Source organism: Dicentrarchus labrax, unplaced genomic scaffold, assembly GCF_905237075.1.
Source record: "Dicentrarchus labrax unplaced genomic scaffold, dlabrax2021, whole genome shotgun sequence".
NCBI classification, from domain to species: Eukaryota; Metazoa; Chordata; class Actinopteri; family Moronidae; genus Dicentrarchus; species Dicentrarchus labrax.
This window is the reverse complement of record NW_026136711.1, coordinates 9,775,704-9,919,882: the sequence shown is the minus strand read 5'-3', so window position 1 is coordinate 9,919,882 and position 144,179 is coordinate 9,775,704. Positions and strand designations below refer to the sequence as shown.

The 144,179-nt window shown below is 39.1% G+C and overlaps 1 protein-coding gene across 2 annotated transcripts; it reads left to right on the top strand.

Moving 5' to 3' along the window:
- Nucleotides 1-31,626: 31,626 nt before the first annotated feature.
- Nucleotides 31,627-141,981, top strand: LOC127372374 (contactin-4). 2 transcript variants are annotated; one of them, XM_051416022.1, is made up of 24 exons: nucleotides 31,627-31,727; nucleotides 89,098-89,162; nucleotides 96,854-97,000; nucleotides 100,640-100,763; nucleotides 101,100-101,275; nucleotides 103,131-103,226; nucleotides 106,224-106,427; nucleotides 107,015-107,117; nucleotides 107,286-107,470; nucleotides 110,904-111,046; nucleotides 111,203-111,332; nucleotides 111,647-111,797; nucleotides 116,719-116,846; nucleotides 117,428-117,600; nucleotides 120,269-120,386; nucleotides 123,216-123,374; nucleotides 125,286-125,435; nucleotides 126,073-126,143; nucleotides 126,553-126,787; nucleotides 126,881-126,996; nucleotides 134,179-134,359; nucleotides 136,999-137,111; nucleotides 137,999-138,167; nucleotides 139,507-141,981. In XM_051416022.1, exons 3-24 carry the CDS (start codon nucleotides 96,940-96,942, stop codon nucleotides 139,611-139,613), a joined length of 3,093 nt encoding a protein of 1,030 aa, XP_051271982.1. In that variant the 5' UTR covers nucleotides 31,627-31,727; nucleotides 89,098-89,162; nucleotides 96,854-96,939; the 3' UTR covers nucleotides 139,614-141,981. The 2 variants fall into 2 exon arrangements, with proteins under 2 accessions (XP_051271982.1, XP_051271983.1); XM_051416023.1 differs by lacking the exon at nucleotides 89,098-89,162.
- The last annotated feature ends 2,198 nt before the right edge of the window (nucleotides 141,982-144,179 follow it).

Genomic DNA, 144,179 nt, shown 5'->3' with positions numbered 1-144,179 from the left:
TATTAACAATGGATCCAGTTTCTTTCAAGTGAATTACCACCCATCTCTGCACCTTGAGGAAGGTATTAATTCTATTTTAGCCTATTGTTTTGGTATTCCAGCTCATTATTGATGCGTAACAGTTAAGTAACCAACAAAGATATCATTGAGTTTTTTGTTGTTCAGCCTGTTATCTCAATCTTAGTTATTGAATCAAACCAAAGAAAATGGTGTTGTGTATTAATGTGGAAAAAATTATTCAAACAATGACATTTTTTGTCAGTCTACCGTCTAACTCTTCTCACCTGAGGACAGGTGACCCACACTGAGATGAGGACAGCAGCTGTCTTTTGGGATGGGACAAAGCTGCTAAGAATATCTCACAATGGAGATGATGCAGAGCTGGCCATAGTGTAGATAGGAGATGCATACATCATAAAGTCATGCTGAGTTTCTGAACAGGATGCCCAACCTAAGACGGCAAAATATTCCTGTATGTGCTGAAGTATTCCGTTTTCAAATAGTCTGAAACTTTCAATTTTCAGAAACAAAACAAGTACATTTAGCTGTTGAGGATAAAGCCCCGCTCTATCAATTGTGTCATGTGCCAATCATTTTGTGTTTTTTAATCTACGACCGGCTCTATTTAGCTGCATGGTGAGATTATACTGGGTGGGTGGCAGAAGCTTGGGTGTGCAGGCTGGTAAAATTGAAGGTAGACGGAGCTGTGGTGGCAGAGCTGTGCCCTGCTGTCACAGATTCAAAATACAGAATAATGACTGCAACATAAGCAGCAGGCCAAAGCGGCTACACACAAATTCAAAGTTTATGCAGTCAAACTGGAGTCTGAAGCTCCAACAAATCTGGCAGGACATTTTTATTTTACTGTAAGTAAGAACTCAGCAGAGCTTGAAAAGTGTCTTGACACACGTGATACACTTACTATCTGCTGCCATGTTTTATTTACTTTAACTATTGGAGAAACTGCAACCAGTATATGCAAATACATCTGTGTACAATAATGGCACTACTGCAAATATTGTGTGGCATTTTATTTAAGGAATGAAATGGATAACTCACTGCAATAGTGCATTTGACAAGAGAAAAAACTCCAGAGGAAACGGAGCTGGGACTTTTACTTACAGTAAAATCAAAATATCCGGAAAACTTAGACAGAGCAGGATTTCTCCTGATGATGGCTTTATTCAAAAACCATTTGAATGTATAAACTTGGAATCTCTGTTAGTGTCTACCTGATGTGTAAGAAAGTACAGAATTCACCCTAAGATCCTGAATGATCCTGTCGCCTTGACAGGATAACTAATCATTATAATAATTGACAAAGTTACCACTGCTGTATAAAACACGTGTTTAAAAATGTGTATTGCCCCCTCCTCATATCGTTCCTGCTGCTGTGTGATGGCTACAGGCTATCTCATAATCTCAAAGAACATAATTCTACACACAGTGAACATCATTACTGACCTATTCACTGACAAGATTTGACACATTACAGAAATTATAGAACAAAGTGAAAGAGGCTAAACTCACCGTGTGTGTGTGTGTGTGTGTGTCCCCTTTTCATTCCGAAAAATGTTCAATAGAGTAAAAAGAAGAAATCATTGCAGAGCTTCCAAGCTGATTTTGCCTTTGTTTGAAGGTAAAAACCTTTCAACTTTTTTCCCGTCACGGTCAGCCCTGCATGGTGACGCCCTGCATCACCACAATGCCTTTGCGAAACAATTCCCTTGCGTTTCATAGAAAATAAACAGAGGCAAGCTTTGCGTCCTGTCACATTCAGTGACTGCTCACGTCACTCTCTTAATAGTTTTGACAAGTGCTATTTCTGGGTTAGAAAGTTGTTTCACAAAAAACTGATCACTGCAAGAATCACTGGTCTGTGGATTATAAATGTGGACAATCTTTATGGAAAGAGATATTGCTGTTTAATCTTGTGATTTTCTTTAGGTGGAAACATAAATGTTACAAACATTCATCTTCGAAATCTGGGCTAATAAAAGTTACAGTATAAGCATGACTAGAGAACCTCCAAATCAAACTCCTCTCCCAAAAGCAGATCACCCAAAATGCATGCCGGAGCCTATAGGGCCCACAGTGAGTCTGACATTTGCGCTGCAGTGGACAGCCGTAGTAACATTTAAATCGAAGGCATAACACACCAGCGGTGGCACAGAAGATTATTTTCAGGAATGATGACCTCGTTGACATTGATCTTCTCTGCATGGGAGGAGATGAAAGAAGCTAACAGGTGAAGCTTATCTCATGTTGGAGCAGATTATCTGATTTCATTGTCTAACTGACCGGAATCCTGCTGCTACTGTTTTGCTTCTGCAGAGCTCACATATCTTAACTTGATCTCGGTCTATAAATCAATTTGAGGCTTTGTGTTTATTTTTGTGTGTTGGGAATGTAAAAGGTTAATCCATAAAAGCCTAAACTTCACTGATGACAGAGGAGATATGGTTTCACAGCCTCATCAGAGCAATAATAGAAGATTTATGTGCTCTCTTGGTCCAACAATGTTGGGGATATTTAATATATTAAAAAACTCATGCCACAAAACAAAATATTACAATGTCTGCTTTGTTGTGAAAATCAAATGAAACACTTTCCTCCAAGAAAGATGAAGTTCCATCTCATTGGTAAGGTAATGATGTATGCCATGGGTCAGGCAGGGAGAGGCGATAATGATGATAGTCATTTAACATATTTACTGGCGTACACTGGATTACCATCTGCAATTTTATGGTTGATTTAGAATCACTTTATCCTCTCCTTTATAGCGGAGATTTCACAATCAAATGTGCATCAGCCATCCTTTTATCATCTTGTGTCTGCTGAGCCAGCAAAGGCCATTGTCATGGAAAAAAAGAGCATTTCATTACGTCTTCATACAAATGCTTTTCATCCAAGTCTGTTTTCAAAGGGAGGCCTCCGTGTACTGCTGCTGGCTTCTTGACCAGTGTTCATCATTACTGAGCCTTTGAATGGACACTGCACTGTCTTTACAAGGCTGAGAGTCAGTTAATGGTTTGAGGGATGATGGCCTGAAAATCCCCTCCTTCATTATTTCTCACATTAGTGAATGTGCGAAAGGATGTGTGCGTGAGCTCATGATGTGAATGTAATGTGCAGACTGTAACAGTCACTGTGATTGGACCATTTACACTGTATTAAGCCCAGTTCAGACCAAACATTTGCCACAAGGCCTTTTGAAACTTGCAGCTACCTTCAGTGCTGGTCAGAAACTGGTCAGCAACATTCTGAGAACCTGCCAGATTACACCAATGCAACTAGATGAGACAGTGTATTATCTCCATAGCAACAGCTCTTTGTACTGCTGTTTTAACCTCAGGCTTGTTTTGTTGCTGGATATAATTTGTAGCGTCCTAAAATATAAAATGAGGATACTGATAGTGAGTTACTTACTGCAGTTGTGATTTATTGATGAAACAATGAAAACGAAAAAGAGGTTGAGAATTTGGAGCCGTCCATGGGTACATTTTAAGGTTTTTGTCAAATAAATGGTGATTCTTTTTTTTCTTTCCTCCTTCCAAAACTTGACCAGCTGACAGTTTGGAACTGACTTAACCTGCTGACTTTGCAACTAGCTGATGAAACGGGTGATGTGCCTTACTTTCTAAAACCAGCCACTGGAGATTTGATAAGCGGAGTTGCAGGCAATGCCATCAGCCTGCTGAAACAAGTATCTGGTACAGTATGAACATGGTCAGAGGAAAGTGTGTTAACACCTGTAGCCTTACACTTGAAAAAACATTACTCTGAAGCTCAATTCTGAGGCTGTTGTGAAAATTTCAAATTAAATATAGCACCTTATTATCGACCCCCACCTGTAACAACACATGTTAATAAAAAAGAGTAAACATAAATTAATCCTCCAAAAAACATTAAACTCCAAAATGAATTGTTGAAGCAATTTACTTGTTTTGAGTGACTTCATATTATTACAGAAATGTAAGCATTAGAATGCTGTATAGTTGAGGATTTTTCTATTTTTGTTTAATAATAATCGTAAGCCTTAATGTGCCCCCATAGTATAAACGTTGCAAATACTTGTCACAAAAAACCCCACAAAAAATTCATTGGCTACCATTTTGAATACCAATTAATTATAAATTGTTTTTATCGTTTATCTGTATTGGCCGGTAATGTAATAATTTGCTTTAGTGAAAGAAAACTGAAAAGTAAATTTGAAACAAAAGTTTAACTTAAGTGGTAACATTTGTATAAAAACAATGATAAATTCAGCAGATAAATTCTGTTGACACATTTAAAATTAGTTTGGAGAAATGCTGCATATGAGTGTAACTGAATGGAATTGGTACAAATTAACTTAATTAACCCAGCTTACTTTTAACTTGTATTTTGTTTGCTGTTTGGTTTCTTGCCAGCCCATTTAGGCTGGACACTAAAGAATGGTGCAGGACTAGGGTTGAATTGAGTATCCAATACAGATAAAGTACTTGAGTATTAAAAAAGTGCAATGTGCCAATATCCTTACTTAAATAAAAATAAATACCGGTATAGCTACTTTTATAAAGTAAACTTGTTCTGTTAATCATTCAATTAAATTCTGTTAATATATTCTTATAAATATACCAATCATATCAATTTCAGGCTTACATTAAAAAAACTCCAGGTGATGGTACATGTGATCTGGGGCGACAGAGCCTTCTCTTTAGCTGCCCCCTCCCTCTGGAACTCTCTCCCCAAACAAATCCGTGACTGCACCGACCTTCCAGCGTTCAAATTATTAACAAAAACTCACCTTTACAAAATTGCTTTTAATGTTTAGCTTAATCCAACGTGTTTTTATTGTTTTTACTATTTGATGTTGTTTTTGCTGCTTTTATGTTGTTTTTTTGTAAAGTGTCTTTGAGTATCCAGAAAAGAGCTTACAAATAAAATGGTAAATGGACCTGTACTTGTATAGCGCCTTTCTAGTGTTTCGACCACTCAAAGCGCTTTTACACTACGTGCCACATTCACACAGTGATGGCAAAGTCCATCGAACAGAAACTAACATTCATACACATTCAGGGCTTTGGGAGCAATTTGGGGTTCAGTATCTTGCTCAAGGATACTTTGACATGTGGCACCAGGAGCCGGGGATCGAACACACAACCTTCCGATTAAGGAACGACCCGCTCTGCCTCTGAGCCACAGCCGTAATATTATTATTATTATTATTATTATTATTATTATTATTATTATTATTAGTAGTAGTAGTAGTAGTAGTAGTAGTAGTAGTAGTAGTAGTAGTAGTATTAGTATTAGTATTATTAATAATAATGCAGTTTATCTTCTGTGTTGGATGCAAGGCTTGAATTGGAAGCGCAGCTCTGCACCATGGAAGCTAAATCGTTAGTGGCTGCTGTAGTTATCCAGTAGGCAGTAGCAGATGTAGCTCTTGTTATGATTTGGCGCTATTGAATTTCCAAACGGGGCTTCTTTGATGGCTTGGAGTGCAAATCACTCTCTTTGCGGCCGAGTTGGGTTGTGAGCTTTCTGCCACCATTACCACACAGTTGTAGTTGAATTATTTGCTTGTTTCAGCCTGACCTACATTTCATTTTTAATCAATGATGGTGGTGACATTGTGTGACTGTCTGTCTTGCAGCGGTCCACGCACATGCTTTTTGTCCCCACAGCCAATTATTAATTTTCACAAAACATCATTTTTTGAAAATTGATTATATAATCAAATTTAGAATATTCGTTGACAGCCCTATGACAGAGTCAGAGATATATATATATATATAAATGGTGTACTCAGTTTTTTTGTTCATTTTTTCATTTATTTGATCCTGAAAGAGTCCTTCAGAGGATAACTAAACCCTCAAATTCTGCTAGAACCCTCTCCCCCTCTGGAGCAGTCCTCTGTGAGGGAGGAACGACTGTAGGAGGCGATGCCCTTATAGATACATAGTGTGGGGGGGTCAGGGGACACAGGGGAGACTGACTGACCACCGCTCAGTATAGCACGCAGCGAGCTGGTAATCAGAGCTTCCCAGACTCTGTGTATATGTGCTGGGAAAACAGCTGGTTGTGCTTTGACAGTCGGATGTTTATGGTCCTTTGAGAGCGTCACTGTGTGGGTACTTGTAGTGAAGCTCCCACTGTGTGTGTGTCTGTGGGGGGAGTGTTAGTTCCTAGCTGAAGCTGTGCTGTTTACAACATTTAATATACTTACTGTTCGTCAGGCCTAAATATCGTGTTAAGCTCTGAATACAACACAGTTATCTGTGGGCCCAAGCGTTCTGTTTACTGCTGTAGAAAAGGAGTAAATCATCGCGCATCGTCTTTTTGCCCGTAACCAGCACCTACGCGTTAGAGGCTTACGAACGCAAAACTGGAGCCATGGTCAGCCTGTGTCCTGCTTTTTAGACTTGGTGTGGCAGCTGCTACCACACTTCAACATACAGACCTCAGTCTTGCCTCTCAACTTTAAATTCAAGGCACATACAAGTTAATTTTGAGCAGGAAAAGCAACTTTTACACACAATATGTGCTCTGTAAAAAAACACCTGTATTCACCTGTACCTGTAATATGTTAACAAGAATCTGATCTTTTTTGACATTTTTATATATTTAGAGCTTCACTATAGGAATTAATGGAATTATTCCTACTGGAGAAAGGGTCAGAGGAAGTCAAAGTATAACCCATCAAGCACACAGTTGGTTTCAGTCTTTTAATGGGAGCTGTTAGTATAAAAAACAGCCTTCCCCTTTAAAAATGCAAAATATCATGACACTAAACTTTCACCTGACATACATCACAGATGTAATGCCACATGAACTAGCCTCATATATGCCCGAGGTGTAAACCTGTAGAAAACAGTAAGTGAACCGAATAATTTTGTCACACTTGATAGCTTTGCTTCACTTGGCTCTAATTGGACATAAGATGTACATCATGAAATAAGATAAGATAAACTTTATTGATCCCACACTAGGGAAATTCACTTGTTACAGCAGCTCAAAATAGAAGACGGTAGGATTCTTAAGAACAAAGAAATACACATTAAATAACAAAATACAAGATATCAAGAATAAAATGGAATTAGGCTTGCATGCACAAACTATATACAGTATTACTATACAGATGTGATTTAAAGTTAAAATATAATATTTTATATTTTACTATATTAAAATCAATATGATTGTTGTCACATCAGTTATGTGACAACAATCATTGATTTTCATTATTGTCCTACAGCTTCCGTCTACAGTGACATACTGTAGGGTATCGCACAAAGAAGCAACTGGCCTGCTCGCTGTGATGTTGTGGCAAACTGCCAAATTCTCACCTTTCCCACCTGTCAAGTTATAAGCAGTGCGCACTCTGGTTGTCTTTGATATTAACAAAAATTAAATTTGAGCAAACAGATGGGTAGCGGGAACTGTGTTTATCCAGATGGCATTTGAATTGATAAAAGAGCAAACGCCTCAAGCAATGACTAATATCATGTTTGTCATGCGATAAAGATTTTTTACTTGAAGAAATCTGTTTCCTTTATTGTCGGGTTTACACAGTGGCCTAATGCAATTATTTAAAACAAAAGATCATAATGAAGATGCCACATCGTATTAAAGGCTTACTAACATCTACAAAGGTGATGCCAACCTAGTCACAGCAACCCGACTGCAACACAATATCACACTCTGCAATGCGGTGTGTGCCTGCTGGGCAAGCACATGGCATTCCCTGGGAATTTAAACACCTTACCTGTAAATATTTTTTAACATTGCCAGTTAGTGAAAATTGAGTATAGGGAGTTTGGACGTTACTCTGGAATGTAGATGCAGACAAGAGTCAGTCTTCTTTATGCAGGATTGTAGCTTTATCCTTTTGTAGGATTCATTCAAAGAACCTCTACATGTAACTGTAAGAGACACTATGGCAAATGTCGCTGATAAATTCAGCCAAATAAATTCAAGCTCTATCCCATCAATAGCAGAATACAGCAATACAGTTTTAAGATGCAATGCTTAACATGTAATACTTGCGTTGGTGACAAATACATCCATTTTGAGCCTGCTTCACAATAAGTCACCTCACGTTTCACCAGTTGAACACTTTGAATTAGAAGCAGCAGTAGGAAATGTTTGCATTAACAGTAACGTAATACAGCTCTGACATGATCTAAAGAGTGTACAGTAAACAGTGAGGCTACTACATAAATCCAATCAAAACAGTATCCCTGCATCCTGTGGTGCTTTGTTGAAGGCAACTGAATACAGTATGTGAACGGTGGACTACGCCACTAACAATAAAAACTATATCAAGAAGTAATTACATAATGCAAATGCATTATTGCTGAAAAAATGTCGACCATAAATAGTATCAATAAGAGGGTTTAATATCATGAGAAATGTAAGTATTATAACTTTAACATACCATATGAGGTCATATAATACAAATAGTATGCCACCAAAGAAGCTGATGTCTTTAATCTCAGTGGTAGGAAGTCCAAGACTAATGAATACAGCAGAGTTTCTTTGTGGTGATCTCCCTGATAGGAATTTTAGCTATAATATTAAACCCCCCGAATGACGCTGTCCCAACCTCGCCAGGCAAACGAGAGAAATTAGGGGAAATGAGGAACACATAATTTAAAGTCTAATTCGGAGGCAAAACAGCAGGAATCGGCATTAGAAAATCCTCAGTGAGACTTGCAGGAGGTCTGCACATTAACTGCTAAATATCCCCAAATATAAAGATAATGATCTTGACGAGGTGCTGTAATGCCGAGGTCTGTGCCATGTTGGTGTACATTCCTGGGAGATCTGGAGCAGTACTTCCTACATAATTTCCACTGGCATCTGCTTTGGATTCAGTCACCTGTTCAGAAAGTCAATTGAGCACTTTCTGCAGAAGCTTCTATGCATGGAATGCAAATTTCACAAGGATAAATAGGGTAAATCTTATCATATACTATTGCTCTTTAATAGGATAATTACAGTCACTCACATGCCCCTCTGGGCCTAATTTTTAATTGCTTTTATGTGCCTGTTTATCATTTATTGATGCCCCGCCCTTATGTACTGTACCCTAGCTGATGTAATACATTAAATCCCCTTTTGGGATTATTAAAGTATCCTGTTCTGTCCTGTCCCATTATGTCCTGTGCTGTGCTGTCCTACAAACACTTTGTAGTCCTCCTTGGTGATTTACTTTAACAGGATGGGTCTAAAAGAAGGAAATGAAAAGGTTTTTGTAATTTGTTAGTACATTTTGGGTGCTGGTAGTGGTAGAAAATAAAACCTTGTTTTCTTTCTGCAGTACTGTTGTTTATTCATTTTTTATAGACTTTTTATTGTGCAATCTTGGGGTCATATGTGTACATTCTGGATTTGCACTTCCATTTCGTGTCTCGACACCTACATGACTGTATGCAGCACATATTCTGTTCATCCCCAAGAATGTCAGTACATCCATATCACAGTCTTGACTGAAAAATACAACTCTAGACACACTTTTATCAACTATACAACTTTGTTTTAGTTCTTTCCCTAATCCTGCAAAAACAGAAACTACATGACACAAGCTGATGATGCTAAAATTAGTAGAGCATTTTGTGAGTTTAATTGTGTGCCCAGAGGCGGTCAGTCATACTCCTCCCGTTGAAGCAGATATATTTATTTATTCATGATTATGTTGAAATGGAATGCATTTTCTGTTAATCTTTCTGATCATATGCAGAAATATCCTGTTTTGAGGTTTTTGTTTTGTTTGTTGTTATTATGATAATTACGGTCATCTGGTGTCTGATAGTGTCATATGATTGGGAGGCGTGGTGTGCCCTTTAATTTAGGACAGGTGAACAGCTGTTCACTGGAGTGGAAGGACATACAATTTTCAACTGCACTAATATGAGAGACAGAATAAAAGAAGATCTGAAAATGTAAAGCTGCATTAATCAATATTTTTGTATGAACAATGAGTATTGATATAGTCACAGGCAGGAAGCAGAAAATGCTAAAAATATTCTCTAAACAGGTTTCTATAGACAAGGCTACAACTGATAATGTGTACAGATGGTGCTGCTAAGTGTGCTTTTTCCTTTGACAACATTGTGATTTTTAAAGCTGCACCAACTACTATTTTGGTATAAAAGCTCATAGTAACAAACCAACAGAAAGTTACACTCCCTCTGTGGTTCCCCTCGGTGTTTAAGTGTATTTAAGCTTATTGTTTTGATTATAAAGCTGCAACTATACTTTTCTCATCAAACTTGTTTACAACAGCAGCAGCTGTTTTCAACAAAAAATCTGTGATGAATCCATTTTAGGCTACATGGCTGGCACTAAAAGGCAGACTACCAAAGTTAGCAAGTTAACTAATGGAACATAGTGGAGCATCTACCAAGATAAAGACCCAAAAAGGTTCTCTAAAAGTTCTAAATAGAGCTAAAGGTTTGCTAGCAAGTTAGCCATATCAACTTTACAAGGCCATAATGTCTCATGTGTGTGCGCTTTTTAGCTTGTTGGGGAATTTTACCAAAACAAATTTATGCAGCTTTAAAATTCCCTAAATGTAAAGAAAAACTTTGCATAATAATAAGTTAAACAATATGGCACACTTGATAGCCTTTTATTAATTATATACAATACTGCCTGGTTTGTTCATTAAACATAATAATAGGCTAATCTTTATTTAATTTGCTTGAAAAAATAAGAGGTATAATTTCAAAATAGCTCTGGGCTTCAGAAGCTGCCTTTGAATTCAATATTAGTCCCATTAATGAAGCTCTTTGAATGCAAGCCTCGATTTCTGATATTTCATGCAGACAAGGGCTGTAAACAAAACACAGTCAAGTCTTGTGGATGCATTGCATTATGGTCTATAAAGGGTACTCTCTGTGGAGAAGTTTCTATTTTTGTTAAATTGGGCAACACTGTCGTGACCCATCTGCTGGTTTTCTCTGTAATTCTACCTGCAGTGAACAATTTGTACTGTATATTTAACATTGTTGTAGCCCAGATTTCATAGAGGAGAGCTTTAATACAGAAAATTGTCTTGTTTGGAAATTACAGCTGATAAAACCTCTCAGCATTCTCCAACACAATGCTTTTGTGCTTATTGTATTGCCACTATAGTTGTTGTTGTTTGCTGGTTTTTCATGTTGAAACATAATTTCTCAAACAACTCACTCAAACTCCAGTCTTGACTAAAACTGTGGCACGCTCATATCAGTGTCATGCTAATTTGTTTAAATTATAATTTGAAGGAAAATCATCATATTGCAATTTTATGCCTGGCATATTTGGAGATAATGATATTGTTACAAATAAAAACTACTCATTTAAATGATAATTTTGTGTCACTATATTTTTTCTGTGCATGCAGAGAGCTGGGACAGCAATGTGGGTCATTTGAAATGAGGCATTTAAATGACTAAGGATACTAATGCTGGGACCATGCAACGGCTCTATTCAATTTTGTCTAATTTAAGTCGGAAGTCTTTCATCAGCTTTCGATTTGATGAATGAGAGAGCAGCCTGGGCTGTGTGCTCTACTGTATGCCGATGCCCCAATAGTGTGACAAATGGCTGTAGGTCTGGTGACTGCAAAGCACAGTAAACAGAGCTGGAGCTGCCATTGCTTCACACAGCCGAGCTTTCCACAGGGCTTCCTCACACATCATTCATCTCCTTCATGGCTTGATGAAACTGTAGAGAACGCACAATAAGGATGGCGTAATAGTTCACACTGTACGCTGGAGGACACAGTTGTTGTTTTTTTGCCTTATCTCTGAAATATGGCCCTCTTGCACAGCAGTTTTCTGCTTAAGATCAATATGTAGGGGTTGATGTTATGTAATGTTGTTGGTTTTAAGCAAATTTAAAGTTCTGAGGAGACTTGCATTAAGATTTCTACCCAACATTGGACCAGAGGAAACAATACTGTTTGTGGCATTTTGATGATTTTTACAGTGTGTCATTCTTGTCTTTCTCTGAAGTAATACCTTAAACAGATGTTTTATTACCATTGTATTGTTTTGTTTTTATACTCAAGGTAGATGAAAAAACATTGTTTCTTTTTAATGTTCAGCTCAGCAGAGTAAAAAGCAGACATTGCCTTCTTCAGAGCTCAAAGGTCATTCAGCTTCAGGGCTGAGTCTTCTTAACCTTTCACCACACTTTGTCAAATCTTGTGGATGCATTGCATTATGGTCTAATAAGGGTACTGTCTGTGGAGAAATTTCTATTTTTGTTAAATTGGGCAACACTGCTGTGACCCATCTGCTGGTGTTCTCTGTAATTTTACCTGCAGTGAACAATTTGTGCTGTATATTTAATATTGTTGTAGCCTAGATTTCATAAAGGAGAGCCTTAATACAGAAAATTGTCTTGTTTGGAAATTACAGCTGATAAAACCTCTCAGCATTCTCCATCACAAAGCTTTTGTGCTTATTGTATTGCCAGTATAGTTGCTATTTTTCTTCTTCTTCTTAACCTTTCACCAACAATTAAGAATAAGATTCTCAGAACATAAATCAAGCATCAGGCGTGTCTTTTGTTGTTAGTCACTTTAGAGAAGGCAAACATTCTGCCCCTTGACTGCATTGTGTCGAACCACACACAGATTAAGAGACTACTATTTCAGATTTTTTAACATGGAATTTCATCTCCAGTTAATTTAAATGATAAATGATAATTTTCTGTAACCTAAAAATTTTATATAATATATTTTGGGTGACTGACACTCATGGTAAAGGTTAAAAAGACTCAACCATGAAACTGAAGGGATGTTGCACACAGAAGAGGGCAGAGCTGAAACGTGTTTGTTTTACTCCTCTGTGCAGAGCTTAGAAAACTAAGAATCAAATTAAAGGAGGAATTTGACCGATTTGGGTGTACAAGCATGTTTTGTATTTTCTATCATTGCCATACATGTGGTTGGTGCTGCCATTAGTGTTGTCCTACTTGAGACAAATGCAGTTATTTAGGTGAAAATGGTCAGTGTTGAGGTTGTTGAGGTCAATAAGAAACAATTACAAAACTGCAGTATGGGTCAGAAAATAACAGAAACATATTTGTCCTCCAATAGTGTTTTCTGTTGTACTTGTTTTTTTTTCATGTTTGTTCTAGAAAGCAGTCTGACAAACTTTGACAAACACATTACATAAATAAATTTGACCGCAGCCATTATTTCTAAGCAACACGTTTCCGAAAATACCTCAACCATTGTACGTCTTGCCCATAAGAAGACAAACAGAAGTTTGACTGAAACAAACCATGTAATACAAAAACAACCACCGAAAAGTGTTGTTCTCTCCACTGCAGCAGCTCTCCAAATAAAACGCTTGCCAGGAGGCTTAAGTCAACTCAGCTGGTAGCACAGATGCTGTCCATTCCCTTCAACACCGTCGCCAACGCAGGGAGCACCAAACCCTCTGTGAAGCCAATTTCAAATTGGAGAGCTGTGATTCCAGTTCAGGCTCCTGCTCAACGGGTGAGAAGCACCAAATGTGGCTACACCCATGTGATGAAAACTAAGGTTTCATCCTTTTCCTTTTGCAAGTGTTATTTCAGTCTGTCTGTACCTTTAGAGTGGACTCGGCTACATTGTGTATGACATTGTGTATGATACAAAACACAATTCATCAAATCTAATGACATGTGGAGTATCTGCGAGAATAACACATAATTACAAGCATAATTGCATCATTGCCTCAAGATGAGACATAAAACAAAATAATACTTTTATAAAACGCCCATTAAACGGGTGTATTCACCAGATAATCACTGCCTGCAGGTTGAATGAAATGAGGTTAATTAGGAGGCCACTGGAGAATAGAAATATAATAAAATAACAGAACTTGAGAAAAGTCATGACGTGTTGTGCAAACTGGGGATAATAGAAAGTTGACTAACTTTGGAGAAGCACTGAATTCGGTTGTGTATGTTGTTGGACTCGATTTAATCCAAAGCTCAAAAAGGCAATGCACGGTTAAACAGCGGGGGCAGTTAACTTTGTGGATGGTCTGTCTCCTGCTGCCTATGAGTGACCTTTTCAACGAGTCCTCATACCTGAAGGACAAAATCAGTCTTTAGTTGTTTGTTAAAGTCATCGATATGGGCATTTTTGCTGATCTAGTGCTCCGTAAGTAGAACAGAAATACCCCAAATCCCTTTAAGGTTAGGGGGAAATCTTGGTCATAGCATTATGGTTAGGGTCTGGAAAGATTTAAACAATTAAAACTATTTTGTTAGGGGCGCCCGGATGGCACGCCTGATGGAGCTGGCACCCCATGTGCCGGAGCCGGGTCCTTGCTGCAGCGGCCATGGGTTTGGTTCTGACCTGTGGCCCTCTGCTGGATATCATCCCCCCTCTCTCTCCCCTCTTTTCTGTCACACTATGGCTGTCACTATTGACTAAAGGCAATATTTACCTAATTGTAAAAAGACTCCAGTGTTGCTGTTTGTAAAGGATAGGACATAAACCATGATCTCCAGTCACAAGCTGTCAATGTCCATGTGTATAACACTTTACATATTAATGTTTATAATAAATATCTGACAATCATTTTTGGCTGGCAAATGAGGATAAACCATATGATCCATATGATAAGGATATTTAAACCTTCAACAAGCTCAGCTGCTGCTGAATTGGACAAATGAAACCCATATTCCGCTTACTATGTTGTTTTATTCATCATGTTATTAATGTTTCAGATACTGTAGATGTCCAGTCTGTCCTCGGATTAAGCAGCTGTTTATATTATTACCTCCACAGATTGATGGTGGGTTAGTTGCTGCTCTTTGCGTACAAGAGATTCTGTTTTAATAAAGGAAGTAAACACTGGATTTACAGAGGAAAAGTCAGCAGGCAACGTAAAAACTGGTGTCAATTCTGCATAAACCCAACTGTTGCTGTACAGATAACATGTAGCCTCACTCTCGCTATTATCATTAACCTTTTTATCAACTGCAGTGTTTTCCTAAGTTTAATGTTGTATAATACTGTAGATTTCGTGCAGATTGCAAAAAGGATCATTTAAATAAAGATATTGTCCTTGAGCAGGGTTTTCCTGAATATTCTGAATGTGACACCCGTGTCTGGCAATACTGTAGGACTGAAGCTAATTTCTGACTGCTGCCCATGTTGTATCAAGTTGAACTCTATTTTAAGGTTTCATGTTGCTTTACCTCTGCAAGTCAATCCACTGACAGCACAAGAATTAAAGTCATTTTTAAGATATTTAAATAAATAGGAGACATAAAGTAGGACATACTTTACATTCATTGTTAATAGCTTTGCAAGTTATCACCAAGACTATAAAAGATGCCATTCCTGAGGACAAAAAGTCTAAATAAACAATGCTTAGGAGAGAACATGTCTGTTTTTCCACAACAAGAGTGCTCAGCTTCCAAGCAGTGTCATTTTTCATTTTCTTATCTTCTGCACCTTGAAGGCTGCCACAGAGGAGAAGTCTGCCGCGCTGCGCTCCAGGAAGGCTTCAGTGGTCTCCAGAGAAAAAGTCTTCGTTTAGTATTGTACAGTCCAGTAACCATGTCTTTGAGCTATGTCTGAGGCCATTGCCTCCTCTCTGAAACTTCCAATTGCGAGTTTTCTGTTGTTGGGAAACGTTATAGCATTTTCTCCGAAATCTCTGCGGATATCAATGCTTTTTCACGACACTGTCTGGGCTTTGAATTGCTCGCCCACAAATGTCATAGACTTGAAATTCTTGAGGATCTGTTGACAGTTGATTTGAGGAAATAGAAAAAAATGAATAGGAGAAAGATTCGTCAGGGCTGTTCACTGTTTTTATGCGACTGACACTGGGGAAATGGGAAACGCCTTATTTGCTGTGGGGTGGGATTTTGCCTTTGCTGACAATTTTCACAGTTTTGAGTTCTGCACATCTAAGTAAGCCTGGACCACTTGATAAAAGCAGAAAAAAACTATTGCCACTGTCATCTGCAAAATGGGATTTGTGATATATAGGCAGCTATTTCTTATCCACTGTCTCTTAACTTACAGAATGTCTAACAACACAGCCTGTTTCATTGCTGTATGAACTCCATATACCCACATGGTTTTATCCTGTGAAAGCTGTTAGTTTTTCCAGATCATCTCTGACAGTTTCTATCAGGAGTGGATGTATAATGCAGCTTTTATATTTTAGCTGTGTCTTGTGAAAAGCCCCAGTGGCTTCCTGCATTTTAACGTGCAATCTCTGTCCCTCTTTCAGATGGCAGAGGGTAAAGGATGCTAGAAAGAATCGACACTGTCCATGCTTTGTGCACTCTTTTCAGCATGTGGAGGGAAATAATTCTTAATTTGTTTTTTGTGAGAAAGGACAGGACTACAACACACTGTCAGATCCTCTGAAGAACCAATTTATTTAAAGGAGAATGGGCAGCTCACTCAGCCTCCCTTTGGAATAGTCAAATGGAAGACACTGAAAAACAACCTTTTTTGTGTGTTAGGTGTGAGGACTTGTTGTGAGAACTATCCACTTTGATTTATTCCAAAATGAATCTTTGTTCCTCCTGGTTGAAACTTTACTTCCATAAGATTTTTTCCCGGAAAGATGCAATATGCTCACAACAACAAATGTTAAAGCGTCAATGCTCAGTCACTGCAGTGATGTATCATAGATTAGTGAAAAGGAGAAAAAAGTGATTAGATTAACCGAGAACTGTGTGGCCCCGGGCACACGTGTCAGACCTTGCTTTTAGTATACGCACGAAACCTGAACATGACTGACCTTGACTCCATTCAGCAAAATGTTACTCATTGCTCATGACGTCAGTCAGAAATGCTCCTTGATGGAGTCCCTGGTGGCTAGAGGGGTCTCTGCTGGCAGTATGGCCCACTACTGCTGTGTCCCTCACAGAGAACCATTTATTCCCTGCAGAGTCTCAAATATCCTAAATGTATTAGTTATAAATTATTTTCAGTTATTGATGACCAGTGTGCTCTTTGCGTCCTTCTCATTTGGTATTAGCCCATTGTACTAATCAATATTTTCATATTAACAATGGATTGAATTACAATAATGTGAAAGGAGTCGCTTGTAGTGACAAACCCACATGAGAATTACCACCAAATGTGCAGTTCTCGTTAGCTTTAAGAAAGCATGTTTGGGTTTATGACTTGTACTTTGTAATTGCAGTGCATTGTGGTTGCCGTTTTCTTCAGTGAAGGTTGTCTTGAAAGCTAGGGGTGGGGCCTGCCAGAAGCTCTCATAAACTAACCTTTTATCCCATTGTAGGCCACATTTTTATGATTATCAGAGAAACTTGCTGTGCTAACGTTAGCAGCAGCCCGGCTCAAAGCCCCTCTGGGACATCCTTTGTCTGTTGAACAGCATTGGAGGAATACTGAAGTTTAAGGTGAAATTGCTTTATTCAGTGTTTTACTGTTTTAATCAGCGGGTCAGTTTGTTTTGGAGACCACAAAACCTCTTTGAATAATTTTTCTCATGGTTAAAAACTCCTGAACAATGAATGCTGAAGCTGACTGCAATGATGGTGAAGACAATGGACTCCCATGATCTGTCCCTACTTTGCGACTTCATCTAACTTCCATTTTGGGGGATTTTATTTTGCCCCAAATAACTATTGTTATGTTGGTACTAATATCTTCCAACTCAACAGTTTTTTTCTTTTGCTTTTTATTTACACTTGACTTTTCACTCCACCTTTAATAGGTAACAGGGCAGGAATGCTTTTGGTGATGGTCTCCAATTTTATGGCAATGATACTAATGACTTGAAATTAATAGGGTAATGCTTAATAAAGTTCCAATGATACATTTATAGTATAGTAATAAAAGGGCCATATATGGTCCCATTGGTTTGATTTTTAAATACATCTAAGGAATAATAAATTATTATTATTAAACACATAAAAAATATATATATTCAGTAGGCCTATATCTATTTTGTTCATTTATGTGAAAAAACTAAATGAAATTGTATTTTTGCTTAAGTTTAGTTTAGATATGTAGAATTGTTAAAAAGATTGCTTGACACCATACCATACAGACAGAGAATTGTATAAAAAGTCAATAGAAAATCAATATTCACAAACTAATCTGCCCAAAATCCATGCAAATAGCTAGTTTTACACACACTTCCTACTGTTATTGTGTTTACCTGGGACATGGTTTTGGAATTGCTCAAAAACAGTTTATAGCTTTTGGAGTGTGTACAGGGACTGGCTGTCAAAACACAACACTTGGTATCACATCATGTAGACTGAACCTTTACACATGGCATGAAAACTCATTAGAATAGGCACTAGAAGAAGTGTATATGGAAATTCTGTGTTAAAGGTTTTGAATATGTTGCATCATGAGCGTGTTGAAAATGAAAGCGCAAGCCATTATTGACACACAAGACCTGGTAGGGATTTATATATGGTTAATAATTTTAATAATGATGATGGCAGCCATAAAGTTGAAAAATTATGATGATAATATTAGCAGTGGATGTCAAGCAGGACCACGGCAGCAGGCCCTACCACCATCCATGAGAACCTGTGAGACAAGAAAGCACAAAAACTGGGGGAAGAAGTAAACTTAGTAACATACATAAATGGGACACAAATGTGTACAGAGAGAGGAAGATGGAGGAGCTCAGTGCATTGTGAGAATTTGGATTTTTTTTTATCCATGCATGAGCACTTTGAGATTATACTATACCACACATATGGTATAAGATACCCTTAATTTCTTCATGTTTATTTTAAAGTAGAAAGCAATATCATCCACCTTACCATCCTGTGTTTTTGCAAACTGCAATGCAGTGTATTGACTTTCCTCTTTGCAATCATGATGACAAATATTGTCATTTAAAGCCACTGAAGTTAGTCATGAAGCTATGAAATAAAAGAGTGAACTACGCACTAAGTGGCGAGCATTTCAATAAACACTTTTAAAGCATCATTAGCATCCTCATTACACAACACATAACATAGACAAGCCACAATTCATCTAGGTCAATTAGCGCGACTGATCTCGCAATGTCAGCATCAGCGATGCATTTACATATAGTGCAGCAAGTGATGACTTAAAGTCCACTTAATATTTCACTCATTTATACAAATATGTTCTCACATAATATATTAGCCTGTGGCTATTTAAAGCAGTCCTTATCATGGCCAAACAATGCTGCAATTCCCTTCTGTTTTGTTGCAGTCCATCCATCAGAGAGCCCAACAGTCTTCATTTATTGGGCTGCAAGAAGCCAAGCCCAAGGTGAGTTCTCAGTTTGAGACAGTCTGACCCTCATCAATGATTTGTGGCTGCTACACTGGCTACCATTTTCCCTTCTCACCCCCTGCTTTGTTTAGAGGCCTTGGGTTGGCGTGCGATGGCTGGAGGATCTTACGAGATGGTGACAGCCGGAGCGATGGGCCACCCGGCCATGACGGGAATTAATGAGACATGCAATGGGTAATGAGATTACAAAATTGTAGCAGGAAAAGCCAGAGAGAGGGATTACCAGGTACACACCGTCACAGCCTCACTTCCACAGAAGAGGGCAGAGAGGAGGGACGCACCTGTACGTACAACCCGACCAACATTCACAGCAACGCCAGCATGGACAGAGACATGGCAGCTGTGCAATCTCATTTGTGGTGTCTGGGACTCCCACTACTCCCAGTGGCGTCAGGTTCATGGCAAGAAAAGACATCTGCCAAGCTGTCTCTTCGTCTCCAGCGGGGTTTTACTGAAAAGTACAGTCTGTAGAAAAAAACAAAACAATTGCTCAAGATAATCAATTACCGATACCAATTTTGAAGAGTTAAATGTATGACCCTTTAGTGACACATGCATCTAAACTGATATGAATAAATGCATCCACTAAATAACTACAATGTTAATTGAATGCCAATCGTGTATATATATATATATATATATCATTGTACATGGAGACACTGTATGATGAATGACTGTGTGCAGAGACAATGGCCATGACCTTTACATATTGCATCATCAACGCATTAATAATGCATTCAGTAGCACTTTGCTCAGTGCCATTACTATGTTTCATATTGTGAGTCGAGAAACAACAACAGTTCATTCTCCTGCTTTTGCTTTCCAGCTTTGTCTGTCAACCAGACCTTAAGGACCTGTTTAAAAATTAATGAGCAGTGCTTACACTGTAAATAACTGCTGGTAATGCACCGTGGGTTATTTGAAATGTAAAACCTACTGTCATGCTTTGATTATCTATGTATCTGCCCTGAGCACGGATTCAAGCACGGAAGCAGTGTTCCATGCAGTCTGGTTGCTGGCTGACTTATTAAGGCTTGCTGTCACTCGCGTGCTTGTTGAACAGTTCCCTTGAGTTGAGAAGCAGAGGGGTTACTGCAACAGCATTTTGAGGGCACTTCATGTATATACATAATGTGATGTAACTCTGAAGAGGTAATTATTTTTCAGACTCCAAGGATTTACTCAAGCAACAGTATACTGCTAAAAATATGTCATGGGGAGATTGTTTCATGGGAATCTCAAACATCCATTCTTTAATTTCACAGAAAACATTACAACTACTGGCTGCATTCACTCATTCTTCGTGTGCTGCTAATGCTGGAAGAGCCTTATCCAGACACATTTTAAGCAAAGAACTGCATGCAGAGGAGAGACAAATAGCTCCAGGACTCTGCCATCAATCAGTGTGTCAGTCCTCATTAGTTTTGTTCTGGATGTACCCTTAAACAAGCCCAACCTCGTGTCTTTGTAATTGTGTGTCTAGCTACTGATACCAGGCTGCTGCCCAGTGAATAATTAATTTCGGTAAATTGTGCTGCTATAATTTAGATTCCTACTGTACTAGTCTCTTGGTCACCCCTATTCTATATCGGACTGGAAGTCTATTTTCTGCCCCATATCAATTTTTCATATGCAGCCATTTGTCCTTAGGGGACGAATGTCATCCCAACCCTGGATACTGAGTTTTCACCTGTCCCCACGGCATTCCACTGACATTTCCTGGACACTGAACGACATGAGGGAAAAGACTCGGTTGTACTTATTCTTACTTAAAAACTTGTCCTACTTCTATTTGACATAGTCCTGTTTCTTTGAACAATTGGGCTGCTTTGAGTTCTCAAAAATATTTTACCCAGGTTGGGGTTTTCAGAGCACACCCACCCTGCATAACAATCATCTCAGAGCTTTTTTCCCCATTTCATCCAGTTGCTACATTTCACCAGCGGCCACAATTGACCCTATACAGAGCAACATGAATGAGTTTCAATGGCACCTGATTATCAACCTGCTTGATGAGTCTGGGCTCTGCCTCCCACCCATACGCAGTTTAGAAAAAAATGAGCAAGGCTTGCTCCAGATGGTCATGCCCTTTAGAAGTCTTTCTCTTCCCTGTAATGGAGCGAGTTGGCTCTTACTCCCCAGACTGAGTACTGGGATCAGTCCAGGCGGCTGCTGTTAATGAGGTGTTCCCTCCTCTGTCATGCTGGGGTTTCTGGCTCAGCATATACCTAGTTTCTGTTTTATCTGCCCATGTTTCTGCATGGGATCAGACAGGGGGAACTGGGAAGGAGGTTGGTCCCATGAAACCAGCAACTTCAATCTGCCGCTTGCATGCTGTAGCAACGGCTGACATGTTAACCTCAATCTATACACAGCACTATTAAAAAGTTTTTATGGTTCGTCTTAAGAAGCAGAAGAGAAGAGCAGCCATGTGTGTATTATACACTACAAAATAATCATGCTGGAACAATTTCCATCCAACTGTCAAGCGATTTTGAAGTGAACTGGTGTTTCAATCTCCTATCCAGGTGAAACGGAGTGCTATTTGCTTTACGTATTTCCTGTAAAAACATGTAACTAGGGAGGGACTTGTCCTAGTAGCCTATAGTGCTGTGTTACGTCCTCCTCAGTCATGATATTATTGGTTGAAATTGTTTAGTTCATGCTTACATAAGCACGCGTCACATATTGTTTTACAGGAAGAAAAAAATATTGGATATTGAAATTTTGTTTTTCTAAATGTTTTGGTGTACATCGTAAAATCATTAAATAGGGGTACAATATGACTGGGGATGTAATCTTAAAGGGTTAAAAAGTCATTTTTCATTTCACCTGGACTTCAATTGCATTAAGACTTTTTTTGAAAAAGGCAAAAACAACCTTTGGTGAGCATAAAAACGTTACTGAGAAAGCGAGGACGTTTTTGAATTTTCCATCAAACCTTTCTAAAGCGATATTCAAAACCCGCTTTAAAATATGTTCATTGAACCACACCTACTGTGACTTCCTATTACTTTGGCTTAATTCAAACTAGTAGTTGGAATTAAAGTTTTAAAAATGCGGTATTGGCACACAGAATTGCCGTCCAGTGTGTTTCATACCACTCAAGATGACCAGTTGCCAAGTCAGATTATGTCAAATTATACAAATAAGTGCTTTAAAATATGTTCCTTTTTTCTTTTCCAAAAACAATCTTAAAGTAGTTTGATTCTTTGGGCATTTGGGGGCCGCAGAACAATGTTCTGTTCACTATGTTCACCAAGCTAACTTTGTCTGTGTTGTTTGGTGTTGGGCAGGAAGCTTACAGTGGGGTTATCAGAAAATATAAAATATAAAGCTTGAATGTTCACAGTACTGTAAATATAAAAAGTTAAACACTCACATTAACACCATCAGTATTACAAGCTGTAGCCTTGCCTATACATAGAACCTGCAAGGGGAAAGAGATTTTAAGCTTCTTGGCCTCAAACTGTTTCTCCATCAGCTACATGCTGTGGCTGCCTTAATAGGTTGGGTTGGATATACAGCATGGGACCCCTATGCCTCTCACTGGGTTTAAGACTTTGAAGAGGCCTGTATCACTTGAGAGAACTGCTAGGCCTGACAATGCTGTGCTGTGAGGTCTGCAGAGTTGCCTGTCATCACCTTCATGATTACTGACCATTCTGGGGTACTGGGTTAGGTGTCCCCCTAGGCTGGTGATGTATACTGAAGACCAAGTGGGCACCTTCATCATTGTGTGTGTACGGTTTCCATGTCTATCTAATTTTATTTTCATATTGCTGTCATGGTAGGGGCTCCTAACATTACTGTTACGTCCCCATTTGTGGTGTCCAGGGGAAAAGGGGGAGCAACAATTAATAATGACCCGGGTGTTTAAAGAAAGCCAGGAAACAGAAATATAGGTGCTTGTTAAACAATATATTCTAACGCAAACACAAAACAACTTCCTAAAAAGTAAGGAAGTGAAAACACACTTCACTGAACAAAACGGGTACACTAAATAAATAACGCTATCCCCCCCACTGAGGGAGTAAAGGTAACTCAAGAGCGTCACACAGCCCTGCTTCACACGCCGACAGCGGCACGACTCTGTTCGGCTATCTGGCCCACTGGCCCCGTCTGCTTCTATCCCTGCAGCTTTACAGCAATCCACCTGATCGCTAAGGTGCTGCAGGTGTGCCTGACCAGTCGGAGGGGAGGGCGGTACCTGGAACAGGAAACAAGACAGCAGAGGCAAAAACATACACACAATCACTGAATGGTCAAGAAAGTACATGCATATTTCAGTGTGCTGCTCTGTAGTGAAGAATGGTTAAGTCTATACACTAATTACTGGTCTACACATAGTTTCACCGACAGTAAAGTCATGACTGTTTGGATGTTCAGTCAGTAATCGCCTCTTTTGAGAGATAAAGATAGCCTGTGCTTGAGCTGTTATTCTGTTGTAAAACCTGAGTGTGTAATTGGTTATGACAATGGCTTTGGGAAAATAATGTTAATGTCATCACATTTGACTGCCTTCCACAGGATAAGTACCACCGGACAATTTTATAAACATCTGAAATGTATGGAAATATCTCTCTTCTTTGAGGTTGGGAACTGCGTGCAGATAATTTAGCTGATATTGAACATGAGGTGGCTATTAAATCAGTACTAGATTTGTTTGAAAGCTACATTTTAGCCATGCGGCTCTAGGGATGGAAACTGGTCGGCCAGTTTGTCCAGTACTTTGGTAGAAATGGAAATAGCTCACCAAGTATTTGATTAATTACCATAGGATTTTGTGCAGACATTCACGGTCTATCAAAGATGAAGCCTACTTGGCATCAGGTTGACCGTGGTGTGATGTGGGTTTAATTCCTCAACAGCTATTGGATGAATTTGGAACAGACATTCCCTTATGATGAATTGTAACATCTTTGTTGATCCCTCAACTTTCGGAATATTGCCTTCATCAGATAAAAATCTGTCCAATACTTTGGTTTATGACCAAATACTTGTTAAGTGAATAGCATTCCCTGGAGCCTCAGATGTAATTAGTGTTTAGTGCTAATTAGCAAGTGTTAGCACGCTAGGACAGTAAATTAAAATGTGAACATAGTAAATCTCAAACCTGCTTAAGTCCTGGTTGCACCGCAAAGGGAAAATAGTTTTAATAGTCTGAGCTCTCTTCAGCAAATTAAAACAGTTGCTTTCACTGTGTTTTCCTTGTTTATTAAATTGGTTTCATTTTCCTTAGATTTAGTTTAGTGTCTCAAAATGCACATTTCTCTCTGTGCATGTTCTAACTTGTGCTGCTGCAGCCAACGTTAATCCGATGGTATTCGAGTCAGACTGGGCTGCAGTGTTGAAAGTGAAGTGAAAATGTATTAAGGTCTGACCTGGTAAGCTTGTCATAGTGACTTTTACGTAAAGGTGACCAGGATGCTTTTTCAGACATGAGAGCAACATGTTAAGATCAGCATGTCAGCATTACCGTATGCATTCAGCCAAAACAGTGTTGTAGACTCTTACACCATGCCTAAGGAGGCTTTCCAGTCATCCATCTCACATGTGTTTGACAGAACAGATATGCTCCTATCCTGTTATCTACACAGCACATGTAACGGCTCACTTTTCACTCGCACTGTACGTATGGAAATGCCATTGAAAGTCTAGTTTCACTCTGAAGTGCTGTTCACACTCTGCCTCTTGTGTAGACATGGTGTTAGACATGTCTGCACATTATAGTGTTGTTTCAACTACATTTTGAGGATGATGGCAAGTCCTTTCGCCTACTTCTCTGGATTTTTCTCTAGAGCTTATTGGAAAGATTTTGACTGTGCTCAATGAGGGTTCAAGTGTGACCTTCGGTATCATCATGAAAAGCTACTTCGGCCAATATGGCATAAGATTTATCATTATTAAGACCATTACAAAGAAGAAATTACATATAAATAAATCTATTATTGGCTTAAAGTCCACTTAACAGTCCTCAGGAGTGATTGCTAAGGACACCCTTGAATGCTAACCAAAAGGACAATTGATACTGCTGAATTTAGAATCCATCAAAAAAAAATTTTTTTTAAATCTGCATAACTATAATTGCACACATAGTGATCACACGCTGTCAATTCAAGGGTACACAAAACTCTTCAAGTTGTTATATGTCTTTTCCATATAGGCAGATTGTTTCCCGGGCTGATCGCAGACGCTCAGTCACCCATTGTGTTTAATGTAGACGCAGGGGAGATCAGTCTGAGGATCCCTTACTGTGCTTTAGAAGGAACTCGTAGAGGAAATCTCTCTCTTCTGCCCAGAGATGCCTCACTGATACTCTGCAGGTGGCATGTCAGAAAGGGACATGTCACAAGGATAGCTTTTCATAAAAAAATGATGCATCATCCATCACCTTTGAATCTGGAACAGAACAATACTGCACACCCATACAAAGCCAGGGACTGCATATTGTGTACCACTGCCTCCAGTGGTTCACCTAAAAGGAGATGTGAATATAAATGTACACTGTACATCTAAAGTGTATACTTTATGTGGAACTGATGTGGAATATGGGGATGGAAACAATTGTATTTCAACTTTATATTCACATTAATTAACAATGTGTCAGTATATTTCCAGTAAATTGAGAGGGTATAAAGAATCAGTCCTCACAACTACAGCATGTACTACAATAAAGCCTCTTGTGTGTTTTCTATCCTATACAATATGAATAACCGTTTAATCAAAACAAGCAATTTTTCCATCTGGCCAAACTAAAGGTGAATTATTTATGTTTGTGCTATTTCTATTAACTCTCACATCTTTCGTTATATATGCTTAGAACAGATTTTAGCTTAGATGTTCTGAACATTTTGCATTCACTAAATCACAAACCTTGCAGTTTTGTCTGACCAGACTTAATACTTGGGATGTTTTATGAATGATTTTAGCATTCCTTAGCTTACCTAGAAACCAGAGGTTACCACGCCAGCAGAAAACGGGAGAGAGTTTCGAATGTTAGTCACCATGTCTCCTCTGTGGTCAGATAAAAGTGGGTCAAAACCTATGTTTGCTCCCTTCCTTCACACATGAAGACTCCTCTCCCTGAAGAGACAATTAGAGACAGAAACCTGTGTTGCCTCAGCAAGCAAATAAAATTTCAGAGATGTAATAAGACAGAAGTGTGACTTAAGGCAATAGCAGGAGCCACCACAGACACATTATCAAGTGGTTCTCTGATTAGAGCTGCAACAGCTATAATAATATGACAAATGGTGGTGGGGTTTTATACAATCACAGTCATTATGTTCCTTTGTACTTGCACAGCTGTTTATAGAAAACACATTCATGTGATCATCTTTAAATGCAGCTTTTATATTTGGGGAGGTGGAGTAAAGGCTGATAACAGCTAGATGGTAAAGTATGAAAAGTCTCTACGGTTTCTATCTGACAGAAAAGGAAAGGCTCTCCTCTGGTCCCCTGTGAAGCAATTTGTTGAGGCAGCACATAAATTACACAGCCAGGCTTGGGTGTCACTTATTACAGACAGGTCAGACCCTGATTGAAAGGTCTAGATATAAAAAGCATCTCTGATTTGTCTCTTTCCTGTGAAATGTTACTCACAAGGAGTGGGAGGAAATGCTATGAATCATTGTCAACAGTGAGTCACACGCAAAAATCATTCATAGGGTTTTCAAAATCTGGAATAGTCACAGAAAGATATCTACTGTGTTTGACAAGAAGAGGGTGTCTGGTCTTACTGCACAGCAAGCACTGTAAATGTAATTTAAAGATCCAGTGTGTAGGATTTAATGGCATCTAGCGGTGTCTCCATCGCTTCACCCTCCCCTTCCATGTGTGAAGGAGAACCTGCGGTTGCCGCGGAACGTGTGGAAAATGGAAACACCTCTATCTAGAGCCAGTGTTTGGTGGTCTGATCTGGGCTACTGTAGAATAATGGCAGCCGTCATGGAAGGCAACCTGTGGCATCTGTAGATAAAAACGGCTCATTGTAAGGTAACAAAAACACAGTATTTCTTAATTTCAGGTGATTATATACTGATGAACATATATACCTGTTAGGGGTTAGACAATCTGACACTAGATACATGGGCTACGATACGATTCAGGCACGATGCACATACAATGCAATCTGATACAGTTCTTAATATTTGTTTAATGTAGACATTTGTTTTTAATTCTAAATTAAAATGAAACTTTGCTTACCTTTAAATACCTGGAATTCCCAAGTATTTGTTTTCCTTATGGCATAGGGAAAAAAATGGAAGACAAATGTATTTGAAAATGTCATTTCAGAATTACATGTCATTGTGTTTATTGCTTTCTCAACAGACACAGACAAAGAAGCCTTTTGCTGTGATTACCTTAGACTTCTATCTATATCATCATCATCTATATCAGCATCTATAACATGTTTGACTCATATTGGTATATCTTTACCCTTATACCTATGAATATTATATTCCATTTCTACCAATAGATCCTCCTAATTGTTACACACTGGACCTTTACCAGGCAGCCTGGATATTTACTTATTGCTAAACACAAGAAAATAAAAAGAAACCTCTAAGGTTCTAATAGTTTTTTTTAAATCCCTGTCAGTCACAGTTTCAGTTAGTATCCTTGTAGCTATTCTACATACTGTGCCCATACATATGAAAATAACAAGTGCAGTTGTTGCTGTCAATCACAAAATACGACAACAATACAACAATTCTCAGTGAGAGACAACACGCATGACACAAAGCAGCTTACACTGTGTCGCAGATTAAAAAAACATAAATAATCATTATAAAAGGTGCTGTGAAGTATACACAGCGAGGGTGACAGGTTAGTCTGCACTTCAAAGATTCTTTTTTCAGCACACAATAATCGAATAAATTACATGTTGCATTGTGGTATGCTTCTTTGTTATGGAACAGTGAGAAAAACAAAATGGTGTGAGCTCGTATTGTGGCTCACATACTGAAGTGCTCAAGTCCTTCATATTTTCAGTTTAACCCTTGTTGATGAATCTGATTGTGACAATGACAATAGGACATCAAAAGGCATCCTCTCATTTTCCTTTCACAGTCATTCGATGAGGTTTGGTTGAAATCCACTGAACTGTCCCCTATATTGTAACAATAGCCGACTCAACGACAAGCTCGGATTATAATAGGCGCTGTTGCTGAAACAAAAGCTGACGTAGAGTGTTTCTGTCCCGCACACAACAGCTGGAACAGCATATACACATAAATACAGACAAAATCATTCTCAGTGTTTTGGTGGCATTACAGCAGTTCCAGAGCAGGTGACACTGAAGCATCTGGAGTTTTGAGTGTGTTTTACTGTATATTCCCTTTCTTGGCCGGGAGAGGGAAGTTTCTGGAGTCTCCGCTGGTTGCCTGGCAACTTCACGGTGATGACAGGACAGGAAGACCCCCATGCTCACAAACCCCATCGCAAACCTCTGTGTCTGATTTATATAGTATAAAATAGTATACAAGTATAAAGAAATCACATTTTTAAGAGACAAGGCTGCTAAACCTATAAAAAACAACCCCAAAAAAATATCTTTATCAATATCGCATCTGCAGTCATTCTCATATTAGGTTTTGTCTTTAAACGTTTTTGACTTCTCAGAATGTCAACCCGAAAGAGGTTCTTTCTGAGACCATGTAATGTATGAGCCCGTTCTCATTCCCAGGGCATCAAACCTCGTCATTTTGTCACGCTCCCCAGCGTCTTGTACAGACGCACCATGTACCCTGGTGCTGTAGGGTAAAGAGCCATATAAAGAGGCGTGGATGAACAGGTCATTTACAAGATTTCCACCCAGGAGACCAGGGTTAATGTCCTGTGTGAAACCAAAGGTCAGTGTTGACATGCGTCACAGGACTTGTCACAGTAATGGCAACATGACTTGCATCACGTAAGGTACTTATTTGAACCTAAATTATGTTCTTTTTCCTAAACCAAGTTGTTTTATTACAGAAACTAAACCAAGTCATGGCCATTATGTCCTGCTATTTTTTTCTCGGTGAACCTAGCACAATAAAACATCTCACCATAAATCTCTCCACTATGATTTGAACCAAATAAAACCTGCTGCTTCTCTCAAAACCTCTTTATAAGTTAAGAAAGAAAACTGACCTGGTAACTATGCAGGCAATGAAAGTTGAGAAGTCACTTTCTCACCCACGTGATTGAAATCATCTAATATTACTGAGCTCTGCAACACTTGCCCAGGTTGTTCAATATCAGGAAGTTCATATTGTAACACTTGGTGTCCCACCGGATTAGTCAGTAATTACATGAAATGAATACTTTAATTATGTAGACGCTTCTGATAACTGCATATTTGCCCTTGGTGTAGTTTGTATTCCTGGATCCTGAGCACATTCTCCACAGATCATGAAACTGAAATCTACCCTCGCCACTTCCTTTCTATTTTGGGGGTTTGGAATTTCACAAGGGAGTTGATTATATTGATAATGATGTGCATATTGCTGGCGTGCCTTCCTCTGGGATTTGTCCTTACATGAATGGCCCCTGGAGTTATCATCTGTAACGATAATGACTTCTCTCTTTTTCTGCTGCTTTACCTGCCAAGGTCCTCAGAATGAGGCCAGAAACCAAATTACTGCTCTCTATGGTCTGGACGAAGAGAAAGCCCCTGCAAAAATGTGTCACATCTCAGGTTTCTATCATTATTTTCTTGTTTGACCCAGTGGTACTACAGTAATAGAATTTGACTAATGCACCGTGGAGTGTAGATTTTGGGAGGGCCTCTACACTTCCATTTAGAAGTCCCACAGTCCCATTGGAAAGAGATTCTGGGTGTACTATCCTGAACACGAAACCTACCAAATCAAGAAATGCTTGGTCTCTACAAGCTGAGACAACCAAACACATTTAAATAATTGTTTCAGTATTGATGTAACACTATTCTCTTGTAATCTCTTACAGAAGGAGTTTAATTTTAGCAGTTGTTTACCATTCAGAAATCATATTTTTAATGACAACTCAGGGTTTCAAGGGCATCTTCTCTTTCAGTTCTTTAATTATTCTTTAATTATGTTGAGAGCTTTTACTTTATTTACTTTTATCCGTGTCTATGTGATGTTTTTTTTTTTTTTTTAATTGCTTTTGTCAGAAATGGTTTTCTTGCCCAGAACTCAATTAAAAAATAGGTGAAGCTCAAAGTCATTACCTTGGTTGAATAGAGGAGAAGTAGAACTAAATTAATCAAATTTAAGCTGAGGGCAGGAATCTCTGAAAGCAGTGACGCCAGTGGGCGAGGTGTAGCATCCTCATTTTGGTTTGGGTCCAGAGTGCAAGGACTTTCCGACAAAATAATATGTAACATTTATTGCAATAAAATTAAGGGTTGGAAATATTTGTGGACTGATAATGGATATTTTTGTGACTAAGATGTAATGACCTCTTGTTTTTCTTTTCTTTATCAAAAAGTTTTATGCTCTTTTAGTCCTCTACGTGTGTGTCCTTCTTCTAACTTCATTGTAATACACCTAGACATGCCTTGTGTATGAAATGTTTTTTTATTTAGCCCTTTATAGATTTTAAATTATCAGTGTTAGGACTTAGTGGCATCTACTGCTGTCTAATTGCAATGCCCTTGCCTCACCCTCGCACTCCAAGCATGTAGAACACGAAAAAAAAAAGCCCCTAGCTAGAGCCAGTGTTTGGTTTGTCCTTTCCTGGCCACTGTAGAAACATGGCGGTCTACCATAGCAGAGGACCCGCTCCCTCTGCAGATAAAAACAGCTCATTCTGAAGTAACTGAAACATGATTCTTATTTTCAGGGGAATATACACTAATGAAAATATACCTATGAATATTATATTCTGTTTCTGCATACAGATCCTACATGTTCCACACTGGAGCATTAAAACTCAATGATATGTCTACATGGTGTTCACAACTTGTTACCACTGCACCCAAGTGGCCAAAAAATCAGTTATTGCACTTTTAAGCAAGTATAGTTTACTTTACTGGGATCATGCATGTTTCTGGTGAAAACATTACACACTTTAAATACTGCTTGTTTGGCATCTAAATAATAACTATGAGCAAAAATGTTGGATTCTAAAAGGACTCTACTGATAGGAGAGTCAATGATAGTATATGTAGGGTTAAAATGCAAAAATAAGTATATAAAAATAAAGACAGAACGCAGGCCATCAAATGCTACACATGCATGAATAATGATACTTAAACTAGATGCCATGGAGATGAGGCGGAAACAGTTGCAAATAGTTTGATATAAGGGGGGGTGGTCTGAATCTCGCTGTCCTTTATTGGCGTGGAGAAAAAAAACAGACAGACGCACTTTGGAGTTCACTGCTGGGACGTGTAGCAGTCCTTTCATCCACAGTGCAGGCTGTGTGGCTCGCTGCTCCGCCCGACATCCTCTCTCCTCTGCACTACTGTCCTGTCTCCTCTCCTGAACAGGTAAGGCATCCGTCAAAGTTATTGTGCAATGCAATGGTGGGCGATGTTTGTACAGTTCAGTGTGTATCCTGCCTGCCTGCACGTTGCAGCGCACAGATAATCCACTGCCTCTCCTTTGCCATGCGTCTGCACAGGTACCGTGTAACTGTTATAGGATGAGATAATCCCTCTTTGATGCTTTATACTCTCATAGATCACATTTTTTTTTACGCATTTTGAAGAAAGTTAAGAATCAGCAGCCAACAGTGTATTCCGTGCAGGAGTGAAACATCGTGATCCTTTGCGCATTCTGCCAGGCTGCAGCGCACAGTTAGAATGAGAGCGATTTCCCCCGCGTTGTGGTTAGTGAGAGGTTACCGTTAATGTAAGAATTATTGAGTTTGCAAGATGCACATGTGGTGTGCACATGTTTGTGGAGGACAGTGGTGAAGGTAGGAGTGAGGTGCGCCTTTTCTCTCCCACATTCCATCACTATTGAGATGATCAGACACCTGCAGCGAGAGATCAGAGATTGTGAACGAAGGCTTTCTCAAAGTGCTTTTTCATGGACTACTCTGGTATTTTTCTCATGTAATAATATGAGAAATACAATTAGAAATGTATACGTGTATTTATGTCTCAATGCATTCGGAATCAAAGTAGCCTAACTAAATCAAAAATAACCTAAATGGGATAAGGGATGAAGACCTTGATAATAAATTCTGTAAAAGCCTTAGAGGGTGACAGAATCGTGCCCACCTACAGTATTTCATTTTGTGACTGTGTGTGTGTGTGTGTGTGTGTGTGTGTGTGTGTGTGTGTGTCCTAGATGTGCTTGCAGTTCTCTGATATCTGGTTTATCTCATATTTGAAGTGCTGCAGCCCTCAACTCCTCCATCAGACATCTTGATCCATTCATGTTAGTTTGGTTGTTTTTCGTGCTGAGATATAGGGATCATTAAAGTGAAAAAACTACCCCACACACACACTCACACCCACTCACCCCTCTCCCACCCAGGAAGGTACTACAGCATAATAAATATGCCATTAGCCATTTTCATTCAAATGCAGTCCCCCCCAAATTGTATTCAATGATCATACTCCTCTGTCACTTAGTCCAGTGAAATGATGATTAATATGCCACTTTGTGGCTTAATTTCTAAGCACTGACTTAATAAACCTGCCACGTTCATGTAGCCCCGTTGATTACTCTCAGGAGGGTCATCTAGAGAATACATATGGGCCCCTTCACATCCTCATCACCACATAATGACAGAGGCAGGCAGACTTTGGCCACCAGGTTCCCTTCATTCAAAAAGCCATAAACAATTCACAGCAGTAGTTTTAGTCTTGTTCCACCTGGAATGCGGTGTAGTCTGCATAAAATACAGTTGATACACCAACATAAAGTTCAATCTGTCTGTTACTGTCTGTCCTGCAAAATGAGCACATACACAATGTTTCCCAATTTGTGGTCTATGAACTTCCAGGTGTGCTTCGGGGTGTTTCTGTGGAGCAGAGGTGAACACAATGATAAATTAGATTTTTAATAATGCCCAATCAGAGTGATTATATTATATGATTTATTTGTAGTACACTGTATTTATTTAGGAGGATGAAATAAAGGCATACTGTACACGCCAATGCATTCCCTCCCATTTCACAATATTAACCTTGTTGTTTTGGGTTATCACCTCATGTTGCCAGGCCTCTCTGGGTTTTTGCTCAGCAGCGGCAGTCTGAGCAGGTAGGTAGTGCGGGCTGAAGGCTAATCTTCACAGGGGTGATAGAGATAACAGTGATGTATGGAGCGGATGGGGTGGTTTAACACCCAGAGCTGACTGTTGTCTAGCGGGGTCAGGTTTGTGATACCGGAGTACTGCTTCAGCCAGCTCCTCTCATGCCTGGGATTTGGCAGTCTTAATAGCTGCAGGTGGATACAAGCAGAGGCTTCCTCTGTATTCACAGCCTGCAGAAGCCTTGATGAATGCTGTGTTGCTGCTCAGGCATCTGTCAGTCGCTTCTGCTCTCCAAGTAAAATACTTCTTTGGCCAGCAGCCAGACAGGCAGCCGGTGGTTACTGTGACATGGTTATGCTGCATTTTACTGCTACGTTTCACAGTAAAACTGACGGCTGTTTTTTTTTTTCCGAAAGGAGAAGTTACACCTGAAAAGGATCTCAGTTGCACAAGCACACCTCTACTGTACCTTGGTGTGAAGTAATTACATGACCACCTTGGAAATACATAGTTTATGATCTTACATGTGTATAAAAAGTAGGGCGGCACGATTTGATAAAAACATCATATTGCGATTAGTTTGACAGATACTGCAATTGTGCTATGATTCACAATTAGTATAATTTATGCACTACAAATGTAATTTTCACTAAAAAAACATATTCAAATCATGAATTTTGTGGGGTTCTGTACCAAACAAACATGTTTTCTTAAATCTGAAGAACAAGATTTGTAGGCCAGGCCATCTCATCAGAACTACAGTATTTCATTATAATGTTGTTTTGTCACACATTTTACCTTTATCAAAGAATTGCAGTTTCGGCAATTTGCATATTGCTTGAATAAAAAGCTAGGCCTTGTAGGGATGAACTAACATAGAATTCTCACCCGTCTCTGCATTTAGCATTTAGCACCGTTAAGCAAAAAAAGGAAGCTACAAACGGGAGGCAAAGTTAGCAACTAGCTTGTCAACATGTTGCGCATAAACATTTTGCATCTATATGACCATTTATCAAAAGTTCTCAAAATCATGAATTTGGAACATATTATATTGTAAATAATATTACATGTCTAAATCATCGTGACACAATTTCACTGAAAGTCAGTAAATTATAATATTAACCTATTGTCTTTCCTACTACACATGTGACACCTGTCAGTTTATATTATGTGTTATGGCTCTTATAATCTCCCGACACTTCACAATGTAGATGTGGTCTTGCACATTTAGTGTGTGTGAACATTGATAACAAATTCTGTAATATTGGCAGTATTGTTTTGTGAGTGAGCTAATTTGTAATATTTTGAAAAATGGAATACTATAGGTTTAGTACTTAGTAGTCTCCTTGGTCTTTTCGTTTGTAGCAACATCAGATTATTTCTGTGACATACTGTAGCTGGGAGGAAGAACTGGACAGAGATATCGATCAAATGTGACCAGATCACACCTAAGAGGCCCCACAGGCTCTAGATTAAAAGTAATTTTTCTTTATTAGAAATAACCTTTTGGTCAAGGTGGCTCTGGTTGCTTAATGAAAGAATGCACACCAGAGACGGCATATATTATTTGATGTTGTCATTTCATTTGATTGTTGTCAGCTTAAGATGAATCCAGAGAAGAAGTGTGATTATTACGGTGTGATGATTGATTGGCTGCTGTCTATGCACAGCCCAATGTGTTAGAAGGTGTCATTTTAAAGAAATCTACCGGTGTAATAACTAGGATAAAAATGCCAGCAGCAAAACACTGGATGGACCGAAAACGAAAAATTGATAGATCAGACAATTGTAATCTTTTTAGCTGTCTTTTGTTGCTCCCATTTGATCAGGTGCTTAATATGGTGCGCAACATTGATGTATAAATCTTACTATTTGAGGCCAACTATGGAGCTCCCTTAAGAGTAGCATTTTATAAAATGACGCATAAAGACAATGTATATGTATTACAATATATACTGTTGGAGTATTCTGAATTGAGTGCGTTCTCTTCTGAAACATTTAAGTTTTTTCACATTTTAACCCTATCCATGGAACTAATAACTGATAACTAGCATTGTAAATTCTGGTTATACTCTTGCCTTCACTGTGAAGAAGGGTTTCTTGTAGGGCTGCCACTAATGACTATTTTTTATTTTATTTTTATTTAACCCGGAAAAGTCCCATTGAGTTCCAATAACTCTTCTCCCAAGGAGTCCTGGCCAAGACTTTTCATTATCAATCTGCAAATTATTCAAACCCTGGCTGCTGCGGTAAGGACTCAGCCTTTATACATGGGGCACCATAGATATAGAAACATAAATAACTCATTGGCCACTGCTGTATGCCGCCACTATACGTCTTTGCGGTCGCCATATTGCGGAGGTCAAGATCCGCTAGTCAATAATAATAAGAGAAGCAGAGTTCACTACAAAATCTACTGGAACTCCAATTTTCATGAAATTTGGTTTGTTACGAGAAACTGAACGTGATACTGGTTACTTGTAGGAATTAATTCATTTACTGGGGGTGGATCTGTGTGCAGCATTTGGATGAAGAAACTGACAAAATATTTAAAACAACCCTAGCAGTGGTTGACCAGACCAGCACTTTGGCCAAAATACAGAATTAAATTAATGAATACATGTACACATCAATTTGAGAATGCGGCATCTACGTGTCTTTATCCGTGGTGCACGCTCTGCCAGGTCAGCTACCAGGCTCCCCGAGTGGAGAGATTTTCTGACCCATAATGATCCAAAACTTGTTTTCAAGGTTTGTACAGCCTGACGAGAATTTGATTCTGCATAATAGTGACCGAGATAGATGCAATGTTTACTGCTCTCCAGCCACAGTAGTCAGGAGCAATTCAGAGGGAGGCTGGAGGTGCAGTGTGAGGACATGTGGCAGGGCTGCAGGAGGCCAGGTAAGCAGGACAGAGTGGTGACCTTCACTCTCTGATAGAGACTGACAGAAGCTTGATGGAGGCTGTGCAGCCAGAACCATGTTGAATTATTACTGACATGGAGCTGCAAGAAACCTTAAAGCTCAGGGAGGAACATTTTACACTGTGGTATTGGAATTAACGATAGAATCCGACCAGTAGCCGTCTCAAACAAACCATTAGCTCAGCTGCTTGATGCCAACGTGCTACTTGTCTGCTCTTGAGTCCAGCAGTGTACTGCTAAGTTGACCTGTGCAGTGCAACATGTAAACAGTTCACACCTTGGTTTGATTTGTTATTTGCGTTTCTCAGCAAAATTGTTACCTTTGGGTGATCTGCCTTTGTCTAATGCTCTCTGGCAGAGGAAGCTCGGCTTATGAATAAATCAGAACCCTCACTTTCACTGCTTTGAAGGATAGCGAATGGAATTACCATGTACTGTACCATACTGAACTGGGAGCTACTTTCATCTTTTTTTGCCCTCCCCTGTGCTAAAAATAGTCTAACTGCAGCAAAGTGCTGTCTATATGTTGCATCTGTAATCTAACACACATTTCATAAATAATTCCTGTTTGTGTTTTTTTTTTTTTTTTTCCACGGCAATAGTTTTTACAATCAATTATTCATATAAACCTGGCTGTGAACCCATCGGTTATTGTATCCATATTTTGCACATATAAACTATAATTGTTTATCTCTTATATAAGATGGCCACCTTCGCTCACTGGTCACCCGTTATTTAATCTTCTTAGCATGCAGCATATTTATCTGTGGAAAGCAGAAGATTATTTTTATGTCAGATATTTCCCAAGAAATATATCATCTGTCAAGAGGGTGATATTTTTTTTGATGAATGCTTGTCAGGGAGCAGACAGTCACCCTAACAGCCGTTGTGTTTGTTTTTGCACCTCTGTACGAGCACCAATATTCCAGATTTAAGTCCATAGCTGCAGTCCAGCACAGGATTACTAAACCAATATTAAAAGTAAACAACTGCACGCTCAGAAAATAATTTCAGGGAAAGAAAGTACAGATACCTGGTGTGAGCACAAACCACTAATACACCACAGTCAAGTTTGGAAATTTGCAAACAGGCTTTTCAATCAGACTCTGAGGTGTGAGGGAAAGATGACTGAGGATAATACCTCAGAAAGCAGACTGGAGCCGAGCTTAGTTTCCTCTAACAAATCCTCTGTTGCATCACTTACACATTAGCAGTGGTGCACGTTTTCCAAAACAGACTCCGCTTCGAGTTAAGCAACACCTGCATGACACTGATAGAAAGCCTGTTCTATGAACCTGTCACGCAGACACTTTGCAAACTCTTACACAGATGATATTCAGAACAGGTGGAATATCAGTACATCATTAGAATGGAAATCCAAAAAATTTGTTTTGGGGGGAATAATTTATATCCTCCCAAAGCACGTTTTATACATTGAGTGATGTGTGGATTTTTGGCAGCCGTTGGTTAGTCAGTCAGATAAAACCTTGACTTGCATGAAATGTTTATTACAACTGAGGACATACTGGACCTAGTGGAGAATGCTGTGCAGTCTTTATAGCAGCTTTGTGCCTTGGAGCAATGTATGGATTTTACTATCTGGAATAGGAAGCTTCTGTCTGTGATGGGAGTGTATATTTTATCCCTTGCCTTCATATAATTTTCCTGCCAATATACGCAGGTAATAGTTACCCATGCAGAATGTGATTCTAAGTACATTTACCGGAGCCATTGGACTTCACAGCAGCAGCTATGAGCCATTGTTGGAAATATTTTTTTTAATCTGTCATAGAAACTGAGTTATATGGTTGTCACATGAAGAGAATGAGTGCTGGAGTCGCAGTGATATAGGCTATCTAGTCCCACTTTTGTTGACAAAGACGTCATTTTGCAGATATTCTTATTCTTTATGGATCACAATATTGCAATTCAAAGCTGAAATTAAGAGCGATCAGTCAGAGTCAGGAGTGACCTGCGATGGAAAGGTCTTACTATAAATGACAGTTTGTGTTTGTCTATAGGAAGCACTTATGTTGCTCTACTGCTCCTCTGCACACTTACGCCACATCACACAAACATGAATGTTTCACACAGTTGTCTCGCTGACCACGTATTCTTATGTCATAACATGCATATCACTGTTTGCAGATTTACCATGGAAACTCAGAGTCATCTGATATGACGGGTCCTTGATTTCTAACTTCAGGAGTTAAAAATCCATTGACCTTTGATTTTAAGGCTGACAGATTTTGTCAGCTGTAGCTAGCTTTCTAATTATTCTAATGTTAGTTCCATGAGAGTTAGAAAAGTTAGAAAACCCTATCTCCATCTAATGTCTGTTTAAAAATGAAAGTCCTATATAAAGTGTCTAAAATATGCACATCATGGTTTGATATATGAGTGGTTCTCAAAAATTGCGTACCACCTTTGAAATATGTTTTCAGCCAAGTAACAGACCAGTGCAAAACATTTTTGGTTGAGAAAAAAGGGAAAAAAAGCCTATATAAAGAGTTACAATACAGAGTTGCACCATGAAATCAAAGCAAACCTGATTTATTAAGAAAAACAATGGATGCTTAGTTTCAAATGTTTGCAATCCATCACTAAATTCCAAACCAATTTTTTTCATCATGCAGTAACACTAAGACAGCATTGTAGTTGCATTTGAACACTTCGTGAGAGCCATTGGCTTGTTTCAGGCAAGTAACGATTGCATTTAAAATAGAAATATTGGATATTAAAATGTGGTTTGTGGAACTTACATTTAATTTTTTTTGTTGAATTTATTGTATACTTATTTTTAGGAATTATACATGACTGATTTTTGAAAAAATGTCAAGTACCCCTTGCAGCAATCAAAAGTATCCTTAGGGGTACGTAACACCATTTGAAAAAAACTGTCATATACCAAGCCTATTTGGATGGACCTTTTCGTAGCTCTAGAGTTTGGAGAATATTTTAGATCCAAGATGAAATTGAAAGAACGACGGGACTCAGAGAAAAAGTTGCAATTACAAAGCTTCAGCACCACGGACAGCGCCGTGGATTTGTCAATAAACAGGACAGTTAGGCTGCTGATATTTCAGAGCCATGGTCGGGGCCATAGATTGTAACGTGCACAAACCTCAGTCAGATAAAGGATCAATGAGTCAGGCAGACGAACATATTCAACTAAACAACCCCTCTGCCCCTGCACTCTCTTTGTTAGGGGATGGCAGGGGGTCTGCATTTTGGTCATTTTGTTAGCAAGGGGGGATGGCATCTCCCCTCACACCCCGTCATATCACCTACGGTTAATATGATGAGGAAAAATAGAATTATTTTTTTTTTTTTCTAACATTATACTGTTAGCCTTCTTACCTTACGTACTTGGACAAACAAGTATTCTTTGAATTGTTGTTTGACTATGTTTGACTTTTAATGATATAAGAAAAAAGGTTTGAGGATGAGGACTAACCAATGTGTTATTTAACCTGTTACCCCATAAAATAGTCATGTATGAAATACTCCTACACCTTGGAAGTATAGCACTTGGTTTCCATTGCTGGTAGCATGCTAGTTAGCAAGACATGATAGCATCTGCAGTTTACATTAAAACGGACAACACTGTTTAATTCATTCCTTACAACTTACTGCTCTCATATTTTTGCCCTCCTGCCATTGTACTGTATATACCAAATGTATATACTACTACAGCACATACTGTGACTCTAGCAGTGGTGTAGCACCCTGTTCAGCTTTCCTTTGCCTCTTCTTATTCATAGCAGCTAGAATAAGTTAGTGGAAATTACTTTCCCTCTGGCACCTCCATCCATCAAATCCTGTCTTAAGTCCTATCTGATGTTGACGAACAATGTGAGTGTGATGTTTCATGAATCCATGTGCTTGATGTTGGATGAATGCAGAATAGCTATTTTTAATAAACATGTATTTTGTGTTCAGCCTCTGGTTCGATGGATAAGGTTGGTTCTGATCGAGTTTGACACTCTCTAAATGATTGCTATACCTTTTGACAATTTCTTTGTGCCAGACTCATAATGGAAAACAATTTATCTAATAAGTAACCGTACACTGAGGTAGGTGTATGCATGTGTGGGATGCTTGGGTGGGTGCTGTGTGCATGCATGTGTGTGCTATTTTTTACATCTGGGTTAATTCATATAACCTTTTTGTAATGCAATCTAATTCTGTGATGTGGTAAAACCACCTTAGCACTGAATGTAATGTCAGAACCCCACTCAGTGCAGCTCTGCCAGAAGAATGTAATTGAGAGAGAGCCCATGGGAGTTTGATGGGGAGATTGAGAATCTCATAATGATATCTATATCTATTGTACAGCAAGCTGTTTCCACAAATGGCCAAGTAATATTACTTTAAAGTTTGGGAACGCAGTGCTTAGCTTGCAGAGTAGGCTGAATCTCATGTGCAAGTCGGATTCTGTGCCAATTCTGTGCACATGCAGTATATAGCCAGCTGCTTCTCTATCAAACCTCTTTGAGCATGTATGCAACACGGCACGCAACATTGGAAAAATGAATGCAGAGAGCATAATGAGAGCTTCCTTGCTATTAAGCAGAATTTCCAACACCTCTCTCTTGTAATCTACAGAGAAGCATAAATGGTGAACCTTGGCAGCCTGCAGCATGATTAATGCACTGCACACTAAATGGATTTGCAATGAACCAATCGTGTGATGAGCTGCTTACACTCGCAATAAACTGGTACCACGGCGGTAGTGCGGCTCCTACTGCTCTTTTATGTCAGAATTTGCATGGCAAATAGCCACGGTAGGCTCATTCATGTGGATATGTGTGACCAGAGTGAGTCATCCATCACAAACACAGGCCATGGCTTTCTCACGGCCGGTTTTAGATGGTGTGGTGTATTCTTTTCTCTCTGGAGCAGGTCAAAGGCGTGTTTGTTGGGCGTCTGTCCCCGCAGCCTGGCTGTGTTGATTTTGTCTCCCCTGGCACTGTCAGTCATCTGGCCCAGTGACCTGCTCCTTTCCCCCCAGTTATCCAGACAATAGTCCCAGCCCCGGCCCATCTCTCAGCACGGCTCCTCAAGACATCATATTTCCAAGACATCTCATATCCTTTTGCGCAGTGTAAAATAGCTCCTGACATCTGTGATTATTCTAAACCTTTAAACTGTCTTTTCCTTTTACACTTACTGTTGTTGTGATAGATTAGGGTTTATCTTCACGGCCACATTGCACCTCCTTTTTCTTTTGTGCCGGATTGTTTATGCTTGTGTCTGTCCAGAAAAAGCCTCTCCTAGCAGGAATTCATCAGTGCGCTTTGTCCTAATATCGGGGGCAGCGTAAAAACAGGCAGCAAGGTCTAATGGATTAAGACCGCGGCCATCCTTCAACCCCACCACTGATTGTGCATTGTGATTTCATTACCCACAGGAATGTTCTTACACTTATGTCTCAGAGCAAAATTGTGTTAAACTGAAATAGCCATTTCCTCTAAATAGAAAACATGTCCTGAAGATACGAGGGTATTATTGTGTATCTACTGTGCTGACAGACCGTTATCAACAAATATAGATCGTTACCTGGGTAACAACAATAACTGAACCTGGGTTGTAGCAATTTGTGACTGAATTTAAGCCCAAAGTGAATGAGCACCCAAAATGGAAAAGTCATAACATTTCTCATAGAAATGCTCTTGCTGGAGTCCACCTGTGTGGCTATGATTGGATTAGATTGGGGCTTCCTGTCAGGTGCTTTTGTTGGGATGGAGGGGGGAAGGGGTGGACGGGGTCGGCAGGGCTGTGACTGTGATGAGTGAAGCCACTGCCCTGCGCGGTGGTCGAGGATGGATGGCCTCGGAGTACAAGGTCCAGGAGAAATGTGCCCACCGTGCCGTCGGGGGATAGGGAGGAGATGATTCATTTTCAGCATCACTTCACCCAGGATGATCTCATTACTTTGTGCGAGTGGACAGTCCCATCGACGAGAACTCGGCGGGTCCGCAGAGCCTCCACCCTGAGAGGTGTGTCATATGAGGCATTACACGCTACTCCGCTGTTTGTGTATTGATTAAGAATGTAAAGGAAAGACAGGAAGAGCACAGGTTTATTCACTTTCAGATGATTTTATCGTGTGTTAAGGATTGTGCGACTAAAATTGTAAATTTGTTTTTATTTTATCTATTTTTTAAAGCCTATTTTTTTTTTGTTGACATTATTAATAACTGAAATTCATAAATAATGAGGGAGTGCTATTTACAATCTGCTTTGCTTTACTTATACACATGAAAACATTGAGTCGCTGACACCTGTGCATGTTCAGGAATCTCAACTATGATGTCACTGTTCATATTCATTGGCCTTATTATTTACCACTTCTTCTGTTTACATTCTTATTTAACATATACCATACGTGCATACATTATCTTGATAACAGATTCAACAGTGTGAGAGAGTGATGATCATCTGTTTGACCTCTTCTTTAAATTTGTGTGATTTATAATTACCTCAGATGTGTGATAACATATGTTACAGTGCAAATAGAGGATTAAATGATCGGAAAATCTGGAAGCGTCTGTCAGTTGCCAAAGTTTTGAACACATAGAAGGAAGGATATCACACCCCTGTGTGCACTAATTAAAACGAGGTACGACTTCATGTCTGAGTCGCACAGTAGAGTGCCTCATGTTTTTACAGTGTGCAGTGGGGCGAGAGCACAAAATAACACCGTACCTTGTTAAATGAAAACAGAAAGATTGAACACGGATGGTATTTTCTTTTTAATGATCCATACCTTCACTGCAGCCTATAGGAAAATCACAGTTAGGAGAAAGAGGTTGCTTGTCTTCGCACGTTTAATTAGGATGTTGGTTGGATGTCAGTGCAGTGTTTGAATTATGGAGGACCAATGATGGAAGAAGCACTCAGGTACTTTAATTACAAGAAAACACTTCTGTATACTTTTACATTTTGAAGAAGCACAGAAGTATTGTAATAATATATTTAAGTAACAAATGTATGCAAAATCACTCAGTTTTTAACATTATGTTATTTTTTATGACTTAATGTGTGAGCAGCCTTTAAATGTTGAGGCTGGTTGAGGAGGGACAAATGCTTAATGGCTATTTATTTACCATTTTTATACTATTTATACTATCAGGGATAAAAAGTACAGTTTCTCATTCTGAAATGTAGAAAAGTGAAGTATAAGTGTCATAAATTGTACTTAAATACAGTAAAATAAGATGCGTACCGCATTATGTTTATATTATTTCATAATTTATAAGTTACAACAATACAGTTGGGGTGAGTACTCACCACACTAAACTGCAAACGACTCGTAAGTTACAAAAGTGGTTTGTTAGGATTGTATTTTGTGCCCTGACAGGGACCATGGATTCCTTCTCTACATTTTCAGCCATTCTTATATTTCTCCTCAAAAAGTTTATGAAGAACCCTTTGAGATGAAAAGGGAATTGTGATATCAAGACGCAAAGACATCAGTTTCACTTCACTGTGAAATATACAATATTCTGCACAGTTTATACCCTACCTCAGAAAAAAAAAATCTATAATTCGATTTAGAAAATGTAATTACATTTTATAGATTTTCAGTCATAATCTGTCTTCAATCTCATTTTGTTGAAAAAAATGTAAATCAAATCAAATTGTGACTAAAATAATTCCCTGCTGCAATACATTACATTGGTGGGTTACATGGTCTGTTATGTATTATGGCTGTAGCCAGGGTGCTTTGGTACTTGTGTTGTTTTCAAGGTTGTTGGGTGCTTTGGTATGTATATTGTTTTCAATGCATTTCACAAACTAATGCCTCATTTCTTCTCTTGACTTTGTTGAATTTGTGCAAATTTATGTTCTTGACCTGAGGTGCACATAACATTATCTTGCAAATAAAGATGGTTTGCTGGGCACAAGTTACCAGAGTTTAGCTTGTAAAAATTATAATTTTATTTCTTTGCGACACACATTTTAGCATTAGATGCCAAACAATTATTACAAGTAGAGAGGAGGATTAAGAGTAAATGGGGATAAAAAGTGACCTTGCAGTTTAGAGTAGCCAGATGGTGAAGTGAAATAAACACACAGGGTCAGAAAATGTTTAAACCTTGACCACACGGTGTAGGTACACAGGAATAATCTATGGAAAGACAGTGTTTTATAATCATGATGAAAACATGGACTGCAGTTATGTACGTCAGCACTTTCAAAACTTTATTCTTAAAAGAGAGATGTTTAAGGTGAGTCTGGCATTGACAGACAACAATGCAGGAGTTCTTAATAATAAATGAGCACTGGCATCTGATAACTAATGTTTACTGTATGTCATTCAGTGATTGCTGTGCATTTTCATAAATTGATTGGGAAAGTTATTTACTATAATTTGTTTGCATTGCACTCAGTGTAGTTCACATAGAGTAATACAAGCAGAGCCAGAAACTCTCAGTCAGCTGTTGTTTGCAGGTTGGATCAGTTCAGTCGCTGAAGGATGTTGACTTTGTCAAGGTTGACCTTAATGCATGTATAGCTTGATAGGGATGACATGCTCTCTGCTGACATCGCCTTTGATGTCTTTAAAGTGGCATGAACTAGAAGGCAAGACTCAGCATCCACTGGTTCTGTCCTCTCTTAAAGGAACACTTCACCATTTTCCATCTTGGCCATATAATTATTTCAGTCAAGTTAGGATGGCTGTCAGGCTGTGATTAACTTCAGGTTTATCAGTACATCTTTTTCATGGCGGACAGCTTGAAATATCACAGCAGGAAAAGCACAGGTGTGCAGTACATAATGACATTAATGATGGCATGAGCCACTGGAACATTTAATGGAACTGAGCCATCGTTAATGTTATTAGTTACACCCAGGGTTGGATCAGATTACTGAATTGAAAATGTAGGCAGTTACTGAATACAAAATACATGGCCATTTTTGTAACTACTAAGTAAGGTAATCCATTGGAGTCTCAAAATAATCTAATCTCAATATTTTTAGATTACTTCAAATGTATATATTTATTTTACAACATGTGTGATGCTGTTTCTTTTGTGTAAGCTTTTTTGATGCGTTTTTTTAAGGCCACATGAAGGACTTTTGCTCTTATAATGCAAGAAGAGCACTTAAACGGATAAAAACTCCATTATCCATAAAACATCATAAAAAACCTGCAAACCTGGCAACTTGCCATGTTTTGAAGACGTAATTGAAAATATAATCAAGTAATCCTTACATATAATCTATTTACACATTTTTCAAATGTAATCTGGGCTGATTATAGTTATTTTTTATTGTTATTTCATAAGGGAACCCCAATCTACCCAACCTTAGTTACACCTGTGTGTTTCCTATATAACAAGTCAGAGCATAAAGTGTGAAAAATGCCTGGGCATGGCAAGTTTGTTAGTATAGCACCTCTAACAAGGCAATTCATAGTGCTTAACATAAGACATAAAAAGGCATTAAGACGAGATATAAAAGAAACACAAGCCTATAAAAAAAGACCTTAAGAAAAATAGAAGATAAAAAAATAAGCTTTAAATCAAATATATTCAACAGGTGAATAAAAATGTTGCAGGCCTGTAAAGCTTTTGCCCTCCTGGATTTCCAGCCATGTCTCAGTCAAGTGAGACCAACTGTGACCATAAAGAGTTGGAGACTGCTAACAAATGCAAACATTTAATCTGCATTCATGGTACACAACATCTGGCAGGTGGAATGCTGTTCATCTATACATTATTGTCAGAAATACTTTAATAATCCCAGGGGGAAATTACTTATTGTGTCTATTATCTGGAAATGTCTTGCATGTCAATAGCTTTCATGCTACATGCTAACTAGCTAACGTTGTTAGTTAGGCAAGCAGAAAGATCACTGGGGTCATGTTTCTCTCACCTATAATGTTAGTGCAGTAGGCAGATAGTGTTCAGTCTGTAATTCTTAGTAGTTTTGGCAGTAATTTGCCACCATTTCATTGGACGCAATCTAATTTTTTACAGCACTAACATGAAAATGAAGACTAACTGCAGATTTAATTTTGAGATTGTATAACGAAATGTACTAGTGACACTATGTGTTAGGTTTAATTCTTTATATATACTAAATACCACGTCACACCTGGTGCTAATCAGTGGTCGGCAGAAGAACCTTTTTCTACAATGGAAAAGTTTTGACAAAGAAATAACATGAAAACATGTGAAAGGAATAGTTTAACATTTGTGGAAATATGCTTGTTGCCCTTGCCTTTTTCTCCCTGAGGGTTATATGAAGAGATCAATACCTTTTAGATAAATAACGGGGAAAACAGATTCCAGCCGACGGTAGACGACAAACTGGATGTTAGTGGATGAAAGCAGAACGGTAAAATTAGTCGAGGCTGGCGGGAAATACTGGCCACGGTTGTAGTAGATGGCATTGCTGTCCAAAGTTAAAATACTTTGCCATCTTCTGCGAGAACATTTAAAACCTGATGTTACGTAGGTCTCCCACACAAGGAAAAAATATGTAAATAATATATAATAAAAATCACAAGACACTGGTAATTAATAAATCTAATAAAATAAGATACACAAATTCCATTTTTTGTAAACAATACAATAGCACCATATCAACATATGGTCATGTCTGTTTTGTTTTGCATTCCTGGAATACATTTCTTTCCAATTAAAGATCTTTGACCCCGCTTGAAAGGTAAAAGGAGAAGAGCCATTAAGTAGTTGATAATCATAAGCATTGACATTGGTCCATGTTATCGACCTACAGAGACACTGAAAACTGCTTATTACACTGACAGTGGTGACAGGAGAGGGGCTTTTTTTCTTTAGTAGACAGGACAGCTGAAGATAGACAGGAAAGACTGCAGAGAGACAAGATGACACGCAGCAAAGGGCCACTTACGGCCGCTGCAGTAAGGACTCTACCAGCTATGAGTTTAAGTTATTTTGTTTTTGCAATTTTAGATTTACAGACTGAGGACAGCTGGTTTCAGGTGACTGCATTTTCTACTTTATTCTGGTGCAATCCTTTTTATCCGAGTGTCAGAATTGACAGAGATTGTATTATTTAAAGTTACCTGTCATAGAAGGTTGTTTTGTTTGTCTGTTATGTGCTTGTGCTGCACATAAATATCTAAGGTTTGTCCAGTTGGGGAATACAATCATTCGACACTGGACAGAGTCATCATATCAGAATACCCTGATGCAGAGCTTTTTGCATTGCCTGTAGATCTGTTTACATATCTCTGTCAAACCAGCTTGACCACACAAATACACACTCACCTGAAACTAATTTAGAGGTGATGAGAAAGTGAAATTTTAATACACAAAGCGAGCGATGTGATTGCGGATGTCCAAAGGCTAGTTCATATTTGAATATGCACATATTGGACTGCATGAGCCAGATGGGATGAGGCGGGATAACATCAAATGAGAAAGTGGTGAACTGGCTTAGCTTTCCCACAACGCAGCTGTATGTCTGTGATCTGCTGTCAGTTCAGCACACTGAGATTAAAATGAATCTACCAAACGTGTAGGGAAGGAAACCAATAAAATGTGATCATCTCACAATTTTTCCAATGAGCCTCGCCTTTAGTGCAAATGACATGCTCACCAGAAAGACAAACACTGGCTTGCACATAGCATGCCTTAATGTCTTAAGTGTGGCAATCTTGTGTGAATCTCCCCTATGGCCCCATTCCTCTCTGTATGCCAGATCATTCCCTCTTGTGTTGTTTCTAGATGTTGATGCTCTCTCATCCATGCTATCAGAGATAATATGACAAGTTCAATTCCAAGCAATTTTCAAAATGGTAAATCAGCAGCAGAGATTCAGCCAGAACATTTGTTGACTTTTTTTTCTCCCTTTGGCTGACATTTTTGCTGCCTGTGGTCATTTGCTGTGGTGTTTCAATACTTCACCTCGCAGATATCATCCGTCATTCAAATACCCTGTCGACCGGACCATCTGTTATGTGTCCTTCCTTAGATTTCCTGTTGATCCTGTTGAAGTTTGTTGAAGATAGCACAATGAAATGCATTTTCGCTACCTTGTGAAATAACTGCTAGAGGCTAAGTGGTATTACTACTTGCAGGTAGTCAAAATGGAGAGGAGGATGAAAGCTCTATCGATGCAATTAGTCAACATGCACGTTAATCAGTTACCTTCCTCACATGCAGAACACACTATTTTAAAAGATTGTTTTTTTCGATCCGATACCAAATAATATCAGTGCCAGGATCACCAACATCGACACAAATATCAGTACTTTTTTAAATTAAAAGCAGCTTATGCTATGTCATGTAGAAAATAGAAATGTGCCGTACCTTATGAGGTGAATGCATTATTAATAGTGAATTAGACGTGGGCAATATTTTTAAGGCGAATCGTAGAGATTGTGGTATTTAATGTCGTCTTACTTGTTCTTGTTTCTAAACTCCACCTAACCTCATTGACCACCGGATCCACACTACTAGAACAAACAAATGGAAACCTACAAACTTAAAATGAATTGCCCTTTTGAAACCTGTGTAGTATCTAAAAATACAATACTGTGTTATAACGGTATATAATAGTAATACTAATAATACTAATAATAATAATAATAATGGTGCAAATTGGGGAATGTATTGGCTACTTCAAGTGTACAGAACATTTCAAAATTGAGAATAAAGATAGCAGTTAAGATTTTGCATAGTGATTGCGATTAAATAGATTTTTTTTTTTTTGGCCAACTGTGGTAATACTTATCAAAGGATACTTAAACATGAAGCATTTATTTTTACAATTATCTTATAATTGCTTGGATGCATATCACACTTGTTGAAAGGTGAGATGGCTTTTCAAAGTAAGTGGTAACAGATGTTTATTGTGTGAATTCTCTGAGGCAGACGCTGCACGCTCTAAGAAGAATGTTCATGTGCCCAGAATGAGATTTAATATTAGATGGGTATTGATTATATTGATGCAAGTATCAATACTGAAAATGAGACTCATTATCAGTAATATGTGAAGACATTTATGATCTGTGAAGTGTGGATAGAAGGTATAAACAGCACAATGTCTCAGATTCTAACTTTCATGCCCGCTCTCTCTTATTGGCTGAGATGTTGTGATGCCAGACAGTCCAGCTGGACAGACCGATCTCTGACCCTTTATGTTGTGATCTGGGCTTAGACAGCAACCAAGACGTCTCCCCTCCTGAGCTCCGGGCAGGAACAGACGGTGAGTGTAAGCCGTGATAGCAGAAGCAACTTTGAGTGGTAGCCTATCAGAGGCAGACTGGCTGTGAGAGCTGGATGGGATTTGAAGACCTGGCCCTCCATTAATCATATTCAAATCAGCATCCCACTGAATGCCTCCCCGAAGCTCACCTCACTTCTCATTCAAGCTTATCTTAATATGGACAGATGAAGCCACGGTCCTGTTTGTCATTTCTATAGTCATTGTAATCATGCATCCATCGGTCATTATGGATGGTGTCAAAATACTTGATGACTTAAAGATGTGCAGTTGGCTTGTTTATGCACAGTTCATCAAACGTAACCAGCAGCAATCAGCTCTCGCTCTACACTGATTTACATAATGTATGATTTTTAAATTAGCAATTATAATAGTCTTTTTGTCATGGATATTTTGCATCGTTTGTACTGTCAAATGATCTAAATTGTATGGAAAAGAGATGAGAGGTTATAATTTACTAACAACTCTGAGTGAATCTTTTTCTCACATGCCATTCAGCATTCAGCGCGGCTTCAGCCTTACTCAGTTCAGCATTAGTTGAAAATGACAAGCGGTTTTGATAGATCTATCTCAAATATACAGCTGGCCAAAGAACTCTTAATTCTACTGAGAGCTTACTGAGATCTATGCATGTTTAGAAAGATAAGAATTTCATTATGCTCTCAAGGACTATAAATGTCGAAAGGGAATTTGTCTCAGATGGTTTGTCTCCGTCTGCATCTCAATGATATTCAGCACAACACAGAGCTTAAAAAAAAATATTTGCCTCTTCTTGAACAATTGTTCTGAATGAAAAATAATATCCAAAACACAACTGTGGAGTACATTCAAGTCTGACCTTCAGTACTTTGTTGAGCAAATGCTGACAGGTTGCCATATCAAAGCACTTTGTTTGCATGTGTGTAATTTACTCTATAGTCTTAATGGAGCATGATGAATTAAAGTCCAAACTCATTACCAGCTGTAATCCCTAGATCTCTTTGTTGTTGTTGTGGAGAATCATGTGCACTTGTTTCTGATGATGTACAAACAATGTATTACATGTTTTTTTATGCTGCGTGAATAGGAATAGACCCACTGATACCATCATATTGCTTTCATTAATTGTGTGTATATGCAAACAATAATATAATTACTGTTTTTGCTAGGAGAATAAATATCGTTTGATTGAGCTGTTAAAAGTTTGTTGCTGAAAAAGCTAATTGCTATAATATTCCCATTTTCATTCAATACTTCATGCTCTAATTATTGACTGAATTGCTGAATCTCTGTCTCACCTCACAGGCTAAAAGAGAGGTCTCTAAATTCTCTCCTGCCGCTCTGTAGTATTGCTGTCGTTGATGTAAATGTCACAAGTCGTAAAAAAACTGGTTGTAAAAAAATATCCATCTTGATAATATGTTTGATCAGTTAGAAATAAACCGTGACTGAGTAAGACTTGGATTATGTTGAACACCTGCCCAACAAAACATGACAATTTCTCAACTATTATACCACAAGCTGCACCGGGCAACCTCCTATGTTAGCTGTTCCAAATGGTTGCAAAATGGAACATAATGTACATTGCAGGAAGCTGAAATCCTGCAAAGTGTTGTCAGAAAACTGCACACAGCACACTTATTTTCTCAGCCTGCTCTGTGATGCTTCACAGCAAAGGGAAGCAAAAGATGCTAATGAGTCCGGCTTCCTCTGGACACGGCTGTTGTTTACTGCTGTTGTTAGCTGAACTTTGCTTTCGCCGTAAGTTTTGATTTATTGTTGCTGTGGGTTTGGAACTAAATATACTTGACTCCAGAATTTGATTTAGATTAACAGGGTGAGACTGTGGGATCTCTCTTGGTGGGTGTAGGACTCTCTCCTCTGCTTCTGCTGTATTTTAAGATGTTAGGATGGGTGAATTTTAGCCTAAAAGTCTTGCTTAGTGTATTTTTAGCTTTGATGGAAAAAGTATTCAGATCTTGTACTCACGCAATGACTGATTTTTCTGGCCACTTGAGGGCAGTAGAAAAAAGTTGGGAACAAAGCTGACATACAATATCATAACCTTTTAAATTGACATAGGGAACCTGTTAGCAGAGAGTTGCTTATTTACACATCCAACAGCATTGTCACTCATTTGGAGTCCTGTTTCAGTCCAGTATTCACTCTCTTTTACCTCAGTTTTTGGTCTCTACTGAGAAATATACCTCTTATAGCTACTAAATTCTAGTTGTTAACTGCGCCTGCCTGCTGTTTGGTCCTGAGCAGGCCGTGGGGTACAGTGGATTTGTCTCTGAAAACAGCTGCCTGCTGCGACACTATGAGGTGGCTGAGAGTGAACCAGAACAGTCAGTTGTAAGACCAGACAGCAGTGAGCTTGAATTTGATATAAACTATGAATCTGTTGTGGTTGTTTCTATTCTGTGGACTGGAAGCTCTGTGTAGAACAGTTGTTGTGTGTTAAGGGGGAACACTGGTGACCTAATGGGACAATACACCATATATATGTATATATATGTGTGTTCCAACTGCATTGCAAGTTTAAACACTAATTTTAACTTTACTGCAGTTGAGTAACAAGTACAATTCTTCAACATAATTAAGTAAAACTTAAGTATCATCAATTGTAAGTACTCACGTTAAGTACAAATAAATGAGTAAATGTACTTGTTGTACTGTATATTACACTACTGATCTTTAGGACCTGACTTTGAGAATGTGCTGTTGCAGGGATTGTTGAGAACTGAGAGGAGTCTTTTCTATCAATTATTCAGCCGGATAATGAAAACATGACGCACTGCCTCAACAAATAGCCACAGAGTTAGATCAGAGTGCCCTGGCTGACACGCTTAACAGACTGTTGAGCTGCCAACCCTGATTCCCATAATAATCTAAAGAAATGGTAGGCACATTTGTACTTAAATCCTGTCCTGAGGAAAACTGAAGTGGTAAATACTGAAGCTGAGTTTGCTGCCAGACACACCAGACAAAGCAGACCAGCGGCGTTACTTCAGGACCTCCACTAGGTGATGGCTCTAACACTGCGGGGCGGATAACCTTTTGAAAAGGCTACAGGGTACATAACCTTTGGAAACATTTAAACATTCATGTGGTGGCCATTAACTGTGATGCATGTTAAATCCTCTTGAGCTGTGAGAGGTTTCCTGCCAGCATTCACTGCCACTGGTCAGGCTTTAATAATTAATTTTCATAATAGCCCCAGAAATCCCTGAATACATATTCAGATGTTACAGAGAAACCTCGCAGGACAAATCTAATTGACTCCTTAAATGTCCAACCTTGCATAATGAATTCAGCTTTGATTTGTACACAGAATAGTAAAAACAAAATATCTTGAGCCCCGATTTTTGCCTTGATTAGTATTGCATTTATATTGTGTTTTTTAAATGATCTTAGGTTCTTGCTGTCATTTTGTCAGCTGTCATTCACAAGGGGGACGACCCCTTGGTTTACAAATGACTGAACTAACCTCTCAGGTGAGTTGTCATCTTACCTGTCATCAGACTGTCTGAGGACTTAAAGGTGTCAAGGGTTACAAGATCTCCAGTTTAAACAAGCTGGCTCGCAGCAAAGGTCACAGACACCTCAGTGCTACCAAATCCAATTACAGGGCTGGACTAGCGATGGAATTTAAAACAACCTGCACCTGCTTTCAAAACCGGAGTGCAAGCAAACAATATTGCGTGGAAAGAATAGGATAATTAATTGGATTGGTTGTATGGTTAGTGAATTGCTTAGGAGTGGACGTTCTTGTTTTTCCATCTAAATTTGCATCATGAATTGTCTACATGTAGAATTTCAGACCAACTGGTCGAGACAGACGACCACCCACCGAGAGCCGGAGGATCTGTCCTAGGTTCCTGCCTTTTAACAGGCAGTTTTTCCTTGCCCTTGTCGCCAAGGTCTTGCTCATGGTGGTACTGTTGGGTCTCTGTAATTAATGTTTTAAAGAGTTCGGTCTAGACCTGCTCTATTTGAAAAGTGTCCTGAGATAACTTCTGTTATGAATTGGCGCTATACAAATAAAATTGAATTGAATTAAAAGGTGTGTGAAAATATTTTTGAATCATTTTTTTAAACACCCTTTTTCACGCTGTGGTCCAATAAATACCAGTTAAGCGAGCTTGGTAGTTGGGGGAACTGTCAACTTTCTCCTGTTCAGTAAGCTACTTAGATATGCTACTGTATGTGCTAGGCTCATCTATGTTGAAAGGATAAAAGCAACATATATAGTCACATCTTGTTGTCTTGTTGCCTAATGTCAATGCAAAAATGTTACTTTCTAACTAATGATTAATGTAAATTAGCTAGCAAGTTTCCAAGTGTAACACTCATTTTCAGATGTAACTAGCTATGTAACGATTGATGTAGATTAGTTAGCTAGCTATTACACATGTCACTCTCCTCTTTTAACCATCACTGTGGTGTTTATTGAAATGTGATATTTAGAGTTAAATTTCATCGAAAAGTTTGGTAGTTCTGTTTTTTCTTTTTACACATTATGTGTCTGGTATGGTGGAAATCTTCTTTGATTAGCACGTCTTAAGTAATTTAGATACCTCAGAAATAAGTATCAGCATTTCCACACTAGCAAGATCAGAAACAGCCCATTTTTTGCCCTTTTAAGTATGTATGTTGGGTAAATTAAGTTAATTGTACTAATTTTATTGAGTTAATTAAACTTAAAACTGGTAAGTATATTAGACTCATGCAGCATTTCTCCAAACTTATTTTAAATGTGTTATTTATCTGAATAAAGTAAGACTACCTTTATTGCATTTTTTTGTTATCACTTAAATGTCACTTAGTTTTCCAATAAAGTCGTAATTACAACTGTAAATTGTTTATCATAGGTCAGCTGTTTTGACAGATAATCGATTATCAAAGTGGTAGACAATTAATTTTGGGGCTTACATTTTTGTAATGATATAAAGTCAACTTAAAGAAAATAAGTCTGTTATGCTATCACCAATACTTAAAATACTTTACTTATTACATAAACAATACATTTTGGAGTTGGAGTTAATCCATGGGAATGAGTGACTAAGTTTTTTTTGGATGATTAAGTTATGTTAGCTAGTTAGTTAGTTTACTTTTATTAATTAAATTGTCTGTAATATTAGTCATCCCATCATATATACCTGTTTAAAAACAGTGGTAAATGTCATAGCTTTCATTCCTTCACATTAAACATATTCTCATATTACTCTATAGCAGACTGCAAAGGGGGGAGACCATTTAGCAGTAGTGTGCAGAGTAATGCCATAGTGAAGCAGCGGTGTGAATCAAGCTTGTTTCATTTCTTCCTTGACGCTGTGCGACGTGTTTGATTGACATTCCTTTTTACCGGGAAATGCTTTGGTTCTTGTTCTGCATCGCGGTGGTTCCATTCCACTAAGTCCTGCCACCAAACTAATTGGGCTTGGTGTGAAACCTCAAATTGTTCAACAGGCTCTGACAGGCAAGAGAAAAACAGTGATCGGTACAGTTGCATGTGCTTTAATAAAAGCTTGTGTGGAGTGTAGCACCACATACTGTCACAGGTGCTGGAAAAAAAATCCACCTCTTCACTGTTCTGTTTTTGACAGCAAGCAAAGCCGCTGTATTTTCTCATAGTTAGAGTGGTTCTGATGTGCATGTAATTTTAAGAAGCAAATTATTTTCTTTGAAAAACAATAGCAAGGTCACTGACTGAATTGTAGTGTTAATTAAAAAAACCAACAACACAAACACAAAAATGATAAAAACCACAATATTACATGTTTACAGGCTCATACGCACCAGGATTTGTAAAAGTATGGCAGCCCTTTACACTCTAAAGATATATTGGAATGATTACATACAATATTTTTGCAATCATTTCAATATATTATCTGTTTGATCGTTTCCCTCCCTGACATCACTGCACTCTAGTTTAAACAAAAGACCCATCCAGCCTGTTGCCTGTGTCTTAGCACCAAATACCTTCATATTGTGGATCATATCTCGTTTTCTCCACTGTGCAATTGATCTTGGACTGTGAAAAGGAAACCTGCCAGCTTTACATAATTGGATTGCAAAAGATTGCTTCTCACTTTGAGGCTCACATCAATCCCTGTATGTATTAGAAGGAATGAAGTAAATCATATTGTCATTTCAATTGTCTTTTATTGAAGGTATGCATCAGAGGTGTATATGTCATGCTCCCTGGTATTACAGCCTCTTCCTAAAAAGAGCAAGCAAATTCCACAGGAAAATATAAGAGTGACTGATTGTTTCAAGGTGCCTGCTGCAGCACAGAGACAGGATATGCTCTCTGATTACTGATAGTGACATCCTAAACACAGTATATTATTAAAAAGCCTATTTGATGTATACCCAGTGCAGTTTAATTAGTGTTTTTTGAGGAATAAAGTGCTTTAACTGTAGCAATAAACTGAGAAAGGACTGTCAGGTGGAGCCTGTGTGCACATATGTGACTGTTGAGATTACACAAACAAAACAAAAAACCCAACAAAAACAGTGCCTTCTCTGCTCTAAGCTTCTTCCCCTCTGCAATAATTTCACTCCACTTTCCTTTCACAGCAGACTGTTGTGCGAGCTGTGATCATTCCCAGTTTCTGTGCGCTTGATAAAACCCTGCTCAGTTCATTACGGTTTGTCACAGGCTGCAAACGCCATGTTCAGTGGACAAAAGCTTTGCATTCTAATTTCAGCCTCACTACATTTTCCAAACAGGAGCAGCAGCACCAGCAGTAGCAGCAGCCAGGTGTGGTCATGTCCTGAAGAGTGTTTTACCAAACTATCCCCTAGTCACTCCTCCAGTTACTGCTGCTTCCCATTATCAAATGCTAAATGTTTGTCCTCATGCAGAGGTGAAGCACAGCATTTAATTGGCTGCTATGATCGACCAGGACAGCTTGTGTGAAAGCACATGAGCTGGAGGGGTGGCAGAGCGCTCAAGATCAAACCAAAGAGGTATTTTTGTGTGAAAATGAGATCCGTATATAAATTACTACCTTTTAAAGATTAAAGGAAAAGTCCAGTTCATTCCATCTAGGGTCTTCTATTAGTTGTAATAATGTACCCACCAAACTAATTGCAGAGATCTCTGAATACAGTCAAATTGCAGTCTAGTATTCTTGTGAGTGATGTCCATATTGGAAGAATCCCCGCAATCCAATCACATCCACATACAATCCTTACAATTTAACTGAACTATCCTCTATTAGAGCATGTGCAGGAAACCCCTTATAGGGTGGCAAGTAACCATTACGTTTATTATTGATTAATCTGTCAATAATCTTCTCGATTAATGGATTAGTTGTTGTCCATAAAATGTCAGAAAATGGTGAAAAATATTGATCACAATTTCCCAAATCCCAAGGTGACGTCCTCAAATGTCTTGTTTTGTCAACAACCCAAAGATATTGGGTTTACTCTCATAGAGGACTAAAGAAAAAAGAAAATATTCACAATTGAGAAGCTGAAATCAGAAAGTTTGGACATTTTTTCTTTAAAGAAGACTCGAAACAGTTAATCGAAAAAATCGAAATAGCTGGCAATTAAGTTAATAGTTGACAACTAATCAATTAATCTTCTAATCGTTTCAGCTCTAGCCTCTTATATAGCGAGGCAGAAGTAAGGGTGTGGAGGTTAAGGTGGTGAATGGATGTGCAGTATGTCTGAGATGCAGGAGGCTGTCCTAACCATGATCTTTTCCTTCCTTCCTAGTGTTTCAGCTGCCTTTAAGCATAGTTTTGTCCTAACTGCAATCTTTCCTTAACTTTAACCATACTATAGTTGCCATGTGTAGAATATATAATATGTATATTGTAGAAAAGCAAGAATTTCAAATGTTGGCATTGGTTTTTGGCAATTAATGTTCTTATTTGGTGAGACGAGAGGGTTAAGACATGGACAAGGAGGTCTGACAGAGCAATAAACACGAACGGTCTGACAATCAGACAGGTAGTAAACAAGATAACAAGATAACCTGATTGTCTAAACCACTTTGGGACCGGTTTGAGTCCTGGGTAGCTAATGCTAGCTAGCCAGCTGTCAGCAGACATCCGGCTGATGTCGTGCCAAGAAACATAAACAGCAGCAGATGAATTAGTGTGTGAACCTTTCTGTTCTTTCTTCGCTGTAACTGATTGTTAAAGTGGATGTGTGTTCCCTATAGTTGAAGCCTCTGACAAGGACAGTCCATAGTACTGAGATTTGCAAGTGGTGCAATTATTTTTTATCATTAATGCTCAACTGTTTCAACCCCTTCTGACTTACTGTCATGTCCTACTGTGGCTTGGTAAGTGGACCCACTGCTTTAAAATATCACGCCATAGGTATATCTCTCGCCTGATTTCTGGATGCGGCTGCTGTCAGTGTCAGGTACAGTGGGTATGAAGAGTGAGAAAGTCCACATATGGAGATGGTGCAGTGGATGGATGGCTCAAATAAACGCAGGACTTTAACCCAGAGGATGATGTTGTTTATGTCCTGTGTGAAACCAAAAGCAAACAATTTCTTCTAAGCTAATGTATTTAAGTTACAATCTTTTCCTAGACATAATAATAGTAATAATTAGTTTTTGCAGCTAAACCTAACACCAACCACGTAAGCTTTATTTTGTAACCTGACATTACATTTTTATTACTGTTAACTTAACTGTGGAACCCTGCACACCCCAAAATGAGGCGAGAGAGGCACCTACAGCGTCATATTTTGAAGCGGAAAGCCACTGACCAAGGGCCATATTTGATGAGGTTGGGAGGGAATATGACCATTTCAGTCATTTTTTCAGTCTTGTTGCAGTTTTTAGAAAACAATCCATTAGACTCATGAATTGTGAATTTTTTTGGCCATATTGCTGTGCCCTACTGTAGGTCAAAGGTGAACCAAGAGGTCAATTTGTAAACTGAGGCAGATATTTTCAGTTGGCATTAGGTCATCATACTGTTAACCCTGGTGCTCTCTCCAAAATACGCTTGTGTTTCTTGCTGCTTCAGACTTCTTTGAATTGCTGTTGATGGTGTGACTACAATTTTATTATTACCAATATGTCGAAAACCTTTGAAATAAATTACTTTAGTAATGAAAAAAGAAAAAACAACAACAGTTTATACATTGATTCATGATTAGTGTTCAATCTTTATGACATTTTACAAAATGTCCATTTAATACCTGACTTTGGAACATGACCCAGAAAAATATGGACTTTTTTAATGCTATTTTTCAAGTCTATGTTTTCAGTCAATGAGTCTTCCTTATTGTTACTGTCAGAACCAACTCAGTGTGTGCAAGATGAATGATCTATGATAGACAACAAATGACAGCAGGGGGTTTAGGCCGTGTAGACACTACATGTACAACATGCTGAAGTGTTTGCTGATTCAGTTTGATTTATTTGATGAGCACAGCGCCGTTTGACTTTACATGGAACTAAATCTCAAACGTCATCCTCCAGGTGATCTGCTGTGAGGTTCATTAAGAGGAAAGACATAATCAGGCCAACTATAGCAAACGACCGGAAAGAAGTCTTCTGGTTGCAGGAAGGCTGGAGTAATAATCATATTTAGCTTTTTATTCTCATACACTTTTCCAACAAGTTTGTCATAGTAAAACTTTTAGTTGTGAAATTTGTTTTGTACTCCCTATTGCCAAAATCTCTTGCTTTATAGATTACAAAACCCAATTGCTGAATTATCTCTTCAAACAGGCTATTTCTCAGTCTTATTTGAATTTCATTTACAATACCTGGTTCTCTTCTAACTGGGAAGTTGGAAAATGAACAAACCACACACAAAGCTTGGCACAAAGCAAACTTTACCACTGTAAGTAGGATCACACCCAAGGAACAAAGCACTTATGGCATTGGCCCATGACTCTGAGCAGAGAGAAGGAACACTTAAAGAGGAAACTGGCTTTTCCAAAATGTACTAAAACATATCCGCTCAAAATAGATTAAACTGCTTTGCACAATCGACTTTACTCTGGTTCAGGTTATGCCTGCTCAAGTCTGTCTGTCTTCCTGTAAGTTGCGTTTTTGTTCCCACAGCTGGAGTTCCTGCTGCGTTGTTGGAAACCCTGTATGCGATCAAGCTTTGGCTTGTGAGCTCAGCAGCCCTCTGCCTTTCAGAACATTTGTCTCTGAAATGCAAAGTAGCCTTTGTGGCATTTTGAAGAAGTTTGTAGTGCACTTTGAATTTCATTTTTGGGATGTTTCCCAAGACTTCTTGGTGTTTTTGTGAGAGTTTGTGTACAAATCTTAGAGCAGTGGTCTGGACCCCCACTAAGGGTCGCCAAAGCTTCATGGGGGGTCCCGAAGCCTTCTTGATGTTAAGGGGTGTAAGAAAACTTTTAAAATACACACTTTGATTGTCTTCAATTATGATAAATTCTGTGTTTTCTTCTCCTTGCCACTTGGCCATTGTACTATTTGCGAATTGCAATTTGTGAAAATGTTAAAAAAAATATCAGGAAAACCAAATTGCTTGTTTTATATAAACTCCATAAAATGTCACTTAGTCAGGGGTCGTCAGTTTACGCAATGATAGAAAGGCTGTCCCGGTTGGTAAAAGAAAGAAAACGGTTGGTACCCCACTGTCTTAGAGCATAGTATTAGTCAGGCAAAACACGGAAGTTGAGTCTGCATTAGCTGATTGTGATCAGCTGCTCATTCGTCAGCTGTTTGGATGTTACATGGCACTGGGTAATAAATCATATTCATGCAGGAGTATAAAACCTGACACGTCTCACAATTACTCTGCTCATGTCAATGTTGCTTGCTACTTCAGTTCCTTTCACTATCATTATGTAAAATATTTTATGTTCATGTATGTCATGGTATGTAAATTTGCTTGATAGACCTGAGGGTGATGGTATTGCTATGTATGAAAAATAAATGGTCAAACTGCAGGAATTCATTTTCTTGCAAACATGTGACTTTGATTAGCACCCAGCAGCTCCAAGGTAGGGTGCGGTAGAAATAACATTAATTTGTTTTTGTTTTTTTCAGTTCGTTGAAGAATACATTGAATTTTGATTTTTTTAAGTTGACTACAGCCCTAGAAATGTCTGAACATATTTTGACTGCATATATAACTGTATGTATGCATTGAAAATTCAGAATGTTATATTGGCTCTTTGTCATGTACTGAATGTAACCATATACTGTAATCATTATCGTAAAGTTATGTTTGGTGAGTGTATAGGCAAGGTGTAAAAAGGTGGACTGCACCAGTGATGGTGTCATGTCACAAAACCCTGATTAAATCTCCCAGGATTCAATGTTGTGATACAATAAAACATGAAAAAGAGTATATAGTAGTGTACTTTAGTGAAGCACAAAATAAGCGGCACATCAATCAGCAGGATGTTTCCTGGACCTTATTGTGCAGTAACTGATAACATCTACTCAGTTATGTAGTGGTAGACAAGAAAATAATAAAAAAATATGATTGCACTCACTGTCACTGCAGAACTAATGAGTTTTTCAACCCACGTTATGGATACATGTCTACAAACAGACTCAATACATCTATGATGCAAAATGAAAACATTACTTATACTGCGTCAGCTACAGTTTATATAAGAGAATATAGAATGGCCACTCTTGTTACCATGACACTGTAAACCTGAACTGCAGATTTTATCTGAATGAGAAAAACCAAATGGTTCTCCTTGCTTCCACTTTACTCTGTCACAGAGAGGGATTTGGCCTGCTGATGTGCAGCTGGCTCATTCAGTGTTGCTTTGAAGCCACTTGATGCCTTGGAGAGACATACGGCCTGTGTGACCTGACATCACCCTGCGTGTCCACCTGGCTGTAAAAGCTGACAACAGCGCTGAAGTCCTGGAACTAACGTGTTTCACTATTTCTGCCAAAAGAGTCTGAACCACCACCCCCACCCACTCGCTAAGCTGCTCGCTGTCTATTAGGATTGTAATGCAAGGGACAAACTCTCAAAATGTGAAACAGCATATGTGTGCTAACAGAATAGTAAACAAGCATAGTTTATGTGTGTGTGTTCACATTTTAGCCATGTTAGCAGCTCTATGGATGGCAATGTTGGTCTGTTGGTTAATCCACCTCTTTGGTCCAGATATATCTCACAAACCTTTGAATGGATTGCCATTAAATTTTGGACGAACATTCATGGACCCCAGAGGATGAAGCCTAACAACTCTGACGATCCACTGACCTTTCATCTAGCACCATCAGCAGGAGGTTTTCATTTTCATCTAACATCTACTGGATGGATTGGCACACAGTTTACTAAAGATATTCACACAATGTAACCTAATACTTTGGTGACCCCCTGATTTTTCCTCTAGCGCCACCACAATGGATTTGGTTGAAATGTTTTAAAACTTGCCGTGACATTCATACACACAGTTGTGTCTCCCTCAGGATGAATTATAATAACTTTTGCGATCCTCTGACTTTTCATCCAGTGTCATCATTTTCATTATTAATCTTCATTTATCCAATACTTACACTCTAAACACATGGCACTCCCATGAGCCTCAGCCGAGTAGCAAATGTTAGCATGCTAACTAAACAATGGCAATTAAACATTAAACCTGCTACATCAGCGTTAGCATTTTCAATTTTAAGAAATTTTAGCATGATAAAGTTAGCATTTAGCTCACTGCACCACTGTGCCTCAGGACAAACATTTCCTTTTGTAAATTTTGAGATTGCTCAAAGTCTGGATTCTGGTATTTCTATATGTGAGCATAGAGCAAACATGAACTTAATATGCTGCCTTTAAATGGAACTCGTGAGCTTGTGGTTACGACATAGGAAGTGGTGTAAACAATATGCTTGGTGTTAAAGTGGAAAACTGTGAGAACACAGCTGCTAGGAAAAGGCAACATGGACGCCCAAAGACTGTTGGCATCTAGAAGGCTAACAGTGAAAAGTGAAAGATAAGGCCATTGAAATGTTAAAGGCACACTATGCAAGATTTGTACCTATTTTTGTAACAAACTCTTAGTATAGCGAATCATCCCGAAGGAACGGGGAGGGGCGGCGCTGGCAGAACCAGCAATGCAATTCTAAAAAATCACTCAGACGTTACCTGTTCAATGTCACCTATTTGCCTTTTGCACTTCCATCCTACTGAACATGTGTGTTTTCATTGTGTGTTTTGCTGTTTTTAACTCTTTTCTTACTTTCTTACTACTTTGTTCATGTCACCTAAATACTTTTTGGGCATTTTTGAGCACTTTTTATTTTTTTGTTTGCACGGGTCTCCATGTTCACGGGGAGTCGCATTGTTTACACCCGTGAGCATCCTGACTGGAGAGAGACCCTCCATACCGGAGGAGCTGAGGAGGAGACGGCGAGGCTGCAGAGCGGGGGTTAAACGGAGGATGAAGAAGAGGAGGTTTAAACTCTACATCCCTGCAGTCATCACTGGAAACAAACGTGGCTACACGAGCAGATACCGGACTCCAACGTCACCATTCCCGGCTTCCAGACGGTTTGAGCCGACAGGGTCACCACCGCGACCGGCATGAAGAAAGGAGGAGGACTTGCTGTGCTCATAAACAACAGGTGGTGTAACCCCTGGCACATCTGTGTGAAAGAGCGTCTGCAGCCCGGACATCGAGCTCGTCGCCGTCAGACTTCGTCCATATTATCTGCCACGGGAACTTTCCAGTGTTATCGCCATCACTGTTTACATTCCTCTGTCTGGGAAAGCAGGAGCAGCGTGTGACGTCATCCACACTGTGACTGCAGGACTACAAACGAAACACCCGGAGGCCTTCATCATCATCACAGGGGACTTCAACCATGTTTCTCTCTCGTCCACACTCCCAACCTTCCACCAGTTTGTCACATGCACCACCAGAGACAATAAGACCTTGGACCTGCTGTATGCAAATGTTCCTGTTTTTTATATCTGTATTTATTTCACTCAAATGTTGCTGTGACAAGTGAATTTCCCCATTGTGGACTAATAAAGCTATGTATGTATGTATGTATGTATCGGTATACACGGGGGAGGGGATCAGGCCGTGAGTGCAGAGACGCAGAGCCGTATGTAGGGCTCTATCTTGCACTCAGCGCAATTGACTTTGTACACTGACGCTTGTATAATTCCTATTTTGCACTTGACGCACATTAGAATTTTCCCTCCACCGACGCGCGTTCTTAAATGAACTTGCGCTCCGGGGGGCGGTTCAGCGAAAAGAGGAGGCGTGTCCCGGCGCAAACGTTCCCTGGTGCTATTTTGCTGTTTCAGAAAACAATTCCGCCACAGACCAGGAAAAACCTAGTCTAAAGTCGGTGGCGCCTATTCAGATGCTATTTTAAGGGCGCAGACTTGAGGAGATGCGCCTGAGAGGCAGCAACAACATCGCCACCTGGTCAGGACGGGCATTAATACTGTGCCGCATCCCGGAGAGCTCCCGCTCCAGCATGTCAAACCCGGTTTGCTGCAGGAACGGGTGGTCCTCCGGCGTGTAGTGGGTCTGGATCCTCTGCACCTTGGTGTTTGCGCTGCTCCCTCCTCAGCTGGCCCTTGCGCACTGCTTGGCCCGTGCGCACTGCTCCCGAGGCCAGGGTCTTCTTCCTGCGAAGCTGTGTTACATTGTTTTGATTCATTGTATGGCTGTGTTACATTTATTTCATGTCAATAATGTCACTTCTCGGTATTTCACGGCCCTGACGAGAACGTCGGTCTCCTCGGCTGTGAACCGCTCCTGGCGTGCGCCTGGCCAATCCGCCGTTATAATAGCAATACGCCATGGAACAAGCACGCCTGCTTTTAAAGGGAATGTGAGATGACGCTCTGATTGGTTTATTGCACGTTACACCCAAACCACACCTATGACTAATTTAGCTACTTCAGACCAACCCATTTTAGATTTGCGCTGGGTGCAAGAGTCATTTATCCCGCCGGCATAATAGCAACAGCGCCCGAGATCCGCCCACAAAGCTACTTGCGTTTTGCGTTTGATACTTGCGCTTCAGATCGGCAAGATAGGGCCCATAGAGTTAAATATAACGTTAAATACAAGTACTCCACAGCGACTCTAGGGGTAGCTGTTTGACAAAACCGGAAAACTGCATAGTATGCCTTTAACATTTTCCCTTAGACATGTACAATTATGAAGAAAAACTATACAACTACACTTACAATATATTAATTTACCGTGCACCAAAAAAAAATTACTTCCATGGCCATTTCTGAAAATGTCAGCAAACAGGTCACAACTCTGAGCTTTCAGAAAATACATACATACATACTGAAATTCTGGACATGATTGTTACCTGCTTACAGCAAGAACAATTGCTCATTGTTTGTTGTATTTGTCACAGAGGACATTAGCAAAAGAAGAAATGTATGTCACACTGACCCACACGGCCCGGGAAAACACGAATAGGCCTTGCCGGTTTACATTTAGAGAAAATTCCATAACCCACTGGACAAGGGATCATATCACTTATTCTGAGTGCATGCATGTCTTTGTCAGTTAGTTTTACATTCTAGTAGGTGGTAAAAGTTCACTACATGTTTTCAACAGATAGATACAGTACATATATAGAATAAAACCAGCCCTTTGGAGAAATGCTACTATCTGCACTATGAAACGGACCCTTCCTTGGGTTCCGGCACCTTTTCCTGCTGCGTGAGTAATTTTTCCCTTCTTGTTCTGTCAGATCCATGATTATTTCTGGTGTTTCTTTCACTGAAATGCCCTGCCCCTGTCTGAATCTCTTAAGCCATTTTGCAACTATTTCACCACTTATGGATGATGTATGAGGTGATCCTCTGCTTCCCTTGATAATATCCTCAATGAATTCGTCAAAATGATTGGGAGGATCGGAGGCCAAAATGTTCCAAACTTAACAGAAAAATGAACACATGAACATATGTCAGCATTATAAGAACTACCAATGTCCCATCTGCTAGAGGCAACGTGCTTTATGACCTATATTGCAGTCAGCCACCAGAAGGCGATTGAGTGGTTTGGCTTCACTTTTGGAGAGCTGTCATGTCGTCCATCGTTTGAACAAATGTTGTCATCTAATGTAATCTGGGGTTTTGTAGAATCAACCAATATCAATGTTATTGAGTATGCAGACAAATTGTTGGCCTTGGGGGACACTTATATGTGGTGAATATTTGAAACTTGTTATCACATCATTGAGTTCCTGTACTGCACTTGAGCCATGTTCCATTCACTTTAGAATGATATAGGATACAGTCGGAATCTTTGGGAATAACTCAGCAATCGGGCCTTGTATTTGGAATAGTCACCTCTTTCAGTGTTGTTCAGTGTTCAAATGTGGCTACACTCAATGTCATCTTTTAATTTATTTTTTCATATTACATTTGTAGTGCATTGCCCATTTAATTTGAAGACTATTGTGAAAAGTTAAGTGAGAGTTAATTATCTTCCTCTTCTACTGCTCTTTATTGTGACTATTTGTACTAACTACAGTTATTTTTGCACCATTAACTGATATCACAATTAATGACACATTTTGAGAAAAATTCTGGCATTCATTACCATTAATTGATGTAAGAGGAGAGGCTCAGTGCATGATAAATGAGTTGAAACCTCTCAACAGAGCCACCTGCAGTCAGAAGTGCTCTAACTTGTTAATGATCACCAGTGGCAATTTTGCCATCAATTAAAGTGACAAGAGGATGTTAAAGGTGTCTCCGCAGGAAGTCTCTCTTCTACAGTGTTAAAGTACCGACAGGGAAGTGAAAATGAGCCTTGTGGACTGCTGACTGCAGCAACACAGTTCCCCTGTACGTGCCAGATAGTGCCACTGCAATTAAGAGCCGAGCTTGTCTAATGGAGCAGCAACATGAAGAATATGTGGAGGCCACCGGTGTGAAAGGCTTGGCAGTCTGAGCTATAAAGGCTCCGAGTTTTAAACAGACTTAGAGTAAACCTTATCTTAAATGATGGCTAGCAGATCAAAGTTACAGGACTTTAGCATGGATAAAGAGCATAGCCATTCAGGGGAGTTCAGCGTAGTAATACTGGGCTTTCAGGGATTGTGGCTGTTAGACACAGAAACATCCATTTTCACACCAACTCATAATCTCCATACACAACAGCAGCACAGGCCCAGGAGCTGCACTGTTACTTAGCCATAGCCTCATGTATAATGGATGGTTAAATGTGTTGCATGACTTCAGCGACCTTTGCTCTTATGATTACTGCATGAAAATCACAGTGTGTTACCCAGCTCTATGCTATTATGTCTGCCACAGAGAACTGCTCTTACTCTCACAGTGTTTCTTCTATTTCAGCGCAGTTTTTCCTGGTTTTCTTAGAAAGCTTGTGCAGGGTCAGGAACTATTGATGTTGTAGGTTTGTAAGGTGCATTGGGACATTGTATGTGATATTAGTATGTAATAAACTCGACTTGGCTTGACTTGTCAGCATTAAGAAATTGTATTTTCAGTGTCCAGGGTCAGCACCAGAAAACACAAGGTGATGTTATGTGCAGACATTCATAGTCCCCAGGGGTTGACGCCTCCTGAATTTGGAGATCCAAAGGAGAAAATTTTCCTCTCCCAGCCAGCCCACTTCTATTCTCAATTTCCTCTCTACCTCTTTACTCTGAGTACTCTGAGTACTCTCTTATGTCCAATAAAGCTGAAGATTCCCCCAAAACCCTGTGCTTAAAGCTAATTAGCAATTGTTAGCATTATCAGACACTAAACTAAAATAGCTAAACATGAACATGTCAGTATTGTTAATGTGAGCCTGTTAACATGCTGTATTGTGTTTGTAGTACAGCCTCACAAAGCCGCTAACATCGCTGTACATTCCTAGTTTTGTTTCAGTGCCATTTAATTTGTGGAACCTTAGAGTTCCCTGAGAATTAATGGCCAATAAGAATGATTTTGTTCAACATTTGACAATTTCTATGGCCTCTATGGCTGTAAAATGGTATATTCCAGATATGCCAGAAAGTTTGAAGTTCCTGCTTACTACCAGACCAAACTGCAATTCAGAGTTTCTTAATGTTTAAGTAGAAAATGTCATTTTTCACCCACACTGTTCATGAGATGTAGTTATCTGACATCTTGCAGTGTGATGACAAATATTAGTTACTAGTTGGTGTTGTAAGTGCAAATAAATAAAAAAAATAGATGAGGCGTGGAATGACACGTGTAGAACTGTTTATCACAGTTCTGTATTACTGTTGACTGTGTTAAGCGAATTGGATTAGGTGTTGTTGGGAACTTTGGGAATGTGTGTTGCCTAAATCCTACTTCTCATGTGCAACTCTCAAAAGTGTGTTCTCATCTTACAACCATACAAGACAGTATTGTTACATTCCCCCCAGGGGTGGGTAAAATATTGATTCATCAATGCATTGCAATATATTTTTTCCCAATTCAATACTGATACATTAAATCCTCTGAATCGATTCAAGCTCCTGGCCAGTGGGGGCGCGGTGAGCAACACCTTTGTGTGATTTGCGTTGTACGGACGGAGGCCGCACTCGACCACACAACAACAACATGGCAACCAAAGCAGGTAGCCTTAAACTGAAACTAGCGCCTTCAACTTTAAAAGCTGACATTTGGAGTCATTTTGGATTCCAGTGTAAACCTGGAACACAGGAAATAGACAAAAGTAAGGTAGTGTGTAAGCAGTACTAAAATACTGCAATAACACAACAACTTTGTGCAATCACTTAAGTCGACACCGTGCAGATGCTCTGCAGCAACCCACAGCAAAACCTGTGGATTCAAAACAGACGCAAATCGACAGATCCTTCCATTGCAAACTGCCGCCAAACTCTGCCTGCGCACAGAAGGTCTGTGGCTGTCTTCATATGTAAGTACCTACGACCGTACAGTGTCGTGGAAAACGGGGATTTTAAGAAGATGGTATACACACTTGAACCACGATACGCCATACCAACACGCAAACACATCATGGAAGTGGCTGTCCCGAAGCTGTAATTCTACTTATTACTGAATCAATATCGAAGCATTTAAATCAAATTGAATCGTGAGGTTCTTAACAATACCCAGCCCTAATTCCCCCCCTCTACAGGCACCCCGTTGTGCATTGCTGTTAAAAAGAATGCGGCAATTTGCTTAAAACGCCATTAAATGCAGTAGTAACAGAGACAGAATACATGTTTTCTTTTGCCTTTAAACTGCAACAAATTTAAAGTTGCAGGGGCTTCCTGAAAATAGGCTGTTTATTTAGAGAGGGAAAAGTTTACCATTTCACTTAACCAACTAGCTGTATAATTTCCATGAAACCTTTGCCAACACCACTTTTGTTGTTGCTTTTGCTGTTTACATCTATGGTATTTCTTGTAACACCATACTTTCACCTTCATTCTTACAGCTTGAGATATGAGTCCCTTGTTTAAATGACAGGCAGTTAGCTTGTTAGTGTCTGACGAAGGATCCAGGTGGCTCGCTAACCAAATATAGACCAAGCACCCAGAAGTGCAAGGACACACTCATGCAACCTTCAACACACCTCCATGCTCAGGATGTACGCATGCACCTGCGCTGGAAAATACACACCATGCACAAGTTTCTCTGACCTGTTTTTTTATTCTATTGCTGAATTTACTAGCTCCATTTTTTCAACAAATGACAAATGTCATTGTAGGTCTTCAATAATGAACACAGATGTCTGCGTATACAACTCTCATCCCAGATATAGAGAATAGTGTTGTTATCCTCAGTGTCCTCAGCATTCCTTCCTCAGCTGTATAGTATAAATGGAGCTGGAGACCTGGCAGTAATGGGTGTCTTGTCTCCTGGGTTGATATTCTCAGGCTGAGACTGAGAAATTAATTGAAACCACTGGGGCTGTGGGATGTGAGTTTGGGGTGCATGAGAAGGCAAGGGTAAAGGACACTGTAGGGGATACTGTTGTTTGTCATATTAAGATGAAACAACATAACCTTTTATGTACATATGTAATTTTTTTGTAATTTGGTGCTATTGTTGTTATTGTTGAGCCTTCCTATTAATTGCGGATAAAAAAAAGAGAACATTCCATTTTACTGAAACTTGTATCTTATTGCCATATCTTTGGCCATCATTTTGGTTATAACATCATAAGTTAGATCAGTTACTATCATTCTGTACAGCTTGTACACAAGCCAATGGCTTAGCCCAGGGTTCTCAAACTGCTGGCTAGATGGCCATTCCTCAGCTCTCATTTCGTGACAACAGTGCGATAAAGTGACTGCAATACTGCCCCTGCTGCCCCAATTCTCCAGCCAACGCCACGCTCCAAAACCCTGAGGTACTTGAACTCCTTCACTGGGGGTAAGGACTCACTCCCTACCTGGAGTAGGCAATCCACCGGTTTCCTGCTAAGAACCATGGCCTGCGATTTAGAGATGCTGATCCTCATCCCAGCTGCTTCACACTCAGCCGCGAACCGATTCAGTGAGTGCTGAAGGTCACAGGCCGATGATGCCATCAGGACCACATCATCCGCAAAAAGCAGCGATGTAATCCTCGAACTGCAACCCCTCCCCCCCACGACTACGCCTGGATATCTGTCCATCAAAATCACAAACAGGATTGGTGACAAAGCGCAGCCCTGGCGGAGGTCAACACCCACTGGAAACGAGTCCGACTTACGACCAAGAATCCGGACGCAACTCTCGCTTTGGGAAGTACAGGGATTGGATGGCCCTGAAAAGTGACCCCCTCACCCCATATTCCCGCAGCACCTCCCACAGAATATTCTGGGGAACCCGGCCGTATGCCTTCTCCAAATCCACAAAACACATGTAGGGCATATTGCCAGGCCCCTTGAGCTCTCTGCACTGCTCCCCCGCCACCACGCCTCCTCTTTCAATAACCTAACGTAATGTTTTTGTTCATATCCATAATTTAGACTGTAATGTTGTCAGACTGTTAGGTAAGCTAACTGCTGAGTAATTCACTGATGTTACAGGTAACTTAGCGTGCTAATGTTAGCTAACGTTAGCTTGTTAAGCTCGGCATGATTCATGTTAGTAAAACACAACGTTGATATTGAGTGTGGTTTTAGTCGGGATGGGTTGCTTGTTCTGTTTACAGCCAGCAAATCTTTATAATACCATTAACGTTATGTTACTAACGTTACAGACACTTGTTGCTGAGTCAACCTAATGTACAGCTCAGTAATAGCGTTAACCTATGTTACGTTGTTATAACGTAATTGTACTTGCTTGTGTAATAACGGTAGCCGTTTTGGTGAGTGGTAACAGCCTTACTGCCTTCTGAAAATGTTAATTTAAAAGTTATAATGCAGCCTAACTTCTGGTCACAATGTGTGTGTGTAGGTGTGTCTGTGTATGTGTGTGTGTGTGTGTGAGAGAGAGAGAGAGAAGAGAGAGAGAGAGAGAGAGAGAGACTGAACATTTGCTCTCACTTAGTGGAAAAAATATCGGGATATATATCGTATATCGATATTCAGCCTAAATATATCGGGATATAACTTTTGGTCCATATCGCCCAGCCCTACCACAACATCAGTTCCACCATGTAACACTACCTTGAAAGTGACATTTAATTGAATATACAATACAGGATCTGATTTGCTGAGCTCTCCATAGGAAAAGCATTGTTTGAGTTACAATTTAGAAGACTGCATCGGGATTGGGATCTGCAGCACCCAATGCAAATCTCGCTGAAGCGGGTGGTTTTGTCTTTGCTGCGGTTGAAGGGGGCGGTCAAAAAAATAAGCTTCAGGTTCCAGGATTCAGCACCTACTAGAAGGGTGGATACATAGACAACAAATGAAGGTGAAAAGTAGTTTAAAGCAGGTTTTTACTGGGGATGCACAATTTGGATATTTTTTCAGCCAATGCGATAACGCATAATTTCTTGCTTCCAATGGCCAATATGGATATAATGGATACGTTTATGCACACTTGACAGCAAGTTCAGTGAGGTTCCAATGATGATTTTTACTTTCATATATTTCAGTGACATCATTTAGTCTAGTCTGGGATTTGTGTGCGTGTGTTTGTGTGTGTGCCCATTTTTTTTGGCTGCAGAAGTGATCACAATAGCCTGGATGTGGGTTTTCAGTATAGATCTCTCATATTTGTCCCCTTCCCCTGTTCCAACATCCACTGAAACAGGACAGAAAAAAACGGAATAAAATTATGCTCTGACCACTGTGGTCTGCATGTGGTCTGTGCATAGTTATGACATCAATACTATGTGTACAGACAGATATAATAAAATTATCTATTATAAGAGTTATACCTGGGGTGCAGCCTAGAACGCTTTTCTGTATGAAGAAGAGAACATAGTCTATGTAGCAACACAAATGTATAACAAAATGCACATAGAGCCACTGAACACATGCATAGATACCACAGCCCTTAGGTGCTCTATACTGCTGCTTCCTTTGCTAAAGCCCATACTGTGAGCCGCTAAAAATTTGCCTGTGTCCTGAAATAGTGGACAAAGTGTCTCTGAAGGTGATACACACCAGAGTCAGGTTAGGTAAGCTTTAGCTCTTACCTCTTATTCTTCTGCTCTAGGTAACAAGTGCCCATATCAATAGTCTTAGATCAGTGTCCTGCAGAATAGAGCTTAAGAAAGTAGTCGGTGATTATAATGAGTAATTTAGCTCTGTCCACTAGTTGGATGGAGTGTTCGGAAGACTAAAAAGGCGCTATACAAAGACAAAGGTACCTTATAATTTATAGTAAGTAAATATGTTAGAAATTACATTTCCTCAGTTGACAACCCTGCCCAATTATGAGGTTTTTTGTGTTATGGAATACTGAATAAGACAGAACAGAGCTATTGCCTGAACCAAACATGTAACAACTGTCGCCAAGGCCATCTGGTTTAAGCGAGTCCAACAAAAGTAGCTCTATTCTTTGCTGTTATATGATATCTCAACTCTTTACAAAACAGCTAAAATCACAGTCCTAAAACAGGAGAAAAATACACAGCACAACTTGAGTTCATTTTTACTTTGAGTGTCGAGAGGATTGAGAATAGACTCACACAAAGCAAATGGTGATCAGCTTTTCGTGGTTGTCGACCTCAGGCAGGGATGATTATGCAATCCCTGGGCAGGAGGTCACCCTAGCATTTTAAATTTGCATTTCTGTATGTCAATGTCAAGTAACACCGAAGGTTAGTGGAAAAAAGAACTTAGTGGAAAACCAGCCAATGGGTCCACTATCTTAGACAACCACGTTGGAACAACATATTGTACATTTTCATGAGAATGAAATGTTATAGGCGTAATAAAGACAAAAAGAGAATGCATAATAACTGGAAGTGCATACGCTTTTTTCAACAAATAACAAAACCTTACATGTCTGTGGGTGGCTTCTTTTACGGTCTTGAAGCATGCGTAGCTTACTTCCAAATGAGTAGCATTCATTTGAAACCTGATACAATAAACATCAAACTTGTAGTATAATTACATTGGATTTTAAAAATTCTCACAACTGATAAGTGAAAAAGTTTAAGGACAAAGGGACATGTGCATCTTGAGTGGCAATTCAAGAGTTATATTCTTGCCCTTACTGGAGGACTGTCCCCTAATAGTTGAATGAACTGTTATTCGACGAAAAGAGTCTTAGTTGACGTGCCATTCATTAATCAGATATTCGCAGCCTCCCAGTGACCACGGCTGGGACCGAAGGCTGCCTCTAGGTGATTTATAGCAGCTCCGACCAGGACTATACACGGCAGGTTCAGACAGGGACAGGAGAGGTGTGAAGGGAGAGGAGTGAGTTTGATTTGTAAGTAACGTTATACATCATTCATCGTATTGATAAGCTCATGAGTATTTGTTTTTGGAAGCTGGAAGTTATTTATTACGTTTTTTTGAACGTGACTTGTGTGATCTTATACTGTGTTGAAATGAATGAACTGAATGCTGGTTGTTCAGACATAGAATCATTACCACTTTTACGCTATAATTAAACAGATGACAGATGTTAAAATATGTAGAATGAAATAATAATAGCCTATATGAAATATATATGAAATAAAAAAATATCAAATGTTCGATTACTAGTCGACTATTGGCTTAAATTAACAACTACTACTCGACTAAAAAATCTGTACTCCTGTGGCCTTGATAAGTTGCAAATATGGGCTCAATGTAACAGTGAATATTAGTTGTCGTACTTGGAAGGAACAAGGCAAAGGTAGAGGCAAAAAAAAAAAAAACACATCATAGTAAACGTGTAACGTTCCTGACACTTCAGGTCTATCAAAAGCTTTATTCACACTGTGCCTTACCTTTCACCAGGTATTTTTTTTGATGCCTTTGGAATCACTGCCTTCTTGCTGTCAGTATTTGTGGAGGTGATGGTGAGGTTGTGAAACACAATTCATCAAATAGTGTTTTATTTTGTTGTAGAACTTCTCCATCATTATCTTTGTGAAACTAAATGTAAAAACCAAATACCATTTTCAAAATTAAGGCCAGATAAACAATAAAGTTCAATGATAAATTCTTAGAGAAAAGTGTTTTACAATAAAACAGTATACAATTACCTGCTATGGACCTCAGATATGGATACATTTCCAATTCTGTACAAAATGTGAAGGAATTTTTCTTCTTTACAACAGACTGAAATGGTATAGTGCTCCCCTTTCCACTGTGAAGTTGTCTACAAACTGAAAGGAGGTCACAGCCTGCGCCTCCTCTCTGACTGTTTGGCTGAGTAGACTATGCTGAGAATGCTGATAAGGTTGAACACTAAGCACCCAGCAGTTGTAGTTCTTCTTTGTTCTGGAAGACCAAGGTTAAGAACAATCTAATCTGTCCTTTATGTCTGCGTGTGACTCTGGGTGTCATTCAACCTGACTTAGGATAGCATAGGTAGTCTTAGACTTTGTTTTAAACACACATGTAAATACATAAGTTCTGACCATATTTGGGACACTAGTAGATCTTGTGGGTCTAGGTTTGTGTTAAATATCCCCCGACAGGAGGTATCCTTCAGAATTTGGGTCGGCACTGCACTGTGTTACACTAGCACTGCTGAACCATATACTCCTCGATCGAGCCTCAATAAATCCTGCTGTGTAAGTCATCACAAAGGAAGAAGCAAACAGTGTGTCTGAAATCCATGTTGCATGGGCGTTGTTTAATTCAGTCATATAAACAAAGCTTGTGATAAATGTTGAAATATCTGTGAAAATGAATCATATTGTAGGAAGCAAGGATGGTTCTGATAAATTAACTGCTAAACTTTTTTTTTTTTTTACACAACACAGCACCCAACCTGAAAAACGAATAAATACCCATCTCCAAACAAACAGAACTCATGGCACAAAGCTCAGACAGTTTAAGTGCTGTAATGTTCATTTGAAATTGCTGAATTATTTTGTAGGATTGTTTTGAGTTAGATTAGTTAGCTAACATTAGTTAACAAACTAGGACCACAAAGAACTCATAGTATGCACTGTCAGGTGTACAGTAAGCTTTCTTTTGTGAACAAGAAGAAAAACAATAACTGTGAAAATATATCTTCTTGTTCTTCCCTTGTAGTAAGCAATTTTATTTTATTCAAATAAGCATTTAGTTAATAAAATACACTTTAATTATCTGTCTCACACAATCACCTCTCTACATTAACCTCTATAACAATAGCTATAACTATTGGGTCATTATCTCCTGAGTTGATTTAACAATAACAAATAATTCCTGCCTGTTGCCTGGATAATGTCTTCTCTGTATTTGGTCGGAGAAGGTTCTGTGGAAGACAACACACCACTCTGTATCATCAAGACCAACGGAGTGGTAAGTCTTTTTCTGCCTAAACCATTTAAGTAATAGCATCACATCCATTTCAGACAGAGAGCTAGCAGTTAGCTCGGCAGTTGTCAAGTACAAATGACAGACAGCTCGTAAACACAGTTGTCAGTATGTACCAGTTGTACATTCAGGAACATCATATCATAGTTTTAAGCTTAACTCATTGAAAGCAGCTTGTCCTGTCAGTCTGTGAAGCCAGGTTAGCTTTAAGCAGCCACAGTGCTGAGCTGTTAGTAAAACCATTGTCAGGGGAGTCTTTCCAACAGTTTGACATTATTACCATAACTGAAAACAGTGGTTATTATAGATATAATACCACTTTTGAATGCCGTGATTATATTTGAATATTTTAGAGTGAGTATACAACGAATGTAATATCTTATGGACTAAAATTGCCAACCATTAGGTTACCAGCTCCTGTATTGTTTTTTCTGATTCTGTTAATCTAGAAAGATACATTTGTGATCATTCTTGGTTCTATATTCACAAATACAAGCCTGTAGATGATTTTTTGTTCATATATATAATTTTTTGGCCTTTTATTGCCTTTAACGGATAGTGACAGCTGAACAGTGATAGGAGGGGGGAGAGAGAGGAGATGACACGCAGCAAAGGGTCACAGGTTGGAGTAGAACCCATGGCTGTTGCAGCAAGGACTCAGTCTTGGTACATGGGGCACCAGCTCCACCAGGTGAGCTATCTGGGCACCCCCTGTAGTTTATTTTATGGAATAGAATTGCAATTAAAATGAGATCACAAGTAGATATTTTCTCCAAATTCAGTTCAGCCCTTACTGATAGAGAAACTACCGTGAGCAGCGAAACACACAGAAAACCCCTATCAAGAGCCAGTGTTTGGTTTGTCCATTCTGGGCTACTGTAGAAACATGCCGTTTCAACATGGCGTACACCATGAAAGACAACTTGTGACATCTGTAGATAAAAACAGCTCATTCTAAGCTAACAAAAACATGATGATTCCTATATTCAGATGGATTATTCCCTAATGAAACCATACCTTGAATATCATATTCCATTTCTGCCAATGGATACTACTAAATGTTACACACTGGACCTTTAGAGAAACACCTCAAGTATGATATGTATATGATATCTCCAGCCTTTGTGTTCCCTTTAACAGAGACACCAAATCATCAGCTCTCTGAAGTTTGACATTTCTATTGCTTTGGTTGGAGTTTATGTTCAGCGGAGATTATGATATGCAGCCTGTTAAATCTTCTGTTTGAAACTGTGTTGTGTTCAGGGATTGTTTTGCTCTCTAGGAGGTGATTCTTGATTTTTGCAGTGCACGACCCTTTAGCAGTGGAAATCCCAAGGTATTTGCATTCTGAAATTGAAATGTCTCAGCTTTCAAACCAGGTGCAGCGGTGTCCTCTGTGGCTATTTGTACACCCACCTATGTTGTTAGATTTTCAATATGTAGTTCTGTCAACCCCCCTTTTGGCCAGAGTAGCTGTCAGGTGAGATTTGACACTCTCAAAAGCACCTTGCATCTCACTCATTCCAACTTCATGATTGTTGGATGAACAGCCTCAGCAATCAAAACTTTTTGATGAGCTTTGACAGCAGGCCATCACCACACAAACAAGCCTTGCAATATTAATATAAATGAATCTGGTGGTTCTGATGTACTAGGAATGATGAAGAAGATGCAAAGACAATTGCTCCCCGACGTGCAGGAACAGAAGCCTGCTCCATGATTCAGCACCACAGTAATGAAAACAGAGAATAATGTACCCCATTACCTAATTTCATTACCTGATTTCCCACAGAGATCAATATCAGAGTTTGATATAATGTATCTCAACGTCTCATCTTGGATCTGAGGAAGTAAGTTTACTACACTATATTTTACGTACATTTCTAGTGGTTGTGGAGATTTTGTGTTGTGGAGGGACACTTCAACGATTTTCCACATCAAGTTCTGTTTACTTGTCATGAGGAGTACAACTCAGCCTGCTAAAACAGTTATAATGTCCCCTGTTCCTCTGGAGGAGCTTTCCAATGATGGATTAAATAACCTTGGTGATGTCAGATTATCTCGGTTTGCACTTGGAGATTACAAAGCCTGCATTACAACATGGCTGTGTGCAGTTTAAAAAACACAATTTAGCAGTCAGGGAGGATCTAACAAAGGAAGCTATCCAGTTTAATTCAGGGGTGTAAGAAAATATCGATACATTTGCGTGTATCGCAATATTTTGTTTAATGATACTGTGTCGATTTTAAACATTACTGACTTTTTACTTTCTTTAAAAATCCCCTAGTCTACGGTATGGCAAAATATTGCAATATATTAAACTGTAACCCTTGCATTGTGATACGTATTGTATCGCCAGATTATTGCCACAGCTCTATTTGCATTATGAGAAATGAAGGAGTGTTTTTATAGTTATAATAGTGGCAGTGGCAGATCTAAAAAATAATAGAATAATTATTATATTATTATATAATTAATAATTAATTTAATGATCTGTTATGGCCACATTTAGACTAAATGATAAGTTTAAATTCAATGAAAAAAACAGATTTGGAAATAAAACAATTTACTGACTTCTAATGTCACCTTTAGATATTTATATTCAATGCTTTACTAATGCACCACAATCATGTAATGTTTTTGAGTTAAAATCTCTTTATTTGGGGGCTTTTCCAAGCAAATAATAATATATGTAATTGTTTGTAATTACATTTTTATATATTTCTGCCACCCCTTAAAGTCACCCTATGAATATCTCTGCCCCTGACTCGTGGCTAAAAATCTGAACATATGGGCGTCTGCAGCGTCTATTTTGGCCATTTTTAAAATCTTTCTCCCTCCAGTTCCCCCGACTTTATTCAGATGTTATCTGAAACATGACATGTCCCTTGCATTGCATTTTTTCCTCACTAATTTTTAATATAATATCAAATGAATGACTTGATAATTTAGCTTCAGCAACAACATTTTGGCCATGGTGTAATTCAACATCCAGTAAAGAAAGACAAGGCAAACAACATATCATTTGGCAGCTGATCAGGTAAAACAGACTCGTTCTGTAAATTTATGAGCACCATTATTCATTTTAAGACACTTTCATAATGTTTTAGAATGTCTTCTCAAACACCAGATAAGGCTAATGTCTTCACACTGTGATGGTGTGAGTGGAGAGGGGTCCTTAACCTTTTAGGCGCCGGGTTTTATTTTTAAAAATACTAGATTTTGACATCTGAATTTCAGAAGGCTCTGGCTTGAAAGTGGTTTGAGATAGAGATAAAGTGTAAATGAGACAAATATTGAGAATGACCTAAAGTTTATCTAGGGAGTAAATTTCCCCATCTAATTAGCATATTATGATGTCATATGGCGGCGGCCATATTGGATTATGTAATTTCCATGAAATACCTGATATTTTGAAAGATTCACCCCCCTCCATCCATTTGTTATGTTGTCCACATATCAAATGAACAGGGAAAAAGTAAATTGTAAGCTAACAGTCGTAAAATAGAACTATTACTACACCACAAAACTCATGTAAACAGTAGGTGTTTTTTATGATTTTTTTTTTAAGCTCCCCTACTGATACTACGAGTTTGTGTATCATTTCCACTCCCACCTATGTTGGGCAAAGGGTCGTGTGTTTGTGCTTGTGTGTTTTCCTCGCTTTGCCCGGCAGAGACATTGCTATGCAAAGACGCACCGTGACTAGCACGCTCACTAATCGACCGACCGTCATCTCCCAAAGGTAGATTTTCCCCTTCAGAATCAGGATCAGCGAACAGGAGACCCATCACTTCCCTACGTGTCAACTTTTTGCTTGCCATTTTCCTTTATTTCATCTCAATAACTCCTAAATCCAGCAATACCACTTCAGCATAAATTGCTTCATGGCACACTATTTCCGGTTTCTCACCCAACAGTTTGGATGGGATTTCCTTCCATTTTGCATTGAAGCATGACGTATTTCTGAGCTAAGGTCTAAGTACGGGATGCCTGCCAACAGTGGAGGGGAGTATGAACGAGATATAACACTCTATTTGGAGAAAACTGCTGTTTGATTCAGTACCGCGTCGTGTCACAATTTTGCGACTTTGGCGCTTAAAGGGTTAAGCACAAGGACTGCTACCAATTGATGTTGACCGTCTCTTAGACCCCAAAATCCATAGGCCTTTGTTGTGTTAAGAAGCTTTGAAGGCCTCTTCTTGCTTACAAATTAAATTTTGATTCGAGCATTTTGCACAGATCGGGGGTCGTGATCTTTCTTTTTGACAGCCTCTCTCTCTCTCTCGTAACGAGTTGAAAGACGTGCAGCCATTTGATCCATGCACTGCCACGAAAACATGAAATGCACATGAAAGAGCCATTGTTAGACTCTACAGCATCAGACATAAATATTATCTGTATGTTAGCTGTGTACAGATCCTTCCTGCAGGCTTTCACTAAGACTGACATTTAAAATCTCTTGAGAACTGAGAGCTGACTTCTCTCTTCATCAGGCCTCTTCCAAGAAGCCGCCACCAGAACCTCTGAAGAGATTCAACCGTGGAAGCAACAAAATGGCATCAATTTTTTATGTAGTAACTGTATTGTGGGGTTTCTTCTTATGTTCTGCCACATTTCCTATTGAAGTCTCTCGCTGCGAGCCTCCCAGCCCGAGCAAACTCCTTGCAGGCTCACTTTCAGGATGTTGGGCAGGAGAGCGGGGTGATGCTCAGTAAAAAATCTTGTAAAAAAAAAAAAGAAAAAAAGCTGTCGCTGCTTATACCCCACCTTTGCTAAAATTTGTAAGACCTACTGGAGGAAAGATGATAAAATCCTTCTCTCTTGTCTGAAATACCACCGCTGTCTCCCACATTATTCAGTTGACTGACAGCTACAATTGCCCAGCCAGCAAGACGGCCGGGCTGTGTCGACAGAAGTCTGAGTAGTTGTGATGATACTGTATGGTGTGATGAAGCGGGTGTTACAGCATCAGCAATTTATGATTGAGACTTATTTTTTTCTTCAGCAAAATTTGTTTTGGTGCTTTTTATGTTACACACAGAGCTGTCATTACATAGCACTGAAAACTGTAATTTTTGTATTCTTTCTCCCCTCAGCTTTTCTTCTTTCATGGATATAATATGCCCATGTGCTCACCAAAACACTCTCTTCATTTCAATTTGAGTGTGCTCAACTGAGGAAACAAAGATTGGTTGATTGGTTTTGGTGACATTGTTATTCCATTTTCTTGCTTTGATTGCTTGACTTTTAAAACAGTAAAAATGCTGTAATTCAGCCTTAGAAAGTAGTCCTCAAAGTTATAGGAATATTTATACAGACATCCTTGGATGTATTATTTCCACGTCAGTCAGAGTGTTGCATTTTTGCTGACAACTATGTGATTGTCAGTGTCATGAAAGCAGAGCACACTCATCGCTAGGGCTGTGTGAGCAGGCCCCATGCCTCTGAATGGCCTTGCATTGCAGTTTTCCTGCCTATAATTAGGGTCACTTGAAAAACTTTTTACTTATGATCCTAGGTCCCAGATGAGTCTGAATTCTAGAGTAGCGTATATAAGGGATTATTTTAGTGTCTCTGCACATGTTAAATGCAAATGTGGGAGACAACATGTTTGGATCACCTTCTGATCTGACTAAACTGTGTGAAGCGGAAGATATTGATCAGCAAGGCTCTGCACCAGACTGACAGAAACACGACCGAATGTCAGGACACAAACACGCAATATCTGTTCCTGTTCCAAGAGTTGAGATTACTCCGAGATATTAACCCAAAGGTAACAACTACAGCACTTCAAACCCTCTGTTTCATCAAATTCAAAGCGACAAACATTTCCCAACTGTGAGACTGAACTATTTGCGTACATAGATGTCTCAGGACAGACTGTGTGGGCTGGCCTTTTCTGTCCATTGAAAAGAATTCTGAGGCCAGGAAGAATTAGACAGATCTCACTGCTGAGTTTGCTCAGCAAATAAGAAAATGTCACTCATATAATTCATTTCATGTATGGCAACAAGTCTATACACAGCTATGGTTTTACCTTTTGTGTTGTAATCATTATTTCCATGTAAAGAAACATTTTCGATGGCACTTACACACAATACGCAGTCTGTATAGACAGCTGTATTGCTAAAGCTGCAGTAGGTAAGTTAAAAATAACTTTCTGTCATTATCGCTGAAATTTTCACTGTGTTCTGACAGTGGTACTAGAGACGGATAATCTGTGAAAAAATCAGGTTCCTCTGGCTAGTACTCCTAATGGCATTTGCACGAATCCATCCAGCCTGAATGAAAACAACCAATCAGAGCAGAGAAAGATATAAAGACGATTTAGCTTGGAAGCTTGAAGATAGTTGATTGTTGAGTCTCATTCCCAGGGTCCCAAAGCGAATGTGTTTGACACCCTGGTAATGAGACTCATGGCAAAAAATTATTTTCATAAATTACCTATTGCAGCTTTAAAATTGAAGCATGTGAGTCGGTAGACCGACAAGCTTTTTTTGGCAGCAGAACAGGATGAAATCAGAATACTGACAGATTGTCGGATAATAACGATGATGGGCTGGCAAGCAGTTGCTTAACTACACATCCAGTGGAGTAACATTGACATTCATGTGGAGTCGAGTTTCTGGCCACCAGGTAAATGTAAAGCTGGATTTATGCTCGACTCATGGGGTTAATGAGAGCCCCACTGTGGATAGGTAACATGCTTTAATTATATTTCCCCAGAGCACCTCTGTTTACATTGTTTCATTCACTGTGAGAAAGAGCGTGGGTCGCAATGAGCAGAAGAGTTGCAGTGGAAATGGCTTTGCTACATATGTGTTGCTGAAAAGGGTAAATGGCAGAGACCTTTTTCAACTCGTTTCACAGTGTCTTCACTATCAAAACAAAAACCACAAGCAGCCCATACTGTGGTCCCCACACTCTCTAGCCCTGCTGTGTAGATATATTTTTGAAGAAGCACACATCAGCTACAGCTTAGCTTACTGTGTAGCTCTGAAGTCTACGCAGTAGGCCATAAGTATGGTGTTAACATAGAAGTAGACATAAAGTTGTGGTCTCAATCAGCTCGATTGAGGTGGATCTATTGGCAGAAATGTAATACAATATTCATGGTTATGTTTTGAGTATAATAAAAATAAGAATCGCTGTGTTTTTGTTACCTTAGAATGAGCCGTTTTTATCCACACACCGCGGGTGTATCATATATTGCAGTAAAAGATACAACAAAAACACAGATTGCAACAAGCTCCAAACTTATCTCTAGGGTTATCAGAAGCTTCTCTGAGAAACATAGGAAACAAACTAAGGGCACAACAGAAAATTGACTTAAAAATCATATTAATTACACTTCACAAAACTGAGAACATTATAAGATTACTCTATCATCATTTAAACATAGCTACATCAAGTAGCAACAACTACTTACTGCACTGCTTTTTTTTGTTTCAGTTGTTATCATTTTCAGATACATGTGTGTCCACTGAATGGGCTTCAGATCCCTGACCAGGAAATACATCACTTGTACTGGAGGCAATCAATTGGAGAGGAAAGGCCTGATGCAACACAGCTGAATATTTGGAGGCCTGGAATTTGAAACCATGAATTATTCATTTGTGGCACTTTAATGAATGTGAAAAGAGTTTGCCTATCATTCATAATCTGCACAGCTGCTGTAATGTGGCTCTCTTGCTGTGGGCACTTAGTGGGGTTTCCAACAGGCCATGTGATACCTGAGCATGTGGAGAAGGGGTTGAAATAAATGTTCGGTGCATGCAGAGATGGAAAAAAAACCTGGAACTTTTGCAACATATCTGATACTATTTCAGGAAGATTTCCCAAAAATTACACCGAGGGCAATAAAAATCATCTAGTTATTGAGATTTTCATCTTGCTCTCCAAAATATGAGTAATATATCAGTAGCCCTTAGAGAAACAATATCCAGGTTGTCTGGGAGCTCAGGAACAGGGGATCCTATATATATGATTGTTTGAAGGTACATCTTCACATATTGTAATTATTACCCGCTGGACACAAGGAAGGACATAGATGAAGGATGAGTAATGCTTCATGATTTATATTCTGAATTTGTGCTAAAGCACAGTGATATTGCTTTTAAAGGATGGCCCTTCAAACACAAAAAGTAAGAGATTTAATATATTTTCCCTTGAGACATTGAAAATCCACCTATCCATCTATTAGCTATGCCACTTATCCTTTGGAGGGTAGTCAGGGAGCTGGAGCCGATCCCAGCTGACATTGGGCAGAGGCGGACTCCCCAGACAGGTTGGCAGTTCACATAGACTGACACATAGAGACAAACAACCATTCACGCTCAGATTCACAGCTACAGACAAATTAGAGTCACCAATTAACCTGCATGTCTTTGGGCTGTGGGAAGAAGTCCAAACAGCCACAAGGAGAACATGCACACACTGCAAAGTAACATTGGGTCATTCGGTTCGAACCTAGAATCTTCTTGCTGTGAGGCAACTGTGCTAACCTCTAACTGCTGTGCCAGCACATAAATAATTTATTTTTGAGTTGTCTATAAAATGATTTATTTTGTTCCTTGGGTTTGCCATTGATGAAGTCAGAATTTCTGTATTTCTTGTCTGGACAGCGGTGGTGGCTTGTCGTACATGTTAACTACTCAGGTCTTCTACTTATTCAAAACAAGGCCCTGTTTTTTGGTGCCAGAGTCATAAAATGCATTACTTCCTCAGAGAGTCTGCTTTCCCAGCAGTCAGACACACAGTGTTTACTACAGCGAATGCAAAGTCTTTTTTCTGACTCCACTATAGGTTGAATCTCCATAATGTTGTGTTCAAGGACAGTGAGATGATGATTGTGTTTGTTGTTGTGATTGGGAGACTTCCTTGATTATTTAATTGCATTCTGGCTTTCCATGAAAAACTGTTGTGTCAAAGTAAATGTATGCAGAAATGCAACACTAGCAGCACGTTTCTAAAATTTAGGTTAAACTGAGATACAGTTCAATTTGTTTTGATCCATTTTGCAGCGAAATGTTTTCAGTCGTGTTTCAGTTAGTATGGTTTGTACTGAATACTTTTATGAATTATAGTCTCTTATGGACTCCTAAGTGACATTAGTGCTTTACAAACGCTAAGCTGAAGATTTTGTGATTCAAACCTTTACCATCATTTTCATGACATTGTTTATGTTCTAGGTAGGTTATCCTGAAGTGATTTTGATACAGTCGTCATGAAAGTTTTGTCAGTTGTGGTTAAAGTCTAGCCATTTAATTTTTCTGTAGTCCCTATATTGGCCATAAAGCCCCAAAAGGCAAGGCAGGTCCCTGAATGGAACTCATTCAAGTGTTTGTTAGTTATAGAGGTATTCCACACTTAAACATCTTTTTTTCAGTTGTAAACTAAATTATAGGACTGTACTGTGATAATAATATGGACATTCTTACCAAACTTATGAAAATTGGCATTTCATGGGTTGAAAATGGCTCCATGCACCATCTACTGTTTAAAATCACCCTGAACCTTGAAAGGCCAATGCTGATATTAAGTCGACCGTTTGGGACTACTAATCAGAAGAGAGTGGCCCACCTCCCCCAGCCACCGCTGCCCTCTGTTTATAATGAATGCTGATCGAGAGGCATCATTCAGAGGAGTTTCTGCTAGTTTCTGTTCACCCTCTACTTAATATTTCTATTTTGGTGCAGTGGTTCAGACTTCAGGCTGTGGAACCTCTATTGGATGGCAATGCTTACCTTGATCCCACGCACTGACAGTCCCCCTACAGACACACACACACACACACACACACACACACACACACACACACACACACAGAACAGGTAAGGCACAAAAACTTTTAAAAACAGTCATGAATGTTCTTCTGAGCTGATTCAGTCTCTTTGATTTGCCTGTAGGGGGAAGTTAGCAGAATTGAATTCACTTAAACACTTGCTTGGTATATGTTAGCTACCTAGTAAAACTGTTACTATTGTAATGAAACTACTAAAGTTAAACTTATTCTTCTTCTGGCCTTTTTTTGCCATTACTGAACCACTTCAGTTACACTACCACCACCTTTTGCTTTAAGATTTTTGATCTGGTACAAAAAGCATCTACTGTATGTGTGTAAGTCTAAACAAAAGGGTATTAGACCTCATCTGGCTTTTATTCAGATGTAGGACATGAATAGGGCACAACGGTGCCTAAGAAACGTAAATAATTATAGAAACAGGGAATAATGAGGTTACTTCATGCATGGAAACATCATATGTCAAATATGATCAAAACCAGGATATGCAGAACCCTAGTGTGTGCAAATATACTCAATGTCTCAGTTTGGGAATCATTTATTTTTTTATTTTCAATTCAGCATAACTGTTCTGTGAAGACACAATGGGAGACAGGCAGAGAGAAAGTTGAGAAAATTGTAACTGCAGAGATAAAAAGCGATGAAAGATTTTTTGTAACTAGCCTCTCCTGCCTATCACAGAAATTAATGAGTGAACCTTAGCTGTCTCAGTTGGCCTACAGTCTGTGGGGTTGAGAATGATCTGTAGAAGGTGGTGGCCTTGTTTCATTGTATTAATAGGAAGGTTCTGGAGCATGTTTTAGGCAGCACCTTTTATCCAATTCTGCTTAGAAAAGGTTAGATTCAGGCACTCCAGTGCATATACCAAGCAAAATTTATGTCATACCTACAGATTTATGGCAACATTTCTCAACACCCTGAAAATCTCCCCATACTGACTTGTATTAAGGAAGTAAACAATCTTCTTGAACATGAAAAAAATGGCAAACAATAGTAATTATTTTTATTTTAAATAAGTTGAGATAGTTTTGGTTTTATGTACTGTGGGTTTGACATGTCCAAATCTAAAACTACTACCCCAACAGTTCCACAGAGGTGACTGGAATATTTGCTCCTCACAGCACAAAAAAAAAATACATTTGAAAAAAACATACATATATTTCCAGGACCAATGTTCTGTTACTCTGGCTAATTAAACCTTTGTCAGCCATTTTTATAGGAACCATTGTAAGTTTCAGTGAAAAATGCACACAGAGAGGAATATTTTTAGAATAGCCTCATCACCATAAACTTGTTTTGGATACTATGTTAGCAAAAACACTTTTTCCACCTGTTTCTCATATGAAAAAAGTTAATTTCAAGGACTTATAATGATCAACGTGAGAATCGGTCTTGCCAGGCTTCAATCTATGTGTTTGTGGCCGGTACAGTGTACAGTACTGGACCAGTCAGTGTCTTTTGAGGAAGTAGTGGCAGCTAGGAGAGTGATGCAGCGAGAAGACACAGTTTGTTAAACGACAATGGCAGCTGCAAAAGAAGATAGCAAAGATGCTGCTAGCGTCATTTATATCAGAACTCTTCAGAAAAAGAAGAGCAAAGAGCAGCACTGAAGGCTTTTCTCAACGGTTTTTGCTCTTTCCCCGACTGGCTTTGATAAAAGTTTGACTATGTGGTTTGTTGATCTCATTGGTTAAAATTCGCTCATGATAGATGGTGATGGATGGATGGTTCATCCAATCACCTGCACCTGAGTATTTTTTTGAAAATTCCTGCCTTCTTCCGAACTAATGACTTCCCAGATGGTTCTGTCTAACAAACCACCTGGGGCAGGCGGGTTACTGGTTTGTCGGAATGATTCAATTGGAGAATGCAAGCATCAACCTTTTAAAATTTGCCTGTGCAGAACATTTCAGAACATGTGCAAGAATTTTTCTGTTTTGGATGAGCTTAGTTTTGAATTTCAATACTTTTCACTTTCACTGAGTTTCACTCTCTTGGACAGGTTCTCAGAGGAAGCTGTTTAAAGCAAGGTTCTGTGTGTTTTCCTCAAGCACAGCTCTTGCATAATACCTAAGACCTGTTACCTATTTCTCCCCAAAAAAATCTCCTCAGTGTAAAAATGTTTGTCATTTGCTTTCTCTCAAGGAAAAGACATCTTTTACCCCTTATGTTTACAGTGCAATCTTGTGAATATAGAGTGTTTTTTATTATGGCCAGTGCAAGCAGAGCTCTATCCCCTGCAGAATCAATCAGTCTTTTTGTGATAGCTCTGCTGGAGTCTGTCTTGCTGGAAACCAAATTACACTGAGTAAATGGCCTCTATGGTGCCAGTGCAGACATTCAGGTCATTATGATTAGTTTTGGTGTGTGTCTGGAGGTATGTGTTTGTGATATCTAACTTTTTTCCTCCTAATAAATGAAATCTCTTGTGGAAGTACACTTTCATATTCAGAAAAGTGGGATGAATGTTTGGCCCTACATGTCCTATATAATAGTACGGTTAATCCTCTGTAAGGACTGCCTCATCTGGGGAGGAGGTGCTCAGCACAGTAGCTGTCAGTCCTATGAAGGCTACACCTTTGTAGTCCTCATTCTTCGAAGGAGGCAGACCCCGAAATGGGTCACAGCTGCTGGCACAATGAAACCCAGAAAAAAGGCATGGCTCTTAACTAAGAAGCAAGAAGTCCTTCCTCAAATTGAAAATGTATGTTTCCTTGCTTAAGACAAACAATTTGTGGACTGTAAAAAACAAGATGATTTTTTTCTTATCTTGGTGCTCTTGACAATGCATAAAATTTTAAGAGCAAAAATAAGAAAACGTGGGTGAATACCAGAATTCAACAAGTACTAACATAATGAGAACAAATTGTGGATACGAACAAAAATGTGTTTTCCTATAATGCTTGCATGAGGCCCACAGTTAAGCAGAACACAGTACGAAGCAGCTACACTCTGTGCAACGTCATCAACATGCTCACTGGCTGGTTAATTCTCCAGACAGTCTGCTGGGCATTAGACGGAGCTAGACAGCTAGCAGGGTAAAGTCCGTATAATGTCCAGTCAAACTGATAGGGAAAAGCTTAGGGTAGCAGTGCATATGTGAATATGGCTTGTGGCTGTTATTATACAACTCACCCCAATTTAACATATCAGATCAATAAGGCTTCAGTTCACTAATGAGTTCCAACAGTCACCAGACAAAAAACATATTTATATGTTTACGTGAGCAGTAATGCAAGGAGACACACCATTTCTGCACTGTTACTTGTTATTCTGCCTATTATATTTCTGAGTCACGCATCTGTCCTTGGAGCTAATGCATGAATTACTGAAATAATTATAATCCTATATATTGTAGGACTGTATCCACTGAATGCTGTATTAAAAAGCTATAAGTAGCATATATAAATATTGCAGGATTACAGTATAGGCATTATTCAGAAATATTAGGATAGATCAAGATACTGTAAATGTGACATATTGGAGGTTTTCTGTCACAGTGGTGTGTTCAAACAGAGGAGAAGTGTTTGATCTCTTAATGCTGATTGAATGAGCCCATATGAATATTCTGCATTTGGTTGAGGATGAGTTGTTGGTTTAACAGCGCTGTTGCCTGCAGAATCATCATCCTAAACTAACCCTAACCCTACACCACAGCTTTGTTTACCTCAAGATTATTTTTGCAGATTTAAATATTTGCAACCAAATCCCAATCTGCATATTCATCAGTGAGAGCAATATTTGTTCAGTGCCATAGTTCTATGTGTTGAAGGAGCTGCCTAAACTGGCCTGTCCTGTTGTAGCCTTCCTGCCACTGAATAACTTAACTCTGACCATTTCAGTTCTTATGTCTTTAGATTGTTGTTCGGGCTCTCAGTTCTTCCTCTCTATCCCCTCCCTCTCTCTGATTCTCTCTTTCCGTTTCTCTCTCTCTTCTTTAGCTGGGCAAAGGGCTGATTGTGTCTCTTGGTTGAGGAGGAAAGAGCAAGCAGACTCCACTTACTCTGTGAGTACTCAATCAGTGGAAAACATGCTTGTCTGTTGGGCTTCATGATTTATTACATGCTATAAATGACTGTGAGCGTAGCTGTTTTTCCAGGTAGAGGAGCTGTGGTAGCATACAATAATCTCCTCTTCCTCGTAATGTGTGTGGGCAGATATATACTGTGTGTTCTGTTCTATTGATCCGCAATTGATTCTATTAATCCGCAATTGATTGTTGGTCATTGATGTCAGTGATCACATACAATGTGCTATGTTGAATTTCTGATTATTATACTGTATATATACTGAATATTACAGGGAACGTTATTGATCTAAAATATCTCATCAGACAACGCACACCACTGCAATGAAAAGTGACATGTTTGAAAAGGGGAATTTTAGAATAAAAATAAAAATAAGGAAAAATAACATTTCTTAATAATGTATGTTACCACAACGTTGCAGGTTCGATTCCAGCAGGGGGCCTTTGTTGCATGACATCCCCCGACTCTCTTCCCTGTTTCCTGTCTTTTTTCCAACTGACTGTCCAGTAAAAGTTAAAATGGCCAAAAACAAACATACAAAAAGGGAATTAGAAAGATTTCACAAATTATCATTTCTTTTATGTTTTACACTGTTTATTCATGTGATTATTTATTTCACAATTATTTCTTTATTTTTTATAATCCTACACTAACCCTAACCCTATACTACAACCATGTTTACCTTGGGATTATTTCTGCATATTTAAATATTTGCAAGCAAACCACAAGCTGCATTCTCATCAGATTTACATTATTTGTTTATGTCCATAATAATTCTGTGTGTTAAAGGAGCAGCCTCAACCCTGGTGTGTCCTGTTGTATCCTTCCCTCATATACACCTCACACATCCCTGACTTATATGATATTTTTAAGTTGCCAAAAATGAAAATACAAATAAAATGTCTTTCTGATCTTTTGTGTCATCATCAAAAAGGAAAGGGTAAAAGTCAGTGTCAGTCCTATCCAGGCTATCCACATTTAGAGTACACTGTAATGTGATAACTATTTTAAATAACACAAACTTAATTTTGTAAGTTAAAAAATATTCTTGATTAAGCAGCTTTTACTAGAAATTGCAGTAGTGACCCCAACTTTGTTTTATAAGTTAGTATTTTTTGTTTTATATTGGGTTTTCATAATACAAGTAAAAAGAAAACCAAATAAAATCATTGTCACTTAAAATTACTAAGCTACTTGAGCAAGAATGTTTTCTTTTTTACTTACAAAATTAAATTACTTTCAATATTTTTTTGAGTTATAATTAACTTATCTGGTTTTACAGTGTACCTAATGTTGTTTGCTATAACACCGTGATGTACACAAAGAATATACAGAACTTTTGAGGCCAATACTCACATTAAAGTGTGAGTTTAAAAAAAGAAAAAAAATCAGATAATGGTGTTGCTCCTGTGGATTGGGAGTTAAGAAGCTACTTTGAACAGGAACAGCCCCACTTCATGTCAAACAAACCTTTGTTGCATCCCCGCCTGCCTCATTTCCTGTCATCTGTCGTCTGTCTGGTAAAGTGATACAATGATTTTTAATTCTAAAAATCTTATAATAGGAGAGTTCCTTAAATGTATTCACTGTAACATAATACTTAAATACCCTTTTTCAGTTAGTAAATTATGTGAACAATGACTTTATTACAATATGGATCAATTGATTCTGGTCCCATATACTATCCATTACAACAGAAGTTATTTTCCTTCTTTCAGAAAAAAAGTTACTCAGTCGCATAGACCCCAAAAAATCTGTGGCTTTCCCTGGTACACCACACCCTTGAACTCCGTAATAAACCCTACACGGCCCCCTCAGTGTGAACAGTATAGAGTTGAAATATACAAAGACATGGAGAGACTGTCAAGGTCTATCTGTCTCGTTCTGAAAAAAATACAAATAAATGGACAATTTATGGTTACACATAAAGTATAAGGATATAACTCAGAAGCTGGTCATAACTTGGCTCCAGACCTAACTCTTTCCCAATAAAAGCAAAAGCTGACAAAAGACAGTTCAGGTTCTTTCTGTCTTACTGAGCATACACTAGTATTCATCTCACATCTAAGGCTTTCCATACCAAAATATCATGTACGGCTCTGTTTGCAGAGTCTGTATTGAACTGACAGGATGTTAGCTTTCAATATTCTCCTCCTTCTCTTAGCCAATGTGTAATATGCACTTGCACAATGAGTGACAGTTTGCCACCTGAGCTGCAGCACTGCTCATGCTCCCTTGTGGCTGACTGGATTTAAGATGGACTGTAACCTGAGAGTCTTTTTTTTGGCCATTTACAGCCTAGCACCTTCTGTGATGAAACAAAGCTGTAAGCTGAAGCCTATACAGATAAGACATGTTTTAATATGAGTATTAGTTTATTGAACAGTTACTACAATGAGCGAGGCTATATGTTTTCAAGCTGTTGGGCCTGTGAGCCATGATAAAGTGGTGTCAGGTTGATGTCTTCATGGGGCCCTGTAAATTGCTGAATGTCGTATTTGTCATGGTATGCCAAAAAAGGGGGGCTTAATTACCTCTCACAAGGCTGCGGAAGTTAATTTCTGTAGTCACGTGTTTAACCAATTACTCAGAGTGTAATGAAGTGGAACATGGCTCACCAGAGTTCACAGGACACCCTCCACCTCCCTTTTTTCTTAGCCTAGTTTAGCCAATTCCAGAGTGGGAAGCTAATCATCACTAAACATTAAATCTTGCAATGCTTCACTCCGGATACATACATTTATCCGTGTCAATATCCATTCCTCGTTTAATCATTCCTCCACAGCTATCTCAATATCACGGCCTAGTGAGAGAGGCGGGGGAAAGCACATTATCTATGCCGGGGTGTTACAGTATTAGGGATTATCCCTGACAGATAGTTTCCCTTCCAGGCACCATTAGCCTGGCCTCATCCCATTTGGTATTTCCAACACCTGCGACCACCATCCGCCGGGCACAAGAATTATTACCATTGTATTTTTTCTAGGGTATATAAATTAATCATGGGGATCACAAGCAACTACTTTAAATTTCTGGACTGTGACCAAGAAACACATCCTCCCCAAGGATGCCAAGGACCTATGCATCATTAAAACAGAGTTGTGCTATCTGACAGAGGAACAGTGCCAGCTCCCTCACTTATATATCTTACGGGATTGTGGCCTCTGCATTTCCACGCTGTGCATAATGGCTACTGTCTATGGCTAAATGCAATCAGGGTCCTTGAGTCTGACTTTGAATGCTAAATGAACAAGGGAGATTTTGCGAGTAGACGAAATAAAGTTGATCAGCTTGAAAGTGAATGTGGACAGCTGACTACAGCGAACATAAATTAACATCGATCACCGGGCAGAGCACGTACGCTAATGACTCAAAGCTGCAGGGGCTTGTTAGACAACCTCCATGATGGAACGTAATGGTTCCCATATCCTCACAATCCACTAAATACCAATGGCCGTGATTCCTCATTGAGCATCCTCGCATTAGGGGGGTATTAATGTAGATATTACAGTATTACCTATAAGTTATATGTCAAATAGTGCAATTAGATCAACCTCGGTGAGCAGCAAATGCTACTCATTACAACCATCCAAATTATTTCAACTCAAATTCAGGCTCAAAATGGCAAGGACCTAATGATTGAATCAGTTTGATCAATATGAAGACCCTCATATTTTTTCATATGTCTCAGTTTATAAGCTAGCTGGTTGTAACTGTCAGTCAGAATCATGAGACCACTCTCAAGATGCAGGTTTTATTTTCATCTGAGTCTAATTTGACTTGTTCTGAGTTCCGCGGCTCACACTGTGCTTGCAAGTGCATCTGAATTTTAAATGATATTGATTTGGAATTACTTACAGACGCTGGCCTATAACAGTATTGATTGCAGATAGGCGTTTTGACAAAATGTCTGGAAAACATTTCACATCGATTTAAAGTTTCTCAGATCTCAAAATAAAAGGCTTGCATCTAACTGTACAGTAATTGCCATATGCATCTCTGTGTCATTCATTTAGCCCCTATTCATGCAGCACCTTAATCAACATATAATTTTGACTCCAACGTAGACTGAGAACAGCACGAGACTGAGCCGTTCATTGAAAGAAGAGAACATTTCAAAGCTCAGAGTCAAGTTGGTCAAAAGAATGTGTCATCTATCGTTAGCCGGATAAAGTTCCTTCACTGGTTTTGATTGCAGATAGGCCAGAAGAGGCAAATATATCAACCCAGAGAGTCTCATAAGGAAAGACATCAACTAAATCTCTCGTTATTGATCCATCCCTCCATATTTGATTGAGACTCATGACAGGACTGTGGGCAGGATGACAAACAAAAAGGCAGGAGGTTAAAAAAAGTGGAAACCAAATCAATAACGATGACTGACAAGATGAAGCTCGGATGATCAGTATTGTGCCCTATTAGAATAAATCATGGAGAGCAATGCAGAATAAATCTACATCACTGCCTACACAACCAGTGCCTTTTTTCTCCTGTGATTAGTGATTCTTTCCATTTTGTTGCATCTAACGATTTACTACAGGAACTGAGGCAGAAAAGGGCAAAGAAAAGATGTAAGAAATGATGACGAGATGTATGAAAAATGTTATGTTTGTAATGTGTTTTTTATGAGAGCTCATAAAAATTTGCACTCTCCGAGTCGTACCTCAGAACTGAACACAATGAGGTGGCGTCAGATGATTTTTAGATTCAGTGATGTCCATGAATAAACATCTAAGAATCAGCTTAGAACCATAGAAAGAGTTGTTCCCTATAACTCCAGTTGAAGAGAGAGAGTCAAGAGCAACATAGAGTGCTGCAGGAATTTATTCAAAAACCTGGAGATGAGTTAGCATCTTTGCACTTCTGGTTCCCCCGCCTCAAAGTCACTGGGGTATTTGAATGGGTTTTTGGTTAGATGCCTGAGGTCTGTGGTTAACACGAGCTTAAGAGATTTTTACATTTTGTTCTACATTGTGTTTTGTTCCCAACCTTTTTCCTTAAAGGAACCCTTTTCTATAATTGTGTAAACTGACAACCCCTTTTTAGAGTTGTACAGACTTTACAGACTATTTTCTGTGAATATTACATCAGAAATTAGTTTTCCTGATATTTTTAGGAACTATTAAACAGTTCTCTGTCTGTATTATGACTTTTTAAACAATCATACAATCTTAATAGTCTTTTTTGACAAACTCAGTATTTTCCCCTAATTTTGTTAGCTATCTGGTTGTTTAAACTGAATACTATTTAAACAGCAGGCCTTCAGCGTTTAAAAATAACAATTTAATTCAGTTTTCTAAACAAAATGTTATTAAATGCAGAGATATAGGCCTTCTGTGTACATTTTTTAACTTTTCTTACACCCCTTAAAATCAAGAAGGCCTCATGACCCCCCATGAAGATTTGGCGACCCCTAGTGGATAAACAACTACAAAGGGTTTTTGGTGAAAATGTCAGTATGCTGAACACTGAGTCTTATATACTCACTAGTCCACCTTAATAGCCTTATTGTGTTTATACTTGTGCTTTCGCAAACTATTCTAACCCAAACTTTCCCACTTGTACATTTTAATTACAATAATTAATTACAAGTTGGAAGGTGGAGTTAACGCTGAAGTCATGATGCTAGCTTTTTACTTTTTGTGATCGCATTTATGCTTCACAAATCATAAAAGTGGTGTCTTTGAATTTGTGAAGATTATCTTTAACATTTGTTTGGAACAGAGCTTATTTTCTGCAGTAATCCAGAATCCAATGGAAGCTCTCTGTTATAGTTACTGTTTACACCCCCTAAGGCATCAAGGGAACTGTAGTCACAAAACATTGAGCATGGTTATCCCCCATAGAATTAAGGCAAGAAATAATAATAGAAGGTACAAAATCCATTAATATAAACTTTTTCCATGTTGCTCTATTAATATATATTTACATTACTCAGGAAATGGATATCCCATCAACATGGTTCTTATATTCCTGAAACACTAAAACTGTCCTGTATCTAAAGTTGTGGCATTGTGTGGTGGGGGGTTATTGAGCGGTGGGGGTCAGTTGTTGCAAATTTTGTCTGAGAGGAGTGTCTTGGGTTAATGCAACAGTAATAATTTAGTTCACAGGGTGTACCAAACCAAAGAAAGTCATGTAGCAGAACATCCTGTACTAACTGGTTTGGGATGAATACATGTATGGTTGCAATATGAGCTAAAAGCATGATGTAAGGCTGTGTTGTTACATATGGTATTAACCAACCCTTTTTGGCCACTTGGGAGCAAAACAAGCTGTAAACAAAATACAGGCTTATATATAACTTCTAAGCTGATATGACTAACTTGTTACCAAATTGTTGCTTTTTAACACAACCAGCTGACATGACGCAACTAGTGAAGGGAATTCCGGCACTTTGCAGTGGGCCAGATCATTTGGCTGAGCTTTGCAATAGGAACCAGCTCTTTCTGCTCCCAAGCGGCTCTTCATTTAGTACCACTTCTGGTTTTTATAATTCAGTTTAGCAATGTTTTGACCTATGACTGGTGTTTGTGCACACACCATTTAAATGTTTCAATTTAATTATACGAAACCTTAATATTGTAATAAATGTAAAAATATCAAGCAATATTACACAATGTATTCAACGTTTTATTTTAGTATGTTTATTGATGTATGTTTTGTTGGCAACCAGCGCAAGACAAAAGTCTCACTATACTTGGCTTTAATGTTATTACCAAAGTGAGATATTTCTGGGTCATATCTTAAGAATACGTTATAGGATCATCCTATTATTTTGTCTATTCATTTATTCAAAAATAGCAATAAAAAAGAAAACGGCTCATGGCCGTGAGCCAGCTCCCGTCATTCACTTAAAGTAGCCGGCGCATAGAGCCAGCTCGTTCACAAACTACACATCACTCGAGGGAACATTAGCATTCATTTGAAGTCTGCAGAGTCAGGTGATAACCCTCTGTGGGTTCATCACAATGAGAGATATTGATAGATATATAGCAGCTTTCAACAATGGCCTCACAAGTAATATCCAAACACACAGATGTGTTGGGATACAGGCTTCACCAATACAGCATAATATGTAATATGTAATGTTTTTTGACAAGGTTGGCCAAATGATCAAAGCTTTGTTGATTTAGTTCTCAATTAATGGCAACAGTTCTTGGCATCATGATCCATAGAAGATGTTGCTGCCTGTCTGCCTGTTTTGAAGTGGAATGATTTGCCCACAGAAGAATTATTTTTCCATCCGTCTGTCTGCATTCATTAGCATTCCCTGTGATATACACTGTATACTTAATACATCACATAACTTGTTGGAGTAAATATGTTGAAACAGTTTTCGAAAGCGTAGCATTACCTTTGGCAGGCTCGGCTCATCTGTTGCTGCTGCTGCTGTGAGCATCTGTTTTTTTTATTTCTTTATTTTTTGCTTGAATTGCTCCTGGGAGTGAAGCAGCAGTATGTATACACTAAATATCAGCTCCCTGGTATCAGCTGCTAGCTGGCCCTTAGGCATGGGATCTTGGCTCTGCTTATTTGGTTGAATGAATTATTAATGGATCACCGATTTTCCTCAAGTTCCAGCCTGTTTTTTATTTCTTCCAGAAAGCTTGATGTAGACTGCATCTCCTCATCTCCACGGTGCTCATTTGCCCTCTTTTTCTTCCAGAGCCAAACGGAGGAGTGTTTGCCCAAGAAATATTCTTCACTCTCTGGCAACTGGATGGGAAGAAGGAGAATCTTTGACCTTGGAAAATGAAGATGTTGTTGCCATGGGAACTGTTAATCCTTCTGTCACTCAAAGAGTGCCTGGCTGGTGAGACACCAAGTCAAGTCGCCTTTCATGACACACCTGATATGCATACATACACAGGAAGGATTCGCTTTTTCCTCATGCATGGTTAGGTTATCATTTTGTTTGAAAAGGAATGATAGTAGCTTTAGTATCTGGGTTGTATCTTTGAAAAATGGGGTAAAATCTGTAGATTTCAATTTAGTATTTATAATAAAAAGGGCTTAGAAAAGCATTTCAGGGAAACAGTGCCAGACATTTGAATTTAGTGGTGTAATTTCTGTTATTTAACGGATGAAGTTGTCACAGGATGAAGTGAAACTGCCTTGTCTCATTCTAAAGATTGTCATTTGTTAGCTGCAACCAAAGTTTAAATCTTCTTTTCAGATCACCTCTGATAAACCTCACTCACTGCAAGATTTACATTTGAAAAGAGACTGACGTAAAGGAGAGAATTCACTCTCTGGTCTTTTTATGCCTTCCTGTTTTATTATGCAATTTTCTTGCTTTATGTCCAACTGCTACCACTTACGTGAAATGTGGCAAGCACTATAAAAATCCACACTAACTCTTTTCTTAACGCTAATTTATTCTGTCCTCGCTCTCAGCAACATAGATCCCCATGGTGCGTCGAGGTGCTCCTCTTTCGCTGAGAGAAAAGCAGAGTAACATTAACCTTCAGTTCCCTAATACCCGTATGAGCTGCAGCTGAGGAGTTAAAATCTCTTTAAGAGCTCTCACTTTATGTCTGGATACGGTAACCTGTGCAGCTTAGACAGCCGAGTGAGATTTAATCTCGACTGTCACATTTGACAGATATACTGTATACTGAACTTAAGCCAACCGTTTACAAGTCATCAAACAAATACATTTAAATTTATACAGCATATGCAGTGGGGTCTATTGTAGTGTTATGTGAGCTTCCATTTCCATTGATTTAGCATCTCATCTCAAAGTCAGCAGTTTCACTGGAGTATATCTGTGCAGCCTGCAAACACAAGAGAAGAGCGTGGGGGTTTACACAAATGGCAGCGCCCGCTCTTCTGTACATGCATATACCTGCTGTTGAGCTCACATTTATATGCATTCACATGAAAGCTAATTAGGTATAATTTGTGTGCGTGCGTGTTCATGTGTGCAAGTGGTCAGTCCAGTTGTGTGTTTACAGGGCAAGCCTGTTCTCAGGCATACACACAAACCACCGGATAATTTCCCAGGTGAAATAGCCCGCCTATTAAAGGTTCATTAATTTGTTTAATTTAAAGGACATCGCAACCAGGGTAAAAATGAAGCACCTCCCTTGGAGGCTGGGGAAACAAGGCCCTTACCTGAGGCAAAGACTCCCACTCTCATTAGGATGATGATGATGATGATGATGATGCGGGAGGGAGCACTCTTTGTCCTAGTCAAGGTTAGGCACGTGTAAAAAAGCATCTCATCCTCTCGAGTGCACAAAAAGAAAAATGAGCGGCGTGCGGTTCGGCGTATGACACGCGGTCTCAGAGGAAAGGGAGGGTGGACACCAGTGTTCCAGTATCTATTGAAGAAATGTTAGATTTCACGGGAGTAATTAGTGCAACACCGGTTAATTACTCCTGTGTATTGATCGTTTGGCTGGAGCTAACCAAAACAACAAGCTCGACTGAGCAGGCACACATGCCCAAACAACATTCGGATAGACAAGTGCTTTGCAGACTGTCTAATAATTAGATTGTAACCAGAGTAAGGCAACACTCTGGTATTGCAACTCTCCCATACACACCTTAACCAAGTTATCCTGCTTGCATTAAGATCATAATGAAGTAAAGCATAATTCAAGTAGCCACCCGGGTTACTTGTCAATCTTTCTAATTACTTCTGACATGTAATATAGCTTAGACCAGTTTCTATCTGTGTTTTGATTGGATGCATGTGCATGGCAGTTCAGAGAGTGAAGGGGATGCTAAGTGTGAGTTTAAATAAAGAGTGGCAGATCTAGCTTTTAGTGAATCACCACCAGTAATAGAGCTCGTGCTCAGCTCCCCCAAACAGCAATTGTCCAATCAAGGCTTAGCAACCATAAATAGGTGCAGCAGGCCAGTCGAGTTTTGGATTTCCCAGTGTGCTGAAGTGTTGTACAAGGGGCGATACTCTATACTATAAAGGCCGCACAAGTGGAAGGAATAGGTTAAAACGTGTGTTTATCTGCTCTAACTTCAGCTGCAGTCGTTAGCACGTCTGGCTAAGTAGCTTACTTACTACAGTAGTGACCTAAACCAGCGTTACTTCCATGGCCAAAGAGAGGAGCATATCTTTTACTAACTACATTAATTACAGGTGTTGATACAGAAAAAATTTGCCTAATTGGCTAGCTAGCTACAGCTGATAAAACCGATTAGTGACAGTTATCATCTTAGTCTGCAAAATTGGCAGAAGTCAGCTAGAAATGCAAAGCTTTGTCTACCGCTGTCGGACATTAGGAACCTGTATTTTGAATGTTAAATGTGTTGCTGTTATTATTGTAAATGAACAATGTGGTGTGGGGGAGTGGGGTTATCAGTGCAGTAATATTGCCGGCACAGAGGCATTATGTTTATATTAAAATTTGGTGGTCAAAGGTCAAAAGAAAAAACGTGTTTGGCCATACATCAAAAATAGATTGTTTCAGTTCCACAACTGGTCAGACAGTGAATCGAAGACACTTTTGAATCAAAGGTCAAATCTTGCTGTGACCTCAAATTGACCTTAACAAATACATTTTTGGTCATCACTCTAATTGATGCAGTAATTATGACAAAATGTCACACAGATGTTTAATGGGTTACAACGATGAAATGACGGAATGTTTTACCCAAAAGGTCAAAGATCAATTTCACTGTGACACTCCTGTCCATTATTCAACCCTATAACTCAAGAACAGAAGGGCAGATTCTGTCCATATTTACCGCATTCTGAATTTCCTTAACCCTCGGAATTGTATTGCAGCATGCAGTAGTGAGTTTCACCTGTCAGGAGAAAAGAAAAACACCACATTTTGTGAAGCTATACTATATAATAATCCATCTTTACATAGTAATCAAGTACATTTGTAATGTATATTCACTGGAATCATACATATTTATCAGTACAGTACTAAACTTCCATAAAGACATGAATATAAAATACTACTTGACAAGGTGAAGGCATACAACTGTAGTGCAGTAATTCTAGTTTATTTTCCATTTCCTGTAAGTGCACTTACATTTCAAAAGAAAACTATGTTATTGGTGAAGTTAGGTTACCAAACCATGTATGCTTCAATTGATACATAACCTTATGCTGGGTATTTGTACTAGTAAACTTACTTGTGCATGTAAGCATCCTTGTACTGAATGAGAGCAGGAAAATAAAACACAACCTCATGAGTGATGTGTTGAAGGCTGCATAGAACATGCCAGTTAGCCAGTATGCCACAGGGTTATCTTTTGTTAATTGCTCTCTCCCTGCAGTGCTTTATCTGCCTGGTGACATGTGCACAAGAGGGTTTATTCAATGCAGAATCCACTCAAAGAGCCATGTTGGCATTTAATTATATGGGTGTAGAGTTTATATGCAGTCTTCTGAGCGGTGAGTGATTTATTTTTGCAATAATTCAGTGTCACTTCCTTAGCACCATTGTACAGCTAATGTGTTTTTTCTACACAGAGAATACACGCCATGGTCCTGTCTTCACCCAGGAGCCCAGTGACAGTATTTTCCCACTGAGCACTGATGATAAACAGGTGTTTATTAATTGCAAAGCAAAAGGAAACCCACCTCCGCATTATAGGTAAGTGTTTCGTATGCCCTTTTGACTGTCTATATAAGGTGAGACCACAGTGTGTAGCATCAGTGAATGTGTGGTACACAGTGCTCTGCTGAGCTGTAATTGATACCTGCCTGTGTTACTGTACTGGCCACATTTGCATTTCAGCATAAACATTCATTAGAAGTAGGAGGGTTATTCATTTTTTAACCATGTGTGACCGTGTGGGATGTTTTTCTGTATTTTTTTCCAAATATTCAATGGAAATATGAAAATATAGGTTCCTTCCCAGTATTGGCAGACTAGGAAACTGGTGTTGTGTTTGATGATGATGATGGTTACTTTGCAATGTATCTACAGGTGGAAAGTGGATGGGAGGGAAATAAACACAGAGTCAGATCCAAACTACAACCTTGTGGAGGGGAACCTGTTGATCAATAATCCTCATGTCATCAATCATGGAGGAGTGTATCAATGCATCGCCACAAACACATTTGGGACCGTTGTCAGCAGGGAGGCAAAAGTCCAGTTTGCATGTGAGTAGAGTCTTATGTAGATTCTTCTAGATATTGTACATACTGTTACAGAAATGTCCTTTGATTTTATGTAATATTATGCAAATGATTTAGAATAGGGCTCCAACTAATAATTATTTTTATTATCAGTCGGTAAATTAACCCTTGGGTTTAATTGGTCAGTGAAATGTCAAACTACTTTTGTAACCATGCTTGTAGGTCTTTTATTTCATTTTATGTAGAATTACCAACAGGAAAAATCTTACAGACAGGTAAAATCTTTAAAGGTAAAAACACACAATACTGTTTACACAGTATTTTAACCTTACATTGCATATTAAAAACTGAAACTGGCAACATATAGATACAACTACCCTACGTTAGGGTTAGCTTACATGCTCCCTGTAAGTGGCCTGAAACAGCCTCAATGAAAACAGAAGAGCCTAGAAGATAGTTGACTGTAAAGTCTCATTCCCAAAGTGTCATTCTTTGATGACCTGGGATAATTCTTCTCAACTCTGATTGGTTGTTTTTGTTCAGGCCTGGGGGATTATTGCAAACCCCATTAGGAGCTCTAGGAGGAGTCAGAGGAAACTGATTTTTTCACTGATAATCTGTCTAATGTACTACTCTCAGGATATAGTGAAAGTTTTAGCAAATATAACAAAAAGTTTTTTTTGTTAAAGTTACCTACTGCAGCTTTAATGCACTACAGTGGCATAGGTATTGTATGGATCACTGTGATAACAAATAAAATATGATAAACATTGGATCTTCAACCAATGTCCAGAAATGTGAATTCAGTCTAAAAGGAGACATCATGCTCTTGGCTGCTGAATATTTCTATATATTCATGTTGAAACCTTCTCTGAGGAAAAAAGCTCTACAGGATTCCCAAACTGTCAGTGTGTCATGATGGGGAGAGCCCTGTGTTTAAGGGGGATTAAAGTAGAGAATGTGATTGGCCGTGATTGTCACAACCTCTAACACACCCACCCTTAACGTATGATAATGTATTTGTTCTGATCCCACCCCGTATCTAAGTGTGCCTCAGGTGAGCCAGGGGAGCCTGTCCATGAAAATACCATAAGTGCATTTGGCAGCCCTGACGCACTGAGCAGGGCGATGAGCGCCGCGCCGCAGGGTTCACGAATAAAGAGCCCTGAGTGTCCTTTTAAGCTGACTTTACTGTGTCTTTGAAACATGACAAAAATACATTACATATTCCACACATACACATGCATGTTGAATGTGAATTCCAAGATGTTTCCTGCATGTGCTGTTTAACGTTTAACAACAAACACAATACAATTCCAAAAAGTAGCGTCACAAAGCTGTCCATGGTCATCTTCAGTTTTTTCTGGAATTTCTTCAGATTGAATGTCAGTGTCTGAAATGACTGTGTTACCTGTTCACACTAATCTTTATAATTTGTAGCGTAGTGGAATACATGAAAGAAAGAGCACTATGTCTTGATATGAGGGATTCTTTAATCAGTCCAGTTCTGGTTTGACCACTGCTGATATTTGCCTGTTCCCTCCTGGGACTTGGTTGGTATTTCTAAGACTTTGGGACTGATATGTCTTCCCACTGTTTATTCTCTCGCACTGCACAGCAGCATTTAATTAAAGGTGAAAGTAATCTCTCAAGCTCGATTTGGTGAGGAGCACTTTGGTGCACCCTCTTGTACCCGATCTTCTGCGCGTGCTGTGATATTAACAGGGGAGTCTCGGGTTTGGCTTGCAAGCAATGTGAACGGACAGGGAAATATTCTGCAGAATGAAATGCCCTTCCTCGGATGTCACCTTTAGGTAAAGTTATTACAGCTGCCAAACCCTGAAAAGTTGACGTTTTATTTTTATTTCATATCCAACAGTTCTGCAGAACTTCAGCAGGAAGCCAAGGAACACTGTGTCGGTGAGAGAGGGTCAAGCCGTGGTTCTGCTCTGCGGCCCTCCCCCCCATTACGGAGGTACGGCACTCTGTCCTGACTCTTCTGCATTGTCTGCTGTGGTCTTGCACTCCTGCTTGCCTCAGCAATCTTTATTGTTCCTCACTCTGCTGCTTATTATCTCTCTGTAACACTGCTGTGAATCTTTTGTTTTTATACCATCCCTCCTTCTCTTTTTGCTGCTCTTCTTCCCGAACTCTGACACACTGCTCCTCTCACTTCTCCTTATCTGTCAGACAGAGGGAACTTTTTATGACCAGCCACCACACTACCTGCCCAGACCCATGCCTTCACATCTATAGTTCATAGCCCGGCACTTCTTAACCTTGAGCTCACTTTTCCTCGCCCATATGATCTGTGACCATGCTGTCATCTATAAAGTCTCCAGTGCTCCACTTCCCCAACTGTCTCTTTTTTTTTTTTCTTGATGTGGGCAGGTTATCTTTGGGTAATAAAGGCTGCTGGTGGCTGCTGTGGCCGGGGGAGCGTTTATCCCGTGGCACAGCTGCGAGTCGGCTCATGTGTCTGTGTGCTGCTGATTAGCAGACCCTCAAAGTGGTCCGCACTCCTGCAGCCATTCGGTGCCCACCAGCACAATTTCACGCCAGCGTACCAGCCTTTCTCTGCTCTCTGTTGCCAGCTGAATCCTGTGGCCACGCGGGATTTCCACACTTTAGCAATTTGCCCTCCAGCCTTCCCTCCCTCCCTCCTTAAAATCCTCCATGTCTTTATTTTTTCCTCTTAAACAGACCATATGAACACATTTGACAGGATTTGCACTACACGATAACGCTAGCTTCAGGTGTTTTAAAATTGACAAATGGGGCAAGAGGGTGTGTTTTTTTTTTATTGCCACAAGGTTGAAATTATGTCAAAGCTTCTTTAATGCTTGTTGATGCACCACTCGAGGAGCACCTTATTAAAAGAGGAATCATCTGAAGCTTCGTTGAGCAATCAATAGGTAAGTGGTCTAAAAGGAGCCATGCTGAGAGTCAAACTCCATCAGAGGACATGAGATTATGTGCCTGCGAGTCCTCTGTTGCTGTGAGACTGCAGCTCACAAACCGACCCAGTCTCTGATAGTCCCTAATCATGAAAGGTCTGTCAGTTTCCGCCCTGACTTTCCCTGTAAATGATTTTAATTCACTGTTTTCCCTCAAGGAAGCGAGTGGGACTTTCTACCGTCTGCCCAGTCAAAAGGGCTGACTGCAGAATGTCATGTGTCTGATACAGGAGGGCTGCACTAATAGCCAAGTTCACTCTGCAGTCCCTGCAGACATCTCTCCCCCTCTCTCTCTCTCTCTGGCAGTGTATGTGTTTTACACTGGTACATTGACATCCTTATTATTCCTTTACAGTCTTTGTTTTGACATGAATCCTCCTTGTTACTGATAAGAGTTATAGAACAATAAACCAGACACACACATGCGGCCTTGCATGTTACTATCTAATGCAAATTCCATCTTTGTTCTATTCCATCTCATCTTATTAAATCACACTTAAAGGGATTCAGACCGAAAGCCATGTTTTCTTCAGGTACCAGTGAGACAATGAAATATGAGTTTAAAGGCTTAAACACAGCACAGCATTTTACAGTACTACAGGGCAGAGTTTACAACACTCGTAAGGTACACAATAGAATTACAAAGACAAATGTATGCTTGCACATATTTGATTGATGGACTTCACTACCGGACGACCCTGCATTGTTTTGTCGGAGTCCCGTGTGTCTACACCCCGCTGAGCAACACAGAGGTTCAATTCAAAAGAATGAGTGGGCTGCGTTATGTCACACAGTGCTGCTGTCTGTCGGAACTCGACCTCAGTCCATCTCTCAATCCTTTCTGACTTCCCTATACCCAGTCTGTGGCACTCATTCTCAAGCCAGTTCATAGGTCACAGACACAGGTCTTTACAAATGAGTAAGAAATAATACTTGAAACTTTTTCTTAAAGAGAAATTATTATCAAAAACAGCTGGGCATAATTTTCTTCAAAGGTTACTCAGAAAGAATAATTGTTGGGGACTATTTTCAGTTGTAGACTAATACACATTTTGTGGGTTCATTTAGTATCTACAGTAGCAGGTTGATTGACTACAGTGGCAATGTTCAGTGCAATAAAAGAACACGTCACCCAGGGCAACAGTGTGGCTGAGGATTTATATGTTGTATTTAAAGACCCAAGATCTGATCCTTTGTTCCGGTGTTAATTGTTCTCTCGCTTGCTATAGGCCGAATATATGTCGTAATGTAGTGGACAACCTGCTCTACCTCCTGAGCCACAGCCGTAGTCATAGTAAATAGCACAGTTTAGTGGGTTTATTAATTTCTTAATTTCTCTCTGTTCACTGGGTTGGTGATTGAAGTTCGGGTAGAGGCCAACAGGTTCTACAGGTTTCTCTACAGTGCCATAGCTCGGCAAAGCCACACCCACTCTGATCAGCCCCCTCTCATAATTAAAACCCTGCCCACATATTCTGTTTACATAAGCAGTTTTTAACTCAGTCTCACTTTAATATTTATGCCTCTATATGGCCTACATAAACAAATCAGAAAAAGACTGGCTATTTCTATGTAGTTGCTGTAACGCCTGCCACCGGGCTGGATTTTGTTGAATTCTGACGGAACAAGGTGGTGGAAACAGCACTGCTTTTGTCCACAGGGGCCTCCAGAATCAACATAAACTGAAAGTTCCTTATGGCTGCTTTAACTAAAAAAGCTTAGGACTCTCTAAGTTTTTGCTGAGCCTTTAAATAGGCATACTTTGTACAATCAATTCATCAATGGTTTTGTCTCTTCATGGGATTTGTTGACAAGAAGAAAAATATAAAATATCACCACCTTATCCTTTGAAGTCATCTTATAACTATATTTTTGGCAGAGAAATAAAATATCTCATAATTTATTTGTAATAATATCTCTTCCCATATAAGTACTACAGGTCTTAAAGTACTGGTCATTTTGGGAATGTCACTGAAAGGTATATTTTATTTGTATGTATTTTTTTCTTCTTCCAGAGATCAAATATTCATGGGTTTTCAATGGACAGCGGAGCTTCCTGCGACAGGATGCCCGTCGCTTTATCTCTCAGAGGACGGGCAACTTGTACATAGCCAAAGTCGAAGCCTCAGATGTCGGGAACTACACGTGTGTGGTGAGAAACATGATGACCAATGCCACAGTGTTCAGCTCTCCAACCCCTGTGGTGGTGCGGAGGGATGGTAAGCATACCCAGTTCGCCTCGGCTGCTTCCTGGTTATCTTGCACACTGAACTGACACACTCTGTCTGAGGGAGGGCGAGGAGATAAATCGCTTGTCTTGAGCATGACACAGTTTTTGCTTTTGCTTAGCAGCAAGGTTTTTGCACCCTCCTAAAGCCTCTGAACTATACAGGGTTATGTATGCGAGAAACCCTCTCTATCTGCATGAAGGCACATATTTACATAACCAGAAATGTAGTCTACGATGACAAAACTGCACGCAGGCACACACACACACACACACACACACACACACACACACACACACACACACACACACACACACACAGCAAGGAGCTTGCCACACATACTAAACCCCATCAGGACCGTTTATGTGTACCACTCCAGATTTGAGCTGAGGCAGATATGTAATCCAAACTCATCCATCCGCTAAGCCAAACACTGTTGTATATGGCGTCAACACGCGCGCTTTCTCTTTGCCAGTGTCATCCGTGCCACAGCTCTTACATCCAATATGAATTACAGCAAACTGCATGTCCATGTTTTGTGTTTTGACTGATGTGATTTGCTTTTATCCCTCATGCAGTGGTGATGGGTGAATACGAGCCAAAGATTGAGGTTCAGTTCCCTGACACCCTTCACGTCTCTAAAGGATCATCAGTGAAGCTGGAATGCTTTGCCTTAGGAAAGTAAGTGTCAGAAACATTAGCACGGTGCAGCCCTCACATTGTATTGTTAAATTCGTGCCAGACATCCTCTGTAACGTCAAGCGGGCTGACAAACACGGCAGCAGTCCGTCTGGCCAGTGTGAGCAGGAGCATGTGGCCAGCGTGACCTTTTGTGTGTGACCTCTGCAGCCCCGTGCCTTCCATCTCATGGAGAAGAGCTGATGGAAATCCACTCCCTGGCAAGATTAAAATCAACCACTCCAGTGGGGTTCTGGAAATTCCATATTTTCGCCCAGAGGACGCCGGCGTGTACGAGTGTATAGCCGAAAACAGCAGAGGACGAAATGTTGCCAGAGGGCAACTTCTATTCCACAGTAAGAAAGCAGTTGTACTTGTGCTTCCTGTTTCAGGCAGATGAGTCCTTAATCACTACTGTTTAATATCTAGCACTTTACTATATAATTATTTAGTGTTTGCATTTTTTGGAAAACGATCTCAAGTGCTTTATTATTTGTTCTGTCTAAACTAATTGAGTTATTTTCTCAGCATGAAAGCCTTATAATGCGGGGATAATCTGGACTTAATTTGTGCTCATTATCTGTGCTTTTTTGTGATGACAACGTTAAAGATCTCCCCTGGCACAGGGAATATTTCTATTAACCAGTAGCTTCAAGTAGAAAATGAGATTACTCATATGTCAGGATAAGTCTGCCACCTCCATAGAATCAGAAAGAAGCAGCTGTCAAACTGCTTTGAATGAATCATTTGGATGTTTTAGGAAAGCAGCGTTTACTTCAGTGGATATTCGCAGCTGTCCTCTATAGGCAGACATATGAGTGAGAGTCTGCAATGTGTCTGTCTGCTGTACGTGTTGATAAAGAACCAAAAAAGATGAAGTCTATTAATTAGTTTAGGTCAAATTATTTGAGAACTTGTACGGTTTCTGCTTTAAAACTTAGACATCTAGTTTGGTGTCAATAGTGCTTACATAAAGGCAAGTTTATTTAGCATAATGCAATTCAAAGTGCTTTACATAATGCACTCAAAAGGTGATACGCCGTTGAAAGCATTAAAACACAAATCAAAAGATAGACCCTTTAAAACAAATTATATTTATGTGTATATATACACATACCTATACACATACATACATATAGATAGAGAAATAAATTGAAGTAAAAGGTGGAAAATAATTAGGGCAAAGGCAGTGAAGAACATGAAAGAAGCTGATTTAAAAGAAGTCAAAGTTTGTTCCGGTTCTGTGCTGCAAAGTAACTAATTACTGCTTCTCCATGTTTAATTTGGACTCTGTTAACAAACTACCTGAGAGGCCAAGAGGGGTCATTAGGTAAAACAAGGTCAGAGATGTATTTATGTCCTAAATTTACAGACAAGTATTCAAACTCTGTGATATGACTGGAAGCCGGTGATTCTTAGTTTCTTTCCAAGTACACAGTCTTACATGGACATGAATCCTCCAGTTCTTACTATGCAGACTTAATTATTGATTTGATTTGCCTTCAAAGTGTTCACTCTCACTCCATGATTACACCAATATAGATTTTTTGTTTATTTATTTGGATCCCCATTAGCTGTTACCAATGCAACAGCTACTCTTCCTGGGGTTTATAGGGAAAAAAATGACTGCAGTAACATCATGTTTTGTTAATCAATAGAAAGTGAAAGTAATACCACATATATGATAGTAAGTAATATTACATACATCTACTTACACATGTACTGTATTCGTTTGTAATATAAGCAGCATACACACTGCAATCAAATGTCCTAGCCAGTCTACAAATACAGTTTACATTGATACACTTCCCCACTATATTCTTGTCAAAAACTATAAAGTCATGATCTCTCCTCAACAGTTAAAGGCAATCTTGTCAGACATTTCCTAATAAATGAGGGGAAATTAGTTCACAGAAAAGCCTAGGCCTACATACGGAGCAGTTTTCTTTAAAGCATTAGTTACGTTTAAGAGCCACCTTATCGTCTCATTGTGTAATAGTGCTTAATCCTTCTAAAGGTTATTCTTGAGGAAATACAATTTGGCTGTTATAGAACATGTATTCGCTAGAAGATGACTAAGCAACTACACACCAACCTAACCTCTCTACCTCCTACGTGCAGCTCAATTCAGAACTATTGGACAAAACAACCATTGTACAACCTGCTTTTAATGTGCTCTGTGATAGAAATGAGTGACACCTTTTAATGGAGTTTAGATATGATTTGGTCTTTATGACCAGACAAGGGTGACATCTAAGAGTTTTGGTTTTTGTTTTGAGCTGTGCCCCAGCCTTTTTCTTTCGCACCACAGACAGGTATTTCAGTTTTATTTGTGTTTAGCTGAAACAAAGTTCAGGCACATCCAATTATTGACATGTTTAAGTTGGGTGTCATCTGCAAAATGTTTTTGTTTTGCACAATGTACGAAATACATATGGAAATGTAGCAGTATTGCTACTTGACTGAAATAGAGAATGTACTAGAGTTATTCTATTTGAATAACTATACACTAGTTATTCCGCAAAAACACGGTATTTAAGTTTTGTTTATTCTTCTACAAATCCGCTTCCTCTGGCTTGTTCTAGTGCTCCTAATGGCATCCATTATTTTGATAGTTCGCTTGTCATCTGAAGCATTCTCTGTTTGTCACCAGTAAAGTCTATGCATTCAAGGTCAGATCATGAAAAGAGCAGAAGGAGTTACTTGTGGTTGATTGTGAATTCAGGTTTTGCATGGGAAATCCAGCATATCTGAAGGGTAGTAGTAATTGTACTGAAAATGAGGTTGTGGTGGGAAAGGAAAACTTGCAGAAGCAGACAAAAGGTGAGCACACCACCAAATCATGTAGAAAGCTGCAGTCAGTCAGTTGGCACAGAATAGATAAATGAATAAAAGCTACATAACTAAAATAGATTCGTAGAAAGAAAATCAATGACTAAATGAACAATATGTCACACTATTTTAGAACATCCGATAAGGAGGGAAAAGTAGTCATGGTTTTGAACTCATTAAACTTGAACTCCACAATCAGTGAAGTGTAAAATCACTGTAGGCTACATTGTTTTTGAGTTTGAGTTTGATTTTGGTTACATTTACCTCAGTGTTGTAGCGAGACATCCGAATCAGTATCATCTCCTTCAGCCTTACTTGTCTTACGTCTCTCTCTCACTTATATTTTCTTTTGCTTCCTGATTTATTGACCGCTGTTGCTTTAATAATGAAAGAAGGCCAACAAATCAGGCCGTATTGTAATTAACTGAGTACTAGAATTTTTTGGAGTTCAATTGAACTGCTGCACCTACTGCAGACTGCAGTTCTGTCCCATGCACTGATTGCATAATGAGCTGCTGCTTTAGTAAATTACACAAGCTAATTACACGCAGATTGCGAGTGCAAATTGATTGAAATAAGCAGTACAAATTTGCCATGGCCTACAATGTATGTATATCTGACCCAGAGACCGCAAAACCATTCCAGCGGTTAAAATGAGGCAGATATTTACTTCACATTAAAAGCAATAACCCATGACCCATGTATTTGAAAAAAATAAAAAAATAAAAAATAACCTCTCCACATGATTTTGGGAAACTGATAAAATTGACCAGGGTGTTGCAGTCCATGTTTTAGCTCCACAATGCATATTATCATAAAAAAGTATAGGGAGATATTAAACTCATCTGCTCCTACTCATTACAAAGCAGTCAGATATTGGTAAAAGTGAAATACATCTGCAATAGAATTTTGACATTTTTCTCAATAAATATTCATAATCAGTGGTATTTTTCCCAGATGTTGAACAGCTGCACTGGGTCCAGACACTGAAAGATGCTCACATGGCAATTGATGCTAATCTGCAGTGGGAATGTAAGGCCATCGGTAAGCCAAGGGCTACATACAAATGGTTGAAGAACGGCCAGCCACTAACAGCAGAGGTAAGACACCACAGACAGAAGTAATTCGGTAACAAATCTTACTGAACAGCTAAAACCCTTAAAGATCATCCAAAAGCTTGCATTCATCTTGCAAAAAACTGTAAATAAATGAGTGAAAGATGTTATCAGACATTAATCAGCTGGCCTGGTTTGCAGGGGAGGATCCACGTGGAAGCTGGTAGACTGACCATATCCAGGATTAGTCTGTTAGACTCTGGGATGTATCAGTGTGTGGCAGACAATGAACAAGGAGCTGTCTATGCCAGTGCTGAGCTTAAGGTTGTAGGTAAGCACTTTGTTTGCTCTGTATCATTTACAATGACTTGAATTGAAGGCAGAGACATACTGTCTGTGCATTGTGCTGTCAGTGGCATGAAAGTGCTTCCTTTCTGAAAGTAAATGAATAAATAAATAGATTCTGGACCGGCTCTTCACTTAGCCATGGCCTCGCTGTTTCATTTACATAATTCTTTCATACAATAAGCCGGTGAAATATCATTTCTGTAATTGCTGGTGATGCACTTGACATTTCTGCTGATGCACAGCTGTTGCCCCTCCACGAAGCGAGACAAATGGCCTTAACACGGGTCTGTTTCTCAGCCTCCCCACCTGACTTCACTCGCCGACCCGTGAAGAAGTCCACAGTGATCCAGAGGGGGGGCGAGGTGGTCTTAGAGTGTCGCCCCCACGCTTCCCCCAGAGCCACAATCTCCTGGTGGAGAGGAGGCGAGCTCCTGAAGGACAGCAAGAGGTAGGGTACTGTATGCACTGCTGCTCATGCTACCGATGGCATCTGTTAAAGGCTTTTCTCATGTGGTCATTTTCATTTCTAGGATTCGTTGTTATTTATGCCTCTGTTCAAGGGGACTTTGGAAGTCAATGTTGTAGGGTTGCACTTTTTATTTTAGATAGATACCTTATGCTTCACATAGAAAAATATGTTGGTTTCCTGTTGACATATATTAGTTTTGTCTGGTGCCTTTTTACTTAATGTCAGAATGAGGCCACGATCCTGACTCTATCTATTTTTTAAGGCACAAGATGAATTTAGCTGTTTGAAACTTCAAAACATCCAGTGTCCCACAGTTTCACTGCTCTTCAAGGCAGTCAAAGTGCTGGATGTAGAACAGAGATCCTGCAGGGACGCTCTCTGTGTGAAAACCACAGAGAAAAACAATCTGACTACATCCTTCACTGAAACTCCACCTCAGGCTACATGACAGGCCACACCATGTCATGATTTAAGGTCTGAGGCAACACCTGCAAGCTAAAAGAAACAGTTTATTGCTGCGCTCGGCTTTAGCAGAGCCTAATACACACAATAAGAGCCAACAGAGTTCAAGCGCAGTATGAGATCTGCTTTCATCAAAGGTTTGGCAAAAGAGTAGAGTACATAAAATGTTCATGTAGGTTCAGGTAAACAGGGACTGGACTGGGTAGCTGACAGAAAGGTCCAAAAAGTAAAGAGACTCAAACAGTTTCCAGAATACTCTACAACAGTTGCAGCAGTGGAAATCACTGTCTAGCATGAATTCACTTGCAGCACTGTTAGGACTGAAGCCAGATCTGATAATCTCAGAAAGACGCTCCAAACTGAAACTCAACAGGTCCCATTGCTGACATCATTATTTTAGCCCTACATACAGAAGACAGAATATGGGAATAATTAGGTAATTTCTTAACGCAATGATGCCCATCATCAGTCACACAATCGCAACCATGTCTTTTGTGAAACACCATCATGCCATGTCAGTCTCAAGCTGTATAATTAACTTAATAGCGTCAATTTTCTTTGAGAGCTTTGCTTCGTTGTTCTCTTCAGGCAGCAACTTTAGCAACTTCCCAACGGGGGTATAATTAGCTGTTTCAGAATGGGTAATTTAGAATGTCTATGAAGTTATTTCTTTCTCCAGTACTTCCTCCAATACTAAGTTTAACTGGAAGTTTTGTATTATTTTATATTGTCAGTCTTTTACCCCGATATCATGTAGTGATCATGTGCATATTTAAAGCAACATACAATATGACAGCTGCAATTGTTATGATTACATTACTTATGATTGTTGAACTCTGTGCTAACGCAGCAAAACAAGATTAAGCTCAGTGTTGTAGAGGAGTTTCTAAAATGAGTTTCACTAGAAAAAGTTGCAAATGGAAGAATCCTCACCTTAAACGGCTGTATCCGGGGCACGGATCATTTCACTGAATTTCTTTCATTAGCGCAAATGCTTTTGATGAATCTTTTGGTGGGAATTCATTAACCTGTGTCCCCATCGTGAATACTGGAAGATAAACCTTACAGCTCACTTAAATTTGCTGGCAGGAGACCTGAGCAAGGTGTACAACAATAATCTTTTTGGTTAATACGGTTCATGCTCGTTCATTTCAATGCTTAGATGTGAGTGAATGATCAGAAACATGTAATAATAATACAAAATCATTTGTGAGCCTTTATATGGCTTTAGTTGGATAATAAAAAGGGATTTTACTCAGTTAATTATGATTTTCTTTGGAAAACCGCTAACCAGCAACTGATTTTCAATTAAATGTCTTATTTCAGATAACAACATAATCATTATACTGGGGAGATGTAACATTTTGAAATACAGTGGTTTGAGTATCAAATTTTCTCCATCAAAGAGCAAACTCTAGATGCTAAAAAGATTGCAGGAAATAGAGAGTTATGACAGTCTGACCACAGTGCACCTTAATGCACTTTCTTAGCACTGTGGCATATGCTGAATCTAATTTTGTAGTGTTAATTTGCATGGTGGATATGTGTCAGATGAAGTCTAAAGTGTGAAGCTGCTCTCCTGCTGTTTCTTCCTTTCTCATTTTCTTTTGGGTTCTGGCTCAGATCGATATGTACAGCCATATTTCCATAGACTTTCCGTAACTCAGTGGCCCCGGCTCAACATGTGACTTGGGGATTGATTAGTTATCATGTTTTCCATGGGTTGGCCATGAGATAAGGGAAAAAAATTACCCAGGCCGTGCATTTGGGAAAGAATAGAAATTCACAGCATGGAACGGAGTTTGTCTACAAAGCAGATAGTTCTTTACGTTTCTATTTGTTTTGCAGCTCATTGCCCCTCAGGTCATGTTTTCAGTGCGCCTCCATCACTCAGCGTTGGATATTTTTGTCAATAAATCAGCACAAAGCACCCTGTGTCAGACATGCTCTCTGGGTCTCAGCTCGGCTCGAGTGAATACATATTTATTCTTGGGAGCCAATGTGAAATTGTTTGATTTTTGAGCTGGCTGCTCACAGCATTTGTGTTTGATTTACTGAATTCAAAGGTCACAACAGGAGAGCATTATCTGCCTCATTTATGCATATGTTTACATGCTTTCCGACTTGTATGGGTAGGGCCAAAGCGCCAAAATAACTGGTGGAGGCTAGAATGTGAAGTATTTCAAACAAAGGTGTAATTTCCAATGAGGATGTGGGGAACATGTCACTTCTTAAAATCCTCTGTTTGTCCCCTCAATTTTATTGTTTCAGGTGGATTTTCTTACTGAAGTCTCTCTGAGCAGTATCTTATTGTCCTGCTAGGCCAGAGGAGGGAAGATCTGAATTGATACAAATGTTGATACACTCTTCTGAGACGCCTTCAGTTATTACCTGTCAGGCTACACACAGGCTGCCCCCTCTTAGGGGCCGATCACACAGAGACGCATCGCTACAGGAAGGACCACTTCAAAAACGACTTGGCAAAGAGTGTCAGGGAAAAAAACGCTGTTGCACCAGTGGAGCAGAAAGAATAATCAAATATGTTTACTGGGAAAAAAATAGTGGATTCAAGCAGATGTCAAGCTCTAGATGAGTAATACCCTAGCTCTTTACACAAAGAGGTGTAGCTCTCTCACAGTCAAACAGCTACCTAGCTTGCTAACCTATTTACTGGAACATGAAATGGCTTCGAAACAGGAAGGAAGTGGTAGTAGGGCCCGCCTCTTGCTCTATTTGATTGATTTTCTGAGTCAAGCGTGACACTGACAAGTGGTGGAACTCTACAACATTTGAACTTTTATGCACGCTTTTTAAATAAACTAATAATAATTTATAATTTACTTTTCTTCTTTAGAAAAACTTTAATTTTTTTGTTTTGGTAACTTAAATTGTTGTGAATTTGAAAAACTTTTACATCAATTCTTTTTGAATAATAAAAATTGGGTTCACAGCTCAATCTGAACATTTTTCGGAATACAACGTTTTTCATTTCTAAAATTCAAATGATTGAGTTTTTCTAAAGTAGAAAAGTAAATTCTCTCAACAAAGGATTACAGGTTGGCAAAACTTCGAGTTCGAGTTTGACTTTAAATGTAATTTTTTTTTATTGAATGATCGTCCTTTTTGAATGTTAACATGTTTCTCCCATCTTAAATAACATCAAATCTAATCTAAAACTGTTACTGGCTGGCATTAAATATATTCTGTATTATGTTATATTGTAGAGAACAATGCAGTTGAATGATGTCGCTTCTGACACACAGTACCCCACTCTCCCTTAAATACCAGTGACAACATGTTACTGGCTAAGATAACCATGTATATTAGATTGTAATGTACATGGAATAATAGAATTATACATGACTTTTTTTTTTTGATATCTGCATTAGACATTGGCCTCCCTGCTTTCTAAATGTCAGCGTCGACTATAATGGTGGACCCCTAGTCCACTATTTGCAGCCTAAAAGTAACATCTACAAATGCTATTCAGGGCAGAAATCTTTTTTTTTCTGGTTTGTATTTGCAATAAATGTATGATAGAATTGAACATTAGTCATAGACAAGTACTGTAAAGGACAGAGCAAAACATATTGGAATCAAGAAATGAAGGAAATGTATTTATCATTATGCAACACAAGCTTGTGTAAAGTTTACACTCCCTTCATGCTACACACAATAAAATATAAATACATTCATAGAAGAACAGAAAATATATATAGTATGCCTTTATATATATATATATATATAAATATATATATACAAAGGGAAATATAGTTCCTGAAAGTAAGTCACAAGCTGTTTCATTCAGACAACAATGGGGTCAACATTCCTCTGTGTAATTGTTGTTATAGTCGTGTTTCTTTCAAGCACTCTCATCAGACTCCCACTTTATTTGAGACCAGCCTGACAAGTGCAATGCTTCTGTATGCATGTGTCCACGTTATTAGTTTTCAGAAATGGCTTATAGCATGTTGATACTATCGCCACGTGTTGTAGCGCGATAAGGCTGCAGGTAAAGATCCCATTCAAATTGCCTCTCACCAGTCCTGCTCTCCTCTTCCTATCGCCTCCTGCCTGGCCCTGGTGGCCTGTTGTGTATCCAATTAATATGTGCATTTAAGCTACTGTGCTGTCAATACTATGCTGACCCTACAGCAAATCTGTTCTGCTTCAGCTAAGATAATTGTTATCTTCTGAGGCGTGTAAATAGTCTTTTGAAATAGATTCTGAAGCCTTCATTCAAAATGAAATAAATGGGGGGGGAGTCCAAATGGCTTCAGAGATGACATCATATCTCAACCAGGAAGTAGTTAATTAAATTTGTATCATCATATTTCATTCAATTAACAACTAATTTAATATTTATATTCAAATGATAAATAATAATCAAATGAGAGATGTTAACTTATGATGGTTTCAGTTTTGTCCCTCTCCTCAGACAGACTATCATGGAGGATGGGACTCTACGTATCACCAACATCTCTAAATCTGATGGAGGCAGGTACACGTGTGTGGCCAGAAACCATTTTGGAACATCCAGCAGCACAGGAACGCTGGTGGTGAAAGGTATTTTCCTTTTTTTCCACAGGTTTTCACTACTGTATCTTTTAAGCCATGGGTTTAAACTTTTGTTAAAGGGAAAAAATACTAGCTCAAGCATGAAATTGATAATGAAATATATAGCCGTTTTATGTTCCCGCCGGTTTGACAGACGTATAAGTCATCCATGGTTTTGTCAGCTGTGAGTTATTGTTCATGTAGCGGAGTGGGGCAAACCACCGCCATCTACGGCTGTGAGTGAGGAATATTTTGTCACCAACATTTAATTTAAAAAGAGCTGCTGTAGCATTTTCAGATTTGGGTTTTTAAATAATGATGATTATAGAGAGAGTGCTCTTTTTTTTCCTTCTTAGTTGACATTGTGATTGCAGTGTGTTTAATTATTCATTACTGAGTTATGGGAGGCATTCGCTTCCTAAGTGAAGTTATTTAAGGTTACTTAATTACACTGATAGAGCAGAATCTGTCTCACTATTCTGAGCAAATTAAGCTTTATTACCTTCTTCATTTGGCTGGATTTTATATAGATACAGTGTTACATATAGTAACAAATTATTTTCTCCTTTTTTTCCTCCATAATGCTGTAGAGCCTACCAGGATTATAGTTCCACCCTTGAGTTTGGACGCCACCGTGGGACAGAGCCTTGTGTTGCCATGCGAGGTGTCCAGTGATTCGTCCCTGAGTCCCATCTTCAAGTGGTTTTTCAATGGGAAAGCCATTGATTTCAGCAGGCAGGAACACTTTGAGATGATTGGAGGGGTATGTATAATGTGGGTGAACACCTGATGATTTCAGGCAAAGAAAATCAGTGCCAAGGATTTGACCTCCGTAAACTGGAGCCGATGTTGAAGTTCCAGAGAGCTGTGTTTTTCTGCCACTTTATGTCTGATAACCTGTGATATTCATATAAAAAAATCATTTCAGTTTCAGTGTGTATTGAATTTCCCTGAATGCTTATCACCCAACTAATTCCTTATCAAAACCTGGATTCAAAATACACTCATTCAATGGCAACAGGCTTTGTAATACCAGGGAACCCATTGCAGCCATTCAGGGATTGTGGAACTTAAGAAGACATTACTTATGGCATGATATAGACTGTCTTCCTTGTAGTCTAGCACTGATGTACTGATGTACTGATATTAATATTATTATTATTATTATTAATAATAATAATAATAATAATAATAATAATAATAATAATAAAAGGGAAGATTAATACCACTATCATGTCTAGGCATTGAGTATGGGGCTAGAGATAGGAGGCAATTAGCCTAGCTTTGCATAAAAAAATCAAAGCAGGTGGAAACGGCTAACCTGGCTTTCTCCAAAGTTCAAAATTATGTTAACTAAAACCTCTGAAGCTCATATAACACATAATATCCCTTTGTGTTTGATAAGCACAAAAAGTGAAAAGTGACAGTTTAGGGGGTAATGGTTTAAGGGGGAATTTACATGTGTCAAAGTATCCCCACTTATTGTTTTCCATGTTCATAGAAACCCCACAGTGCAAGTTTACCCGTGGAAGTGTGTTAGGATAAACCAGAAAAGTCCCTGCACCTGGCTGTTCTCTGATCAGAAATAGTTAAAGCACCTAACTCCCCATAAATCCACCAACTGTTGTTTTTACATAACTGTTTGCTTAAGCATTAAACAAACAAGATACAACATGTTAAATGAATAGTTCAACATTTTAAGAAATATGCTTCTTAGATTTCCGTGGAGACTTGAGAGACGAGAAGATGGATGCCACTCTTATGTGTGATGGTTAAATAGGATGCTAAAGCTAGCAGCCTGTTAGCATAGTTTAGCACAAATAATAACCAGAATACTACTGGCACCTCTAAAACCCACTAATATTGTATTATAAATTGTTTAATCCATACAAAAAACTGAAGCATAAAAACACAAGTTTGTGGGGGGAGGGTTTTGTCCGGCAACCAGCAGGATCTCAAGATCTCTTTCACAGATTGTCAAATATCAATGCTGGGAATCAGACTTAACAATCAATGGCCTTCAAGCCACCAACCCAAAGTGTCTTTCTATCTTCCTCTGCTCTGATTAGTTGTTTTTGTTCAGGCCCGGTGGATTATTGTAAATGCTATTAGGAGCACTAGAAGCCAGAGGAACCTGATTTTTTTCACAGATTATCTGTCTCATGTACTACCGTCAGGATATAATGAAAGTTTCAGCAAAGATGACAAAAAGCTGTTTTTCCAAAAAAAAAAAAGGACCTGCTACAGCTTTAAACAAACAAGCTCTAATGTGTTCATTAGTAAGCCTTGGAGGTTGCATACAGCCAGGCTAGCTGTTTCCTTTCCCCATGTCTTTATGCTAAGCTAAGGTGCTGCTTCTGGCTCTAATTTCATATTTAATGGATAGATATAGGTGATATATATAAATGATGGATATTTCTTTAGTTAGTGAGCTTTAGGTGCTGGAAAGCAATTATTGTAATTGCCTCCAGTCTTTATGCTAAGCTAGGGTAACTGTCTCCTGGATCTAGCTCCATAATGCACAGTCATGAGAGGGGTATCCATCTGCTAATCGAATATACTGTATTTCTCACAGTGTCAAACTATTCCTTTAAGTATAGATCAAACTGATTGAATGAGAACTTTAAAGTGCTAGGGGAATTCTTGCTTTTGGGTGGGTTTTGCCTTTGAGCCCATGTGTCAGAAACCGTGTACATGTTATTCAGAGATACCAGCAGATGTTACTGTGTGTTGTGTCTGAGGGGAAAACCTGTAAACAGGGATGACATTTCTTCAGCCCAGAGGTGATTTCACTGTATGAGCAAATCAATCAATTTCTCTCTGAACAAAGGAGCCTAAATTTTTGTAATCAGAAGATTTATGCTCCCTCTAGTTGAGCTCACCAGGCCCACTGAAGTCGCTGTACAGCACTGACATTTCCACTGTGAACATAATCACAACAGCTGTTTAACTTGCCTTTGCTTTTTACTCAAAGGGATTGATTTCTGAATCGCTGTATTTTGCTGAGAAAAACTTTTGAAAATCTTGTGTGTGTGTGTGTGTGAGAGAGAGAGAGTACACAACAGTAAAGTGCAGAAGGCAGTTTTGAAAATTCTTACTAGAACCATTCATCTGAGCTGTAAGGGTAAATAAACACAACACTGATTCAAAGAAAAAGCTGTTTCAGAACAAGTCATTTTTGTGTAGCCTTCCTTACAATGTAAAACTGAATTAATTTGTTTTGCTAGACTGTCATGTCATTTTTTCCCCTAGCAGTCCTGTGGTGAATTCTTCCACGATTATTTTACGGAGGATTTACTGCATATGACTGAGAAAGAAATTTAATGTGTTCCGAGGATTTTCCATACTTCTTTTTTTTTTACTTTGACTTTGCTACACTGGTGTTTTTCTCCCTCTCCGAGGCTTTTATACGAATGTGTCTTTGTCATTAGGGATTTGCAGGTGACCTGATGGTGAGGAACATTCAGCTAAAGCATTCTGGGAAGTATGTGTGTATGGTACACACTGAAGTTGACACTGTTTCAGCAGCAGCAGACTTAATTGTCAGAGGTATGCCTCTTCCTCTTTTCTTGTCATTTTGTTGCAGTCTCTATGGAGGTTTTCAATTTCTTTTTTCTTTTTTTGCTGAGTGTGTGTGTGTGTTTCTTAGGATTATGACACACACATCTCTCTGCTGTCAGATAAGAGCTGTGTCACCAAGATGACAGTTTTCAGAGATTTAGAGAGAAGCAGCTTTAATAGACTTTCAGATTGACACCGTGAAAGTTGGTGTTGCTGTTCTGTTTTTAAAGGTGTGCTATGTAAGAACAAATAAACTATAATGAACACATTGTGAATAAAATATCAGTTTTATCAGACATCTGTGTTGTGTTGCAGAGATAGTTACTGTAGTTAGCAGGCTAACCAGATGGCGTCAACCTATCCTGTCTCTTAATACCACACTGTACCTCAAGGGGCCATAGTGAGTCACTGTAGCATCCAGTCTGACGTCAGTGGCACTGACCCTGCTGTAACCCCCCCGCTCAGGCCTCTAAGTAACTGAAGTCTGACCTTCCTCTCACTCATCTCCCTCTTCATGCCTCTCCTGTCCCTGCCTGAACCCACCATGTCTTTGTTGTCCCCAGAGTCCAGGTTATAGTCGCTGTAAATCACCGGTACTGTATTCCCTGTCGTCAAACTGGCCTCCATCACTCCCGGAGGCTGTGTTTGGAGCAGTGTTCACTGGGAGGCTGCTGACCCTGCTTCTGGTGTCCGCTCTCTCAGCTCCAGCTCTGGCTGCTCCCCACCAGCCTTCCCCGCTGGGTCCCTCCTGCCCTGGGCCAGAAAACCTCTTCCCCCCGGCGGTCTTAAGTTCCTGTGCTAGTGGTGTAAACACCAACACTCCCCCAGGGCTCTGAGCTCCCAGTCCGGGCAGAGTCAGCTTATAGACATATAGTATATACAGCTAATAGGACTGCTAGCTGCACAACTCATTGGGCTAACTAGCTAACATCAGCTACAGTTAGCACAAGTTGGCGGTTACTCTGGTGATATGCTGGCCCCCATTTGTTTGGGGTATGAATTTGATAATTGGCCAATTCTCACATATGGTACCTTTAACCCGTGAGCTCTATCATTACACTCAACTTTAAGCCAGAAAAGCTTCAGGGATATCCAAAAAGATCAGAGACTAGTTTCATACAAGAAGAAAAACACTTTTTAAGTTTTCAACAAATTCAACACCATATATTCTGTGGAGGAATATATTTGATGATTAAACCGAGGTATCTTCAGTTACATCACACACATATTTGAGTGTGGATGTGCTAAGCATAAGTGATTCATTTAATTCAAGATTCAAGAGTCCCATGTAACTTTTGATAACAACCATTTTGGAATTGCAGTATTGAGTATTATGTGATCCTTACTCAAAAAGGTTATACCTATTACTTTTTAAAGTAGCAGTTGTTATGGTCAGTCATTTTTGTTTAATCGTGGTGCCGCCATCTCTTCAATTTGAGCATAAAAAAACCTGAGTGGAAACGCTGTAAACCAAATAAAACAGTCAATATCACAAAAAAGTTTTTAATGCTTGTCTGAGTTGGAAATTTGGTGTATTGATAAAATCAAAATGCAAGAAAGTGCAATGGAATCAGACTTAGTGAATAAATCAGTATTTGCATGAAGCGTCTCTTCAGTGGAGCAAAAGCATAGAAAAACAGCACAAACAACACATTTCCATCATGTTTTCAACATGGTTTTCTGCTGTTTGAGGTTTGACTGGAGTTCCTTTAATTACATCATCTTGTTGTGTCCTCTTATTCTTCAATGTTTCAGTGACACCTGACTTGAGAATTAGCACCACCAAATGTTTATCTTGCTGCTGCGGAACATGCTTTCACACTTTACTCATCAGATGGTTTGGTGTCATGATCATCTTCTCAGCACAGCTTGTATGACTTTAATGGCTGATACAATATTTTGATTTGTGTCGTAATCTCCAAGACAAGCCCTGGAAGTGAGTACAAGGACAGCTGCTGTTTTCATTCTTACAGATGCAGTGAACTACAGTATGCTCCAAAAGGGTCATGGAATATAAATTGGAGTTGTGTGGTGATTTATTATTATGCTCCGCTATACACCGGCCTCACCAAGTAGGATAATAATTCTGTTGTCTGGTTGATTCAGATTGCCAAAGCATGGCATCAACAGTCTGCAGGCAAAGTCAGATGGTACAGCTGTAGATTGCATGTTTCTGTATGTGTAATCTGAAACCAAGCATTGTTGATACCGAGTGATCTTCTTCCAGCAGCAGGTAGTCCCGCTGAGGGCTCAGTGCTACTTTTGCAGATTTGTGGGCTTAGCACGAAATCTTATGTCAGTTTTCCAAGTCCCAGCCTGTTTGTTTGATCTCATGATGCTGCTTTCTCTAATTTCTATGAGATCCCAATTCAAAATCCTGCCTTGTTTTTCCAAATCCCTCTCCTCTACTGGTCTCCCTGGTTATTGTTAAATAATGATTTTCTCCTCTTGGGTAGGTAGTTTGGGCAACCAGGTTCTGGAGCTTTCTAAATGTTCCTTTCACTTGATGATTGATGATTTTCTTTCAGAGTTTAAACACCATAGAACTGAACTTTCATGACCTGCAAAGTAATAATGTATTAGCACAGGAAAAAAACCCACTGTCCTCAAGTAAACTAACTCAGTATATGTTCTAACTGGAGTTCCTGGTGAACTGCACTATTCAGTATATTGATTAGACCGACACTCCCAATAGATCCAATTATAGCTCCACTAGCCCTGAATTGAGGTTGTTAGATGGGTCATGAATCACTTAACACCTGTGGTGAGATCTGAGAGGCTCATGCAGGTGTCTGTCCTTGTTTCCGCATGTCGTAGGACCTCCTGGTGCCCCGGAGGGCCTGGTGGTGACTGATATTACTGACACCACTGTACAACTGTCCTGGGGCTCTGGACCTGACAACCACAGCCCTGTAACCATGTACATGGTACAGGCCAGGACCCCCTTCTCCATAGGCTGGCAGACTGTGAGAACAGGTAACAGCTGCACCAACATCAAACACTTATTCTCAGTGCATTTAAGTCAATACTGAGGAATTACATTATTGTGTGTGAGTCTGTGTGCATTTGGGAGGCTGTTTCTCAGATGCATTGCTTGTAACAGAGAAAGGCTGAAAGGCTTTCATAGCTCTTTCTATGAATGAAAGTCTGTTTAGTGAGCGGTCATTGAGCAACAAGAAATTAGTTAGAAAGAAAACTGATGAGGATCCCATTGTTAAAGTTGTTCACTTGAGGATCTTTTTTTCTCATTCATGATGCAGCTCAACAAGGAAACAGAACCCTGTGCAGATTGTTCAGTCTAACCCATTCTGGATTTTACAGGGCCAGTCCAGATATTTGAGAGTTTTGAAAATATCCAATAACATACATCAAGCTTGTATTCATTTTTCTACACACAAACTCCCTTAAAGGGGTACTCTAGCAATTTAGCATTGCAGTTTCATTAGGTTTGGGGGCTTATAAGAAACAGATTGAAAAGGAATAATCAAAACTGAAGCAGTAAAGGTTAAGGTAGTAACTATGTGGGTCAAGCTGCACAGACACTGGATCCTAAATTCCCCACAATTCAACCACAAAGTATCTTTTGTTAGGCTCTCCCTGCCATTTAAACGATACCCCAAGTACATAACGATTTACATTTCAAGCCCAATACCAACATATTTTGGGCATTTCAGTGCTGTAATTTCTCAAGCTTCATCAAGCTCTTGTTCAAACAGCTACAATGTGTGTGTCTGCCACGACCAAACCTTTGAAAATAGATTAACTAACTAACTTTACTGCACACAAGTAAAAAAAAAGAGTCATATTTTAAAATGTGTCAATGTTTATTGTGCTCGCCATTAGCTACACTAGAAGCAGTTAGGACCAAAAATTCACTGAAATAACACAGTCCCTGACGTTCATAGGTAAAAGACTTTAAGCAAGAACTGAATTACACGTTTTCTCAAGTTTTTCAAATGCACTAATGCAATCTACTTACAGCAGCCCTACAATAAATCCTCCTTTTGTGAAACTTACAGTGTTCAGTGTTGATGCACATTTCAACTTAGTCTGTGTTGCCCCTTGTATTATTATGAAAGGTATGTGTAATATTGTGTTTCTCTTCATCTACTGTATGCAAAAGGGAATGGACAAAGTATAAAAAGACATCTGTATCTTTTAGTCTGCTAATAAAGGGTGAAATGGCATACAAAGCCTGTATAACAACTTATTAAAGCTGCCTTTATCAGTCTTCCTCAATCCTTTTTTTCTCAGATAGAATTCTGATTATTTTGAACTCACTTGGTTAAATAAAGTCAGTTTAAGGACATATCAAGACATCAGCCTTCTATTCAGAGTCCTTATCCTCCATACTACTTCCCAGAATATTTGGCAGAAATAATCATTAGAGGCTGATTAAGTGAAATGCCTGTTTTTCCTCAGACATAAATTAATTTCATCCCTCCGTAACCTCAACCCTGCTTTATTTAAGATTACACTTTTATCTGAAAGAGGCTGATTTAAAACATAACAAGCCGATTACAGGCCGATGTTTAGCTCAGTAATGTCAGCCATGTTTAACTGAAACGACCTCATCTGACAGCTTATTAATTCTATTTATTAATTGCATTTATGTGCAAAATTGCATTGTGAGATGCAGCCGTTGCTGTGCAGTATCCACAATCATTGCAGAGCGTGTAGAGCTGGTGGACCGCTTACTCCCTGAACATGCTGTGATTGGAATAGTATTAAAAGATTAACAAATGTCACCATTTCATTTTGATGTACTTCACTGGTTTTGAACTGTTTCATTATTATTTGTTGAAGACAAAATGTGAAATGTGCCTCAGTAAAACATAAAAAACAAAAAAACAAAACACATCTCAATTCTAAATTCTTTAATCCTAGTTCCTGATTCTGTGCCTGGACAGATGATGCATGCAACGGTGAAAGATTTGAACCCCTGGGTGGATTATGAATTCAGGGTGGTGGCAATCAACAGTGTTGGCGTTGGAGAACCCAGCACGCCATCAAAACAGATTCGAACCAAAGCAGCAGGTATCCTCTCAATTTGTTGCTTCTCTTCATAACAGATTAATCATTCCCACTTGGCAAATGTAATTTAACTGTTACCTTCAGTGCTCCCTGTGATGTTACTCATTTCAAATCTGTTGTTCGCTTTTCATGCCAAAACTTTGATTACTCAGTCACATGCTAAATACATGGAAATTAAAAATACATATTAAACACTTAAGTATCAACACTAAGCTTGTGTGTGTCAGCACCTTGGAACTTGAGCCATGATTAATTAATAGTCGCATCAATGGAAAAAATGACTTACCCGCAAATGCCATGAGGCAAACACATGAAAGTGTCTATTTTGAGCAGGTTAGCTGAATAATTCCATCCCGCTGGTTGAATCACAAGGGAACAGGCTTCCCACCGTTCCTCACACATGGGGCTGACATACGGTGCTCAGCTAATAACGGCACCGTACATGACTGGTAATGCCACTGTCAACAAAAACCTAATTCCTCTGCTGTGTGATGAACCCTTTTTGTGTAAATAAGAAGCTCTAAAGAGTGGCTGTGATCACCTCATTCTAAGCTGTGTGGTTTAATAGAATCCTCTGCACCTGCCTGAGACATAACGGTTCAAACCAAAGGATGATTAAGTTTCCTTTGTGCCTGTTTAGTTCCCAAGGTTGCACCAGTCAGTGTGAGTGGTGGTGGAGGAGCTCGAGGAGAACTTGTCATCATGTGGGAGGTAAGAGGATCATGGGCATTTCTGAGCGGGCACTCATTGTGACGGAGCGTTCTTTGAATCTTTTGACGAGAATGGACTTCTGGCAGAGTTACTGTGTCTGCAGTGGCCAGGCTTCAGCGGAATGGCTTTTAATTAAAGGCAGAGCTTTTTCTGATTTGCTGCCCGCCGACAGCCTCTGCTGTGTAAATCAAAAAGGAGATAGGGAGCTACTGTAAATTCCATGTGTAAATCTAGAATCAGGTGACAACTTTACATTTTTCAGATGTGCTCCACAGAACAGAAAGATGCTGTATTTGCTCAATAGTTTGCTAGACATAAAACACTATTTCTACTTTTTTTACAGCTTCCTAATTACATTTCTGCTCACAGTTGTTTGGGTCAAAGGCGTAACTTTCTGTCCTTATCTCAGCCGGTTCCAGAGGAACAGCAGAGCGGAGAGGACTTTGGCTATGTCGTGGCTTTCCGCCCACTTGGCAGCAGCACCTGGATCCAGACAGTGCTGGCATCACCTGACGCATCAAGATATATTTACAGGAACGACAGCATCGCACCTCTGTCCCAGTTTGAAGTGAAAGTGGGAGTCTACAACAGTGTGGGAGAGGGGCGATTCAGCCGCGTCGTCACCGTGTTTTCTGCAGATGAAGGTGAGAAATAAAGTTGATCATGTTCATTCAAGAAAAACATTTATTTTCACTCTTAATTGCAAGCATGCATAATTCATGATCTATTGTATTTAGAGCCCTCTGAGGCGCCATCAAGAGTATGGGCCCGCGCTATGTCAGCCTCTGAAATCGAGGTGTACTGGGAACCAATTCCCCCCGGGTCCAGCACTGAGAAGATCATCGCATATGAGGTATGAAAAAGAAAAGTTGAAATAATAGTGCTACAAGGAATATTCAAACAAGGAGTAGACATTAATCCCTGAATGACTGACAGTACAATAAGCTGGCGTTCATTTGAATACAGCCGCCGATGGGGACAACGTGGAAATATTCTGACATTAAAATACTGCATGAGTCGGAGCGGCAGATTTTTCACAGGCTAATCTAGAGAATGAAGAGGTCTGTTGGCAGCTGTCCCAGTCCCAGACTCAATACCAAGGCTGTCTGAGAGCTGCTATTAAAAAAAATAAATAAATAAAATAAAGTGTGAACATCATACATCACTATCCTCTACAACAAACACTCTCTGGGGATTTGACTGTGGAAAACCTAGATAAAAATAACATTCTCTCCTAAACCCCAGATATCTTACAAGGTAGGGTATACCCAGGTGGCCTGACCTCTGCTGAGAAGCTTTAAGGTCATTGCCAGTGTTTGGTACACACCTTGTTGTAAAACAGGGGTTTGAAGCACCGTGGTGTTTGGGAGCCAGACAGAGCAGTTTGCGGGAATATTCATGCTAAACAGCGGGTAACTAACTACACATTTTGCTCCAATATAAAAAATCATCAACAATATGAATGTAATATATAAACACATGTATTTAATGATCTCACTGTAGGATTTCAATTTTTAAGCACTATTTTTGCAGCTGGGTGGACCCGGCCAATCTGACAACATGTGGGTAGATATTTATTCAAATTCTCATAATGACAAACTTTTCCAAAATAAGTAAAACCACTGAGTGTTTTTCTTTCTTACATATATTCTATTTTATAATATTTAAGCTTAATTGCCTCTCAAATTATGTTTTAGTGAATTAATTTGAATTGCAGAGGTTGGGCACAACGCCAACAAGTGTACTGCACAAAGCTGCTACAGCACCCAGACAGTCAGTTATGTTTCACTTTGGTTTCTAATTTGAGTAATATAGCAAGTGCAAAATAATAGGCACTAATTATCAAATATTGTAATCTGGATAAACAGATGCTGTGTCTGCTTTTAGAGTGACTTAGTTCATATTTACCTAGTTATGTAGTTTCTGAATTTTCACCTCTGTTGAATGCTTACAGAAAAATTTAAACTAATGAAAAAAAAAAAAAGTTGATGTAATGGATTTGGTCAATACTCTACTGATTTAACTTAAGAAATACTGATTGATGGTGCAAGATGTTGCTGGAGAGAAACATATGTGAATGTAATATCTATGACCTACAGGGCTTTTTCCGCTTGCATTTCTAGCCTTGGGCTAACCGTAACCGTGACTGGCTGAGATTTAATTAGACAACAAAGCTGCTTTTGTTGTAACCATATAAGATGTTTTTCCAGAAGATGTGTCTCATTAAGGGCATCATTTATTTGGATAATGTCTAGAGTAGTTTTCACTGCAATTAGACTGATGGGGCAATTAGATGGTGGTACTTAAATGAGCTGACGAGGCAGCAAAATTATACTACCAATGTTTGAGATTCTACAAGCTGACCATTTACAGGTGGTTGTTAGGACTTGGTTAGACCAAGATTTTAATTGATTGATTTTATTCATGGATTATGAGACAAAGGGGGAAAAAAAGGAATTGTAAAACACTTCCAACATGGTCCCAGAAGATATTCCACATTCTAAGTTGCAAATGTGAAGTTTCATTGCCAGTATCTTTCTGGAAGTTTATTTATGCCAACTCTGCAGGCTGCCGCAGTCATTTTTATTAGCACATCTGTGCCATAGATGTTTGTTTTCCCAGAAGTGCAGGGTCCCCACACACATCCTGAAATTGTTCCTCATGCCAAGACTTCTTCCTCCCTCAGGCAGACGAGTTCCTGTCTAGATGGAGTGGTCACTAGGTGCACTGAAACTTTTACAGTCTGCAATAATTGATGGCCATTTTGAGGGCACTTGAAATAGCTGTAAACACACAGGTGATTATCACATTTTAAGTTTACATGGCAAACATGTTTGCAAACAGCGGTTTATTTACTCATCCAGCATTTATGGAGCAACATTATCATTCACGTAGAATTGTGTTTCTCACCACCTAGGAAATGGAAGTCCACATTCATTGTCCTTTTAGCTCTCTTTTTGTTCTCCACAAACTCCTAAGCAAAATATCTGTCTGTTTAGCTGCTAAATGGTCACCAGCTAATTGCTAAAGTTTTCTATTTGCAGACTGGTGTTAGGCAGGTCATTTGCAGTGCTTTAGAGTTTTTTGCTGAAATCAGCTGCCTGCTATGGCTGAAAACGATACTATGACCCCTTTACGTTTCTCTGTGCTAAGAATTTAGGTGGTTTTAAGCCGTTTCAATTTGCGACCACTGCTGTCATTTCTCTGGAGAGCGTCCCACATGATCTGTTCAAGCAATGACCACTGACAGACCACAGTGTGTCAGACTGCACAGCTGCTTGTCAGATGTGGTAACGAGCAGCACTGGCACACCCCAAGGAACTGTACTATCACCGTTCCTGTTCACCCTCTACACCTCTGACTTCTGCTTCAACTCTGAAGCGTGCCACCTACGGAAGTTCTCTGATGGCTCCTCCATTGTCGGCTGTATCTCAGATGATAGGGAGGAGGAGTACAGAGACCTGATTGAGAACTTCATTGGATGGTGCGACAGGAACCACCTACAGCTCAACACAGGAAAAACCAAAGAGCTGGTGGTGTACTTCTGGCGGAGCAAGAGGACCCCCTCCCCTGTTGAGATTAGGGGGGAGAAGGTAGAGATGGTGGACACCTACAAGTTCCTGGGGGTGACACTCAACAATAAACTGGACTGGACGGATCACACGGAGGCCCTCACAGGACAGGACAACAGACTGTTCATTGGACAACCCCTGTCATATGTCGGTGGTGGGGGGACTGGACGTGTGGGCTGTCTGAACACTGAGAGGGAAGGAAACCATCAAACCCTTCCCTCTCTACACTGAGTGGGCAGCTCAGGAGCACTTTCAGCTACAGACTGACCCAGCCCCGAGCCTCAAAGCGGTTTGGAGGTTCGTTTGTACCATCAGCCATCAGACTCCACAACGCCACAGCACCCAGTACCTCCAACCCCCACAGACAAAGACTGGTTTAAAACTCCTACCTACAACGCACAAGCCTTTTGCACTATTTATATTTAATTTCCACTTTAGTAGTTTAATAGTTTAGTTTAGTTTAGTTTAGTTTAGTTTAGTTATAGTTTTAGTTTTTTAGTTTTAGTCAAGTTTGATTTTCTGCTCATATTTTGCACTCCATGTCCTACTTGAACAATGCATAGTGTATATACTTAGTTTTATATCTTCTAATATTAATGATATTAGTAATATTTTTATTGTGATATTATTTGTTCTCTGTTTTTTGCACTACTTTGCCCTATTGCTGCTGTGTCAAACTGAATTTCTCCTAAGGGGGATAAAAAAGGAATATTTTATCTTATCTTATCTTATCTTAAACTAACGGCTTATCATCAATGGCCCCTTTAGCAGGTCAGCCATGTTAATTGTCTCAAATTATACAATAGTGGCTTATTTGGTAGCACTTTAAGGTTCAGTGTGTAGGATTTAATCTATATTTTGTCATCTAGCAGCGTAGTTTCTAATTGCAGTGGCCTCGCCTTCCCCTCCCATTTTAAGCGTGTAGGAGAAACTACGGTGGCTGTAAAAAGCACGAAAAGCCCCTATCTACAGCCAGTGTAGAAACATGGCGGTTCAACATGGCAGACTCTGTAGAAGAGGATCCGTTCTCTCTGTAGATAAATACAGCTCATTCTAAGGTAACAAAAACACAATTCTTGTTTTCAGGTGATTATACACTAATGAAAAGATACCTATGAATATATCCAGTTCTGTCAATAGAGCCTCCTAAATGTTACACACCAGACCTTTAAGAAAAACAAACCTGTTTTTCCTGAGTCACAGAAAATAGCTGGAATACAAACTTTTGTATCTGTTGTCCAGAAATAAACTCCTTCTGTATTTGCTCTTGAATGTCCCAGAAGAGGAAGCCCGCGGCCTCATGAGAGTCCCGCACTCCAGCCAAAGAGGGAGGGAAACAGTGAAACTCGAGCATAGCCCATTCATAACGTTCTATTCACACACTGTGCCAGAGCACAGTGCTTTGCCAAAATGTATTCTATCACAGGCCTTTAGTGATTGGAATCAAGAAGTCGGTCCCATTTAAAACCAGTTGCAAATGATTTGTTTCTGGAGAATCTGTCAGCACCAACACTACTGATTCCTGTGATGTTTACACAAACAGTGACTGAAGTGACTTGAAACATAGCCTCTAGGACGCCCTCTGAGTATGTTTTCATGCAGGACTGAAGCCACTGGAGAAAGGACAATATGTTTCATTGTGTGGGTGCATTTTTTGATGGATATCCCCTTTGTTCTTTTTCACATTCAATTCAATTAAATTGTATTTGTATGGCACCAAATCATAAAAGAAGACTTTTCATAGAATCAGGTTGATAGTAGAAACAGTACTACAATCTGAACTGCTGAAATCCTGCATCGCAGCCCACCCCCCCAGCAGCTGAGGAGCCAACTGTGGAGCATAGAGCCTAGAAGGCTCTTGTATGCCTCCGCCAATCTGTCCCAGCAGGGTAGATTGGCCCCAAAGGGCTTTCCATGCATGGTGGTCAAAGAATATCATTTAGAAATCGCCAGCAGTGCCTTTGATTTCAGTGAAGTGTCCTCTAACATGTCTGCTTGATGTGTTAGAAGATGACAAATACATGTTCAAGTCAGCTTGGACTCTGTTTCTGAAAACAAGTAGGTTGTGTCCACAGGTCCCTTTATAGAAACTGATACATATAAACCAGCAGGTGAGGAAAAGTAATTTAAGTAGTAAAAAACAACCCACACCATCAACATTTGTCTGCAGATTTGAGGTGCCATCCAGTCACATCTTACCTAACTACCATCAAAGCAAAGAAACTATTTTCTTCTTGAAGTCACCGTCTCTCCTCAGTGACATTTTTGCCATATGCCATTTTGATTGGAAGGGCTGTTTGAAAGGTATGAGAGAAGTAATGTGACGGGCTGAGAGGATAATGACTCATCACCACACCCTTCAATTTTTTCCCACTTCACCCAACCTTTTGGTTTGTAGCACTGCTTCACCCACATGAACAAAAATAGCAGGAGCACTTGAATACACCTTCACTGTCTGAATGCACAAGACCTAAAGGGAGCTCCAAGTGTTAACAGACTGAGAAACTATCAAATGCTAAAGCAATCTTCACCTCCACGTCTCAACACTTTGAACTGCAAACTTTTGAAGCTGCATGCATCACCATCAAAACTATACACAGCTATAAAAGACTCATGGCAGGATTAACCTGTTAGGGCCCCAGGGAAAAAGTATCCTGATCTCTTGCCTAATTCAAATCCATCAAGTCCATAATACACAGCAGCACTACACACGACAGCTTAATTATTTTCCCAATGTGAGCACAGTATAAACTAAAATAACAAAGATATTAAAACTAACTTTTGACATAGGGCCCCACTGCAAGGACCAGGGCCACAAGATTAATAATGCAGGACCAACCATAGTTAGACAGAAGATATTGGACTATAGTGTAAACATTTTCTACCAATCTTGAAATTATCAAAAACTAATTGACAATGCCTGGGACATAGGGGCCACTAGGGGTCGAGGGTGTGTATTTACCCTAACCCCATCTCATATAGGCATATATTTTAATGTATCCGGCTGATTCATATGAAATATATATAAATATGCATATATACTACGATCAGCCATTTTATCCCTCTCTATCAGAACCAGCAGTAACCTTTTCATCAACAGCTGTTGTTAGCACAGATTAATACACAGCTTAATCCATTCCTTACACTTCGGCTGTATTTTGGGGGTTTGAAAAGGTGGTGAAAAGGACACAAGCCTCCAAACTCTTTAAATGCAGAGTATCCCTCTGATCACAGCTCCATGCACACTGCTTCTGTGTGTGAAGAAATAGAAAAATTGACAAGCCTTAGTTACAGTTGCTAAGCTATTATTGGACAATTCCTGTTTAGGGAAGGGGGATACACCTCTGATACTTCCCACTAGTTTCAATACAGAAACTTAAACTTGCTACGATATTTAAATACTTGTGATTTACACACAAACATTGGTATAGTTAAAACAGTGGTGGCACTTTAAGAGCAGAAGTGGTTTTAAAACTGGAAACTTCTTCTTCTGCTTAGGTATTTTAAATAGTTTCCCAAGTGCTGGTAAAACTGCTATAATTAAACCACTGGTGAAAAAAGAAAACCACCCTAGATGCATCTGTTATCAGCAACTTCAGGCCCTGTCACTAATCTGCCTTTCCCAAGCAAGATCCCCGAAAACCCGTGTGCAGCCAATTGAATAAGTACCTACTCTCAAACCATCTGTTTGACATTTTCCTGTCTGGTTTTCCTGTCTCGTGTTAGGGTCATAAATGATCTCCCTATGAATACAGATTCTAACAAGCTCCTTATCCTTGTACTCCTCACTCCCCAGTGCTGCTTTTGGTATTGCTGATTGTCAGATACAGTATCACTTGGTAGTTTGAAAATGTGTGTTGGACTGCCTCAGGACCTACAGTATCTGAGCTGATAGTATGGAACTATTTTTTCCCCTTCTCCTTTTAAGTACAAGCTACAGAATCACTGCTTCAGCATATTAAGGACTTAAACCTAGATGAACCCACATTTACAACTTAATGAATCCTTAATGTTCCTTAAATCTCCGTGTGTGCCCTAGGACTTCATGTTCTGATTTCTGATGAAATCTGACGATACAAGGGGTTGCGATTCAGTATATTGCGATATATTGCGATACTGCAAGCAAGGCAATTAAGTTGACTTTTTTAATTTAATCAGAACAGTGGGGATATGCATTTAAATTTATACACCCAACATCAAAGCCCTCAGGTTACATTTACAAGTGGTTAGGGGTTTGATACAGTGTTTCTGTCAATCCATACAGTATCAGAAAACAAAATATCATAATACTCAAGTCTATTGATATTATCTTACACCCCTAGTAGGAAATCTGATTTTTAAAAAAAGGTTTTACTCGGCTCAGTTGCCGCCACCTGCACTTAAACCAGTTTAAAAATAGAAAAAGACAAATTGTCTCCAATATGGCTGGAGGTCTGTGGTAACCCTTGTGTCTTTGGTCCCAGGTGCTCTTCTGGGAGAAAGGATCTCGGCAGAGTGAGGCGGAGAGAGTGAGGATTATCAACAACACAGCTCTGCTCTCTGGCTTGAAGGGCAGCACAGTCTATCTGATATCAGTCAGAGCCCAAAACAGTGCTGGACTTGGACCCTGCAGCCCCCCTTTTAACATCACCACCAAGAAACCACGTGAGTCCACACACACTGGAGATAAGGGTGTGCTTTGTTTCTCTGTTTGCTTAGCCCTTTAAAGAGTTATTGGTCATTTCTCCTGTCTGGCCATGAAGCCAGGAGATACCATTGAGGTCATGTCCTCTGTTCTGGGATTTAGGGGGTTTAGTCACATTTAATGAGGTGGAGTTTATATTCTACACTTACATACATATTATGGATGTTTTTAAGGCTGATTCTAATATTGAGAGTGAAAGATTTTCTTTTCCTATATTTTAGACTAAAAATCTTAAATTTGACAGTCAAACAAAAAAGATAAAAAATAAAGTGAAATAAATGTAATATTCTTTATGAGACCTAAATACCTGTGTAGAAAAGGCTTTAAAAAATATATATAGAAAAAATTAACATCAAATATATTTTCAATAATTACATGAATGATAGAATGTGAGACATTTTACAAAGTTTGGTTGGTAGGTAGTACGTTTTTTAGGTGGTTGGGGTTCTGCTGGAAGAATTTAAACTAAGCATTTCTAAAATCCTGGCCTGTGTGAAGCAATCCCTTCCTGATGTGACTCCAATGTAACAGACGGCAGGGAAAAATGCATTCTTCAGCCAGCAAAAGCAAGTGCACATCTTCCAATGTTACAGTGTTTTTAGTCCAAAATGACATCTTTGTAATTTTGACTTATTAAGTTGCATTGGATGTCCTGGTAGTCAGATGAAGGTTTGTTGCTGACAATAAACCTGCACAACTATAAGTTTACTGCATTCACCTGGTACGTGTCTGTAGGTTGTAGCTGTAGGAAAGGATTGCTTCACTGGCAGCATGGAGAGCATCCAGTGACTTTTCCAATGTACATGTAACATATGAGTATTGTTTTAAGATAGACTTATACAAACCTCTTTCAGCCTGTGAAACACAATTCTTTTAACTGACATTTTAATTGCTCACATGACTCTGACTCTTCAAATGTCCACACTTCATCTACTTTGGCCATCAAACTCTGAAACTGAAATTTATTTTGCTCTTATCATTTACAATTCAACCAACATTTTGATCGCTTTCATCTCTTTAAACGACACTTCAACTGCTTTCGTTGCTGAACACCAACTGACACTTCCCCTTCTTTTAGATCTGAATCTTCTGACTGCTTTTCCTACTCTCTTTGCATCAGTTTTTTGTTTCAGCAAAGACAAGGCTACAGGTGACTTCATGCTGATTATAGAGTCAAACATTGTCTTAACACAGTGAATGAATCGACACCAGAGAAATATATTTCTGTTCATTAGGAATACGATTGAAAATATGAGAATATGTAAGCACAAGATTCTCACCTACAATCTGCAGTCACTTTCTATGCTTGTGCTAAATGTTTTGCAAAACATGATCCTAATGTGATAGTTGTGTGAAAGCAAAAGAGAAAAATGTGTAAAGAGCCAGATCATTAAATGATTCACAATTCAATTCAGTCTCCCATCACTTCTATTGAAAGTGCAATTGGAAGGAATCTCTTACAGGAGGACTTATTACACGAAAACAAACAAACAAACAAACAAACATCCTGTTTCAATATTCATATGGGCACCTGACTTTTTTTCAAATTTAAAAAAATGTGAAATTAGCCCTAAAGAAATATGCATTCAAGCCAAGTTGGAGTTTATTATAGCCCTATATCCTAAAGCATGCCTCAAATGGCTGTATCATAAAAACAGCAATGAGCAACATTAACAAAACACACAAACAAATGTGAGATAAACTAAATACAAAGCATAGTCAATGAAGAGCAGCATTAGCAAAATATACAAAAATGTATGTTTGGTTTCACACGGGCCACAAACAGCGATTAATGCCATTAATTAATTAATCCATCCCACCACCTTTATATATGGACTTTCTTGCTCTTTTCACCACATCACCAGACCTTGACACAAGCGCGCCCAGAAATGAAACTAGACTAGATTAGACCGGGTTGCGAATTTAGGTAGGAAGACAATTCCAAAGAAGAGGGGCTTGGTAAGAGAAAATCAGAAAATCATCAAATCAGTTTTTAAAATCGTTATTATTATTATATTATTATTGTTATCATTACTCATAGTAGTTGTATTGTGTTCAGTGCAATTATAAATGAAGCCTGCCTTCAGTACAGCACTCATATATTTATTTTTATCGTTATTCATTTCCATTCATTCAATTTATTCACTCATTTGTTATACTCCCCCTGGTCAGACTGCTCTTCAGCAAGCATGCAAATTCCTCTGTCAACTTCAGCTAAGTTCTAGTTTCATGTTATATTCTAAGTTGTTTCAGCTGTACCACTTACAGTAAGTCAGAACCACTTCCAGCTACTGAAATATGCTGCAGTAAACACTTTTGTGCTGCTTCAGGGTGAACTTTTCATTTCATTCTCATAAGCTGTTTTCACACACACATAAATGAAAGGGTAATCAAAGAGTGTGCAGTTTCTTCTTTTTTCCTGACCTCCATTTTTCTCCAGTGTCTTCCAGAAGGTTGAAGAGCATGAAATGCATTCTGCTGCAACACCAGACTATTAAATAAAGGCAGACTGAGGAGTTAGTTTGGAGAATACTATTGATGACAGTGGTGTACGCATTCATTTGCGAACTTTGTGTCTATATAATTACATATCTTGCAGCTCCAAGTCAGCCTCCGGGAAATATTGAGTGGAACCTGACCAACTCTAAGATCTTTCTAAATTGGGAACATGTCAAGGCGATGGAAAATGAGTCTGAGGTGACAGGATACAAGGTGAGTTTGTCAGAGTAATAGCAGAAACTCCAGAACTGGGGAAACAAATAGAGCCTCACCAGCTGTCATCCCAATAAATGGCTTTCTCATTGCAGTGGAAAGATAGACCTCAGCACTCCAGTGTTACATTATGGATTGGCCCTGTCTGGCCTTTCAAAATTAAAAGATCTGTTCTAGGTGATAAAATGAAAGGCGTCATGCCACAGACTGAATTCAGTTTCTTCCTCTTTACAATAATGAATCATATTTGATCCACTTTGCCTACCTGTGTGGAAAAACAGTTTTTGATAATGCTTTCCACAAATATATATATATTTATTTATTCTCCAGAGATATGCAGCCCTGCTCATTTAATGATAAGTCTTTTGTGAAGCTCTGTTGTAAGGCGGCATGCTGTGCATGTAGACAGGAGTGGTTTAATAATTTGGCAAAAGGCAATACAGTGAATTAAAAGGGAATTCTTTTGACATATTTTTCATGATTTTAAAGCTAAATTGACAGTTTGGCTCTCTGTGCTGCATGTTTCTTTTGAGCTATGAAATAAAACATCATGCTGCATTCTGATGGAGATGAAATTACATGACTAAATGTGTAAAAAGGACATCTGAGGTCCTGTTTTGAAAAGCCTGTATTCCTCCACATTGAGTCATCGGGCCAAGCCAGCACAGCATAAGGCATTTTGAATTCATTACCTCCTCTAGAGAAGGGCTGTATAACCAAAATCAGGCTGCACACACTTCTCTAGCCTGATTTGTTTTTCACACTCTAATTTAACATGTCAAATGAAGTCATACATCCCATTTCTAAGAGGTCATAAATGTTTCATTTTTGTCTGTCTTGGCTGAAGAATGAAATGTTCACCCCAGGAATTCACACTCTCCTCCCAGGTTGTGTATCGTCAGAACTGGAACGGCAAGACTACTGTACTGGAAACCAATAAGACAAGTGTGGAGCTGCAAATCCCCTCTGGAGAGGACTACCTCATTGAGATTAAAGCTCTGACCGAAGGGGGCGATGGCACCAGCAGTGGCCCCATCCGCATACCAAAGATGTCCAGTAAGTTTCAAATACTCTGCAGCATGCAAATGATTGGAGTTGGAATTAAGCAAGGAAGCAGTGGGACGGGTGCACTCTGTGTAACTAATCCCCTGTGTGACTGATACTGTTTATCAGCTTTACCGTAGCTTGAACAAGGCCTTCAGAATACACAGAGAAATTGCAATAAGACTGCACCACATGACTAGGCAAAAGAGACACAGAGTATACAAAGTCATCTCCGTCCACAAGGTTGTGTTTTCAGTCCTCTTTGTGTGGCTGTGTGTTGGCAACAGATTTCAGTAACCTTTGGTAAAAGGTTCTGTAATGGGCCTAGATGGAACATTTTGATAGTGCCACCATGTGGCCATTTACAAAACAATACATGTTCACTAATAACTCCTGAAATGTGAGGATATCAGCAAAACTGTTTTCTTGAGTGTCCTGGTTTTAACTAATTTATCCAAATATGTCGTCCATTTCCAACCTTTTGTTCTCATTAGGGTCGTCGAATACCAACGCCCCCTCAGCGTCTCATACAGACGCACATGGCACCCTTTAGCGACTGTATCAAACAGACAAGGCTACCACAAATCCTGTCTGCCAGAAAGACGTTTTTAACATTTTGGTTAGGTTTAGGCACCAAAACTACTCTGCTGCAAGTCATGTGACAGACTTAACGTAACCTAATGTAGCCTAAATAAAAAACTTAAAAAAACTCAACATTTACTTTTGGTTTCACATGGGACATGAACCTTGGTGGGTGAATGTGCTTTTTATTGTGTCAAGTAGGAAGTTCCGGCTTCTGACAAATGTTTTTGTTTTACAGATTTCCACTGTTTATTATTCAGTCTATAGTTTACACTGAAGCCTGGTGTTTCATACAGACGCTAAAGGGTACCTCATGTGGATTTACATTTAAATGTTTTGCTATTTGTTTTTCACCACTACTAATACAAATTTCATCTCTCTCTTTCTTGACGTCAGTTGCCTTAACTCTAAAAAGTGAGACTGCAACCAAATTTGGATAATACACATGAACTCCGAGTGATGATTTTGGTGGCATTTGGGTTGTGGGTAGCATTAAAGCAATTTGATATATTTAAATTACCTTACCTCTGTAGCATTAAGTCTGACTTGTATGTGTCCCTGTAGAAAGCCCAAATATGAGTTAATCTGCATATTAACCTATCTTACTGTCATACTTTTATGTACTTTTTGTATTTTTAAAATGACCAATTAAAATTGTAATGCAACCTTTGCAGTGGTATGGGCTGTCTCTATGCTACTTTATTAATGTTCTCTCAAAAGGAAAATATGCTTTCTATGGTTCATATACCATTTTTTCTTTTCTTCCTAGGTCTTAACTCAAACGGTTGTGTGACTCCAGCTCCAGTGAAGATTTGTGGTTTCTGTTTTTTGTATTTTCTATGTTCATTTTGTAGCTTCAGTTGCCTTCATCTTTAGCTCTGGACATTAGAATGAATATAGTTTATGATTCTCTTCTACGTGTCAGATTTTCAGCCAACTAAGAGTTTTTTCTCAACCACTGGTTTGCAAACCACAACTGGATGATGGCAGCGTTCTGACAGGTTGTCAAATACCCACAAATCTGTGGCTGGACTGTTACTCATAGGCAACAGCAAAGTTAGAAACCATTTTCATCTGCTCATTTTCAGGACCACTGCAATCGTCCAGGATGCATGCGTTTGATAAACACGGAAAGATGAATTCCTTATCTGTCATTTTAAAATGAGCCTGAGCAAAGGTTCATGTCCCAGTTTCCCCATTCCACTGTCTGTTTAAAACCTATTTTGCCTCAACTTCCAAGTTATTTCTTGGCTTGCTGTGACCTCTATGAATGTTACAGACCAAAAGGTACACGTTTCTCTTGCTTCACGTACTACACACATGGCATATGAAATAATATCTATTTACTTTGTTCTCATCATTTGGATGGAAAGTGTTAATCCTTTATGTGAAAACAAATTCAATCCACATCAACTCCCAGCTCTAGCTCCATAGTTACTGCATATATTTGACATTAGTGTTGATATTATCATCTAAATCTCTACAATAAAACAAATAAGCTTATTTCCCAAAAAGTATCCACTGGAAATAATACATGCACCTAATGTTTTGTGCATGTTGGTAAGAAGAGGCTTTGGCTATCTGACTAACAACAAACAATGGTTCATCCTTCGGTTCCTACCCAATAGTGGGTGTACACACTTGTATTCTCTTAATTATTTCTGTAAATTGTAACTGTGTATGTATTTATATATGTAGTGCCTGATGCACAACCACATGAGAGTTTGTTTAGTTTGTTTCACAATTAACTATTAGCTCAGCTTCTTAGTGTAATGCCCAAACAAACCAGCAGTTTGCCTTAAAAAAGTGCACCACTGATTCAGCATTGTACTCCTGTAACATTTAGTCATGATAGACAGTTTAAAAAAGGGATTAAAAAAAAATGATTGCAGCAGAACCAGACACTTCAGACAGATATTGTGTGTTATGTTATTTATGCTAGTAGCAGCTATCATAGCCTCAAGCAGATAGCCTTGAGCAGAGATCAAGGAGGAGGCTACAAAGGTCTGGTAAATTCTCTTCTTTCTCTACAACCCCACATTTTATTTCATTTTCAAACTTGTAGTCTTCAGCCCCAACCAATGCTGACTCAAGTGACATCACTTGAAGCAATTTATCATCATTTTAAAAGTTTTATAAAGGCTCTATACAACTTTTTTCACATGTGCAGAAATACTCCCCAAGACAACACACTATGATGTTTAAAATCTGTGGAGTTCCCCTTTAGATCCGCCAAACAAATATTTTGTAATTAAATCTCAACTTCTACTTTCTGTAGTCTTACTTATTACTATTACTTATTTACTTATTCAGAAACATCGTGCAACTTGTTCCAAAATGTTAAAACATGTTATGATGTCATGACTGGATTTCATCTACTGTAGTTGTTCCAGTTTCAGCCCCAGTGTTGTGCATGCTGGCTCAATAGCGCTGTTTGCTTACACACCTAAACAGAACAGAGCCATTGTCAATGTTATACATAACACTTGTACTTTCTTGTCAAAATGTCTGCTGTGGAAAAGGCTGATTGCTAAGGAGAAGCTCAGCTTGTCCTCTCTAAATATGCACGAAATTACATTACACCATAATGTAATGTAATGTAGCCCAAGCTGTGGCAATTTCTGACATTCCTTCTTTAAAAGACAGTCATCAGGTCATAATTTCTACCCTTGGGTTATCTCTCCTAATATACTCCATATTGGTTAAATATCTGTTAGGAGTCCGTGTTTGTTTATTTGGGATTATAGCTCTACAGATTCTTCAAATGAATATCTGTCATGCTGTTGCCTCCAAAGACCACGCTGCATTTTTCATGTTGGATGAAACAATTTAGGTTACATGTGTAACCTGATGTGACTACCACTCGCCACAGGTGTCAGCCAACCTTCAGGATTAACACTTTAACACCAGCCTTTTTTCATCCACAGTTAGAACAGCTGTAATGGTTTTCTGTGTTGATGTTATGCAAGGAAACACTGCGGCTAATCTTACAGTATGATGCTTTTTAAACATGTATCAAGGAATGGGTTGTATATTGGGGACAGATGTTAAGATGAATTCTTCACAGGTGTGTAACAAAGCTGCTTTGCCTTATCAAGTTTATATTCTTCAAAGTTGCTGTCAACCTGTCTATAAAACACAGATTGTAATTATTTTGCAAAAGGGCAGGCTTATCAAACAGAATGTAGAATGTTATTGACTTTATTTGTAAAAATTGTATTTTATGTCATTTTGTGTGTGGAAAAAAAAAAAAAAAAAAAGGGGGGAAAGAAAAAAAAAAAAAAAAAAAAAAAAAAAAAAAAAAAACTAACCCAAACCCAAAAAAAAAAAAAAATAAAAAAAGAAAAAGCTCTCCTCAATCTCTTTTCTTATCATTTCTTTCAGAATTATTTTGTGCATCTTGTGTGCTTATCATAACATGCTAACACTAGCACCAACCATAACCAAGTAAATACAGAAGTGGAACTGCATTATACCACTGAATATTTTGCAGATAATTTACATTTAGCTTGTCGATATAACAAAGAAAACATAATCTGAATTACTACATTATCACATTTATTCCAAGGCGTGTTTACCTGATGCTAAATAGTTGTAGATGAACGTAATTTGTACTGATTGAGTGAAGGTAAAAAAGAGAGAAAGTTCACAAAAGTGATGAAAGTGCCAAAAAAAAAAAAGATGTTTTTTTTTTTTTTTATTTTTTATTTTTTTTTTTATTTTTTTTTCCCCCTTTTTTTTTTTTTTTATATTATGTATACTCTTTTTTTTTTTGGGGTCCGCCAGAGGCCAGTTAATAAACATTATTAATCATATGTATTAGATAACATGAATAAACATTGAGATTGTTGATGCAGGCAGAATAAGGCAACTTTAAAGTCGTGATTCCCACGCTGCACTGAAACTAGCACGTTTTGACTCGGATATTAGCAACCTCGCACACAGCAATTGTTATTTGGTAAATGAATAGGGCTGTCCCCGACTTAAGAGTTTTTTTGTCAACTAGTTGTAAGTTCAAGCCATTAGCTGACTAGTTGTTGAACATTTATGATATTAACTTAATTTAAAATATATCTATTTTAACAGCTGCCTGTTAAATGCTAACAGAAAAAGGGGTAATGACTCTGAATGTGTCGGAACAACCAGCAAGGAGACATTTAGTACAGTATAACATCACACGAGTCACGTTGTTCAAAAACTTACAGCTTCACAAAAAGAAATGCTCGTGAACAGTCCTTCAGAAGCGCTGTGTTACAAAAGAAAGGATCCGTGTTGCAACAATATCCTGATACTTTCCTTCTGGTGACATTTCTGTGACTATCCGATTAATGAAAATTGGGTTGACTAAGACCAACCTTACAGTTAAGTCGACTATTATGGGACAGCCCTACAAATTAAGTACAGCTTATTGGGATTTGTATGAGATGGCAAAATACAGGCAAATTCATCCCCCCATTTTTCATTGAATTGCCTGTTTTCATTGTCAACCTTTCGTTCCTACGTTTGCTGCCTTTACTTATTGCCTCAGGAGGCAAATCCAGTTGCAGCATCGTCACCGCTTCTGTGTACTCCACAGATCGCTGATAGGCTAATATGCAACTTCCCAAGTAACAGCCAAGGGACAATATTAAACATATACTAATTTGAATTAAAAAATGTCCCACATGAATCAATTCATATTTGTTATGAATTATAAAATGGTCAGAGGGCCACCCAGCACGCTATTGTGGGCCAGATTTGGCCCCATGGCCTTTAGTTGAGCATCGCTGTTGTACAGACACTCACAGGGTTTCCATTTTCAACACATCTGGGTGACAGTCTTTGCTGTTAATATTTAACGCACAGTATGTTGATCATGGAAAATGTTAACCCAACATCTGTCATTTATTAATGTGTGTGTGTGTGTGTTTTGCTGAAAAGTAACATGTATATTTTGTCCTAAAGAGGAGACACAGGTGTTGAAATGACTGCTTAACAGTGTAGAATAGTTTGTCCCTCATGTTTATTTGTGAGGGTTATTCTTTATTTTCGTGACATTACATTGCCCAGTTCTTTGATATATATATTTACTGTTTTACTGTTAATAACTAGAAAATGCTTCATGAAATCTCCAAAACCTTGTTGTTTTCGAATGGTTTATTTTTTGCCGTTCCATTGCTTTTATTCATTTTATTTAGTTTGTATTTATTTTTGCCAGAATATCTCATTATGATGTCTCAAATTTGTATCTATGATTTTTTCCCCCTTTCATTTCTGATTAAATGATGCTTCTTCAACTGAATCTGTAATTTGTTACTTTAGTAATGTAATACCATTGTATTAAGAAAATGAGATATCTCTGTGAGATGACAAGAAGACTCAATAAAATTTTCACATTGAAAATATTTTTGTTTTAGCTTGTGTGATTCATACACCTTACTGGGAGGTAGGACATCTTGGTCT

What these genes read in the sequence shown, in the direction of transcription:
- LOC127372374 (XM_051416023.1), top strand. Translation starts at nt 96,940, where the DNA reads ATGAAGATGTTGTTGCCATGGGAACTGTTAATCCTTCTGTCACTCAAA. An exon ending in AACTTGTCATCATGTGGGAG is followed by an intron (nt 126,144 to 126,552) that starts GTAAGAGGATCA and finishes TCCTTATCTCAG; the next exon opens with CCGGTTCCAGAGGAACAGCA. An exon ending in AGAAGATCATCGCATATGAG is followed by an intron (nt 126,997 to 134,178) that starts GTATGAAAAAGA and finishes CTTTGGTCCCAG; the next exon opens with GTGCTCTTCTGGGAGAAAGG.